The sequence below is a fragment of the Euprymna scolopes genome, chromosome 7, assembly GCF_053919585.1.
Source record: "Euprymna scolopes isolate OS-2025 chromosome 7, ASM5391958v1, whole genome shotgun sequence".
NCBI lineage: Eukaryota > Metazoa > Mollusca > Cephalopoda > Sepiida > Sepiolidae > Euprymna > Euprymna scolopes.
In genome coordinates this window covers 132,971,398-133,115,576 of record NC_136488.1, presented here as the reverse complement: position 1 = coordinate 133,115,576, position 144,179 = coordinate 132,971,398, and the positions used below count along the sequence as shown (strand labels likewise).

At 33.0% G+C, this 144,179-nt stretch overlaps 1 protein-coding gene across 1 annotated transcript; it reads right to left on the bottom strand.

The window, feature by feature from the left end:
* Positions 1–53,222: 53,222 nt before the first annotated feature.
* Positions 53,223–127,746, bottom strand: LOC145279948 (uncharacterized). Its single transcript, XM_080131554.1, has 4 exons — positions 127,264–127,746; positions 72,651–72,942; positions 63,460–63,609; positions 53,223–57,215 (listed from the first exon to the last, which is right to left on the bottom strand). Exons 2-4 carry the CDS (start codon positions 72,835–72,837, stop codon positions 57,004–57,006), a joined length of 549 nt encoding a protein of 182 aa, XP_079987680.1. The 5' UTR covers positions 72,838–72,942; positions 127,264–127,746; the 3' UTR covers positions 53,223–57,003.
* Positions 127,747–144,179: the final 16,433 nt, after the last annotated feature.

Here is a 144,179-nt window from a genome sequence, read left to right as displayed (position 1 = left end):
GAACGCGCACAAATTAACGGTGTGTATCCACCTACGACTAAATACCGCGCAGGATAGCCTCCTTCTATCACATCTGATTTTGATTTTAAGTTGATGTTTAAAATACGAAATCAGATAGTAATGAGAGATTGGATCCCCCCTCGCCCTATCTCTATGCGTGATGTCCACACAACTATAGCTATGCCTAAGATCGCTAGGAACACTATTCGTTCCTCCCTAGGCCACAGCAGATCTACGTTGTAGACTACGGATGCTAAATCCAGGCACATCACCCGGTCGGGAACGATGCGAGCCGTGACCTCGCTGACATACGCCCAGTATTCTCGTAGCTTAGAGCACTTGAAAAAAGTGTGTTTGACAGTTTCCTCGTGCTCCTCCTCGCACCAAGGACAATTTGGGTTAATCTCATCGTTGTAACTGTGACGCCTGCCATTAAGGACAAACGCATTCCTAACCAGTCGCCAGGTCAGGGAAAACTCTGAATTGTTGAGGTAAGCCCGGCCTGGCACCCAATTCCACAGAGAGCGCACCTCCCCATCCGACAGCCGCAGCCGCTCCCCTAGTGAGTCCGACGCGGTCCCCTCCACTAACTCCCTGTAAAATGCCCTTTTAGGCCGGGCGAGGTCACTGGACCCCGGCAACACTCTGAGCGCCTTTCGGCATTCATTGTAGAATCACGAGTGCTTTCTCGGCTTGCATCTACTTTCGACCAAGTGATCGGGGATGAGGTCGGGAAAAGCTCTACCGACAACAGGGCACCACGCAGATTCTTCTACCAGAGTTCTACTCAGGAACGCTAGCCTCTCAGCACGTTTGTTCTTCATCAAATCTGGCATCCCCAAGCCCCCATCAATCGGACGTTGAGTACAGACTTGTCTACCGATCAGCAGCTGCCACCCATTCCACAAAAGGGAAAAGAGCAACCGGGTCAAAGCCACAAGACGATCTGTAGGTAGGGGAAGTACGGCCAGCTTGTAAAGGATGAGCGGAAAGACGTATGTAGCACACGCCTCTGCTCTACCTTTGATGGACAACCTCCTCTGAAGCCACGTCCTCACCGACACTCCAACCTTTGCCTGTACCTCTGACCAGTTTTTGTCGAGCTGGAAGCCTGGTCCGAACCAAACTCCAAGTATGCGCCCGACTGGGCCGAAGCGGGCTGTATTCATTGGTGAGGAGTGATATTAGTGGTGTCGCTCCCAATAAGACAAACAAACGACTCTAATTAATTCCAGGGCGGAATTTATGCAATTAAAAGTAGCTTGGGAGTTTGTTGATTCCATTTAAATTAATTTTGTCTAAAAAGTAAAAAGTCAATTGCCTGAATTATTGGTGTTTTGTTTGATATATTTGAATTCCGATGTGCGTAGTGAAGTCGATAATGAAAAGAAAGAGAAGGTGAATGTATTCACTGAACCCAGATATATTCATACGTTAACCTATCGCATCCTTTGTTTAAGGGAAGGCGAAGAGACAATGGGGGTGGAGAAAGAAGGAAAAATGGAGGCGGTGATTTTGAAACCGCGACACATTCATAAAAGTAAATAAACATATTTAGAAAGAACGGTACTTGTTAAGATAGAGTCGACAGATTGATTTTTGTAAATATGTGGTGTCAAGCAAAAATAACAGTACTTGCTTGATTGTCATGTAGAAAATAGTAATATATCCAAAAATTATGAAAATCCATCAGGTAGTGCTGTTGTGTTTTTAGTACAAAAAAATATATGTCTATCGCTCTACGGTATGAAACACTTCATCGGCCATTGCAGTGGCGAAAAGGGAGATAAGTATGTCCCTTGTATTCGCAATCTTTAAGGTGTTCACATCCAGGGATAAGTAATTTCTACCCAATTTTCTGTAAAAATTACTTTTAACTATAAATAATTTTCTACTCGATGAATTTTCGTAATTTTTTCATATATATCTATTTTCGACACGAAAATTAAGTAAGTACTGAGTGTTGCTTTCGCTTAAAGACATTTTTTTGTAATCAATCTGTCGACTGTATCTGAACAAGCACCTTTTTTAGTTTTTTTTTGTTTGTTTGCTTGTTTGTTTGTTTTAGGGGAGTTGGGGGGGGTCTTTTTCAGTATCCTAAGACTTTGCTTTACAAATTATCTTTGAAATTGTTCCGGGAAACTAATATTTATCTATTGCTTATTGGCACTTATAGCGATAAATGAAGAAAAACTTTCATATTGTACCTACTTGTCACGGAATGAAGATTTTATATTCCAAAAATCACAAAAATTGATCAAGCTACTTTTGTTTGTTTGTTTGTTTGTTTTTGACGAAAAATAAATTTGCCATTTTTTACCAAATAAGTGATAGGCGAGGCCACGTCTAGCAGTATCAGAATTTGGGGGGAATTTTTGACACCCCTAACAGAAAACTGCGAATAAAATATAGAAAACTCGTAATTTCTCTTTCTAAAGTGGGTTATTTATTTTCTTTATAGAATATGCTTCCAAAATAAACTATTTAAGTTGTTTAAAAAATAATAGAAATATTATTTTTCATTGTTTAAAAAACAGTGTTTACAAAGTGCGTGCGTGCGCTCTGGGAGCCATTTTGTTACGTAATGAAATCAATTGATTTTTATGAGATGAATATTTTTCAATTTTTAAACTTTAAAAATCTATCAAAATTTTCCTATTCGTTCAATTGTTACGTTTTTTTTTCAGGGTGAATGTAAAATTTTTTGCTCCTTCCGATAAACTAAATATAATATTTTAGACAAACGTTGTTTTATAAATTCACCCCCCCCATTTTGAAATGTCTATGAGAATTTTAATAATTAATTTTGGTTGGCACGTTTTATATATCACAAATTGAAGATAAAACATGAATAAATAAAATACTCAAATTTAAAACAACAAAAAAATATCACTTATCTGTAAATTTACCGGTAAAGTCCAAAATGTAAATCCTTCTTTTTTTCGATAACCACGTGTTTTTTTGGGGTTTTTTTTTTTTTTTACGTGGAAGCTTAATTTTTGTTTAGAATTTTCCAGTCATTAATGGTCGGTCAGTGTATATTTTTATATTTAATTCCTGGTTTCCTTTTTTTCGATATAAAAAAAAAAAGACGAAACCCGATAATGCAGATTTATAGTATAATAAATAAAAAATTCAGGTATTTCTTAAAAAAAAAAAATAACATTGCATATCTTCGTCATTTCGTAATCCGTGTAAATCCAAAAATGAAAAATCCCAGTTTTCATGTACGATAGCGTAAAGGCGCCAAAATAAAAAAATGGACAAGTTATCTCCCTTTATTCATATAGGGTCAATATGAAGCCACCCTCGAAAATTCCTTTAAAATTACGGCCAAATCTGTTCATTGCAATGTGGCCATAAAGTGGGTGCCCATTTGACGTCACACCATTATAGAAAAGTGACCCCCCACTTTGTGACCATTTGTAAATTTTTTTATCTTGGAAACTACTAGTTTCGTTTGCCATATATATAAATGGTTATTTCCGTTTTCAGCGCCTCCGAAAACCTTTAAAAGTGGAAAATTTGAAGGAATATAATCCAATATCGAGATTATTAAGGTTTCTGAATTAGTGTTTTTTTTACACTTATAGGCTTCCGTACATAAGTAAGTGATAATGTTCACATCCGGTGTCTTTACAACTTTCTTGAAAGACACGCGTTGTCGCGATGTGTGTTGGAAAAATCCTTCCATTTAAAAAATACATGGATTATAATACATAAATATGAATAAATTCTCATACAGGAAAATTAAAAGAAAGCATATCTTACTCATTAACCAGGTAAGTTCTTTATTTTGCCGTTAAAATAATTATCGTAAGATTCAAGTAATATGTTAATCGACAATCCGTGTAATGTTAAGTGAAGAAATCGAAGGAAAAATAAATAAAATTGTTTATTTCTCTATTAAAGCTTTTATGATATTAAAATTTGGTCTTTGCTCGTTTTATTGAAATAAAATTTACGGGTTTAAATTACGTTTTCATATTATTAAAATCTGATAGAAAGATAGGTGTCTATTCAAAATGGCGACTCGGCTGAAAATTCCCCCAAAATTCTGATACTGCTAGGCCACGTCTTACTAGAAAATGTAAGAGGAGGTAATCAGTGATTGTTCTGACAATTGAAGGTTTTCTGACGTATTAGGGTTTTCTGACGTATTAGGGTTGTCTGACGTATTAGGGTTGTCTGACGCTTTCCATTGATTTGTTGGATGTTTTCTTTTTTCTTTTTTTTTTTCACTCCATCAAAACAAAGTAGAATTTTATTTTCTTGAATAGAAATAAGGTACTTCTTTGCAATAGCATATCTCCTCAGGGTTGCCAGACCATAAAAAATATTTGGGCCCAAATCTTTCAGAAAAAAAGGCCAAATTGATAATTGTAGCCAAATTTTCACCAATAAAAAAGCCGATTAGAACATTTGTTCAAAGAAATAACAAAGCGTGTGTACGTAAATATATGAAAAAAAATTTTTTAATGCTACGTTTAAACAATGTGACGGTAAATGTACGGCATAATGTACATTGGCACACCACACCGGTTCCCGTCAGATCACCGAAGTTAAGCAACGTTGAGCCTGGTCATTACTAAAATGGGGACCAATTAGGGAAGTCCAGGTGCTGTATGTAGGAGGACGTCAACAGTCAACACCTCCCTGCAAAAAGTTGCAGAAACCTAACGTCGTTATCTACCCTAACGGGGATATACATGCGACTGGGGACCGCTTGTGAATTTCATACTCCTATGAAACTTCCTCCTTCGGAGGAAGCCGCTTAAAGCCTGACTGCGTGGAATTGTAATATGTACAGGATAGAATTGTCGTCCCTAGAAAAGACGTTTCCATTTCCGTTTGATGAAAACTGGTTTTATTTTTTTGTTGCAGACGATAGTTGGCTAGTTGTGTACAAATTCCAGGAGCGATAGTTGCCTTCTATCATGTCTGAAAGTGATACAATGTTCAATGAGTGAGAATGGAGAGTCGCCACTGTAAAGCTTTTTTTTTTTTTTTTTTTTTTTTCTCATTATGCTTGTGTAGATTGGTGATGTTTTAAACCGACGCATTTAAGGTTGTAGCGATCGCTACATACAACTGGAACAAGTCTTCAGCAGAGACATTTTCATAGCAATCACCGTTTCAACGCCCACGTATATCAGAATGCGCAAGCACACAATGTTGCAGTTTGCGCATTTTCACACATGCAATAAAGGAACTACGTTGCGTGATACACCAAACAGACTGGAATGTTCAAGTAATGTAAGGATTTGCACGTGAAAACCAAATCAGTTTTCTCTTCAGATTTCTCCAGCCTGACATGTGCCGAAGAGACTGTCTTTGTGGGACGTTAAATCGCCCAACATGCACCTTAAATTCTCATCATGGAAAGTTACCATAGCGAACAAGAATTAATTCTTCTTAAATTTTATTTCAAACAACTGTTTTTTTTTTTTATGTAATGAACACACACACACACACACACACACACACACACACACACACACACACACATTCCATGGGTTAATAATATTTCCCTTCTCTGAAAATAACCACATTCAAACCACTTATGTCACTTGGTTCATAAAAATTATTAATTTTAAACTCTGTGCTATTCTCACGAAATTCTCATTTAGTTAGTCCTACATAGTGAACACTCATTACAAGAAAACACTTACGTTAGAACGATTTGAATTAACATTTCCAACGCATAAATAAATGTCATTTCATATTAATACAGTGATTTCGAGTTCTTTCTTAAGTGTCTTTATTTTCCAAAGTTAATTCTATATTTTTATTTTATGTATGTGAGGATGTGATCTGGTGACATCTTTCTATTATTCGGCGATCTTGTTAAATTTACCTTTAACGGTCCTGCAGATACTCTACTACTTTCGACTTCAAGAGATTCCTGCACCTGCAGCCTCCATCCTAAAACTTGATAGATCCTGATTATGAATTAGTGAACGCCGACTCACACCCTTACAAATTAGGGACTCCCAGCCGGAGTTCCTATAAGTGGTAACCCCCCACCCCCACCATGAGTTATTATAAAAAATAATAAATTTATTTAAACATGTTTTCTTTTTTTTTTTTTTTTGTAGAATTAATTTATTAGAATAAATTATAGGATATGAAATCAGTGGGGTAACCAATTTATCATCGGGATTTATCAATTTTTCGGACCATTGTTGCATGTGTCACAATTTTATTTGAGTCGAAAGTAGGAGTGTATCTGAGGGACCATTAAAGGTAAATTTAACGGGATCAGTAATTAATAGATAGGTTTCACCAATCCACATCCTTACATAGAAAAATAAAAATGAAATCCGGAAAAAAACGATACTCAACAAAGAACATAAAATCGCAGTATTAACATGAAAAAAACATTTGTTTACGTGTTAGGAATATTAGTTTATATCGTTCCAACGTAAATGTTTTTTTTGGGGGGGGTGTAGAATGTTCATAATGAAAGATTAATGAAGTGAGGATTTTTGTGAGAATAGCAAGAGGTTTGAAATTACTGATTTTTTTTTTTTATGATCAAAGTGCCACATATAGGCTTAAAGGTTCATGTATCATTTTTTGAGAGGAACAGTCCAAAAATTCATTTAAGTGAATATATGGGTGTATGCGTGTTTGTATCATAAAAACAGTAGTTTGAAATAAAATTGTTTAAAGAATGGTTTAAATTCTCGTTCAATATGGTAACTTTCCATGATGGGAATTAAAGTTCATGCACATTGTGCGTAAAATATCAGGACATGGGTTTTAACGTCCCCCATAGACGGAGTTATCCTGAACATGTGCTGCTCTTGAGAAATTGAAGAGGAAACTGATTTTATTTTTGGCAGAAAAATCTTTATATGCAGGCCATCTCGAACGTTCCAGCCTGTTCACTGTATTTCTACATGAGGGAGCATACAAGGAGCGTGCAATAAGTAATGCCCCTGACCCACTTCCAGTTGTCTGATCAAGCTGAAATTTTGCATGTGGAATGATTTATATCTCTTTGGATTATGTGGCAAATTACAGCTCTGAACTAATTGTGGTTTCTGTTTTACAGGTGTTTGAACTGAGTCAGGTGTGAAATGGAGCCTGTTGAATGTTGAGCAGTGATCCGGTTTTTGTATTTGAAAGGACGCACACCACAGGAGACTTGATGAAATGAAAGAAACTTATGGTAATAATGCCCCATCATATGACCTTGTAAAACGCTGGCATCATGAATTCAAACATGGCCGGAAGTCTGTGGAAACAGCTCCCAGACCTGGTCGCTCCCCTTCTGCCATTGATGAGGCATCTGCCATCAAATTGAGGCTGCCATTTTGGAAGATCGGCGCATTACTATTTGCCAAATAGCCCAAGATGTCAGGATTAGTACAGGGTCTGTGGAAACTATCATTCATGACCATTTGCATATGCATAAGGTGTCTGCCAGATGAATTCCTAGGTTGCTCACACCATTTCAGAAGTGAGAACGCGTCAAGTGCTTGAGGATGAATTTGGAGATGTGCCAAGAAGATGAGTCAAAGTTTTTCAAAACACTGATTACACAGGATGAAACCTGGGTCCATCACTATGATCCAGAGACCAAAGGCCAGTCAATGCAGTGGAAGCACTTGGACTCACCACCTCCAAAGAAGGCAAGGGTGCAGCCCTCCACTGGCAAGGTCATGCTCACAGTCTTCTGGGACCAGAACGGAGTAGTGATGACAGATTTCCTGGCAAAGGGTACCACAATTACAGGAGCCTAGTATGCTTCACTTTTGAGGAAATTAAGGGAAGCTATCAAAATCAAGAGGCGGGGCAAGATCAGCAGAGGTACCCTCCTCCTGCAGGACAACGCTCCGGTCCACAACTCGCATGTCGCCAGATCAGAAGCAAGAGCATGTGGTTATGAAATGCCTCTCATCCTCCCTACTCTCCTGACCTTGCACCCTCTGACTTTCACCTCTTCCCAGCCATGAAGTTGTTTTTGAAAGGAAAGCGTTTCCCAGATGATGCAGCCTTGATTTCTGAAGTCATGTCATAGTTGAAGGACCAACCTAGGGTGTTCTACAAAAACAGTCTCCAGAGCTGCATCAAACGATGGGAGAAATGCATAACTCTGGGTGGTTCCTATGTAGAGAAAGACTAATAACTGTGCCAAGTTTCGTTGCTCTACTGCTGTGGGAAGTGGGTCAGGGGCATTACTTATTGCACGCCCCTAGTAGATCCTTTTGTTTTATGTGTGCAGTGGTTGTTGCATCACAGCGTCATGTACCTACGCATTCTTCATACGCATAAGCATTGAAGTGGTGATCGCTCTGAAATGCTCCTGCCAAAGATTTATTCAGGCCGGGCATTGCGTTGCGGTTGCTACAAATAGAATTTTAATTTATTTCAATAACAGTGATTGTTTGATTTTTTTTTTTTTTTTTTTAACAAAATTAAAAGGAATTTTGATTCTTTTAAAATGAAATTCAAAGAAACAAAACATGTCTTTGATTTTTAGAAAAAGTCTGGGTGCTTCTTTACAATAGAAAAACAATTTTTGTTTATTTACACTACTTTCAACAGGACACGTAAGTACGTAATAATGTTTTCACCTGAAATGCGTCGGTTTAAAACATCAGTGATCTGATCTACTGATCTACACAAGCACAATAAAAAAATATAGAAATGGTTATATATTAACGCATACACGCTTTGCTATTTCATTTAAAAATTTGAATGTTCAATATGAATTGACCTTCAGGTCAAGATCACAGTGTAGTATCTGTCCTGATGCTTGCTACACTCCTTCTTTTCTGTCCTCGGTCAATGAAGGAGAAATCCTTCATGACTGACACAATTTTTATTTTTATTCTATCCAATGTGCCTCTTTTTAGGGAGCTGGATTTTCCCCACATTAAAAACTGACCTTGCGTCTAAATGTGCCCTCGCGGGGAGGCAGGTAAATAGGTACAATTATCAATTCGACCTTTTTTTTTTTTTTTTTTTTTCATAAAAGATTTAGCCTAACATATTTTTTATTGTCTAGCAACCCTGAGGACGACCGGAAGGGTAATTGTGCGTAAAGCAAGAGCTTAACTTTCAAACACACCGGAAGCTGGCACCCGCGTCTCTCAATTGATGTATGGAAGCACAAAATAGATACAATTTCCAAATATTTTTCAGGTTTATCTTTCTTTTTTCACCCCTTATAATAAAAAAATATATAAAAATACGTAAACCTTTTTAAGCCATTCATTTTTTTTTTTTTTTTTTGCGTCTCTCAGTTGGGGTATGGAAGCACAAAATGGATACAATTTTCAAATATATTTTATGTTTATTTTTTCATCCCCTTATATATATAATATAAATATATAAAATACGTAAACTTTTTTTTTATCAATTAATCGCATATCTTTTCAAATAACTACGTTTATTCAAGTTAATGTTATATATTTGGTCAAAGTATTTAAATATTTTTAAAATATATTTATTTACACAACATGAAAAAAAAAAAAAAAAAACTATTGTAATAGACAAGCGAAGCGCCGGTATGGTTGCAAGAAAAATACAGGCAATTGAATAAAATTAAATATTTTATTCTCACCAAATCAAAGATTTTTAGTGGTAGATGTGTAGGTGTATCAGAATTTTGAGGGAATTTTTGATACCCCTCACACAAAATTGCGAATAAAATATTTAAAAAAAAAAAAAAAAAAACCTCGTAATTTCTCTTTTTAAAGTGGGTTGTTTATTTTCTGTCTGAAATATACTTCCAAAATAAACTATTAAAGTTGTTTGAAAAATAATAGAAATATTATTATTTATTTTTTTTAAAAACAGTGTTTACAAAGTGCCGGCGTGTCTTCATGCAGCCATTTTTTTTTTATTTTTTTTTTACGTAATGAAATCAATTGAATTTTACGAGTTAAATATTTTTCAATTTTTAAACTTTAAAAATCTATCAAAAATTTTCCATTGGTTCAATTTTTACGATATTTTCAGGGTCAATGTGAAATTTTATGCGCTTTCCAATAAACCAAATATAATATTTTGGACAAACGTTTTTTTAAATTCATTCCCCCCAATTTTGAAATGTCTATTAAAATTTTAACAATTAATTTATGTACCAAAGTTTTATATATCACAAATTGAAGATAAAAGATTAATATATAATATATTGTAATTTAAAACAAAAAAAAGAATAATTCTTTGGAAATTTACCTGTGAAGTCCAAAGTGTAAAACCATTTTTTGAATTTTTTTTTTAAGTGGAAGCTTATGTTATGCTTAGAATGTCAAGTAAATATGGGATGCTTACAACAATTATTTTCTATTTCATAAAATGTTTTCTTTTTTTTTAGGCATAAAAACAAAAAATCAGTCGATAAAGAAGTATTAAAATATATCAATCAAAACCTCATGTATTTCATTAAGAGAATAAAAAAAAATTTAAATTGGTCAACTGGTTTTTTCTTTAACAATATAAACTTCTAAGCGAATAATTTCCGTTTTTTAAGTACGGAGGATCGAAATACTAAATCTGGTTTACAGTACGCATTAAAAAGACATCTAATTTATGTCCCTTCTATGCGCCGCATTATAAAGGCGAATAAAATCAGACTTGTCTCCCTTCATTTGAACAGTTTTAAAAATTTTAATGTGCAGCAAAATGCGCGCGCAATTGCACTTTTTTTTTTTTAACAGAGTGGATAATAATAATACAGTAATTGAGTGAGATCTGTTACATAACACTATGAATGTGGCACATTTTTTTTTAAATAGTTTCAGCAATTTAAAAAAGGTGAATGTGCAACACAAAATAGTTTAACAGTTTTAAAATGTGAATATTTCATATATGTTAAAAATATTGAATTCAAACAACATCATAAGTACGAATCCAGTAGATGATATTGCCGAAACAGTTATTTTAACTTAAAAATAAACATAAAAAATATTTGAAAATTGTATCCATTTTGGCTTTCATACCTCAATTGAGAGACGGGAGTTCCAACTTCCAGTGTATTTGAAAGTTAGGCTTTCGCTTTATGCACAATGACCTAAAGAAACGCCCCCCCCCCCAAAAAAAATGCTATTTGATCAAATATCACCTAGTTTTTGAAATTTTTCATCTTCGTTTCATAACTGGTACGTACATCAATGACAATGCAGAAATGTCGAATTTAGGAAAACTCGTCCCAGGAAAACTCGTCTCCGGAAAACTTGTACCCGGAAAACTCGACCCCGGAAAACTCGTCCCCTTTCGCTAGGTAGGAAAACTGGTCCCTTATTGAATAAATATCGATTGAAAACACATTTTATGATCGTTCTTGAAGGAGATATTGTTTTTTTTTTTTTAAATAGACTATAGCCCCCCTCCCATAATATTTAAAAAAAAATATTTTTACTTGTTTAATGTTTTTGTTTTTTTTTTTTAATAAAATCTATTTTCTAAATGTCCGTTTTCTACCTAACTGGCTAAGTTCTTAGTAGTTTCACTTATTTTAAAGCGTTTATTATGTTCATAAACGAGACCGCATATTTTTTTTATATTAATATAAAAAGAATTTACTTATTTACTGTTGTTTATAAAAGGGTAAAATCGATTTTTCTACTTCGCCGACTATGTTGTTTGTTGTTTAATTTATTTGGAATCGTTTATTCGGCAAAGAAAAAAAAACCGAGAAAAAAAAAACATGTCGAGTGTTACGTGAGAACGAGAAATAATGTCCGACATGAGGGTATATCACATCTTAGGGGCCTTGATAATTGCTAAAAAAAAATAGAACATTAAAGAAATTACTGAGGGAGATTTGGTTTTAAAAAGAAAATAATAAATTTTAATATTATTTAGAGAGAGAGGGGGAGGGGTAAAAACTATATCTCCCTCCGAAAAACAACCAACAAAAAATGAAATTAAAAAGATTCTTGATAAACGATAGCGGAGTTTTCAATAAAATTGATTAATAAATTTATTTAGTGATTACTTTTTCTCTTAATGATTGATTTTAGAATTTTGAACTAAAAATTCAAAAAATTAAAAATGAGTTAATGACATCTCTCGCGCCCAAAAAAAATCCACTTTTAATTCATTAGTTAATTACAAATTTTTTTTTTTTGTTCTTATTTTAACGATGTTTTTTGGAGTAATAAACCAATAATAAAAAACAAAACAAAAAAAATTAAAAAAACAAGGAGTGATTCGATTCTTCGTTACTTTTTTGATTTGGTTTTTTAATTCTGATAGTTTTTGTTTTGTTTTTTGTTATGTTTTTGTTTTCTCCCATACCAAATGCACTCATGCGTTATTTAAAATTATAATTTTATCAATTATCAACATTTATTGTCGACCTGTCAAAATTTGACAGGACGACAATAAATGTTGATAATTGATAAAATTATAACTCCGCTATCGTTTATCAAGAATCTTTTTAATTTCATTTTTTGTTGGTTGTTTTTCGGGGGGGGGGGAGCTTGCCTTTGATAACATTTATTTGTTATATATTTGTTTTTTGACAACTTTTTCGAATCTATGTGTACAGTAATACAAACCCACCAAAAATCTCCCTCATTAATTTCTTTAATTTTGCAAATTTTTTTGTTTTCTGTGTTTTTTTTTCTTTACCGAATAAACGATTCCAAACAACAAACATAGTCGGCGAGGTAGAAAAATCGATTTTACCTTTTTATAAACAACAGTAAATAAGTAAATTCTTTTTATCTTAATATATAAAAAAAATTTAACCTTTAAAATAAGTGAAACCACTAAGAACTTAGCCAGTTAGGTAGAAAACGGACACTTAGAAAATCGGGTTATGGTTAACTTTCGCCACCCGTTGTTTACAAAGCCATTTGCCGGAAGTGACGTTTTATCTACGGATGATCAAAACCGTATAGAATGAACCTTTTTTTTTTATATATAAGTTTTATTCAAACAGGCTTTATGGACTTTTTTTTGTATTTATTAACTGTTTTATTCTTTTTATCAAAAAAAAAAATAGAATTTTTATATTGACATATTATGGACTGTTTTTCAAACATCGAAATTTTAAAATTAGTTTTATTTAAAAAAAAAAAAGACGGTGTTTTTTTTTTAATTAAATTCTAAACTTTATTTGAATTTTTCAACAAATTTTTACAGACATAAAAAATAGACTTTATAGATATTTTATAATTTATTTTAAATATATTTAATGAAAAGTCTTTGTTTATTTTAACTCTTTAACAAATTTTTTCATTCATATAAAAAAATAGACTTTATAGATTCGATAACTCTAGAAGGGTCATAAAACTTTAATTTTAAAATTTCGATGTTTGAAAAACAGTCCATTATGTCTGTAAAAGTTTGTTTAAAAATTCAAATAAAGTTTAGAATTCAATTAAAAAAAAAAACACCGTCTTTCTTTCTTTTTTTTTTTAAATAAAACTAATTTTAAAATTTCGATGTTTGAAAAACAGTCCATAATATGTCAATATAAAAATTCTATTTTTGTTTGATAAAAAGAATAAAACAGTTAATAAATACAAAAAAAAGTCCATTAAGTTCAAATAAAGCCTGTTTGAATAAAACTTATATAAAAAAAAAAGGTTCATTCTATACGGTTTTGATCATCCGTAGATAAAACGTCACTTCCGGCAAATGGCTTTGTAAACAACGGGTGGCGAAAGTTAACCATAACCGAAAATCGATTTTATTTAAAAAAAAAAAAAAAAATTAAACAAGTAAAAATATTTTTAAAAAATATTATGGGGGGGCTATAGTCTATTTTAAAAACAATATCTCCTTCAAGAACGATCATAAAATGTGTTTTTAATCGATATTTATTCAATAAGGAACCAGTTTTCCTACCTAGCGAAAGGGGACGAGTTTTCCGGGGTCGAGTTTTCCGGGGTCGAGTTTTCCGGGGTCGAGTTTTCCGGGTACGAGTTTTCCGGAGACGAGTTTTCCTGGGACGAGTTTTCCGGGCACTGAAATGTCTGTATGATGTATTTCTGTATTGTCTTTAATTTCAAATGCCGCCATAAGTGCCACGCCACGCCACTCTGAATAAGCACTATTATCCTTCAAGAGATGTTTATAATATTTTTTTTTTTAATTTTCAAATTTAGCTGAATGTTTGATTTTTCGAAGCCGCCGTGAAACTATTTATTATAACTGTTTTTATTTTCGTGTAAAAATACATTTTTTTTTCCTTTTAGAGATTAACTTTAATCTTTCAAACAAATAATCGGAAACTTGTAAATTTTTGCTTACTTTCTACCTTAACAATCACCTTAAAAATGACGACTTGAATAAGTTTTCAGGTATGCTGAAAACGAATATCACATTTAAATTTGCCGCAGCAAGTAGTTTTCTGGATATTAAGCAATTTAATTCCATATGCTATAAGTAGTGGCCATTGTTGTACGCACATATTTTTGGCGCGTGCGGACAAAAATGGCCACCACTTATAACATAAGGAATTACATTGCTTAATACCCGGAAAACTACTTATTTGTGGACAAATTTAAATGTGATATTCGTTTCAACATAACCGAAGAAGACCTATAAAAATCGTCATTTTAAAGATGATAGTTGTAAATCGTGTTAGCAGGTGAAAAATTACGGCCATCTTGTTTAAATCGAAACGGAAAATTACCTCTTTTTTTAAACTCTCCTGTGTCTTACGGTCGTTTTCATCAAATTCTACTTTTTATTTCGTTTAATAAATAATTTTCTACCTTATTGATTTTCGTAATTTTGATTCTATAATCATCTTTAAAATGCGAGGAATACGTAGATAACATTTTTTCTTCATGTGAAATTCAGTTTTACGATTTCCGAAATTTCGTCCTAATAGTGTAGAAGCGCCCGTTTGTGTGCTTACGATTATCTATTCTGATATTGAAACTGAATAAATATCAGTAGTCTCTTAATTGTTTGCATATGTCCTTAATAAGGAACTTTGTCACCGTTTGCACCGGTTAGTTCCGATAATCAAACCTGAAATCCAACGTCTGTAAGTAGTTCAATTGGTTATCGAAGGCCTGTTAAGAGCACTTGACTCGTGACAGGCGACATTTCGACCCCCATAATTTGGTGAGTAAGTAAATATTCTCAATTATAAGTCTTTAAACTGCCGAACGTCATCTCTGGCTTTAAAATTCTTAACAAATCATCATGTACTAAAATTATTACATGTTTTTAGAAATTATTTACATTCAATCCTAGAGTTTTAACATTAGGCACATTTTTATAAAAATTATTTACATTCAATCCTAGAGTTTTATTTTTATAACAATTTGATTCAATTTATAATTTTATGACAAAAATATGCTTGTTAAGACAGAGTCGACAAATTGATATTTAAATATGTGGTTTTAATCAAAAGCAATATTATGTACTTAATTGTCACGTCGAAAATTGTAATATATCCAAAAATTATGACAATTCGGGGTTGTATTAGTGTACACATAGATTCGAAAAAGTTGTTAAAAAACAAATATATAACAAATAAATGTTATTAAAGGCAAGATAAGTTACTTTTCTGCCAAACTGGATATATTTTTTGTGTTTTTATTCAATGTAACATATTTATTCAGCTCGAAAAACATACAGTGTTTACCGATGTATTCGAAAATTCAAGATGGCGTCTCACACCCTCTTTAACACCGTAAGTATGGAAAAAGGTGTTATAAATAAAAAACTATACAAAATACTATTAAAAACCCGCCAAATATATGTCAACCTATGTCACGGTAACATATATTGAGCGAGTTTTTAACAGTATTTTATCCGGTTTTTTATTTATAACATCTTTTCCCACACTCACCGTGTTAAAGAGAGAATAAGACGCCATCTTAAATGTTCCAATACATACTGTGTGGTTTTCGAGCTGAATAAACAGGTTACATTGTAATAAAAACACGAAAAATATATCCAGTTTGGTAGAAAAGTAACTTATCTTGCCTTTGATAACATTTATTTGTTATATATTTGTTTTTTGACAACTTTTTTCGAATCTATGTGTACAGTAATACAAACCCGACAATTCATTCAGAAGAACAACAACTGCTGTTGTGTTTTTAATTAAAAAAAAAAAAAAAGTTTATTGCTATCGTCTAAAACAAAGCGTCAGCCATTAAAGTAGCGAAAATGGAGACAAGGGTAATGTCGCTACATAGGGTTTGCGGATGATATACGAAAAATAAGGCATTAAAACGTTTATCTTAAATTACATGAAAAGTCATTTCATGTAAAAAAAACATTTGTTTTACCCATGGAAACTCGAGAAATGCATAATCAAAGTGTGTAAACATTTAATGAATAAGAAATCATTATGGCTGTCACTTGCAATTTTGTTGACTAAAAAGCAACCTCGACCTTGCGATCAAAAACTAAGGTTAGGTCAAACGGAACGAATGGATTGAACTTTGGTGAATCTGTTCGTATCTTTATGAATTTATGTGGAGAGAGCGAGTGTCACAAATAAATTGGCGAAATTCTTTGCTGCATTGCTAATTTGGGGGAGAATTTTTGGCACCCCTAACAGAAAACTGCAAAAAAAAAAAAAAAAAAAAACTCGTAATTTCTCTTTTTAAAGTGGGTTGTTTATTTTCTGTATGGAATATACTTCCAAAATAAACTATTAAAATTGTTCAAAAAATAATAGAAATATTATTTTTTATTTAAAAAAAAAAAAAACAGTGTTTAAAAGTGCCGGTGCGCGTTCAACCAGCCAATTTTTTTTTTTTTTTTTTTTTTACGTATTAAATCAATTGAATTTTACGAGTGAAATTTTTTTCAATTTTTAAACTTTAAAAATCTATCGAAATTTTTTTTATTGGTTCAATTTTTACGATATTTTCAGGGTTAATGTGAAATTTTATGCTCTTTCCAATAAACTGAATATAATATTTTAGATGAACGTTTTTTTTTAATTCACCCCCCCTTTTGAAATGTCTATTAAAAATTAAATAATTAATTTATGTACCACAGTTTTACATATCACAAATTGAAGATAAAAGATCAATAAATAAAACAAAAAAATAAGTGTTTTTTTGGAAATTTACCAAAGTGTAAAACCTTTTTTTTTAACCACATTGTTTTTTTTTTTGTTGTTTTTTTTTTTGTTGTTTTTTTTATTAATGAAAGCTCATGTTATGCTTATATCGTCAAGTAAATACCGGACACTGACGGCAATTTTTTCTGTTTCATTCAATGTTTTCTCTTTTTAGATATTTAAAAAAAAATCCAGTTGATAAAGTAGAAATAAGATATAATAATCAAAAACTCATGTATTTTATTCAGAGAATTTAAACAAAAAAAAATCAGTCGACTGGATTGTTTTGTTTAACGGGAAAAACTTATAAGTGAATGTGTGCTTTTTTTACCTACAGAGAACCAAAAAATACTAATTTTGGTTAACAGCACGCAATAAAAAAGAAATATTAATTATGTTCCTTCGATGAATCCGTATTTGATAAATTGCAATTTAGCAGCAGCTACGCTTTAAGCTTATGGTGCAAAACACGTTACAAAAATGAGATTTTCTACGACCGCTGCTTTAAAAAATCCTTTTATTTAAAAAATACATAGAATTTAAAATATAAATATGGACAATTCTTATAACTGAAGAATTGAACCAGTCATTGCTTAGATTTTTTTTTACAGGTAAGTGATTTTTTGGCATTTATATATACTTAATAGATTTTGGTACCATTTAAAATTTGTTGAATTTTGTGAAATCTTTTTTAAAGAAAACCGATGAAAAAAAAATATTGTATTGTTTCGATTGAACCTTTCATTATTTTAAAATTTGAATTTTCCTCATTTTATTGAAAAAAAAAAAATTATGGTTTGAAATTACATTTTTCATACTGATTATAAGCTTCGAAACAGAGACAGTCTATATAATCAGATGTTTATTCAAGTTTTCTATGGCGCCTTCTGATACACCTAGTGTGTCTGTGTGTGTGTTTTAAATACAAAATTCATAACACGCTGCCTAATGAACACTCATGTACACAAGCCGAAATGAACATGCCTACTCAATTCCTTTTTAATGTACACAATGTTAACAAAGACAAAAACATGTACTCGATTTCGCCTCACACGGAAAACAAATCTCTTTCACCTAAAAACGTCCAAGGATTCTATGAATATCCGTATTCTACAAAGTATTTCCTTGGCTTTTTCCTCATTTTATTGAAAAAAAATACGGTTTGAAATGACATTTTCATACTGATTATAAGCTTCGAAACAGAGACAGTCTATATAATCAGATGTTTATTCAAGTTTTCAATGGCGGCTTCTGATACTCCTACTAATGCATTGCGTGCATTTCATGGCAATTAAAACAACTTTTGGCACTTCTGCATGTCCGAGACATATTAGCAACAGAGACGAGTTATCGACCTCTGTTCTTTGAAAAGAGAACTAGCGTCTAGCAGCCATTTAGGTGTGTCAGAATTTTGGGATAATTTTTGACACCCTTAACACAAAACTGTAAATAAAATATACAAAACTCGTAATTTCTTTTTGTAAAGTGGGTTGTTTAATTTCTTTATGGAATATACTTCCAAAATAAACTATTAAAGTTTTTAAAAAAATAATAAAAATATTATTTTTTTAAAAAGTGTTTACAAAGTGTATGTGTGCGCTCATGCAGCCATTTTTTTCTATGTAATGAAATCAATTGAAGTTTATGAGTTAAATTTAAAAATAATTTTTCAATTTAAAAATCTATCAAAATTTTTCTATTGGTTCAATTTTGGCTCTTTCCAATAAACCGAATATAATATTCTAGACAAACGATTTTTTTTTTTAAATTCACCCTCCCTTCATTTTGAAATGTTTATTAAAATAAATAATTAATTTTCTCACCTAAGGTTTATATATCACAAATTGAAGATAAAATAATCTAATTTAAAACAAAATCAGAAGAATAATTATGTGCAAATATATCTGTAAAGTCAAAAGTTTAAAACATTTTTTCAAAAAATACACGTTGATTTTTTTTTTTTTTTTTAAGTTAAACCTCACATTTTGAAAATATTGTCCTGTAAAAGTTGGACACCTACATTAATTTTTTCTATTTCATTCAATGTTTTTTGTTTTGTTTTTTTAGATTTTTGAAAAAAAAATTCATTGCACAAAGAAGAAATAAAATATTTTAAATCAAAAACTCATGTAATTCTTTAAGAGAATGAAAAAAAAATGGAAAATGTTTTTTTTTTTTTTTTAAAGTAAACTGATGAGTGAAATGTGATCATTTTTCAGTACGGTGACCCATACTTGACTAATTTGATTGTTGACAGCAAACATATGTCAGAAATTCAAAGGGGAGATAAGACACATATCAGCACTTCAAATGTTTGTTTCTTTATATAGTTACTACCGGGAAATATATTTGCTCTGTGTTGTTTTTACGTTTTTGAAATAATTAATTATGGTGCTTTTTGGACCCCGTATTTGTCAACTGGAAGAAAGGGAGGCAATTCCGCTCTGTGACCACCTGTTATTAGATTTTAAAATTGCGGTCTTTTCGGATGCTTGCTTAAAAAATTCTTTTATTTAAAAAGTACATGGTATATAAAATATAAATATGGACAAATTCTTATAACTGAAGAATGGAAGCACCCCTTGATTAGTATCTTTTATAGGTAAGTGATTTTTTGGAATTTATATATATTGAAGTAAGTATATTTGGAGTAAGTTAAAATTCGTTGAATTTCTTGAAATCTTTTTTAAAGAAAACCAAATTCAAAAGAATATTACATATTTTTCTATAAAACCTTTTATTTTAAAATTTGGCCTTTGCTCCTTTTATTGAAAAAAAGTTAGGGTTTAAATTACATTTTTCAAGTAGTTATAAGCTTCAAAAGATAGTGAGTATGATTATTCAAATTTTTATCACTCATTTTTAATAGCGACATCTGACACAGCTAGCGGCCATTATATGAACCTCAAATATAAACAAGTGTTTACGATAAGGCAAAAATATATAATAACAAAATAAATAACACAAAAATATGAAAATCAAAACGTTTATTGTATAAAAAATGTATCAAAATATAATTTTAATGTATTAATATAATTTTTTTTGCAATGAGTGATTCATAACTGAAAATAAAATAATAATTATGATAAAAATACGAAACATTTATAGACTGTTTTTAGAATTATTTGGAGTTTTTTATGGTAAAGTTATATAAAAGTGTAGCAAAATATAATTTAAAAAAATGAAACATTTATAGAGGTTTAAGAATATTTTTTTTTTGTACAGAAAGATTGTATAAAAATGTAATTTTAGTTTGCACTAACTTTTAGAAAGGGAAGAGTTATCGACCTCTGTTATTCAGCTGACAAGTGACGTCTGTCAGCAGTTCTTGAAATTAAAATACACGTATTTGCCTCATGTCACTGACATGCAGAAATGCCAGACTTTTTTTTTACTTATGTAGAATAAACCATACAAAAAAAACATGAAAGATAACGTTAAGCAACTCTTAAACAACTTTTATTTTTAAGTAAAATTTAGTTTTAATTTAAAATGAAAAATAATTTATGTAGAATAAATGCACGTGATACAGCAAAGGATTTCAACATTAAAATTATATTTTGATACATTTTTTTTACAATAAATGTTTCGATTTTCATATTTTTGTGTTATTTATTTTTATTATGTTTTTTGCGTTATCGTAAACACTTGTTTATATTTGAGGTTCATAAAATGCCCGCTGGATGTCAGTTCTCTTTTCAAAGAACAGAGGTCGATAACTCATCTCTGTTGTTAATATGTCTCTGACATGCAGAAGTGCCAAAAGTTGTTTTAATTGTCATGAAATGCACGCAATGCAGCAAAGGATTTCGCTAAATTTGTTTGTGACACTCGCTCTCTCCATATAAATTCATAAAGATATGAACAGATTCACTGAAGTTCCGTCGATTCGTTCCGTTTGACTCAATCTTGGTTTTTGATCGCAAGGTCAAGGCTGCTTTTTAGTCAACAAAATTGCAAGTGACAGCCAGATTTCTTATCCATTGAATGTTTACACACTTTAATCGTTCATTTGAAATGATTGGTTGGTTGTTTTTGTTTTATGGCATATCAACCCTTTTCAGGTTATTTAATGCCGAATGCAAAGATTTTGAAGAAAAAATTTTTAATAGAATATATGTGTTGTTTACAAGTCGGTTTCTATTTAACCCATAGTTGGGATCCTAACAAGTACTATCACTCCAGGTCAGAGTGGACCTGGGAGCAATGGCAATTAAAGGGTGACTCCACACTCCCCAAAGCCTGCAAGCTGGGGCCTCACCACTGGATATAGTTTATGGTCATATCCAGGACCCAACATGAAATGACTTCTCATATAATAATGTTTAAGATAAGAAATGCCTTATTTTTCTTATATCATCCACAAACTCTATCTAGCGACATTATCGAGATAAGTATGTCCCCTATATTCGCAATCTTAAAGGTGGTTACATCTAAAGAAATGCAATCCCTCCATTTTCCGTAAAAATTACTTTTAACTATAAATTTTCCACTCAATGAATTTTCGTAATTTTTGGTTATATTACTATTTTCGACATGACAGTTAAGTAAGCACTGTTGTTTTTTGCTTAAAACCACGTGTGGACCCAACAAGTACCAAATAGAACAACTGCTGTTGTGTTTTTAGTAAAAAAAAAAAAAAAAAAAAAAATGTCTATTGCTATAGACAACAAATATTGCACGTCATGAACAAGTAATCTAAAATATTCTTTTCAGGTTATGTCCCCTGTGTGTGAGCTCTTCATCATCTACTTTATAATATAAAGAAAAATGCAATTTTACCCAATTTTCCATAAGAATTACTTTTAGTTATAAATAACTTTCTCCTCTGTGAATTGTTGCAAAACATATAACACTACAAAAACATTAATCACAAAAAGTGAAACTGATATTTAGGCTTTACAATGAAAAAGATAAAAGTGCTCTAGCGGACCAACTAAAGACTTGGCTTTTAAAGGTTGATTTTTAGAGGTATTCCACTTAATATTATAAACTTTGCTACATTAAAAAGAAAAGTCGTTGGACTTGTTTAATAAATGTTTTTTGTAATTTTAAGTGTTTTGTGTTGGGTTTAGCATCTAAAATTCTTGCATGAAAAAATTAAAAAGTTTTAAACTAAAATATGCACCTGCAGAAGCTAAAATTAAAATATTTTATAATAAAGTAAAAATAAAAACATATAAATTAAAATGTTTGCATGGAAAAACGTTCTAAATACAACTAAATGAAAAGGTTTAAACTGTTAAAAAAAATGAAAATGAATGAAAGCTAAATAATTAAATTGAAAAAGATAAGTAAATTTTTTTCATTGAATTAAAGAATCGTATTAAACAAACTTTTGATAAATTTATTTAATAAATATTATATTACACTCTGCAATTTGTATCGGATACTTTTCCAGCGAATTCATTGTCAAGCCCAAATATCACCTTTTTTTTGTTTGTTTTATTTTTTTTAAATAAAAATTTAATTTTATTTCCATATGAACTAATAAGAAAAAACAAACATACTAAATAGAGAGCTAAAAAGTGAATGCTCACTATACCCTAATGTCTAAGTAAAAAAAAATAGAGTTATCTCCCTCAGATCAGTGACGACATATTCAACAGCGCCAGCAAAAGTTATAGTCGTTGAATTGTGATAAGTGCTTTCATTAAGAGTCGCACTTCTTTGTTTACAAGGCTATTCAGTGGAAGTGACGTCAGACAAATTTTAAGGTTCAGATGACCAACATTATATAATGTAGCTTTTTTTAAGCAAATATAAAGATAGAACTTTTTATAAATTTATACTTGGTTTCCACCTTAACACTTTTCTTTAAAATGATGATTTTTCTAAGTTTTCGGATGTGCTGAAAACGAATATCTCATTTAAATTTTCTGCAAATAATAGTTTTCCATATATTAAGCAATTTAATTCCTTATGTTAAAAGTGGTGGCCATTGTTGTACATGTAAGCGAGCATATTTTTACCATAATTAATATACTCTCTATTCCATAGCTAGCCATGAGCCAACGGGTCACAAGTAGTCTAATTATATTATAAAACTCAAATCATCTTGCTTGAATGTTGAAACCATGTTTCCAGTTCCACTTTATGATGCGCATGCAGAAAGAAATAAAAACAAAGCCATGAAAGCTTTTTTTTTTAATCAACAATTTTTTTTTTCACATTTAAGATATGGAAAAAAAAAAAAGTCTAAATCCCTTGTGCTTTTTTACATCGGCATTTTACGAATTTTATTTGTATTTTTCATTGCAAGCTGGAATCATTTTCAAACAAAACATGTTTACGATTTAATGTCTTTTATATATTCTGTAATTGACAGTTTAAAGACGACAAAATTACCCAAATCAGCTTGCCCAGTTGTTGAAACCATGTTAATAAAAAGAAAATACTTTACAGGCAATACATGATAACATCTAACATTTTTATAAATATTTTTTTAATTGGTTTGCATCACAAATAAAAAGAATCAGGCAAGATTGGAAATTGAGTGGACAAATACTCTCGTCCTTATATCACATAAAAACCAACCAAATTCCCTTAATCAAGATATGTAAACAGTACTATCGATTTTCAGAAGTTAACAGTTTTAAATAAGCAGAAATTATTTTTTCAAAATAAAAAATATAAACAAAACTCGTTTTAATAAACACTTTTTATTTATTTTAAATGATATATACAGAACTTTAAAAAGAAATTAAACTATGAATAAAACTTTTTATAACTTTAAACAATACAAATCTTTTTTAAACAATATAAGTAGAAGTTTGTATAATTTTATACAATATAAACGTTTTTATTTTTAAGTTTAAACAATATAAACAGAATTTTTTAACAAATATCTTTCACGAATGCTATCTTGTACGGTTTTAGCATCACAAATCTTTAAAAGAATTTTTTCGATTGTATTTTCATTGCAAGTTGGAATTGTTTTCAAACGAAAAAGAATCAAAACAAATGTTTTTCTAATGCAAAAACAAAGCAAAAAATTACTTTATCAATTTACATATATTTTAAAATATGTGGTATTGTTTTACATTACCCAGCATAGTTTACCACCACGTTTCAATAGCCTTTAATGATGATATAAAAGAAGGAATTTTTAATAAAATAATTAAAAAAAATTAACATTTTAGGGTAGGGTATCACTTTCCTATATATATTTAACATATAATGAGCACCCACTTCTGTGTCATATAGTAGACATGTAATTGTAAGCAATTTTTTCAAGTTTGGTGGCAGAGGAGACAAAAAAAGGAAACGGAGTGGGGATAGGTATAAGTTCCAAACATTTATGTTCCTGCTGTAAAGCAGTTGGTTAATTTGGATGGACTACCATTTTCTTTATGATTTATTATGCAAATTCTTATTTGAACTACAAAAGCGAAATCTGTTCTAAGGAATATCCAATCATATACATATAAAATATGTATGTTAAATAAATCCATGAAAGCTAAGCTGTTATAAAGATTTAAACATGTATACTTGAAATAAATATTCTTAAGAGAAATGTGATTTGTCATTGTCAGTAAAACTTTGGAAATATAGAAAACAGCATAAAAATAATTGCAGAGTTAACTTTGGAAAGATAGAAAACAACATAAAAATAATTGCACAGTTAACTTTGGAAATATAGAAAACAACATAAAAATAATTGCACAGTTGACTTTCATAAATTAAATTTTATAAATATTAAAATTAAACAATGTTTTTCAATTAAAACAAAATATTTTTTTAATCAAAATGAACAATAAATATTTTTTAAATCAAAGCAAACAACAGTTTTTAAAATCAAAGCGAACAATATTTTTTTAAATCAAAGCGAGCAACAATATTTTTAAAACTCATCACAAGAATCCAGATGAAATGTATGACTTTTTTAAAGAAAACTACATAAACAATTTTTTAAAGTTTAACCTATTTCATGCACATAAAGTCTTGCACAGTAAAAAATCATTCAACTAAAAGAAAATTATTTTTCTTATTTAGAATTATTTAATCAAGAAATTCAAGTTTTACGATATCACTTTTATTAAATTGTTAGGTGAAAGTACAGAATATTTACAACACACTCCCCTCCCCATGTTAAATACTAAGTTTCTAAATAATAATTTCAGCACTTAACATGAATAACATGTAAGATCATTTTCTATATTCGTAGATTCATTTTTTTTAATAAGAAGGAGATAAACATTTGTAATGCGTACACAATTTTTTCTTTTTATTGCATTCATCCACAATGTAATTTAATTCCTTATCTTTCGGAAATGAAAAAACAGTAACTTTCGGTCCCTTGTATTAGTTCCCTTTGCAATTTGGAACGATGCATCGTGCAGGCATGTTCACAGCATGTTGCAAACTTAACTAAAAAAACTATATACATAATCCTACTCCTGGTTAAGCTGTGAAATACGTGACCAGATTTCACAGAACTAAGGTTCATGACGTCAGCAGACTAAATTACGTTAGTTAATAGGCAATCTATTACGATAGTCATGCTTCACACAACAACAACCGAAAACATAAAATTTTGCAGTTGTTAAATTACTAATAGAAAGCATAATCTGAAGTAATATACAAAAAAATAATTTTGAAATTTAGAAAACATATAAAAATAATTGCACAATTAACAACCATCATCAACAAATTAAAAGTAATATAAAAGCAACATCTTCAGTGTAAAATAATTCCATATCGGTTTATTTGCTATAAAATCTTACTTTTTTTAAATCTTAATCGTTAATAAACAAAGATAAAAATATTTGATCATATTCAAAATGGTGACTGCAATAGTTAATAAACATAAAACTATTTGATCATATTCAAAATGGTGACTGCAATAGTTAATAAACATAAAACTATTTGATCATATTTATATAAAAAATAAGACAAATACATTTATATTATTATATATTATAAGCTTAAACATTCTGACAAATGTAATTTATGTTTCCATTTCAAAAAGTGATCAGAAAATAGTGTAAAGAAAAAAGCCATATTCTTGTTAAAAAGATTGACTTCTTTTCTTGTAAATCAACAGAACACATGGAAAAATATGCCACATAAAATTCACACAAATATGAAATATGTTGTTCTAGCAGCTCACAAAGATCCAGACTTACACTGGAGAACACATAAAACCATATCCTCAATAGTTACACACACTGGAGAAAAACCATATCCTCAATACACACTGAGAACACATACTGAAGAAAAATCATATCCTCAATAGTTAATAAACAAAAAATATTTCATCATATTTAAAGTGGTTATTGCAATAGTTAATAAATATAAAAAGCATTTGAATACAAATTTTATTAAAATTTAGCAAAATGGTGACCTCAGTAGTTAATACACAAACATTACCAATAAAAGAGTATAAAAGATACAAATTTGACAGAAATCCTACTTTATTATTTTAAATCTTAAAATTTTAAACTGAGGCAGACTGTTCCTTTTAATGTTCTATGAATTATAAATAACTCGCATCAGTTAATTTTTATTCTTTCTTCACCAAGTATTGAACTTATCATTCCTAGGTAGAATTCACTCTAGAATAATTCTTAACAAATGCTTTTATCCATAAGGATATGAGTCATGTAGAAAGACTTTTTGTTAATTTTCTGAGGATGCATTTTACCGAGATGCTTTTTTTTTAGCTCAATGCAATAATGAAATATAAATAATATTCTTAAAATTTTATTTATTTTATTTATTCATTATTTCTTTATGATTTATTATCTATATTTATTTGGAATACAAATTATTATAGAGTTCGTTTTCTATCGATTATTACTTATTATATTGTACCCAATATATAGTAATTTCAAAAGTTTTAAAATATAAAGTTTAAAAATGTTATAATAAAATTGTGGGGTCTGCATTCGCGCCTGGCCTTTTAATAAAGACTTTTCATATCTATCTGCGTAAGTATACTTTGATAATTATGTTTCAGTTTGAAGAAATATGGTATAATAAAATTATGGGGTGTTCGTTCGCACCTGACCTCCATAGAATGGAAATATGTCACAAAGTTTAACAAGGTTTTTTAATATAGATCCACAGAATATTGTGATAAGTGTTTCAGTGTGAACAGGTATGGTATAATAAATTATAGGGTTTATCTATTTAATTTTTACTTTAATCACATTTTGCTTTGGTTTTGATACCCCCAAATTCGAAGCTATCTCTTTACAACCCTTCCTTCTCATAACCTATCATACTTTCATAAATCAGAGTCCATTTTCTGTAGGCTGTTTTTGAGCCCAGTCAACGACGGGTACTTTTGCTAGTATATATATATATATATATATATATACAATGTTAGTCATTCAATGAATTTAAAAATTTATGACGTGAAATGTGAAATTAGGTGGGATAGTATTTATAGAATATTACTACCAGTAATATCTTGTAAGACTTATAATCATAGGTTTCCATACTAGTTGCTTGTTAGATAATTTTATCCTTAAGATATATATATATATATATATATATATATAGTGAATAAATGACAAAAAACTATATTCCAAAATTCATGATGTCGATCATATTATTTATCCCTAGTATGACATTCGAGGGTGAATTCTGCTGAGAGGTGAGTTCAACGCAATAATAAGAATAGACAAATGGGATTTATTTAAAAGTAAATAATTGATATATTCCTATGGGAATCTTTTGGATGTTATTGGTTACCTAGAACGATATATTTGTTGACTAAATATTTATATATTCCTGGGGGAATATAATCAGATGAAATGAGACTCAACACACAGGGTAAATCATAACAAGTCTATTGTACAACGGTACAATGTAATAAATAAGAGATTGACACTTGCATGTATCTTGAATGTGAGAGTATCAAGATTAGCTTACTCTCTTCCATTTGTTACTGCTTTCTAGTGTCTTTTATAGATAGAGCAATCAATTCTCAAGGGGTGTCAGGATCTTCCACTATATCAAATATTTACGCAGAAATAATAATTACTCAAGCAAGTATCTAACTCCTGGTGCAGTCCTCTACCTGCATAAGAGTCTGGTTCAACTCAAGATCGGTTACTACTGCCACATCTGAGGAAGTGCAGGTTAGAACACTCTTTCTTGCTTTGGTAAAGTACAAAATTGACTTCGCAATCTAATGAGAGATGATATTTCATCTTCCCCTGTAGTCCCTTTCTCATTTTCTCTATTCTATTAGTATTTGTATAGTAAGTACTTTTATAGACTGAGTAATCCATTCCCATGTGTGTGTTAGAATCTTCCACTATATCAATAATATTTGAAATTTTTTTTTTTTTTTTTTTACAGATGTTCCTGCTTTAAAGTGTTGGGTGAATTTGGATAGATCATTATTTTCTTTGCGATTTACTGTATATTTTCTTATGTTGAATACAAAAGTGAAATCTGTTTTAAGGAATATCTAATCATAAACATATAAAACGAAGAAGTCTATTATAGAAAACAATCTCCTCTGGATTATGTTATTTATGAGAGGTTTCTAAAATATTGAGAATATACCATACACATTGAATGCAAGGATCTTTTAAGCAAAAGTTTGACTGGCACTTATTTTCAGAAATGCTTATTTTCCAGAATAAAAAAAAAACATTATTAATCTATGTTTCTATTGAATAATAATCGCTGAATGTGAAATATCATTCTTATACAAAACAAAAAAGTTTAACCGATGAATTCTTAGTAGTTATGATAAAGGTTTAACTATTTACAGTGGAAATAAATTTTATGTAACAAATTTGATTCATCATTTGCAAAATAAAAACTCCAAATGGCAAAACACACTGAAGACAAGTCATACTATTGTGAAGTGTGTGGCTCTTCTATTGCTGACGAATCAACTTTGACAAAACACATGAAAAAACACACTAAAGAAAATCGTTTTAAATGTGAAATATGTGACTATTCTTGTTCATATAAATCAATTCTTGCGATACATTCTCAAACACACACTGGAGAAAAGCCATTTTCTTGTCAAATATGTGGCCTTTCTTTTTCGTGGCAATCACACTTAGTCATACATATAAGAACGCATACAGGAGAAAAGCCATATTCTTGCAATGTATGTGAATACACATGTTCTCAGAAATCAACTTTAGTCAAACATATACGAACACATACAGGAGAAAAGCCATATTCTTGTAAAGTTTGTGGATATTCTTGTTCTCAAAAGTCAAGATTGGTTATACATATGCAAATGCATATGGGTAAAAAACCATATTCTTGCAAACTATGTGATTATTGTTGTTCTTGTAAAGCAAGTTTAGTGCAACATATGCGAACACATACAGGAGAAAAACCATATTCTTGTACAATATGCGAATATGTTTGTTCGTTTAAATCAAGTCTAGCCAAACATATGAGAATGCATACGGGTGAAAAGCCATATTCTTGTAAAGTATGTGAATATTCTAGTTCTTGTAGATCAAGTTTAGTAAAACATATTCGAAAGCATACAGGAGAAAAACCATATTCTTGTAAAGTATGTGGATATTCTTGTTCTTGGAAAGCAAGTTTAGTCAATCATATGCGAACACATACGGGGGAAAGGCCATATTCTTGTCAAATATGTGGATTTTCTTGTTCATCAAACTCAAGTTTAGTTCAACATTTGCGAACACATACAGGAGAAAAGCCATATTCTTGTGAAGTATGTGGATATTCTTGTTCTGTTAAAACCAGTTTAGTCAAACATATGCACAAGCATACAAAAGAAAAAACATATTCTTGCGAAATATGTGACTCTTCTTTTTATTGGCAGTCAAGTTTAGTCAATCACATGCAAATACATACAGATAAGCAATAACAATATAAGCAGGTTCTGCAACACAGGTTGAGGGTGTGGGCCACCTGATCTCTAGTTGTAAAGTCCTACTTGGAGATGGCTATTATACAGATCGCCATAATGGAGTTTGCAAATACCTTCATTGGAAGATATGTAAGAAACTAAACGTTCAGTGTAGTAAAAAATCCTGGGAACATATACCCAAGTGAACAGTTGGGAATGACACCTACACCATTCACTATGACTACATAAATCCTACATATCTAGAAAATGCAGCAGTTGAACCAGATATGGTGATTTCAGACAGTGAATAAAAAAGCGATCATAATGATACAGGGCTTAACAGAGCTGAGAGGGAAAATATAACAAAGTATCAAGCAATTATTAAGATTTGAAACGAAATTGGAAACTAACAGAGGTTTCAATTATACCAATCATCATAGGAGCAACTGGTCTTATGAAAAAGAACTTTAAAAAGTACTTAACAAGTACACCCAGTGAACCAAGTGCAAGTGAGATACAAATGATTGCACTGAAAGTGACGGCTAGAATCCTGAAAATATCTCTTGGTTGGACTCCCTAAAGTAGGGTTAAATATCAGACATCTGGTTGGAGGATGTCCCACCCTCTAGAAGAAAAAGATGAAGAAAAATGAAAAAAAAAAAAAGACGATCTAGCGAAAACTTGAATACTTACTAGACACCATGTTCAGGTATTTTTGATCTCTCTGTTTTGAGGTTTGTCAAAGGCCCTAACATAAAGTTATTTTTCATTTTTTCATTAGCAGTAACTCCTGATCAAATGATGTGCTGTCTCATGAAGCCATCCAGCACGTCCCCCAGTACGCAGATGGGGCACCGCTTTTATTGATAGAGGGCAAGTTTTAATAAAATTCCATTGACCATTTGGAATCATATATAAAAATATAAAGAAAAATAAATACTGGCAGACCGGCACTCGGGATAAAAAGGTCCTCTCAGCCCATTTATACACAAAGAGAGATTAATAAGTTTTCTTTTTATCAGCAAATTTTGTTGTCATATGATTAATTATTGTAGATAAAGGCAAGTTACCTCGTTTCGATTGCCGGTGAAAATTTATCAAAGACACATGCATCATCTATACCATATTATCAAATAACAAGCATGATGCGCTGTTAATATGTAGACTTTTACAACTGAACTGAATTCGAGGCAAACAGACGTAAACATATGGAAAATTCCCCTCCTTTCTTTTCATATCAAATTAACATTATGAAAATTTAAATCATTTGTCAAAGAAAAATTATTGCTTCATCTTTCAGTTTTCATGTTAGGAATTGTACAGTAAATTGCAATGATGTGCAAACCGAAAATAAAGTATTCTTCATCAGTCATACTCTTGTTCCTCATTTTTGGACTCTCGCTACCATTACATATACATTTTTTTTCTGGTTTAGATAATGTATATTTTATTGAAATAAATTACTAATCAGATATCAGACATAAGTAATTTAAATACGTAAAAAATTAACTAAATACTGACAACAACCTTCAACTATTATGACAACCAGTTTCTGCTGGAAATATTTTGATGTCAATCCCAAAAATACGAATACAGCTGCTTGCAAGTTATGTCAAACCATCGCATCAAGGAGCGTCAAATCAGCAAAAACTTTTACAATGACTAATATGCTATGTTAAACCATCTTAGAAAGGTTCGTTCAAAAGAAGCAAAAGTTGTAGATAAGAAAAGAAAACAATGAATGTTCAGGTACAGACATTCTAAGAACAAGTAGAAACAACTATGAGCCTCCAGCAAAACACCAAACTACTATAGAATCAATATTGGCCAAAAAGAAAGTTTGGGATATTAATGACATAGGTCAGAAGAGATCCATTATCTGATAAGAGAAATGGTGTTGATATTCAACCATATTCTGTGACATCTGAAATTAGATTTAATAGGCTTACTGCAAAACTTTGTTCAAATTACAGCATTCCATCAAAAAAGTACTCCACTGCAAAATAATTTTCGATATATTTACAAAAGTAAAACAAAAATTCAACTGTCTCTTACTGAAATTAGCAGCATTTCGTGAACAACAGACATTTGGACAGCTACAATAGATAATGCTCCAGTTCTGAGTTTGACAGGTCATTCGCTTTCAAATGACTTTGAACAGTGCAGACCTATGCTTAGAGTTGTTCTATTCCTTATTGCACAGACAGGTGCAAGAAGAACAAGTGTAGAATTGCACAATGTTCTTGATGAGTATAAAATCTTCAATACAGTTTACATAGTCTTGCGGGATTCAGGAACAAATATGGTTGCTGGTGTCAGGGAATATGATTTAAAATAACTATCATACATTGTGACTCAGTTTTTGAAGATTACCATTCCATCTAAGAGAAATGCAGTCTTTCACTTGAATCGCTTTCTATTAGCAATTAGCAAATTAAGTGAAATACAGGATCAGCTTAATTTTGTAAAAAACGAACTCTTTCAAGATGTGACCACATGATGGAATTCAACATATTATTTGCTGAAAATAAATTAAGAATAATGAAAAGCTCTTGTAATGTGTGCTGTTGATAAGATTTCTACCTTAAAAACTTACCAATGGGGGCTTGTTCGAAAAAAAAACCTCAGTTCCTGAGTCCATTTGAAGAAATCATCAAACAAGTCACAGAACACCAACCATATCAATGATATCTACAAATTTAGCTCTTGTAGTCTCAAGAAAATGTAATCATTTTACGTGGTGTTTTTCTTTTTTTTTTTAGTATGGCAATATAATTAAGTAAACATTCATGTTCAACATCAATTTAACTTTAATAAAAGAAAGAGCTGGATTTTATCAATGATAGAGTTCTTTATACAATTGGTATTTCTCTGTGATTCTGTTGCATTTTTTGCTTGGCACTGATTACATTCGTCTGTTTGAGGTGGTTCCCTCACCTCTTTTCCGAGTAAAACACACAGAGAAAAAAGTTCAGTTGTCCTTCTTCAATGCTTGTTGCATAAATCACTTGTTTTGTATTGTTTATTAAGTTGTTAGATGAAAGTACAAACTAGTTAGAAAAATACTCTCTCCTTCATATGTTAAGAAATGCTTTTTATTGTTTTATCATCTTTATTTTGTTTTTGTATTGGCTTTGTTTAAGTAAATGCTGTGATTTTTTACAAATGATTTATTTCTGGTTTGTATGGACCATTCTGCTTTACGTTGAATGCCCAGAAAAAGTCCCTTCTGATTAATGTTTACCAATTTAAAAATAAGCAAACGAACTTGGCTGTTTTTCATTGATTCGCACAAACCGGAATTTTTTAATAAGAGATTTGTTCATTTTTTTTTATATATACAAGAATTTGCTATAAAACTTACCATTGGGGACTTGTTCAAGAAATTGTTCAGTTACTGAATCCATTTGGAAAAATTCACCAAAGAAGCAAGTCATTCAACTTCGACTATATCAATAATGATGCCTGCAATTTTAGCTTTCAGGTTATTTCTTTCAATATATATATATATATGTATATATATATATATATATATTTGTGAATGACGTTTACGCTTTATATGAATGTTAAATTCAACTATATTTCTCATGGTTAACGTTGGCCGAGCGGTTTATTCCTTGCTATTTGAGTCAGAGATGTCTTTGTTGCCGGATTCTAATCTCCAGACTGTAATCGTGACACCCTACACTGGTGATTTCTAAAAGGATGAAACACTAGTGTCTGTGGATATTATAAGTAATTATTAGAGTTTATATATATATATATATATATATATATATATATATATATATATATACATATATATATATATAGAGAGAGAGAGAGAGAATAAATGACAAAAACCTATATTCCAAAATTCATGATATTGACCATCTTATAATTTATTCCTTTAATTCAGTTGACTTTTACAATTCTTGACAGTATCTGTTTCATAGCGCAAAATCAATCACTTAATTATTTTATCAATCAGGGAATCTATTATGTCCTTAACTCATCAGAAGAAAAAGGAATAAATTATAGGATGGTCAACATCATAGACTTTGGAATAAATTTTTTGTCATTTATTCTTTATATAAGGATTGGTATATATTATAAGAAAATATATTTCTACAGAAATATATATATATATATATTATAGTAAACAGAATTAGAGCAACCTACCTCGATGAATTAGATAAAAACTTTGGTTCGAAATTTTTGGCAGATTCCCAAGTTCAACAAAAAAGATTCTCTGGATCGACAAGATACATCTGAAGAAGGTGAGGATATACATCAGCCGAAACGTTGTAAGAATAACAACCAAGAGTAGAATAGTAGTGCAAATAATTTGCTTTTTTATTTTGTTATCCATGCACCAAGACAACGCCGGGTGCCCCTGCTAGTTACATATAAAACAACAAATAATTTTTCAGTCGTAAACGAATAACTAACAATTAATATATACCTCATCAAATTTCCACCATTAATGATAATCGCGCTGTTGACTTCAGTGGACATCTGACACTTTTTAACCCTCATCCACGAGTTCCAGGGAGCAGAAACAAGGACAGAGATTGGAATTTTTTTCTAGTGATAAATACGTAACGATGGTGCATCACCTGCACGTGGCCATAGAGACCACAACTAAGTATCATGATAGTTTGTTACGATTACCTCCCCTTACATAACTCTCGAAATAAAGGGGATTCTTAAAAGAACATCTTGTCTTCGAAACTATAGTCAAATAATAGAGGTAGCCGTCATGGCCCCTTATACTGTACCATGCGTTCTGTGTTCTTCTTACTTCTTTCCTCATGGACACAATTTTCACAAAGATGAAAATGGCTACAAAACTTTCCACTCATGCAGTCCATATGTATTTGTTTAATAAGATGAATTCTTCTGACTACAATTGCTCACCATTACGATTGTGGTTACATAGCAGACAAGTTTCTGATCCCAACAATCAGTCCAAAGCGAACTGGGCCATTTGAGTGGACTTTTATCGGTTGGGCTGGGTATTCATCCTGAGTAGTCATAGGAGATCATCCCTCCCAGGATTTACTTTCTCTGAGGTGGAATTAGTTTACAACAAATAATATTTCTGGTATCTGAGTAAAATACTTCATCTAAAGGTAAATTTAGTGTTGATGACATTGTTTGTCAGAAATAGATCAAGTGGAGGCAGATTTAATCTTTGAAGTCATTTTTCACTCTAAGCATTCAAAAAGAATACCCTTAACATACTGATTACCAACTATTGAACATGCACCAAGAGATGGAATTTATTGCTTGGATGGCATGCTCAAGAATGGGCCATAAGAGGGTTATGTATAGGGAATGAGAACGTTAGCTATAAAGCATAGAAAGTATCTCTGGCTCAGGTAGAAAACCCGCCTCGCTTTTCTCACCATCTTGATGCAGTAATGTGCTGGTTAGTGATTTTATATAACATAAAATAATAACCTAGTTTGTAACCACAAAGTGTATGACAGAAATGGTAACCAGTTTCGTTACATCAGCAGCAGCATTATCAAATTATGCTGACGTCACAGATCTTTTTGAGTCTCTTATGTCATCTCACTGTATCCTCCATCACACTAGATAGGTCATAATAGGTACCTTGTGTGTCCTCTGCTAGTTGCTTCATATTTGTGACGTCTCCCCATTGAATTACATCCTTGCTTCGTATAAGTCTCCCCATTGAACTACATCCCTGTTTTGGCATCTAAAAAAAACATTCGTAATGGTTTTATTCTTAGCGCTCTAACAATAACCAGCAAATCTGTTTCTTTTCTGACTGGTCAAGGCTGAGATCTGAGCACAGTGTCTAAAGAGTTGCTCTTTTGTGGGCTGTGATGCCTCCATGAGATGTAGAGAGTAGTTCTTAGCATTCTGGTGTACATTTCGTCAAGTTTCCAGAAAACTATTACTTGGAACTTTATCAGTTGTATCACAGGTTCAATCTTCAGTAAGGCAACAGTACAAATATAATTAAGAAGTGATTACGACTAGTTAGAATCCTTAAACAATTCTTATATATATATATATATATATATATATATATATATATATATATATATATTTGATGCTTAGGTTCAGTCTTAAGAGACAATGGACACCCCTGTAAGGGTAGCTGCACATGTAATTGGGAGGCACTATGCATGTAATTGTGAGGCAAGGGTTGTACAATCCTCAGCCACCACACCCCTACCTGAATCGGCACTGCTTGGGTCCAATGGCAAGGAGAGATCCAAGACTGACTGGAAACAATGCTGAGATAAGCGGAGAGCACTTACAGCACCTGGAATTCCCAAATGGTCTCCCATTTTAGTACTGACCAGGCTCAACGTTGCTTAACTTTGGTGATCTGACAAGAACCTGTGTGTCGACGTGATTATTCCGTGATCTCTCTCTCATATATATATGATTTTTCAGAAAGTGAGAGATTGTATATAATAAATTCCACAGCCAAACAACGTCGCAGCACACAAGAGCCATGACAGTCAAAGAACCGGAAGTCCAAGATTCGAGTTTCGCCCTCATTTGGGCTCATCAATTAGACACATCCGAACTCAGGATTCGAAACCCGAGCCTCTTGCATGCAAGACAAGCACTCTACCAACTGAGCAAACGTCCTGCACACAAGAATTTCTATTAACCAACACATGTAGTGAATGATAGTATATAAATATATATACATATAGTGAATGATATTATATATATATAGCGAATGATATATATATATAGTGAATGATATTATATATATACATATATATAGTGAATGATATATATATATAGTGAATAATATATATATATTTATATATATAGTGAATGATATATAGAGAGAGTGAATGATATATATAGAGAGTGAATGATATTATATATATGTATAGTGACTATATATATATATATAATGAATGATAATATATATACATATATACATATATATTTAATGATATTATACATATATATATAGTGAATGATATATATATATATAGTGAATGATATATATATATATATATATATATATATATATATATATATATATATATAGTGAATGATATTATACATATATAGGGAATGATATATATAGTGAAGTATATTATATATATAGGGAATTATATATATATATATATATATATATATATATATATATAGTGAATGATGCTATATATATATAGTGAATGATATATATATAGTGAATGATATTATGTATATATAGTGAATGATGCTATATATATATATATATAGTGAATGATATATATATAGTGAATGATATTATGTATATATAGTGAATGATATTATATATATAGGGAATGATATTATATATATAGTGAATGATATTATATATATAGTAAATGATATTGCATATATATAGTGAATGATATTATATATATATAGGGAATTATATTGTATATATATACAGTGAATGATAATATATATATATATATATATAGTGAATGATATAATATATATAGTGAATGATATTATATAAATAGTGCATTATATTATATATATAGTGAATGATATATATATATATATTTATATATATTGAATGATATATATAGTGAATGATATTATATATATAGTTAATGATATTATATATATAGTGAATGATATATATATATAGTTAATGATATTATATATATAGTGAATAATATTATATATAAATATATATTGAATGATATTATATATATAGTGAATAATATTATGTATATATATATAGTGAATGATAATTTGTATATACATATATAGTGAATTATATTATAGATATATATATATATATGTATGTAGTGAATGATATTGTATATATAGTGAATGATATTATATATATAGTGAATGATATTATATATATAGTGAATGATAATATATATATATGTATATAGTGAATGATACTATATATATAGTGAATGATATATATATATATAGTGAATGATATTATATATAAATATAGTGAATGATATTATATATACATATTTAGATATATATAGTAAATGATATATATAGTAAATGATATAGAGAGGGTGAATGATATATATATATAGTGAATGATATTATATATAGTGAATGATATCATATATATATATAGTGAGTGATAATATATATATACATATATAGTGAATGATATTATATATATATATAGTGAATGATAACATGTATATACATATATAGTGAATGATATTATATATATATATATATATATATATATATATAGTGAATGATATTATATATATGTAGAGTGAATGATATATATATATAGTGAATGATATATATATACATAAATATAGTGAATGATACTATATATATAGGGAATGATATATATATGTATATATATATGGTGAATGATATATATATATATATATATAGTGAATGACACTATATATATAGGGAATGATATATATATGTATATATATATGGTGAATGATAGTATATATATATATATATATATATATATAGGGAATGATATATATATATAAAGTGAATGATAGTATATATATAGTAAGTGATATTATATATATATATAGTGAATGATATTACATATAAATATAGTGAATGACATTATATATATATATACATATAGTGAATCATATTATACATATATATATAGTGAATGATATTATATATGTATATATATATAGTGAATGATAATGTATATATGTATATATATAGGGAATTATATTATATATATAGTGAATGATATATATAGTGAATTATATTATATATATATAGTGAATGATATATCTATAGTGAATGAAATTATGTATATATATAGTGAATGATATTATATATATAGTGAATGATATATATAGTGAATGATATTATATATATATATATATATATATAGTGAATGATATTATATATATATCGTGAAAGATATATATATATATATAGTGAATGATATTATATATATAGTGAATGATATTATGTATATATATATAGTTAATGATATTATATATATATATATATATATATATAGTGAATGATATTGTATATATATATATATATACAGTGAATGATATTATATATAGTGAATAATATATATATATACATAGTGAATGTTATATATAGGGAATGATATATATATATTTATATATATATGTATAGTGAATGATATATATATAGTGAATGATATTATATATATATATATATATATATATATATAGTAAATGATATTATATATATAGTGAATGATATTATATATAAATATATATATATAGGGAATGATATTATATATATATAGTGAATGATATTATATATAAATATATATATAGGGAATGATATTATATATATAGTGAATAATATTATTTATATATATAGTGAATGATAATATATATATAGTGAATGATGTTATATATATAGTGTATGATATTATATATATATAGTGTATGATATTATATATATATAGTGTATGCTATTATTTATATAGTGTATTATATTATATATATAGTGTGTGATATTATATATATAGTGTATGATATTATATATATAGTTTATGATATGATATATATATAATGAATGATATTATATATATACATATAGTGAATTATATAGTACATATATTTATATAGTGAATGATATTCTATATGTATATATATAGTGAATGATATTATATATATATATATAGTGAATTATATTATATATATGTATATATAGTGAATTATATTTTATATATATAGTGAATGATATTATATTATATATATAGTGAATGATATTATATACATAGTGAATGAAAGTATGTATATATATATAGTGAATGATATTATATATATAGTGAATGATATTATATATATATCGTGAATTATATTATATGTATATATATACATATAGTGAATGATATTGTATATATATATATATATACAGTGAATGATATATATACATATAGTGAATGATATATATATAGTGAATGATATTATATATATAGTGAATGGTATATATATAAATATATAGTGAATTATATATATAAAGAATGATATTATATATATGTATATACAGTGAATGATATTATATATATATATAGTTAATGATATTATATATATGTATATACAGTGAATGATATCATATATATATAGTGAATGATATTATATATAAATATATATATAGTGAATGATATTATATATATAGTGAATAATATTTATATATATATAGTGATTATTATATATATATGTATGTGTGTGTGTATAGTGAATGATATATATATATATATATATATATATACTGTGAATGATATTGTATATATATAGTGAACGATATTATATATATATATCCATATATATATTGAATGATATTATATATATAATGAATTATATTATATATATAGTGAATGATATTATATATATATATAGTGAATGATATTATATATATATAGTGAATGATATTATATATATAGTGAATGATATATATATATATATATAGTGAATGATATTATATATACATATATAGTGAATGATATTATATATATAGTGAGTGATATTATATTCATATATAGTGAATGATATTATTTATATAGTGAATGTTATTATATATATATATAGTGAATGTTATTATATATACATAGTGAATGTTATTATATATATATATATATATATATATATAGTGAATGATATATATATATATAATGAATGATATATATATATATATATATATAGTGAATGATATATATATATATAGTGAATGATATATATATATAGTGAATGATATATATATATAATGAATGATATATATATATAGTGAATGATATATATATATATATATGAAGTAAATGATATATATATATATAGTGAATGATATATATATATATAAAGTGAATGATATATATATATAGTGAATGATATATATATATATATAGTGAATGATATATATATATATATAAAGTGAATGATATATATATATATATGTAGTGAATGATATATATATATATATATATATATATAGTGAATGATATATATATATACAGTGAATGATATATATATATATATACAGTGAATGATATATATATACAGTGAATGATATATATATATATATATATACAGTGAATGATATATATATATATATATACAGTGAATGATATATATATATATATATATATATATATATATATATATATATATAGTGAATGATATTATTTATATATATATAAATATATATATAAATTGTTCTGTAATGTGAGGTGTGCGGAAGAATATTTCTTAGCTAAGCTGGGCTGATGAGTCACCAATCTACTAATCGGCGCAGCGGGCCACAAAGCAGTCTTGAGTTGCCAGAGTTAACCTGTGTCAACTGCCGTCAGATGTACAAAACGACACGCGGCTTGAAACGGCATTTCATACTGCATAGAAAAGAACAGCAAGAATGCGCTGCTAGTTGTGCACATGTCTGTACAACGTGTGCTAAGGAATGCCAGAGTTTAGCAGGGCCTAAAAGCCACATTCGTGCAGCCCATCACTGAATATTTTCGTGTTTCTACATACATTTTTTCCTGTCTTTTTTTTTGTGCTATATCGAGTGATGGCAATGTTCGAAAGCGAATTTGCTGCCATCATATATATATATATATATATATATATATATATATATATATATATATAGTGAATGATATATATATATATATATAGTGAATGATATATATATATATAGTGAATGATATATATATATATATATATATATAGTGAATGATATATATATATATATATAGTGAATGATATATATATATATATATAGTGAATGATATATATATATATATATAGTGAATGATATATATATATATATAGTGAATGATATATATATATATATAGTGAATGATATATATATATATATATAGTGAATGATATATATATATATATATATATATATATAGTGAATGATATATATATATATATATATATATATATAGTGAATGATATATATATATATATATATAGTGAATGATATATATATATATAGTGAATGATATATATATATATATATATAGTGAATGATATATATATATATATAGTGAATGATATATATATATATATATAGTGAATGATATATATATATAGTGAATGATATATATATATATATATATATATATATATATATATATATAGTGAATGATATATATATATATATATATAGTGAATGATATATATATATTTATATATAGTGAATGATATTATGTATATATATATATATATATATATATATATATATATAGGTATATGTATAGTGAATGGTATATGTATAGTGAATGGTATATATATATATATATATAGTGAATGGTATATGTATAGTGAATGGTATATATATATATATATATATATATATATATATATATATATATATATATATATATAGTGAATGGTATATATATATAGTGAATGGTATATATATAGTGAATGATATATATATAGTGAATGATATATATATAGTGATTGATATATATATATATCTATATATATATACAGTGAATGATATATATATATAGTGAATGATTTATATATATATATATATATATAGTGAATGATATATATATATATATAAATATATATAGTAAATGATATATAAATATAGTGAATGATTTATATATATATATATATAGTGAATGATATATATAGTGAATGATATATATATAATGAATGATATATATATATATAGTGAATGATATATATAGTGAATGATATATGTATATATAATGAATGATATATATATATAGTGAATGATATATATATATATAGTGAATGATATATACATATAGTGAATGATATATATATATATATATATAGTGAATTATATATATATATATAGTGAATGATATATATATATAGTGAATGATATATATATATAGTGAATTATATACATATATATATATAGTGAATGATATATATATATAGTGAATGATATATATATATATATATATTGAATGATATATATATAGTGAATGATATATATATAGTGAATGATATATATATATAGTGAATTATATATATATATATATATATATATTGAATGATATATATATATATATTGAATGATATATATATATATATATTGAATGATATATATATATATATTGAATGATATATATATATATATTGAATGATATATATATATATATATTGAATGATATATATATATATATATTGAATGATATATATATATATATTGAATGATATATATATATATATTGAATGATATATATATATATATATATTGAATGATATATATATATATATATTGAATGATATATATATATATATATATTGAATGATATATATATATATATATATTTAATGATATATATATAGATATATATTGAATGATATATATATATATATATATATTGAATGATATATATATATATAGTGAATGATATATATATATATATTTATATATATATATATATAGTGAATGATATATATATATATATATATATATTTATATATATATATATATAGTGAATGATATATATATATATATATATATATATATATATATATATATATTTATATAGTGAATGATATTATATATATACACAATATATAGTAATATATAGTGAATGATATATATATACACAATATATAGTAATATATAGTGAATGATATTATATATATACACAATATATAGTAATATATAGTGAATGATATATATATATATACACACACACACAATATATAGTAATATATATATATATATTGTGAATGATATTATATATATACATATACACAATATATAGTAATATATATATACATATATATATATATTGTGAATGATATATATATACATATACACAATATATAGTAATATATATATATATATATATTGTGAATGATATTATATATATACATATACACAATATCTAGTAATATATATATATATATTGTGAATGATATTATATATATATACACAATATATAGTAATATATATATATATATATATATATATTGTGAATGATATTATTTATATATATACACAATATATAGTAATATATATATATATATTGTGAATGATATTATATATATATACACAATATATAGTAATATATATATATATATATATTGTGAATGATATTAATGATATATATATATACACAATATATAGTAATATATATATATATATATATATATATATATATATATATATATATATATATATCACTAGCAGTTCATCCCTGGCCCTACGTGTGAATACACTTTATATAAGATTTCAAATATTTAGACAAAAAATTATCCGAGTAATTTGGTTAAGACCGCAGGGGTCAATTGTTAAACTTTGACCCCAATTTTGACCTCTTAACATTTATTATTTTGGTTCCAAATCAAAATAAAAAGTTTAACCCATGTCCAATTTACCTACATTTAAATTTAAAGTCTTTAGAACCAAAATTGGAGGAGGAATTGTGTAGAATCTGCAAAGATCAACTCTTTCAACTTTTACCTTTTGGCAGCCAAATTTTCACCCCAAAACTGATTAAAATACTTGCTGCATGTCTGAATACCTGTTATATATTAATTTCAAATGTTTGGACCCAGAATTGGGCGAGTAGTTTGCTAAACACCGCAAAAGTCAAATCTTTTGAACTTTGACGCCTTGGCAGGTCAAATTTTCGACTCAAACCGATTTAAAAGCTTGCTCTATGTCTGAATACCCTTTATGTAAAATTTCAAATGTTTAAACCAGAAATTGGCTGAGTAATTTGGTAGAGACCGCAGAGGTCAATATTTACCCCTTTACATTTATTTTTTGGGACTCAAATCAAATAAAAAAAGTTTGATCCATGCCAAAGTAACCTACATTTAAAATTTCAAGCGTTTAGAGCCAAAATTGTTGGAGGAGTTCAGTAGAGTTTTCAAAGGTCAAATCGTTGTACTTTGATCCCTTGACAGACAAGTTTTTGGCCGAAAACCGATTAAAAAGATTTTTCCAAAATCTCAATATGTGAAATCTCAAGTCTCTATACCGAAAATTGACAGTTATTTGGTAGGGAAATGTACACACACACACACACACACACACATTTTCATTTTTATATATATACTAGCATTTCAGCCCGGCGTTGCCTAGGTGTTTGGATGTGTATGTTGAGCAAAAAAAAAAAGAAGTGGTAGTAGGAAGGCAGGCTTGAACCCGTACCGCGAAGGAGGAAAAGAACGGGAAAAAAACTGACGTCTTTGCTGTTACGACCACCGCCTAACCGGAAGTGACGTAGGTTTAAATTAAGGCTAGACAATCGAAAGAAGAGGATGACTTTTAAAAATATTGGCGGAAAAAGCGATTCTCCCTGTAGAAAAGTTCCCAGTTGAAGGTGAAGATATTAATATTTTTAGCCAATTTTTCGATACTTGTCGTCGGAAAGGTCGAACTTCAAAACGATACTGATCTTGTGAAAATCCGTCGTCTCTGTCGAAAGTTTTAGGCAGACATGCAAACATACATACATTTATATATTGGTTACTCAAATTTTCGATCCAAACCAATTAAAAAGCTTGCCCTATCTCTGAATACCCTTTATGTAAAATTTCAAATGTTTAGATCAGAAATTGTCTGAGTAATTTGGTAGAGACCGCAGAGGTCAAATTTTTTATTTTTATAACTTTGACCCCTATTATGACCCCTTAAAATTTATTGTTTTAGGCTCAAATCAAGTTAAGTTAAATCCATGTCCAAGGAACCTATATCTAAAATTTCAAGTGTTTAGACCCAAAATTGTCAGAGGAGTTTGGTAGAGTTCTCAAAGGTCAAATCGTTGATCTTTGACCCCTTAACAGCCAAATTTCTTGCTGAAAACCGACCACAAAGATTTTCCCAAATCTCAGTACTTTGTATATCAAATTTCGGATCTTTAGACTTAAAATTGACAAAGTTATTGCATAGGGAAATGTACACACATATACAGACACGTTCACTTTTAGAGATATACAGATATATATATTGTGAATGACGTTCACGCTTTATATAAATGTTAAATTCAACTTTATTTCTCATGGTTAATGTTGGCCGGGCAGTTTGTTCCCTGCTAATGGAGTCAGAGATGACTTTGTGGCCGGTTTCGAAATTTTGTGCAGATTCCAGAGTTCACCAAAAAAGATTCTCTGGTTCGACAAGATACATCTGAAGAAGGAGGGGGATATACATCGGCCGCAACCTTGTAAGAATAAAACCCATGAGTAGAATAGTAGTGCAAATAATTTGCTTTTTTATTTTGTTATCCATGCATCAAGACAACGCCGGGTGCCCCTGCTAGTTACATATAAAACAACAAATAATTTTTCAGTCGTGAACGAATAATTAACAATTAATATGTAAATTAAAAGTAAACATAAAAATGGTAGATAAAAAAAAAAAAAATCTTAGTGTTCACCTTTTCTGTCCTCGGTTAATGGAGGAGAAATCCTTCATTACTGAAACAATTTTTAATTTTGATCCTATCCAGAATGCCCCCCCCCCTTTTTTTTTTTTAGAGAGCTGGATTTTCCACACATTAAAAACCGACTTTGTGTCCAACTCTGCCCTCGTGGGGAGGCAGGTAAATAATAATAATAATAATAAAATCAGGTGTGCAGGTGAATAAGGCAGCTGACTCAACATGCACAGGTTGAATGACACATCAAAAAAGAAAAAAAAAGAAGAGCTTAGTTAGTACTCAGATGGATGAAAATTTGGGCATATCTGGAAGTAGAATGGGATTATAACTGGAGGCAGACTAGCATTCTTTCATATTCTCATTAATGCTGGAATATATGAAGATACACTGAAGATATTAGAATAAGGAGAAAAAATTTGATGATGGTCGAAAGAAGGATAAGTAGATTACCTTATCATCTGGTCCCCCCTCGCCAATCTTTCATGAAAAACACCCGTCTAGCTGAATCCACTGTCAAAGATTTTCCCCACTCTTTATCTGTGCCTAAATCAAAACATAGATTCCATGAACAAGGCTTCTTTCTTAGAACTGCACGCCTGTGGAACTGTTCCGTCTTCCTGCTTCCCACCTGACTACAACCTGGATGTCTTCAAGTCCAACGTAAACAAATTCCTAATAAACCGCCACCTCAAGTAAACACTTCAATAAATCTCCACACTAACGTACTGTATTTGCAATAATCCTTATCCCTGAGTGGCTTCCGGGCCTTGATAAGTGGTGACCACCGTGTAAAAAAAAAAAAAAAAAAATCTCATATGGTTACCAATATTACACACATTATTCAACGACTCATAGGACTAATAAAATAACTGTTAGGCAAAATTTGACTGAGATTACAACGTGTTGGTTCCCGGCCAATGTTACACGCTTAAATAATTGTAATTTGTAAATTAATAATCCAATTTAGCCCACATTTCGACATATGCCATTTAAAGGTTAGTACTTTACAAAAATCGCGTAGTTTTTGTTATTAGTGAGATCTGTGACTTATCGAGTGGTGTGTTAAAACCACTGATCAATACATAATATTTTAATATATTTTTAAATTATTTTATTAAGTGTTAATCACTTTTTTTTTCTTTTTTGCACAGGCATCAAAACTTATCAAGGCCCGGAAGCCACTCGAGGATAAGGCTTAATGAGTCTGTAAATGGGACAACATCGTAGTAATCATTAGTTGTAGAAATTTAGCACATTTGATTACTTAAAGGGACAGATCATCAAGAACTTGTTTACGTTGGACTTGAAGACAACCATATTGTAGTGAGCTGGAAAGCAGGCAAATCGAAAACAGTTCCACAGGCGTGCAGTTCTAAGAAAGAAGCCTTGTTCATGGAATCTACGTTTAGGTTTAGGCCCAGATAAAGAGTGGGGAAAATTATTGATAATGTTTTCAGCTAGACGAGTGTTTCTTGTGAAAGTTTGGTGAGGGGGACCATAGATTGGAGCTCAGACGAGCACTTGCCATGAAAATATCAATAAAGCAGAGACAGGCTCGCAACATCTCTTCTATGAGAAAGCAGTTGCAGGGAAGAGAAAAGGGCATCTCCTACTAGGCTACAAAGTCTATTTTGAACTCTATCAAGGCAGAATAAGTCCTTTCTAGCAGGTCCTGCCAAGATGTGGCAACAGTACTTTATCCTTGGACGTATCTGGCTCTTATATAGGTAGAGAATTGCATCAGCAGTGAGATATCTACTGGATCGATAGAAGGATCCCACTATTTTTCCAATGACCTTGGCAACGGATTTGATGTATGTGCTCCATTTCAGATCAGGAGTAAAGGTCAAGCCCAGAAGCTTGTTAAAACATGAAGCCTCCCCAAGACAAGAGCCATTCATTTCAATTAATGCCAGATGGGGATCAGAGCGTTGATTATATAAAAAATAGAAGCATGGTTTTAGATCCATTATCACTACTAAAAGGGAGATAAGTGATTGTCTAAGAACTACTTTTATGCTAAAAGGGTTGGTATGCCATAAAACAAACATTTAAAATACAAAAAATAATTAAACAAATATGACAAAAAAAACAACAACTTTCTTTACAGTAAGTAAATTTTATTCATTTCATATTTATAATGTCAACATATCAATATACAATGTGTTTAAATAGTTTGTCAACGATTTTTTTTTTGGTTGGGCATATAAATGAATGAATATTGCAAATAGTTTCAAGAAAACTTGATATTGTGGAAAAGAGTAACTTCAATAGTTGTTTCATTGAAACGTTTCATATAACAGTGTCAATGTTGGTATGTTTGAGGTGTTGAATTTTATTTATTTCATATGTATATATATATATATATATATATATATATATATATGTTTTATTTTTTATTACCGTATCTTTCTGTTAAGTTACATTATTGTTTCAGCTACCCGGCCGTTTTTTTGGCCGTCTGTAGCTTCCTCAGACTTAAAAGTCTGAGGAAGCTACAGACGGCCAAAAAAAACGGCTTAAAAGTCTGTAGCTTCCTCAGACTTAAAAGTCTGAGGAAGCTACAGACGGCCAAAAAAAAAAACGGCCGGGTAGCTGAAACAATAATGTAACTGAACAGAAAGATACAGTAATAAAAAATAAAACGCATATTCGCTCTACAACAGTATTGAGCACTTTCTTCAGTTTTTATTAATTACCATTTCTACTATATATATATATATATATATATATATATATAAGCTAAATTTTTCTGATTCCAATACCAATTCTGATACCTCCAAAAAGTTCTGATTTTTTCCAATTCCTGATGCCGCTAAATCGTCCCAACACTAATATTAACATATAATTTGTTTAAATGGGTTATCAAGAACTATATAATCTTCGTCGAGTGCATGCATGAATGAATATTGCAAACAGTTCCAAGAAAATTTGATATTGTGCGAAAGAGCGACTTCAATAGTTGTTGTATTTGAACGTTTCGTATAACAGTGTTAATGTTGGTATGTTAAACTTTATTCATTTTATACGTACACACACACCTATGTATATATATATACCTATGTAAATTTACCTAAAATATTTAATAAACAAAAAAATATTCAATTACTACCAAATGAGTTCCAGAAAAAAGATCAAAAACCAATAGTTACATATAAACTAGGGCCAACAATACGCAATAAGATTTTTAATTATAAGAAAACGGTAGAACATACATTTATTTGGATACTTTTCTGGTATTAAAGGTACTAAAGTTTTTTTTTTTTCTGATGAAATACAAAAATAATTATCAAATAACTTTTTAAATATGGTCACTAAAACTAGATTGCAAGCTAGGTCTGGGCAGTCCTCAGAACTAGTGAGTTCCCCTAGGGCTTACCACCCAAGGAGGTCGGAGATGTCTCGACAGGGTCAAGCCGTTGTCATTAGTAATATAGAAGTAGGAACTCCTTCTTTCGAAGTGGCAAATGGGACTTGTTCGGCCGAAAATAATTTTAAGGTTGCTCCTTGTGGAGCACCCTTATGTAAAACTTGTAATATTCTCATAACATCTAAAGAATATAAGTCAAATGTGACTAATAAAATTTACTATGTTGTAAATCATTCTAAAGAAGATTTGTCATGTAGGTCCCAAAATTTGGTCTACCTGTTGTCCTGTAAAAACTGTAATTTACAATACGTAGGAGAAACTGTAATGCCTCTAAATAAACGCATGAATTTGCATAGGACTAGCACTAAGGGATGTATTCATGTTGTTAAACATTTTAAAGAAACCTGTAGTCAGTCGTCTTTTTCCGTGCAAATAATTGAAAAATTTAAATGTAATGGATATAATAGTCTAGGTAATGTAGATAACGATATCCTAAGGATGCGTCAGGATAAGGAAGACGATATAATTAAAAAAATGCGAGTAATTTACCCATATGGGTTGAATAGTAAAGTTTAAAAAAATAACCTACAAGATTCTGAAATTATAGGTAGATTATATCCAGCTTTGCCTCGCTACGGTATTAGAGATAGAACTCATGTTAATAGAAATAATAGAAAATCAGTTATTTCATGTGAGGATTTTTTTAGTAAAATTAAAGATATAATTATTAATAAAATTTATGAGTCGTTCAATTATATAAGAAAATTGCTTAATCAAACAAAAAAGAAAGTTTTGAAGGAAATAGCATCTAAAATATTATTACAACCGGATATGATATATAAGAAGGACTATTTCATTCAATGGTATGAATATATTCTAGATATAATTGACACTAAATTATATAAGCCACCAGGGAACGATATAAAAAAGAAACCTAAAAATGTTTGTGTAGTTTTGTATGAAAATAAAGGTTTTGATGATGTAAATTTACCTAAAATATTTAATAAACAAAAAAATATTCAATTACTACCAAATGAGTTCCAGAAAAAAGATCAAAAACCAATAGTTACATATAAACTAGGACCAACAATACGCAATAAGATTTTTAATTATAAGAAAACGGTAGAACATATAAATATAAAAGATAATAATATAAATATTCCAGAATGTGAATGTAATTCCTCTCCGTTCTGTAATAATGAGATAAAACATGTAATTACAGGAGATTTAAATATAGTAAATAATTCGAAATTAAGAAAACTACTTAGTAAGGGTCCACATTATAGAGAACCTAAATGCCTAAATTACACTAAATGCGTTAAAGAAGTTACTAAAGCACTAGAAGGTTTTATTATGTCTATGGTAAAGAAATATAAATTAGCACAGTCTACGTTTGATGCATGGAAAAATAGTATAATTGAATGCGTAAATAAAAAGGTTAAACATATAAAACAATTTAAACGCCCTAGAAAAACCAATCCTCTTTTAAAAAATTCAGAAATACGGGAGGAACTTAAAATACTTCAAGAAAAGTTCGTAATAGTTCCGATTGATAAAGCGGCAAACAATATAGCCTTTATATGTAAAAAATATTATATACAACGGTTATTGATAGAAGTAGGGCTTATAGGAAACGATTCGGATACTTATAAAGTAAGTAATAGTAATTTAGATAGTATTATTTTGAATAATAGTATTATTAATGAAAAAGTAGGATTAAAGTTAGAAGATAAACACAAAAATCTTCCATGTATGTATTGGATACCTAAAATGCATAAAAATCCAGTTGGGGCTAGATTTATTGTAGGTTCAAAGACGTGCATCTGCATCACTAAACCTCTAAGTAAAGCTATATCTAAAATATTTAAATTAATTATAAATCAAATAAATAATTTTCACCTGAAAAGTAAATTCTATAGTAATATAAATCTATTTTGGGTAGTAAATAATTCCAAACCAGTGAAAGAAAAATTAGATAAAATAAATTCCAGAATAAAAGCAAAATCTATAGCTACTTATGATTTTAGTACGCTATATACTAAAATTCCGCACGAAAAACTTATAAAAGAATTAAATGATACTGTAGATTTGGCTTTTCAAGGTGGAAAAGGTAAATATATAGACTTTTCAAACTCTAATGCTTTCTGGTGTAAAAATAAAAATAGCAAAACTAGTATTTCTAAAGGTATTTTAAAAATGCTTGTAAGTCATCTTATTAAAGAATGCTATTTTCAAATAGGAAATAAAATATTACTCCAAACGATAGGTATCCCAATGGGATTGGATCCGGCACCATTTTGGGCAAATTTGTATTTACATAGACTCGAGTATATATATATGTCATCATTATTAAAAACAGATATATCTAAAACATATAACTTTCATGGGTGTAGGAGATTTATAGATGACCTTATATGCATAAACGATAATGATGAATTCGAAAAAAATAAACATCTTATATATCCAAACGAACTAAAATTAAATTGTGAACATAGAGGACAACAGGCTACATTTCTGGATTTAGATATAAAAATTGAGGATGGAATTTTTCTTTATAAAATATTTGATAAAAGAAACGCTTTCCCCTTTAAAATAGTACGTATGCCCCATAAGGATAGCACCTGCCCCGTTTTTGTGTTTTATGGAACCATTATGTCAGAGTTTTTGAGAATAGCTCGCGTTACTCTAAAATTAACAGATTTTATACCACCAGTTTCTAGCTTAGTAATAAGGATGATAAAACAAGGTGGAGATAAAAATAAAATATTTAAACAGTTAAATAAAGCATTTGTTCGTTATCCTGATGCTTTTGAATCGTTTAAGATAAACCAGATTATATTGATAAAGGAAATCCAAAACTATATTAGCAATGTATAAATGTATTTATAATTACATATAATAAATTTATATAGTTATAAAAAAAAAAAATAAATAAATAAATAAAAATAAATAAATAAAAAAAAAAATGTATATATGTAAAAATAAAATATTTTTAACCTTTATATATCTAATTTTAAATAAATAAGAATGTAAATATACAAACTACTAACTATAGTGGGGGTGATAAGTAGTTAAATGGATTAATCCAAATCTTATAAATACAAGAATGATAAATTAAAAAATTAAAAAATGTATCCATTTTAAATGTGGAAATTGATGAATCGCACAGGTAAGAAATTCATTTTTATACTATGAAAAGGTTAGTAATTACAATTAAGAATAGGAAATTGGGGAAAAAATTTTTGTAACTTGTCTTCTTCCTAAGATTAAGGGTGGTGGTGTTTGATCAACACTGCTGGGGAGCCATGATGTAATACACTGTTTTGTTTTTAAATCCCCGAAACAGTGTTTCATGGTAAACAACTGATGATCCCTTAAAAAATATAAAAATTGGTATTATAGTAAATTTGAGAGTTGATGCAGTGATTGCAGGTGATTAAATGACTTACTGACTAGATGTTTTTTTTTTTAATGAATGATAAAAAATAATTTTTTGTGTGGTTTCAAATGTTAAAAACTTCAAAGACTATATATATATATATATATATATATATATATGTATATACACACATACACCTATGTATATATATATATACACACATACACCTATGTATATATATATACACACACATACACCTATGTATATATATATACACACACACATACATATATATATATACACACACACATACATATATATATATATACACACACATACATATATATATATACACACACACACATACATATATACACACACATATATATCAACTAGTGATGAGACGATTCCATTACTTTTTCTGATTCCGATACAATTACTGATTCCAATTCTTTTTAGATCTCTCTCTATATATATATATATATATATAGATATATATATAGAGAGAGAGATAGATAGATAGATAGATAGATAGAGAGTTGTTGTTTGTTTTGTTTTGTTTTTTTTAATTATCAGATTACCATAAAAATTCATGCAATATGTGCATATATTTTAGCAAATGTAAGAATATCATTCAGAGAGAGAGGGGGGGTAATGTATTGATTTTAGTTTTACTGGTAGCTTAAAATCGATAAATATCTATCACTGTATTGTTAGTACTTACAACGGAAAATGATGCTTTAAACATAAATGAAGCAAGACAAAAATAATCAAAAGAATCGTTTCCGCCATCGGATATAAGGCACACATTTTTCTGATTCGAATACCAATTCCGATACCTCCAATAAAGTTCTGATTTTTCTGATTCCTGATGCTGATTAATCGTCCCAACACTAATATTAACATAGAATTTGTTTAAATAGGTTATCAACAACTAAAAATTTTTTTTTTCAAGCGTATGCATAAATGAATATTGAAAATAATTCCAAATTTGATATTCTGCAACAATGATACATCTAATATGTTGCCATCATTCGCAGTGGGCCAACCTTATCGATTATGATTTGGTTTGATTTGTATGTTGACCTCTCAAACTTTTTTTTCATATGATTTGATGCCAAAACACAATATCTACTGGCAACGCTTTATTGAACACAAGTTGATGCTTTACCCATCGATTTTGATACACTAGGTTTCAGTCTGTCAAGCCCGGGCAGCTAGTTTTGTCTGTTCAGACCAGTTGACAAATTTGAAATATCTACTTAAGACTGCCTTTTAGTTTCAAGAGACAATGAATGTCCCATATGAAGGTACCTGCACAAATACTCTACAGTGAAGCAAGGGTTGAACAATCTCTAACTACACATCGTATTGCTGGAATTCAGTTGTAAGGAAAAGTTCAAGACAACTAGAAACAATGATGAAATAAGCAGAGATGTACTGCTGCTATTTCGCAGTTTTCTTTCACCTAGACTAGTTGTACTACCAAGACTTGCGAGTACAGTCTACCCTACTATTTAATTGATAGCTGGAGGGAGGATATATTATTGAAAGTGATACAGTAGTCTCCACAGAACTTGAACCCTTTTAAGTATGACAGAGCGAATCGTAGTGCAATTATCAGAAAAAGCAACAAACAATAACCCTTATCCCTGAGTGGCTTCCGGGCCTTGATAAGTGGTGATCACTGTGTAAAAAAAAAAATTAAAAAAAAGCAGGTGTCTGTTTGTTGCTACATTTTCTCACTCACTATTCGCCTTTGATTAATTTATATTTTAAAAGGAATACATCGTTTTTATTCTTCCTTTTACCATTAGTTATGGGTATGAAAATCCAAAGCCATAAACAGGAAACCGACAGAAGACCCCCCCTCCCATTTGGCTATGGACAATCAAGAGGCAAACCGAAATCAAGAAGCAGTTGTATGACCAAAGAAAGCTTTGATTATATGCAGTTACAGAGCTACCGCATTGACAGATAGAATGGATGGAATGACTTCTTGACTGAAGCTATCTAAAAAGCCAGAGAACATGCCCCAAAGAAGGACGAAGTGCCCCTTAACCCGATAACATTGAAGGTTGGAAGGACAGCTAGAAATCTCCATAGGTGCGGAACAGCAACAACAAACAACTGCTTTTGTGGAAATCTTACAGACAATGGAACCAATCCTCAATGACTGCAGTTGTAATGATGAACCAACTTGGACTGACTAAGAATTGATGGACTTTAATCTTAATGTCCAGCGATGGATAATTTGCATGATAACATATAGTGATGAATAGCGCTAGGACAACAGCATATTCTTTTCATTGTGTTGACTCGAGAGCGTATCCGATAATATCTTATATGCTTTTATATAGAATGATGTGGTTCTCGGTTGATTAACTGTGTCTAACTGTGTTGGATTGAAACTCTGCAGAATAAGGAATTTATTAAATTGTGTGTTATGTGTCCCATGTCAAATAAATTTTTTTTATAAATTCTTAATTTACAGTATAATTCATATATATATATATATATATATATATATATATATATATATATATATATATATATATATATATAATTATTTCCACAGCCAAACAACATTGTAGCTCACAAGAGCCATGACAGCCAACAAACCGGAAGTCCAAGACTCGAGTTTCGCCCTCATTTGGGCTCATCAGTTAGACACATCCTAACTCGGGATTCGAAACCCAAGCCTCTTGCATGCGAGGTGAGCACTCTACTAACTGAGCAAACACAAGAAAGTCTATTAACTAACACAGATCAAGCAAATCGCTGTGAAAATCACGCAGTGCAATGAACCTACTTCGTCTCGAACAAGGGATGTGATTATCGCGACCAGCTATAATCCAATCCGATGTCTCCCAAGTAGGAATTTTATACTCGCTAAGGATGTCATATATGTAGGGACACAATGTATAATTTAGAAAATTCCTTATTCCACTGAGTTTTAAAGAATGCCTTCTTTTCTTATATGTGTGTGTATTTAATTTCATCTGTTACTTAACAGTCCCTTGAAAAAATGTTAAAATACATTAAAGCTATTTAAAGTAATCTATATAATTTAATGATTCACCTTATTTACAATCATATTAACAGGTCAAGTTTTTTTTTCTACAATATTTTTTCATTGGTCAAATATTTTTCCATACGTTGGTAATAACTAGTAATGTACTATTTTTAGTTTAAATACATTGATATATTACAAGATGTAATAGTTTGAACGTAATATCTTTGTCCAGAATGTAATATCTTTAGTTTTAAGGAACTGATATATGAAAACATTAAAATAATATTTTATTTTTATTAAAATATCATGAAATATAACAATTTAATGGTTTTAATGCACTATTTTTTTTTTTTTGTTAAAATTTAATATTTTTAGTTTTAATGGATGGATATATTACAAGATTTAAATGATTTAATGCAATATTTTGAGTTAAAATATAATATGTTTTAGTTTGCATGTAGAAATAATAGCATCTATTCCTTTTGAAGATGTAAAAATTTCTCACTAAATTCACATTTTTTAATTTATGAATATTTCTCAAAATTTAAACATTTTTTTTTTTCAATTAAATTTAGTGCTTCTGCAGTATAACCCGATTTAAAGCAATGCAGTTTAGGTAAAAATACTAATATATACTTGCGTGTCATGTCGAAATACGTAAAAATTACAAAAACTACAAAAAATTGATAGACTGTAAGATCTAAAATCATTTTTTTTTACAAAAAATAAAATGTACAATGATATTAAGGATTTTGTATTTTGAAATGACGATTTTAATGTTTCAAAATCATAGACTGCAGTTACCTCCCCTTGATTTTAAGAACTCTTCAACATTAACAAATACAATAAAACTGTATAATTAGCTGAATTTTATTTTTATTTGCAATTATTTTTCGACTCAATAATTTTTTGTAATATTTTGGAATTTTTACTTATTTCGACATGACACCTAAATACATAAGTGTTTTTACCTATAATGCATTTATTTGAAATCGAATTAAACTGGACAAATATTTTAAATTTTGATATAAACAATAAATTTTGAAAACGATTTTTTGGGGTAAATATTATTAATGTTTATGATGCCATTTGAACGTTTCATTCTAAGTCAACAATGGAAATATTTCTCATTTCGATGGACATGCAGATTCCGGAAATGGTTGCAAGAATAGTTGAGACTATGGCTGCCGTAAAAGACCAGGAAACTCTCAGTGGGGCTGGAGAATCACTGAAATGTGCTTCACTGACTTCCTCAAATTGCTGAGTCACTTTCACTCCAAAAACAACCATCGTCATTATTTGAAGAGTAACTGGAAAAGAAAATGAAATCATTAATGAAGGAATATGTTATGCAACGTTTACGACTTCTGTCGTTCGAACACTCTGGATTGTCTAATGTCTGCACCTAAATTGAGCGTTTATTAGTTATTAATTCCCTAACATTCTCATGGCAATTGTTTGGTGGCCCGGAGGTAGAGGCTTAGCAAATAGAATCAAAAGATGGCTTCATGGCTAGGTTTGAATCTCCCAACTGGCAGGAATTGCCATCCTACACTAATGATTGCGTAAGCATAAAACACTAGTGTCTGTAGGTATAAAAGAATAATTATTATTTGATTATAATTATCAAGCCCTTTTTTTAAGAATAGTTAAGGATGGGCACTGTCTGGGAAGTATAAACTAACAGGCAGCCAACTAGCATTCATGCAATGTTCACGACTTCCGTCGTTTGAACACTCTGAATTGTCTAACGTCTGCACCTGAATTCAATGTTTATTAGTTCATAGTTCCCTCCATTCTCGTGGCAATTATTTGGTGGCCCAGAAGTAGAGGCTTAGCCAATGGAGTCAAAGTTGGCTCCGTGGCTGGGTTCAAATCTTCCAACTGGTAGAAATTGTCATCCTACACTGATGATTGCATAAGTATGAAAGACTAGTGCCTGTAGGTTATATATATATATATATATATATATATATATATATATATATATATATATATATATATATATATAGTCTTGGAAGTTTTTAACCTTTAAAACTATACAAAAAAAAAAAAAAAATTTTTATCATTCGTTAGAAAACTATTTAGTTAGTAAGTCATTCAATCACCTGCAATCACTGCATCAACTTGCTCTCTCGAATTCACATAGTACTAGTAATAATTTATTTTTTAAGCGATCATCAGTTGTTTACCATGAAACACTGTTTCGGGGATTTAAAAACAATATATATATATATATATATATATATATATATATATATATAGTAAGAAGTATATGTAGTAAAAATCAAGGATAAAGAGTGCGCAATACGTTAGTAGAGTCAAATATGTTTTTATCATTAAAACCTCAAGTGTATTAACTAATAATTTGTAATGAATTAAGTTACACACACACACACACACACACACACACATATATATGTAAAAAAAAAATGGTTGTATAGTTTGGTTTACTAGATGCAGATCCACTGAAACCCGTGTGTTTATTAAAAGAGTTCAATGGAGGACAGAGCAAGTATATAGTATGTTTATTATGCAAACATCATTGGTTACATATGTGCATACATGTTTCAGTTGAAGCTCAATTTAGAGAGACCCATCTCATTAGACTGAAAAGGATCGCCTCTTTTTTCAGTCTAATGAGGTGGGTCTCTCTAAATTGAGATTCCACTAAAACATGTATGCACATATGTAACCAATAATGTTTGTATCATAAGCATACTATATATATACTAGCTGGTTTTATCAGCAGACTGTTGTGTTACATAATTCACTACTTGTAACCAAAATTTTAAATAACAGACATTTCATTCATAAGTTTCTTGTAAACACGGGACAACAAATTTCACATTTATTGAAATAAATAGATAAATATTAATAGTAATTCCTATAAGTAATTATTGATATTTTGGTCGCTATGAACCAACTTCCATCATCTGAAATGAATTCAGAAAGAAATGCTCCTCTCTAAAAAAAAAAGTCAACAGTATGTGTGTGTGCGTGTGTTTTTTTTCTTTAGGTCATCAGAAATGATGCTAATAATTTTTACATAAGAAAATTCTATGCTTTTGTATGAATACTAATAGAAACAAGTGACATTGCTCAAGATTGAATGAGGAACAATGTCCTTTTTTATGATGTTCATAACACCATACTAGCGGGAGAAGGGGGGGGCTACTTTGCCGGGTGTAAAATACGCTTAAATATGATATTTTAATTTGTCCAGATTTCGTATATATTATTATAGAGTCATGAATTCAAATGTAAAAAAAAAAAAAAAATATTTGGGCCCCATCAGCTAGAATCGAAACCGAAACCAAAACTGTAGCATTCAAAGCTGGTGACGTTACCACTCTACCAACGTGACATGCATATGAACTGATTAAAAATTAAATATTAAAAATAAACTAAGATGAATGTACAAAATGTGTAAACAAAATTTTTTCAATTTGGATCCATTTTTGACGCCTTTAAAACTATTTTAACCACTAAAAACGCATAAAAGAACGGCCTGTAAAAAAATCCAATCATTTGCAACTTTTTTTAGTTTCAGAGAAGATAGAGTTTGAAAATATGGAGATAGACAGATGGAGAGGCATATAGCCTTTTATATATTAGATTAGCCTGGGTGCCCGGTGTTGACCGGGTGATTAGAAGTGTGTGTTGAGCAAAAAAAAAAAAAGTGGTAGTAGATAGGCAGACTCTTAGCTCTTGCGTCCATCGTCAAACCGGAAGTGACGTAGGTTTAAATTAAGTCTAAGCAATTGAACAGAGGAGATGGCTTTCAGAAATATCAGCGAAAAAAGCGATCCTCCCTGTAGAAAAGTGCCCAATTAAGGGTGAAGGAATTAATGCTTTTGGCCAATTTTTCGATATTTGTCATCTGAAGGGTTGAGCTTCAAAATGATACCGATCTCATGTAAATCCGTCGCCTCAGTCGAAAGTTTTTGTGAGACATACATACATACATTTAAACAGACAGGTGAGATTTATATTATAGACTAGCAGGAGTGCCCAGCGTTGCCCGGGTGTTTGTAAAAAAAAGTGTTAGTAGGCAGGCTCGAACCTATGACACGAAGGCGGAAAAGAAAGCGAAAGAAAAGCTGAGATCTTACCGCTACGCTACGAGAGGAAGTGAAAAGCGTTCAAATTTATCAATGTCAATCAAAAAGTTGATTTGAAGTGAATGAGTTAAGAATCATGCAGGCGCAGAAACGAAGGTTGGCTGCAGGCCAGTTTCTGCTTCCCCACAATGTTGGGGAAAACCAGCTCCCCTAAGAAGTAGGAGCTCTACAAATGAATAGCAATTGTCTGATATGAAGGGTTTTCCCAACATTGATCAAAGCTAATTGCGTTTCTGGAGGTCCTGGTCAGAAAGCCTGCAAGCTGATTCGATTCGATTAGTTTTGCTTTTTTTATAAGAAAAAGATGAAAAAACATGCAAAAGGATGGAATACTGTGAATTTTATAAAAAATAAATAAACAAAATAAATGTAGAGACGACGTCTGTTCACAAATCGTAGATATTATAATCTAGGGAGTATATAAAAAGTTCTCCAAAATAGTAAACCTCTTGAGACCCCCCCCCCGCCAAAAAAAAACTTTTTTGGACATACAAAAATGCGTGCAGCCGTTTTGCCTTTTTTATATATATATATATATATATATATATAAATATATATATATATATATATATATATTACTTTCTTTTTTGTGTGTGCGATCCCCCCCACTCCCATTTCGCCTCTTAATATACTTAGAAGAAACTGAAATTTTGGAAAACTCTCTGAATTAGTCTATGTATCTATAAAAGTGAGAATGTATGTGTGTGTAAGGACAACTATCAACCTATATACTCAACGAATTTTTGTTCTACAGTCTTGAAATTTGGTATACAGGGTATTCAGACATGTGGAAAGCTTTTTAATTGGTTTCATCCAGAAAAAAGGGTTGCTAAAGGGTCAAAATTGAAAAATTAGTACTTGGGATGTCATCGGATTTTTATCTGTTTGTCAACTGTTTCATGACTGCGCATGCGCGAGTATATATGTATTTTTTTACTTGCATCAGTGAACTGTTTAGAAAAAACATAATACTCACATGCACATATCTGGATTTCTTTCCATTATTTTTTACTTCATTTTTTTAAAGGAATTTAACATTACATTTAATACCAGACAATGCCGGGTACATCTGCTAGTATTCTATGAATATGGTCTAAATTTCATTAAAAATTGAAGTTTTAAAAGTGGTCGTTGTTATACAGTTCGATTAGGGCACATAAATATTTGAAACCACTTCCATTGTTTTCCTTCCTGGGACAATTTTATACATGCGATTTAAATTTCATCAAATGGGATACATTCGAAGTTTTAAGGGAGGTTCTGCCATCATAGGTCCTTTAGCGGAACAATTAGAGATTCGAAATCACTGATTGTTTCCTTAGGAAATATTACATATGAATATACTTTTAGTTTTTATGTAGATTTTCTAACTATATTAGGGACAGATTCACAAATACATTGGCATTTATATATGACTAGCCTGGATGCCCGACATTGCCCAGGTGTTTGGAGGTGTGTTGAGCAAAAAAAAAAAAAAAAAAAAAAAAAAAATGGTAGTAGGCAGGCAGGCTCGAACCCATATCACGAAGGAGGAAAAAAAACGTATAAAAAAACATGACGTCTTTGCCGTTGCATCCATCGCCAAACAGAAAGTGATAAATATTTCAATTAAATCAATCAAAAAGAGGGGATCACTTGCATAAATATCAGGAAAAAAAAAAGCGACCACTCCCCGCAAAAATGCCTAGTTGAGGGTGAAGGAATTAATGTTTTTTGCCAATTTTTCGATATTTGGCGTCCAAATGATCGAGTTTCAAAATGATACTGATCTTGTGAACATCTGTCACCTCTGTCAAAAGTTTTCGGCATACATACATATATACATGCACACATTTAAACAGACAGGTGAGATTTATATTATAGAAGATTGGAGTAAACTCTGGTGAAGCATAATATTTTTGTTTTTTTTGTAATTTTTAATGAAGCGTATTCACTAGTATTTAATAGATTTTTTTTTAATGAAAATCGCTCCAGACAAGGCATGAAACCACTTGATGTAGGGAGCTAACATGAATGGAAGATGATTATTGCAAATTTGGCAACCAGTCAGCAGGAAAGAGTTCCATAAGCCTGTAGTTCTTGGAAAGAAACAACTGGAATAGGAAGCTGTATTACAATGAGGTATCAAAGCAGCAAATTGATGGAGACCACCAATCAGTAGTGGAATGGGGACAAAAATGGATGGTCACATTCAATGCTGCTAAGACTAAGCTTGTTTCCTTCAATAACTACAAGAAACCTTCTCTACCACCAATAGCAATGGCCAAGAACACATTGCCTGAAAGTACTTCTTTTAAACTCCTCGGCCTAACATTTACAGGGAATATGAACTGGAATAGATACATTGAGAGCATTGCCAGGGCTGCTGCAAGGAAGGTTGGCTCCCTCTACCGTGCTAGAAAACTACTTACGCCTGACAGTATCCTATACCTCTATAAGGCAACCATTCGCCCATGTATGGAGTACTGTTGTCACATCTGGGCTGGTGCATCTGCTGCTTGTCTCTCACTCCTGGACAGGGTTCAAAAGAGGGTCGCCAACCTGATAGGTCTTGAACTGTCATCTAGGCTTCAGCCTCTGTCCCATCGACGAGATGTTGCATCCCTCTGCCTGTTCTACAAATACTTTAATGGTGAATGCTCTGACGAACTGCAAACACTTGTACCTCCCCGACGTAACTACCCCCGACAAACCCGACAAGCTTCTAAGTCTCATCCCTTTACAGTAGAGATCCCTAGGTGCAAGAAAGCCTTTTACTCCAATAGTTTCTTCCCCAGAACTGCGGGTCTTTGGAACTCCCTTCCGGGATTCTGCTTTCCCAACTGCAATGATATGCAGAAGTTCAAGTGTAATGTTAACAAACATCTTTCTACTCATCTCCCTTCATAATGACCCCGCTAATTAAGTCCCTAATAGTAGCCCCCTGCTTCAAAGTGGCACTGTGCCTTGTTTGGGGTGAAAATTGAATAAAAAAAAAAGAAAAAAAGAAAAAGACCACTAGGTCAAAGAGTCAAAGGAGCCGGAACAAAGGAAGTTAGGAATAGATCCAATAGTCCTGAAGTACACATGTCAATAGTATATGTATATAGAAAAAAAAAAAAAAAAACGAGACTAGTAACATCACATCTGTGAGTGAGAGAGAGGTTGCATAGTAAGAGAAAGAGTGTGGATGATCAACTTACAAATACGTTTCTATATCTTATCAAGGAAGTTAGGAATAGATCCAATAGTCCTGAAGTACACATGTCAATAGTATATGTATATAGAAAAAAAAAAAAAAAAACGAGACTAGTAACATCACATCTGTGAGTGAGAGAGAGGTTGCATAGTAAGAGAAAGAGTGTGGATGATCAACTTACAAATACGTTTCTATATCTTATCAAGAACGCTCGGTCAAAATTTGAACTGCAAACAAATGAGAAGTTCTTACCTACTGAAAAGCTGAGGAGGCATAAACCCATTGTGATTGGTCGAGATTTATGCAACGACTGGCAGCTAAGGTACACGATGTAAAGAAACAATCCACAGATATAACACATTATCGCCAGGATCGAAAAGGTCTGGGCAGCCATATTGAAATCTGAAGTGAGAAAAGAAAGTTTAAAAAAATCAATTTCCATATCTTTTATACAGGGTGTTTAGAAAATCTAATATGTAAATGGCTATATATCTGTCTGTCTGTCTGTCTTTCCGTCTGTCTGTGTCCATGTTTTCAAACTATCTTCTCCGAAACTAAAAGTCGCATAGCGGCGCTAGGGGCCTCAAATAAACTGGATCTTTAGCCAGTTAAAATTGTTTTTAAGGGGTCAAAAATGGGTCAAAATTGAAAAAAAAAAATCGTTAAACATTGTGTACATTTATCTTAGTTTATTTTTTTAATTTTTAATCGGTTTATATGCTTGTCACGTTGGTACAGTGGTAACGTCGCCAGCTTTGTATGTTTCGGTTTCGATTCTAGCTGAGCGCACCTACTTTTTTTTTACTTTTGAAATAACGACTACAAAAATATATATGAAATCTAGACAAATTGAAATATCATATTTAAGCGTATTTTATGCCCGGGCAAAGCCGGACGCCCCCCCCCCCCGTCAAATAATATAACTTCAACATTTTGTTCAAGATATATAAATAGGTCAACAACCTTTTTGTATATTAGGAAAAGGAGAATTTGCTTTTGTGATGACACGCCATTAGAAGTCAAATTTCTTTTGTGGTTCATTTTTTTTTTTTTTTTTGTCTACATGGTTTTTGTTTTGTGCTAATAATATTTATTGACCTATATTTGGTTTGCTGTATTCTGTTACCTGAAATAAGAAAGGCAAACATTCGCAGGATGCTGATTAGGTCTCCATGTTGGCTATGAAAGAAGCCCCAGATGATCATGATACCCAGATCTTTCTTCTGAGCCCCACAGCTGTTATGTTATTTATTCTTGTTGTTTTATTTTTGTTTTTATTTTTGTTAGTGTATGCAGTAACACTAAACCCATACTTAATTTGCCTGTAAACCAGTTATAGATATAGATGTTTATCTATACCATCTCCTCACAAGTGAACGTTTACATGGTCTTTGTAATTAACACTCTTCTATGTGGTAGCAAAGCATGAACAACCTACACAAAAAACGAACGCATTTCACATATGTAGTCTACAAATAATTTTGGAATTTCTTGAAAAGCCAAAGTTACACTGTTGTGCTCGCAAAAGGCTGGTATCCCCTCCATGTTCACCCTCTTTTGCCTAAGACGCCTACACTGGTACGGCCATGTGCACCACATGATCAAGGGCAAATCCCAAAACACATTTTCTCTGGTGAACTTACTACTGACAAAAGGAAAATTGGTCATCCTTACATTCGCTATGTCGACGTGTGCAAACGTGACATGACAGCATGTGATATTAACGCTATCAGCTGGGAGCCCAAAACTAAAGTCCGCAACATCTGGAGACAATCGGTAACCAAAGGCCTGAGAATTGAGGAAAGGTTCATCATGGAACAGGCAGAGACCAAAAGACTGTTCAGGAAAGCCATCAAACAAAATCTAACAGACTACCAACACGATGCACTGACCTCCACCTGCGGCGTCTGCAACCAACAATGTAGATCAAAAGTAGGCTTATTCACTCATAGAGGATGGTGTTCAACCACAACCTCTATAAGCGCAACCCCATAGTCTTCTAGACGGATGGATGCCAACAACATCCTTATACCATATGTAGAAACACACAATAAAGAACGTTGATCAGTATTTGTTTCAATGGCTTATAACTTAGAAAGAGCAAACCTTTTTCTGCGTTCGCTGTTTGAAATATAAAACAACTGTTATATTTCCAAACAATGTTTTCAAATATTACAATTCCGATCGGGTGATGCACAACAACAACAAAGGTTGAGACGAGAAAAACGAATGTATAAAAAATTGACTCAGTTTATTTTGATTATTTAAATTCGTGTTTCTTTTGTGTGCATTGATATTCATATTAAAAACCCTCTTTTCTATTTATTTAAAAAGAAAATACAATTTTCTTATATATGGGTTGTGGAATTGCATTCACTAGCAAAAGATCTAGCTACTTTGCATATTCTTTTAAACATTTATTTTAATTAATTCCCTCTTAGTTTTTTCGGTTTTCTTATGGGATAATCATCTTTAGTTAACTATTACGTGTAATTATATTCATGCAGATATTCTACATGATTTATACTTGCGTAATATTTGCGTAAAAAGGTTACAGCAAACACAAAATTGTTTCCATATATATTTATGTATACGTATATATTTTTGTTGCATCTATAAAAGTGAAAGTGTCTGTCTGTCTGTGTACATTTCCCTACGCAATAACTCTGTCAATTTTTAGTCTACAGACTCGAAATCTGATATACAGGGTACTGAGATTTGGGAAAATCAATGTGATCGGTTTTCAGCCAGAAATTTGGCTGTTAAGGGGTCAAAGTTCAACGATTTGACCTTTGAGAACTCTAACAAACTCTTCCGACAATTTTGGGTCCAAACACTTAAAATTTTAGATATGGGTTCCTTGGACATGGATCTAACTCAATAACTTGATTTGAGCCCGAAACAATAAATGTTAAGGGGCCATAATAGGGGTCAAAGGTAAAAAAATTGACCGTTTTTTTTTTTGTTTTGTTCTTTTTTTTTTTTTTTGCTCTGCATACACCTCCAAACACCCGGGCAACGCCGGGCACCCATGACAGTGTATTTATAAATCAATTTCAAAATTTCCTATTTCTAATGACGCGAAAAGAAACTGTAATCTTAGGAAGATCTCCATTCCAGTAGTTATAGGAACAACGTGACTCATGAAAAAGAATTACAAAAACTACCTAGCAAATATACTCAGTGAACCAAGTGCAAGAGAGATTCAAACAATTGCAATTAAAAGGAACGGCCAGAATCTTAAAAAGGCCTCTCGGTTGGAAAATTTGAGTTAGCAGGTGAATGTTTGACATTTGGTAGGATGCCCCATCCCCATCTAGAACAAATGGATAAGAAATGTTTTAAAAAATAAATAAATAAAAGAGAGCATAAATTTATTTAAAAATGTATTCATAAATCAATTTTAAAATTTTCTAGCAATAACCATATATCATAATAGAATTCTTAAATTTTATATAAGACTAGCGAGGGTACCCGGCGTTGATGTAGTAAGGAACCTCCCCCCCAGGGAGGGGGGGCTAAAAAGTGGTAGTAGCAGGGGGGATCAAAATAACAGTAAGCAGCCCGGGTGGTAAGTGTAGGTAATAGGCAGGCTCGAACCCGTAATGTGAAGGAGAAAAAAAGGTTAAAAAAAATGTGACATCTTAGCCAATGTTTCCATGAAGCAACCGGAAGTCCTTAGCGTTGAAATTAAGTGTAGCCAATCCAACCGAGACAATGACTTTACGAAAATGTGGACACAAAAACCGACCCCTCCTTGTACAAAACTGCCCAGTTGAGGGTGAAGGAATTAAAGTTTTTGGCCAATTTTTCGTTATTTGTCGTTCAAAAGATCGAGCTTGAAAACGATACCAATTTGGTCAGGATCTGTCGTGCGTGTCGAAAGTTTTTGGCAAACATACATTCACACAAACCGACGATTTATATTATAGAAAAAATTTAAGTTTATAGAAGGCAGAACAATGCAAAGGTGTCACGGACAGATTCAAACTGACGCAACTTAAGATATAATGATGGAACCCGCTATGTAGTTTCACTTTCATTGATCTAATTCATGTGTATATATGTATAACCATTATATATATATATATATATATATATATATATATATATATATATATATACATACAGTGATGATCATATTTATTGGCACGGTAAAATAGAAGTTAAATTTTTTCTAATAAATTCTAAAAAAGGGATTAAATTAAAGAAAATAACAAAGTATATTATGTATTTTTAACTGGCCTTTCCGATGCAGCAATCGGATTTTAGAAAAAATAAATAACAAAGGAACAACAAACATAATTGCAAAAAACCCTTGTTCAAAATTATTGGCACGATTTATTTAATAATCAATTGTATAGCCTTTGGCCTTGATTACCTTCCTCAGTCGCTTTTCATAGTTTACAACCAAGTTGTTGCACTCTTCAGTAGTAATTTTAGCCCACTCTTCCTGACAATAATCCTCCAATTGAATAAGATTCTTAGGCTTCCTTTGCATTACCCTCAATTTTAATGTTCTCCATAAATTTTCAATTGGATTAAGGTCTGGGCTTTGTGATGGCCACTCCAAAACATTAATATGATTGTCCTCAAGCCATTTCTTAGTCAGTTTAGCCGAATGCTTTGGGTCATTATCTTGCATGAACCACCAACGACGACCAAGTGAGAGCTCTTTAGCAGAGTCTTTCAGGTTTTCATCCAATATTTTAACATAATCTTCCTTTTTTATGCTACCTGTGACCTTAACAAGTCGCCCTGGTCCAGAGGCAGCAAAGGATCCCCAAAACATCAAACTTCCTCCACCGTGCTTCACTGTGGGTATGGTGTTCTTAGGCAGGAAAGCTTCGCCAGATTTTCTGTAAATATAAGACACTTTATTATGGCCAAATAACTCTATTTTCGTTTCGTCAGTCCATAGAACACGTTTCCAGAATGCAACATCTTTATCAATATGACGTTTTGCAAAGGCTAGCCTTGCTTTCAGATGCATAGGCTTCAATAAGGGAGTCTTTCTCGGACGACATGCTTTTAAACCAGCTCTCTTCAAAACTCTACCAACTGTATGTCGAGATACATTCACTCCAGAGGTGCTCTGTTCATCAACAATCTCCCCAACAGAGATCCTTGGGTTTTGTTTTACTTGTCGAACAATTTTCCGTTCATCTCTTGGGGAAAGAATCCTTTTTCTCCCTCTACCCTCTAAACTCATAACGTGGCCTTGCGATTTGAACTTGTTTATTATGGCTCTAACAGTGGATTTGGGAAGGTTTAGGTTCTTTGAAATCTTATCATAGCCCTCCCCATTGGTATGGCATGCTACAACAAGCTTCCTGACGTCTTTGCTGTGTTCCTTAGTTTTAACCATGGCGATTGAAAATTATAATTTAGTCACTTATAATAGTTTAAATAAATCGCTATCTAAAAATTATCTGAAAAAAATTATTCACTGAATTAGCGTTAAACAAGCATAATATGGCTATAAAAAAGTTCAGAAAGCACGTAAACCGGAAATTGATTGATATTATACTGATACTAAAAGAAAAACAAAGCCGTGCCAATAATTTTGAACAAGGGTTTTTTGCAATTATGTTTGTTGTTCCTTTGTTATTTATTTTTTCTAAAATCCGATTGCTGCATCGGAAAGGCCAGTTAAAAATACATAATATACTTTGTTATTTTCTTTAATTTAATCCATTTTTTAGAATTTATTAGACAAAATTTAACTTTTATTTTACCGTGCCAATAAATATGATCATCACTGTATATATATATATATATATATATATATATATATATATATATACACACACACACACACACACACACACACACACACACACACAAAGGGGGTTTTTCTTCGATTTTTATATATATATATATACAATATTTCACATGTAGGATGTTCTTGCTTCAGATAGTCAGACGGGGTATCTGTGATGTCTTCCCTTCATCTGGCAAAATTTATCTTAGATGGAGAAGGTTCACAGAAGTTAGAAAATTAATTTATCTCTTTCAAATGTATAATTTATTAATATCAGACGTATGTTGTTACTCGATAATATTTGCAGCTTTTTTATATATTAATATTTAGCGGTAATTACTTATAAAATAAAAATATATATATATATACTAGCAAGGGTGCCTGGAGTTGCCCGGGTGTTTGGAGGTGTATGCTGAGCCAAAAAAAAAACAAAAAAAAAACGGTCTATTTTTTTTAACTTTGACCTCTATTATGACCCCCTAAAATTGATTGTTTTGAATTCAAATAAAGTTATTAAGTTAGATCCATGTCCAAGGAATATATATCTAAAATTTCAAGTGTTTAGACCCAAAATTGTAGGAGGAGTTTGGTAGAGTTCTCAAAAGTCAAATCGTTGAACTTTGACCCCTTAATCGCAAAATTTCTGCTCGAAAACCAATCATATCGATTTTCCCAAATCTCAGTACCTTGTATATAAAATTTTAAGTCTTTAGGCTAAAAGTTGACAGAGTTATTGCGTAGGGAAATGTACACAGACACACACACAGACACTTTCACTTTTATAGATGTATAGAAGATATATATATATATATATATATATATATATATATATATATATATATATATGAGTGAAAGTGTGTGTACATTTCTCTACATAATAACTGTCAATTTTCAGTCTACAGACTCGAAATTTGATATACAGAGTAGTGAGACTTGGGAAAATCTTTGTGATCGGTTTTCAGCCAGAAATTTGGCTGTTAAGGGGTCAAAATTCAATGATTTGAACTTTGAGAACTCTACCAAACTCCTCGGACAATTTTGGGTCTAAACACTTGAAATTTTAGATATAGGTTCCTTGGTCATGGATCTAACATAATAACTTGATTTGAGCCCAAAACAATAAATGTTAATGGGTCATAATAGGGGTCAAATTTAAAAAAATTTGACCTCTGCTGCCTTTACCAAATTACTCAGACAATTTCTGGTCTAAACATTTGAAATTTTTCATAAAGGGTATTCAGAGATAGGGAAAGCTTTTTAATCGGTTTGGGTCGAAAATTTGAGCTACAAATATATAAATCTATGTATGTTTGCATGTCTGCCTAAAATTTTCGACCGAGGCGACAAATTTTCACAAGATCAGTATCGTTTTGAAGCTCGACCCTTCAGACGACAAATACCGAAAAATTGGCTAAAAGCATTAATTTCTTCACCCTTAATCGGGCACTTTTCTACAGGGATGGGTCACTTTTTTTGCCGATATTTTCCAAAGTCACCCCCTCTTTTCGATTGTCTAACCTTAATTTAAACCTACGTCACTTCCGGTTAGGCGGTGGTCGTAACAGCAAAGACGTCACGTTCCCCCCCCCCCTGCGTTCTTTTCCTCTTTTGCGCTACAGGTTTGAGCCTGCCTTCCTACTATCACTTTTTTTTTTTTTTGCTTAACACACACCTCCAAACACCCGGACAACGCCGGGCACCCAGACTAGTCATATATAAATGGGAATGTATGTGTGAATCTGTTCCCTATAGGAAATATAGTTAGAAAATCTACATAAAAACTAAAAGTATATTCATATGTAATATTTTCTACCCATGCTAGTATATATATATATATATATATATATATATATATATATATATATAATATTCTAAGTATCAGAATATTGAGATGTAATGGATCATATTATTAATCTTGTGGTATCTAGGAGGTAATATTTTTATATAAGACGATCCCAGCCAAATAAGAATTGTTCAATATACAAGATAGAGCAAAATAAGGAATTTATTTAATTTTTTTTTAAATCGAAATGTGTGAAAATAGTGAGATGGTTTTTCTTTTGTTTCAGAAGATGATCCAAAGAATAAGGGCGCTCATGAGCAGTCAGTTTTTATGTCCCTGGATTAACAGCTGATAAATCTTAAGTGGTCTCGTTTTATCCAATTGATCTCTATATATATTTCAACAAAATGGTTGGGTCTCTCTTAGTCTAAGAGAGAGAGAGAAAGAGAGAGAGAGAGTTGAAGGGAAGTTTCTGGGATCGCAGGTGGAGGGACAGTTTGTGTTTCATTGAAGAGATGTTTGTCTTGACTTCAAAGTCATTTGCTAGAGAAACCAAGTACGATTCTCACCTCTCAAAATAATACATTTTTATTTGGTTTAAAACTCAGACTTTTAATCTTATTTGGAAGAAGAGAAAACCTTTTTTTTTTATTACAAAATTGATTGACATTAACGCTGATGTTGAAATTAAGCACCGGATTTTGGATGAAGACAACTAGCAGACGATCATGACCTGTGCAGCGAACGAACAAAACAGCGAGTTAAGACCCTCCCTACACTTATCATTGGCTAGTTTTTGACCTTGTAGTAGTATTTATTTATCTCCTTACATCAAGTGGCTTTATGCCTTGCCTAAAGCAATTTCTATAAATAAAAAAAACAAATGAAATAATCTGTTTAAAATAAAAATTATGACTTGAAAAATGTGATGCTTTACCTACAAATTTTGTTTATGCTGTTGTCATGGTAATAGAAAACCCTCATTTTGGGATATCACATCTAAAACATGTACGCAATCAGCCATAATAAATGCTGTGTGTTTCACAGAATGATGACGTCAGAGAAAAATCAAATCTGGACAGTATTGGGACATAATTGTATAGGATAGGAGCCTTTGTTGTTTCAATGACATTGAAAGAATGGATGAGCCTTGGTTAATAGATATAGATGCATTACAGTTGGTTGGTTTGTAGAGGATGGCCAAGAAAAACATGGGAGGAAGTGATAGGGATGAATTTGAACAGATACAAATCCGACCAGAGATGGGTCAGCTTGGGTTTCAATTTGTAAAAGCTGTGCAATCCATGCTAGTATGTAAAACGAGGGAGGAGGAGGATGACGAGGATGCTGCTGCTGATGAGGAGGACAACAACGACGACGATTCTACTGCTGCTGCTGATGAGGGAGGAGGAGGAGGAGGAGGACGACGACGACGATTCTACTGCTGCTGCTGATGATGATGATGAGGAGGAGGAGGAGCCAACTTTGAGTGAATTTTGAGACTAACTAGTGAAGGAAATTTGAGATAAAAAAAAGACAAATGATCAAATAGATGTGACGGGCTTAGATGTGATGACTGCAGAAGATTAAATTTGTACTCTTACAGTGTAGGGAAATATGTGCAGAACACGAGATTTTGTTGGTTTGATCACATTGAAAAAAAATGGATGAAAATGCTTGGGTTTGTAAATGGATAACACTCGCGTTAACAGAGTCAGTTTGCAAAGGTGGACCAAGGAAAACATGGGAGGAAGTATGGCAGCTGTATGCAAATGACCGAGCTGTGTGCAACGCGACATCACAACAAGGTAAGGACAAAACTATAAAAACGAGAATCATGTCCAACACATGGCAACATGTAAAACGAACATCCATTAGTATTTTTCTTCATCTTACCTGATAGGTTCACTTTACATTTCCAGGTTGATTGCTTCAAATAATCTTTGACGCAATGTTTCCAGATGCCAAAGGTCATCATTCCGCCACTTTCGACCCACACACCAATCACCAGACTTGTGATATAACATGCTGCGGCCAGGGTCAATACAAAAAACGAAACTCCCACATGAACAGAGACGGCCATGACTTCAAATGAGGGCAGCAAGGAGAAAGAAGATGGAGACTCTTTTTATTGCTTTGCGTATTTTTAGCAAATGTTACTCTCGTTGCTTAGAGCCAATCTGGTATACTGGAGAGAAAAGAAAAGAAAAAGTTGAATTGTAAACAAAAACAGATAATAAAAGAACAAAGTTTATATTTATAAATTTGAGCAATTTGTTGCACTGACAGTGAGAGTAAAAGATCTATTTCCTATTCACCGTAGAAGAAAAACAGCTTTCTATGAAATCATTTTAAACAATTTGAAGGTATTTTAAGTTATTTAGTCCATACAGTAAACGTGGTATTTTGGTGATTGGAACTACTTTAGAGAACATATTTAAGTAGACGGCTCCCCAACCCTCCTTCCTACCCACATACTTTTTGGCCTTGTGTCACATCTAAGAAATTTTATTGTTTGTAACAATTGTGGTTAAATAAAATACTCAGTCTGTTAGATATTGAACATATAAACCCACTAGTATATAAAGTAGTTGGTTTAGAATACCAGGAAATAAAAGGTCAATCAGTATCATCTTGAATAACCCGAAATAAGGATTGCTAGACTGACTATAATAGAAACGTACATGATGTCACATGGTGTAAAGAGAGAGTGTGAGAGAAAATAAGCATGCAACACATGGACGTGTAAAATGATAGAGACGGATAAAATTAAAATTAATTATTGATTTCAATATCCCACCTCTCTCTCTCTCTCTCTCTCTCTCTCTCTCTCTCTCTCAATAAAAAGATACAAAATACAAAATTCAAATCAAATAAATGTCCACTGTTTTCCATCAAGCCTTGTCTCGAGCTAGTTCTTTTTGATGTATGAACGAATATACTTGCAGGCGGCGTTCCTTTGTTTGGAAAGGAAAACGTGCAACGATCACTGTAGGAATACAATTTGTGAACTCAAGAGGCTAATGTTTTTGTAATAATTACAGCAACTTGATCCATGAATACCTGACATGATGTTGAAACTTAATGTGTAGTGACATCCGATGAATATGATGATGGTGGTGGTAGTGGTGGTGGTCCACAAAAAATATAACGGTTTTACTGGGATGCTGGTAGTTAGCTCGGATTATATCTGTTATAGATATTAGAGCATTGCTCGTCCAATCAATGGTCAAGCTGAAGCTGTGGTGGATGTAGATGACACATTATTTGATATCGAGCCCTAACCTTCTGTTATGTGGGTGACTTGCTTACACTAGAAGGTTAACCACCCGTACCTTGCTAACTCCTAGTCTTATTTATGTTTAAGGTCTCCAGAAGAAAAAGAAGCACATAATTTTCAGTCGTTTAATGCCATACTTTAGTAATCAGAGCAAAACACTTCAAGTTCTTATATATCTTCAAAATGATTAGCATTGGAGGCAGTTTAATATTATCATTCAGAAACAGTTTTGTGTTGTTGTCTTAAAACGACACAAATAAATAAGACAACATGGAGGTAGTTAACATTTCTCAGGAATGCTAGTAGTGATGTTTCTGACAAAGAGGGAAAAAATTAGTTTACTGAGTCAGAATCTATTCATCTAACACGTATCATTAGTTTTTTAACTTGAAGTAATATTTTTTTAGGTCCTTACATCAAGTGGCTTCATGCTTTGTCTGGAGCGATTTTCATAAAAAGGCAAAAGAAAGATTAAATCGAGATGAATTGCTCAACCCAGAGGACTATGCGTGCATATGCTAGGTGGGTTTGTATTACTATACATATAGATTAAAAAAAGTTGTAAAAAAAAAATAAAAATAAAAAAATATGACAAATAAATGTTATCAAAGGCAAGATAAGTTACTTTTCTACTTAACTAGATAAGTTTTTAGTGCTTTTATTTAATGTAACGTGTTTATTCAGCTCGAAAAACATACAGTGTTTACCGATGTATTTGAAAAATGCAAATGGCGGCGGACTCTGTGTTGAATACGTAAGTTTGGGAAAATGAGTTAAAACATAAAAAAACCCATACAAAATACTGTTACAGACCAACCGAATATATATCAGCCTATGTTACGGTACTATATATTGAGTGAATTTCTAACAGTATTTTGTATAGTTTTTAGTTTGGGCTCATTTTCCCAAACTTATGTATTCAACACCGAGTCTGCTGCCATTTGCATTTTTCAAATGCATCTGTAAACACTATGTTTTTCGAGCCAAATAAACACGTTACATTAAATATAAATACTGAAAAATTAGCCAGTTATGTAGAAAAGTAACTTATCTTGACTTTGATAACATTTATTTGTTATATATTTGTTTTTTGACAACTTTTTCGAATCTATGTGTATAGTAATACAAACCCGGGTAGGTTACTTCCTAAAGAAATTTTTGGTTGACTGAAAGACAACTGCCGACGGCAAAAGGGGATATCCTGAGGATATCCCCTTTTGCCGTCTTAATTTCATACACCCTACGACGAATCATGTGGAGAGGATATGATATCTTCTCCACATGATTCGTCGTAGGGTGTATGAAATTAAGACTTTGGTTCACCGTTAGATGTTGGAACCCTTCTAATCCTAATTAGCTGTCGGCTTTCCAACAGGCAGAAATGACCGTTGTCCCCGGCAAAATGTACTTCTTTATTATGAAAAGGTTTAGGGTTTCGGCACTGTCACTAGAAAAACCCTTAGTGATGTCATATCTTCCAAACATCAAGAGCGGTTCAATGATCTGCCCAACGTTGAGTTTTTTTCTTTTGAATAGGAATTCAACTGTTAAATATTTTTCCAAGCTCGCTAGATTCATTTTGACGTCTACAAATTTTTTTTCCGTGATTTAAATTTTTTACGTGAATAAAACTAATATTCCCATTTATTAATTGTCGTCTGCTGAGATTTTCATTGGCTGAGTGTTTTTGCCATATTCCTGCGGTTTAATTAAGCTGCCGAGATGTGCTGAGACAACATCACGGAAAAACGGATGTGGAGAAAATTCATTCTCCCAAAATGGAGAATTATGGATTGGCACAAAATAATGCCTCAGTCTAGAAGTATTTCTTCTTCATTGGCCAAGGATAGAACAGACGAAGTGTAATATCAAAACAGATACTATGCTTTGATCTAAACCAAAAGATTACATCAAGAGTCTACTACTTTCTAGAGCAGTCACTTAAAAAAAAAAAAATGTTGTAAAATCATGATTTTAATAAACTTTTACAAAGGCTGATGGAAAGAGGGGTTCATGTTTTCCTCAGTTTATTTTTATTTTTTTACTGTTACTCCCCTCCCCCAAACAAAGCACATTGCCATTTGGACGTAAATGGCTTCTATTTGGGACCATATCTACAGGGGCATTATGTAGGGAGTTGAGCAGCGAGATGTCTGCTCACATCACATTTAAACTTCTGCATGTCAGTACAGTCAGAGAAGCAGGAGATCAGAAGGAAATTCAAAAGTCTAGCAGTTTGAGGGAAGAAACTATTAGAGTAGAAAACTTTCTGGTATCTAGTAATCTCTACAGTGAAGGGATGGAGTTTTGCTACTTGTTGGGCGAGTCAGCAAGTATTTACATTGACATGAAGTGCTACAGGTTCGTGAGAGCACATTCCATTAAAATGCTTATAAACCAGACATAGAGATGCAACACTGCAGTGATGGGACAGAGGCTGGAGCTTGGTTGATAATGCGGGACCTGTTAGGCTGGAGACTTTTTTTTGGACCCTAAGAACGAGAGACTAGTAATAAATGCACCAGCCCAGATTGTAGCAACAGTACTCCATGCATGTGCGAATAGTGGCTTAGTAGAGATACTGGATACTGTCAGGTGTGAGCGATTTTCTAGCACAATAGAGGGAGCCCACCTTCTTTACAGCAGCCTTGCCAATGTATTCAATGTATTTGTTCCAGTTCATGTTGCTTGTGAATGTTAAGCCAAAGAATTTGAAGGGTAGCATATAATTAGTCATGACAATTGGTGATTGAGAAAGTTTTTGTAATTGTTAAAGGAAAGAAGCTTAGTCTTAGTAGCATTAATTGTTATTATCCATTTTATATCTCCATTCCACTACTGACTGGATGTCATTCCAATTAAAAATCTACATGGAAGGTCATCTAATAATTTCAAACCCGACCACTTCAATGATGGCTGAATATAATCAAAAATTAAACAAAATATTAGTAGAGTCCACCACCCCCCGCACTGCATGGTTAGTCTTTGATCTTGAAATAGTATTTCTTTAACTCCTTACATTGGTGGCTTCAGGTCATGTATGGAGCAATTTCCATAAAAATGAAAATAACATGTCTTTCTGTTTATCTTTTCATCCAGGAGAAATGCAGTTAGAAATTGTGTAACCTTTGAACGTGATTGACTTTTGCATTTTAAACTTTAATTCAAGCCATTATAAAAATAATTTTATAAAACAGTAGGTTCTCTACAGTGCAATGTAGACTACAATGTATTATTGACTAAGTCACTAAATGTAAATGTAAATGGGTCCTCAACTAGAGCAGGCAATAAATCGATTTGATTAAAAAAAAAAAAAAAAAGGACGACTTCACCGATTTTGATGACAATAAATATATGGGAGTGTGAAAGTTTTATTGATCATCATTCAACCCCGGGCAATGTCGGGTCTTCCTGCTAGTATTTATATATTTGCATATACAGTATTAACTCCTAAACTAATAAACTGATCATTATGAATTTTGGAACATAGCTGCTAGATGTAAGGGTGGGTAATGTAAGCTATATTTAGTTTAATTGAAAGGGGGGACAAAATGGGACGGAAGTTATTTGTAAAAAATCAGATACTTCCGCTTTTTAAAAGAAAAAAAATTAACGATAGATATTAGACATAAATCAATAAATCTTCCTCAAATTTCAGTTTCTTTTGAGCATTAACAGGTTTTTAGGAGGCATTATATGGACACAACCTCTCGTTTCCAAATTCAAATCTTTCAGATTTGAATTAAATCTGATCCATAGTCATTAGAAACCAATTAAACAAGAGTTCCTGAATTTCAATTTTCTTTAAAGACCTCTTAAGCTTAAGTCTTTAATTTGAGCCATTTTATAGAATCAAAGTCATGTAATAGATTTTGATCAAATTAGAATAAGGATTCTAGACATAAGGTATAAACCTTATTATCACGATATATTGATTAAGCAGACAAAAGTTTACCTGTTCTTGGACAGGTGTTCTTCTAGCTATAATATAAATTATAAAAACAATTTTGAATTAACTCTTTCGTCTGGGTACACGCCAAAATATAATTGTTGATGGTTTCTACAGAATTTGAACCATATTAAAACCGACTAAAACAAAATCTAAAAAAAAAATTTGAATCAACTCCTTTGTCTTAGTATACACCAAAATATAATTGTTGATAGTTCTACAGAATTTGAATCATTAAAACCGACTTAGGTCAAACTAAATCTAAAAATTTTTTGAATCAACTCCTTTGTCTGGGTATACACCAAAATATAATTGTTGATGGTTTCTACAGAATTTGAACCATACGAAAACCTACTTAGACCAAACTAAATCTAAAACTTGCATTAGGGTTAGTTTAGGGTTAGGTTAGTGTTATTTTAGGGTAAATTTAGGATTATGGTAAAAATAAAAAAAAAGTTTGGTTCAAACTCTGTAAAAGTGCCTTATTGTTGCTTATGTGGGCTTATGGGTCTTCATTTCCACTAAATTCTTTGATAAAAAAAAAAAAAAGGAAACAGTGCCATAGTTTTGGTAATCTTATTAAGTAGCAAATAAACACGAGAGATCTCGTTCGCCAACGAGATCTCTAATTACCCAGAATAAAACCCTTTCACTCCACGCTGTTGCATTTAACATGGCCAAAGCAAAACAACTTAAGGAAATGGAGAAAAAAGCTCCCACCCACACCAACCCCTAATCATTCCCGACAGCTGTTTTTATCGTTATCTTTATCGCTACACAAAATCCACTTCCATTTCTACCGCAGTTGTCATATATATTTGTATAAAAAAGAAAAAACTAAGATAAGCACACTTTTTTCTCTATCTTCATATCACATCAGTAACCATTCCTTGAATGCCTAGTAGGCACTATCTGCGAGTGTCTAAGGTCTCTCTGTACAGGGGTTTGTCAGGACAACCTAGTATGAAGATACTTTTCAAAGAAGTAAACACTGACTAAATATTCAAAACCACATCGTATTCGCAGCCCAAATAAGATCTCCTCAGCATGACTTAGCCCACACTGACTTTTACCAGGAATGGTGCACCTTCTCCAAGTGATATTACCTCAAGTAACAGCACAAAGCGGGATGCTCCACCAGACTAGATAAATTCTTGTCCTTGAATCCAGTAAGACCAAGAGACCAAAAAGAAAGATCTACTATAACATATTAAAATGGTTAATTGTGGAGAGGAAAATTATGTTCACAACTTTTTTTACTAACTCAGTGTTTTAGAGATAAAAAAAAAAACGTTAAGGGAACATTCGAATATCTAAGTATCTCATATAGAGTTCAAGTGTCAAACTCAGGTAGGAGGCGCCTGGTTTTTGAGAACTTTTACTGATTGAAAATAAAACACAGAAATCATTCAGGTTTTTTTTTTTTTAATTTTTTTTTTTTTTTAAATCTAAGTAAACAAAAATCAGATGGAACAGCCAAAATAATGTATGATCAAATTTTGGGGAGGAAAAAAAAAGGGAGGAAGAAATATTTCAGTTATGAAGCAGCCTGTCATTTGCACGGGAAGGAATTTGCGACATGTGTCTTAGACAGGCTTAGATCTGATGACCTTAGAGGAAGATTAAATCTGGGCAATATGGGAAGATGTGTGCATGATAGGAGACTTCGACGATATTGTTATGCTTAGAGAGTTTTTGGTTTTGTAGACGTAGATCCATTAGGCTAGCAGGGTCAGTTTAGAGGGGAAGGCTAAGGAAAACATGGTAGGAAATGATAAGAATGGACTTGAGAGAAAGATGGATAAATAAAGACCTGGCCAGAGCTAGATTAGTTTGGAAGGCAAATTCTAAAAAGCCGTCCAACACATGCCAGCATGTAAAACAGACATTAAACCAACAATAATAATGACTACAACTACTACTTTTACTAGCATCACCTCTAACCATTCCTCTTTTCCAGTACTGATACAGCTACCATTTTGTTCGCATGTGGTATTAATTCACATTAATTACAAGTTATCTAACCCAACGTAGGGGTTGGATTATAAAAAGAACAATGTTTTTGCATCCACCCTAAGTAGGTGTTTTTTGCTCTATATCAAACCCTGTGGCATGCAGAGGTCTGATTATTCCAGCTTTTTTGATTGTACGCCTCAAAGATTTAAGTATAAATCCAAGTACTGAGAAATATAATGAAAAAGAGTTTGCATATGATTTGTGACCCTCATCCCTCCAATTTGGATGCCCGGGACCACCGCCACATCCTCCATATAATAATGCTCAGCTAACTGTCAACAATTTCCCTTATTCTCTGTGTCTAAAACTAAACAAAAATTCCATGAACAAAGTTTCTTCCCTAGAACTACTTGTTTGTGGAACACAATACTGCTGATTATAACATGGTCGTTTTTCAAGTCTAATGCAAACAAGTTCTTTTTTAGCTTTTCTCTTAAATAATCAATCTCTGCCCAAGTTCCACCATTAATGATCATCACGGTGTTCTCTCACCAGTCACCTAACACTTATTAACTCTTATACCCATAAGCCCACATAAGCAACAGTGGCCTTTAAACCGCGATAAGCGGTGATCTCACTAGTAAAAAAAAAAAAAAAAAAAAAAATCAGTTCTTGATATGCTTTGCTCACTTTTTATGATCTTGACCCCTAGTTTAACGTCAGAAGAAAAATTCACAATAATTGTAGAAAAAAAAAAGTGTTTGTTGTTTACTTTTTCTTTTTTATTTTTTTTCTTTACACTTATTCAGGATTTTGGTGTTGTTCCTTGGTTGCAGATCGACGTGGCAGATATCCTGAACCAGCTGCCCAAACAAATCTCCATCTTAGAAACGAAAATACAGCAAGATTAAAGCTGTCAAAAGGAAGCAATGTTATCATTCATATATTCTCTGTATTTTGTAAGTAAATACAGTCATATATTACCAAAATTGAAATCTGCATTAGTAAGTTGGAAAATTTTTTCCTCTTTTGTCGGTGAAAGAGGGAAATCAAATTGGATTGGCTGGTGAATGAATTAGTGATCATTACCACCGACCTAACTCAATTCAACTCTGCGCTATTTTTAATCAAGACTTAATATCAACACTTCATATTTTTAATCAATAATATTTTATCGATACAAGTCTTTACTTGTGGCAACTTCCCTTCTGATGTTTTCTTAGCTTCTCATCTAGCAATAGCCTGTACCTATTTACTTATATCCCCACGAGGGCAGGGTTAGATACAAGGTCAGTTTTTTTTTACGTGAGGGGAAAAGAATCTAGTCCCTAAAAGAAAGAAACACACTGGATTGGGACAAAAAAAAGTCTGAAACTAGATAGATTCAGTAATCAAAGTCAGAAAAGAAATGCAGTATCAATACAGATACTACATTTTGATATCAGTCGAAAGAGAATAGGAACTTTTTCTTTGCAATAAACCCTCAGCAAGTGCAGACAATGGCGTCCAAATACAGTGGTTTGGAAATGACCAATAATCACATGCTTTTTTTTTTTTTGTAGTTCTTTTCTTGCTTCAAGAACTGTAAATGCAGGCATGGTTAATGATACAGAAAGGCTGAACTTTCTGAAGCGTTTATTATCTAAGAGGCTATTGACCAAGATCAAAATGTAGTATCTGTTCTTATACTACACTTCATTTTTTCTATTGAAAGAATGGATAATAGCTTTTAGGTTAGTATATGCAGAACAATTGAGTTAGCAGGTTCAGTCCATAGAGAAAAGCCAAGGAAAACATGAGCAAAAGTTATAAAAATAGACTTAAGAGAAAGAGGGATGAATAAAGGCCTGGCCAGAGATAGTTTAGCTCGGAAGTCTTATGAGTTGCAAAGTTATTATTTGAAATTTTGGTTAGCATAACAATCATCGTAATTGGAAATTTTTTTAAAAACAAACTGGAATCAAAGACATTGTATTCTAAAAAACGTGTTGGAATGAAAAAAAAAAAAAAAGAAAATGGCTAGGCAGAATAAAATATCAATGTTTCAGATTATTTGGATTTAAATTGTGACAAGAGAATATTATGCAAAGGGTGTTCCAAAAGTAATGCCTTCAACTTTTTTATTCTGCCCGAAGGGTTTAGAGGGGATTGCAAATTGCAGTTATGATGACTCAACTTATGCATTCATGATCTGAAAGTCTCATCTCTCTGTTGCAGATATTGACGGTGTCAGATTCTAAGAAAGCAATCCCTGACATGGACCTACATCAAAAGTAGAGATGTGTTGTTGAATCCCTGGCAGAAGTGCATTGAGAACGGTGGTGACTATGTAGAAAAATAAATTCTGGAGCACAAAAGTCGCTCATTTTAATGGTTCTACTCCAGTCTTTGTAACTCTTCAACTTTTTGAGTTAAAAAATAGGAGGCTTTACTTTTAAAACGACCTTCATAAATGAGAATATAAGATTATATTCGAAAGAGTAACAAAAAAGTGTTGCCTATTTGACTGTTAGCTCGGTGTTTCTTTCATTTTGCAAGTTTGCTCATAAATTAAAGAGAGGGAAGGCGAGAGAGAAAGAGAAAAAGAGAGAGATTGAGAGAAAGAAACAGAGAGAGAGAGAGAGAAAGAGATTTTAAAAGAAAAAAATTGTTCAAGTCTGGAGACATGCTTGGCCAGTCCATTGTTACATGATAAGGGCTGTCCCCTTTTCATGTAAGTATAAAAATGGAGAATTTAGTTTAAAATGAAAATGAAATAGCATAGGCGAAATTCGAACCTCGTAATCTGGGTTTAGAAATAGATTACGTGTGAGAATTTAAAAATGTAAAACAAACATTTGTTTAGAATATAGATAAATATTTCAAGGAAAGAATGTGAACTCTCAAGTTTGTTAAGAAATTTTAAATTGAAAGAATGCAGCTTATAAGATAATGTTTTTAACATATTGGAAAAATAGGTTACTGAGAAATAGGAAAAGTTTTGGACATGTATGTCCAGGACACGTGAAAGAAGGCACATGTTTTAACATGTGTATGACGTCACGGAAAAATAAAAAGTTCTAGGAATAGAGAAAAACTTTAGTTAGAGTTAGTCAGTCAGTGAAGAAACTCGGAGAGAGACAGTCAGTCGTCTAGGAGCGAGACGTCACTTCAAGAAAAAAATGTGAAACTTTGAATTCTTGATGATGGAATCACGGCCGTGTGATGAAATAAACCATCAAGTGTTTTTTGTAAAGCTCGTCTTGTGTCTTATGATTCTTACAGAAAGGTAAAGTGGAATTGTATTATATATTTGTGTTATATGTCTTTACATACACGTCTCAACATCATCATGTCCGAACTGTCTGAACACTATGTCCTCACTCAAAGAGCTTTCTTCTTCTTCCATTCAACACAATTAAGGAATGAACATTTTTAATATAAGAATCTCTCCTAACATGAACAATATCTCTATAAGTCTCTTATACAACAAACATCTCTCTCTCTGAGTGTTTCAACATTCCTATCTAATAAGACTCCTTCTAAGCATCTATCTCTAACACTCATCTTTTAATAAAACTCTCTCAATGAAACCCCTATATAACACCATCACCTTTACTCTCAGCCTCTTCAGTAAAGCAGTGGTTGTTTGGATGTGTGTTTTGGGTCATTGTCATGCTGGAACCCTGCTCTGCGACCCAGTTTCTGGAAGGAGGGGATCATGCTCTGCTGCAGTATTTGACAGTACATGCTGGAGTTCATGTTTCCCTCAATGAAATGTAACTCTCCAATACCTGCAGCACTCATGCAGCCCCAGACCATGACATTCTCACCACCATGCTTGACCGTAGGCATGACACACTTATCTTTGTACTCCTCATCTGGTCGCCGCCACAGATGCTTAAGGCCATCAGAATCAAACAAATTAAATTCTGTCTCATCAGACCATAGGACATGGTTCCAGTAATCTATGGGCTTTGTTGACATGTCTTCAGCAAACTGTTTGCAGGCTTTCTTGTTTATTGCCTTCAGAAGAGGCTTCCTCTTGAGGTGACAGCCATGCACACCAATTTGAGGAGTACAAAGAAATGTTCATGTATGTTTCAATTATTATTATTTGGAATTATCTGTTTAGATCGATGTAACCTTCGACCTTCTTCAGATGTATCTTATTAGAAATCGGGAATCTATCATTCTGTTGAACTCAGAAATTTTCACGGAATTTCGAATGGAACTTTTTATTTAATCCATGCGTGTAGCATGTGCTCGTTCTGTCAGCTATAACTGAGTAGAAGTCTTAAGTAATTCGCACTTGTACAGGGTGACCCAAAAAACGGGCCCCAACTCTAATTAGGCCCCGTTTCTTAGTATTTTGTCCGAATGAAATGAAACTTTGGTCATAACTAGTTTATTATATTCAAAACACTAGTGTCTTTGGCCTTTTTTCTCCGTTCTGCAGCATATGTTCTAGATGGCCTCCATTTAGCTCCATGCATTTCTTGAGGCGCAGCACGAAATTGTCCATGACATTCTTCCAGAGCGAATTGGTAATGGCTCTCATCTCCTCCCTGATAGCTTCCTTGAGTTCTGTGATGGTTCTGGGTTTCCCTGCGTAGACTCTGTCTTTAAGATAGCCCCAAAGAAAAAAAAATCTGGGGGGCTTAGGTCCGGGCTATGGGGTGCCCACTCAAAATCAGTCTTGAGACTGATCACTCGGCCTCCGAAGTTCTCTTTCAGTCAATCTCAGGACAGGTTTGAGGTGTGAGAACTTGCTCTGTCCTGCTGGAACCAGAACTTGCTTGTGAGTGACAGGTAAATGGTCTGGAGCTCACTCTTGAAGGTTTTGAGGACCTCCACATACCGCTCCTTGGTGACTGTCACTGCTGCACCAGATTCTTCGATGAAGATTGGTCTGATGATGCCTCTGGCCAAGATTGCAGCTCACACCATGCACTTAAGAGAGTGCAGGGGCTACTTCATTGCGCCTGGAGGACCCCCAGAAGACATTTGTCTTGGAGTTCGCCTTTCCATTAAGATGGAAGTGGGCTTCATCTGAGGTCCAAAGTAGGTTAACGAAACTTTGTGTCTCCTCGATTTTCTCGAGCATCTTGACTGCCATAGCCTTCCTCTGCTTCTTGTCTGAGGCTGTAAGGGTCTGCAGTGTCTGTATTCTGTATGGGTAATCCCTGATATCATTCACCAGCACTCTCCTGCAAGTCTCACGGGACATACCAAGGGACTGACTTCGCTTATGCACAGAGCGTTTCAGACTCTGCTGGAGAGACTCTCTCACTCTTTCGACCAGCTTGGCTGTTCGCTTCTTGGGACATCCCAAATGGCTTGAACGGTTCTCTCTGGCAGCGTTGAGGTTCTCCATGGTCCCATACTTCTCGAAGTGGTCCACCAAGTTCTGAATTCTGCTTTTGGATAGAGCCTTTTCACATTCGAACAGGTTTTTCTTAAATGAGCCTTATAATAAAATTTAACACAGTGTATTCTTTGTCCCAGCTCTCACTGGAGTCTTGGTGTACTCACGGTCGTTGATTCTGCCATGTCCTGTAAAATAAGGGCAATCGGTGAATAAATAATGGAGATATTACATAAAGTGTACACGGGGCCCTTTTTGGGGGGGGGGTCACCCTGTATTTTTAGTATCGCCCGCATTGAGAATTGAACCTTCAACCTCCGGATGAGTGTCACTTAGACGTGAAATTTATGTAGTTGTCTATCCGTTACACCAGGGTCCTTGCAGGTTATTTATCTCTCTCTCTCTCTCTCTCTCTCTCTCTCTCTCTCTCTCTCTCTCTCTCTGTATATATACACTTCTCAACCTTGGAGGAAGCAGGTTTAACCCCTCTATGTTAATCAAAATTAAAATAATATTACCTATGTTCTATATTTCCAAAAACAGATCGATTAAAGCAGGATTCACCAAACTACAGCCCATGATGTCAGTTCACGACATTACTTGAATTTGCTTGATAAAACTTATGGAATACAAAACTTTGCTAAAATTTCAATTTGAATATCATGTTTAGAACACTAGGAAATTTTTATGCTTGCGGAGATCTCCTGATCAATTTGTTCTTTAAATTAGGCATTTCATTTCTCCCAGCTCTCCCCTACTTTTGGTGAGCCATAGCTTCACCAATGACCCTTAAATCCTCTGCTTTTCTTGTTTGTCAACAGGATTTTGATTACGTTTCTAATTCAGTGTCTTTTTCATTTTCAAATTCCGTTTTCTTCACACTTCATTATGGCTACTAAAAAAAGATTCACAAATTTCACCTTTTTTGCTGCTTAGTTTGTAAGATTCGGATATGTGCACATCATGTCTGATGTACCTTTTTGCTGTTGTTGCTTTCTTTGATAACTTTTTAGTAAATAAACATGTTGGTTGCTTTTGTTCATTACACGTGCACCACACACGATTAACATGGAATGATAAACTTAGTTTTTCATCCCCCCCCCAGAGCTCCCGTTCTGGCTTGCAAGTATTGAATTGAACGATTTATGCGGCCTGCGTTCGTCATTCTTTCAGTTATCCAGCCCGCAATAAAAACAAGGCCGATAGCCATTAGTCGCGTGGTCTCGTGTAATGAATGAATGCATGAATGTAGGATTGACATGAAATTCTTAAAGATAAACTAAAATGACCAAAAAAAAATGGGCTGAAATGACTTAAATAAAAAGTAAATGCCTTAGAATGACTTTAATGAACTTAAGGATGAATTGAATGCTTAAAAAAATGACTGGAATCCTTGAAAAACAACTTGAATGATCTGGAGAATGACTTGAATGGCTTTGAGACTGACTGGTTGTAAAGTGGGTGATCATTTTACATTAAAAAATACAGAAAAGTGATCCCCCACTTTATATCACAATAAGTATAGCATGTAGTAAGAACAGATACTACACTTTGATCTTGGCCAAGAAAAGAGTATTTATTTGCTCCCCCACCGAGCAAATTAGGCACAAGGCCGATTTTTAATGTGAGGAGTGAAGGGGAAATGGGGACCAACTCCCCTGGGAGTAGGGGAGCTGGATAGTGACAATTGGTATGAGGGGTTGCCCCTACATTGACCAAGGTCTTATATGTGGGGCTGCCCCCACATATGGTCTTTGCATGCAGTATCTGCCGGGACAGATACTACAATTTGATCTTGGCCAAAAGGCCAAGAAAAGCTTAAAAAGCTAAGAACAGCATCTATTAATGAAAGACCTTTTATCTTAACCAAAAAGGCCAAGCACAAAAATGTTACGGACCGACGGAGTGACTTATAGAGTCGCTTGCACGCGACTAAAAAGTTTGGTGAGTGCTGGATTAAAGGAACGCATCGCTTTTTGGATTTTTTTTTTTGTTGTTTGTTTTTTGTTTGCAGTTAAAAAAAATCAGGAAAGGGTGAAAAATTATTAAGATGTAACGGAAAAGAATGGAGAAAATATGATCAAACATTTATTCCTTGTTCAAATCTGAAGGGTTTTTTACTAACTTGACCCCTTGTCATAATTTAAGGAGAGAAGAAAGTGGACATTGGGTTACTTTTTTACGTAACACTCGCTTACCTTATTTTGTCCTTTACTCACATTCCAAGAGCGATGTTTCTGACAAAGGGGGGAAAATTGCTGTTTTCTAGGTTAGAATCTATCTAACACTTATTAAGATTTAAGCGACCTTGAAGTAGTATTTTTGTAGTACCTCACATCAAGTGGCTTCATGTCTATTTTTTTACAAGCAAGTAACCACTTATGAAGGCCTGGAAGCCACTCGAGGAAAAGGGTTAATGTTTGTGAGGTGGTTGGCGATACACTAGTGTAATTATCAATAATGGTAGAAATTTGGTAGAATATGATTTTAGGTGACGGCTCAACAAGAACTTGTTTAATTTAAACTTGAAAATGAACATGTAGTCGGTTAGAAACAGTTTCCACAAGTGGGCAATTCTAGGGAAAGAAACATTGTTCATGGAATTTGTGTTTAGATTTAGACATAGAAAGTGGATGAAATTATTGACAATGGTTGTAGCTAGATGAGTGTTTACTGTGAATGTTTTGCAGGGGAAGACCATTGATTGAAAGTCTAACGTAAATAAGTTCTTGATGAGCCGTTCCATATAAGTTATCAAATTTACCAAATTTTCATTACTAATGATTACTATATTGTCCAATTTCTACTGTACACTCTTTAACCCTTATCCTTGAGTGGCCTCTTGGCCTTGATAATGTGGTGATGCCTATGTAAAAAAAAATTTAAAAAAAAACAAAAAAACTGCACGCCTGTGGAACTCTGTTCCGTCTGCCTGCTTCCCACCGGACTACAACTTGGATGTCTTCAAGTCCAACGTTAACAAATTCCTAATGAACCGCCCCCTTAAGTAAACACTTCATCAAATCTCCACACTAACGTAATGTACTTGCAATAACCCTTATCCCTGAGTGGCTTCCGGGCCGTGATAAGTGGTGATCACTGTGTAAAAAAAAAAAAAAAAAAAAAAAAATTCAGTTGAGCACTTGCCATGAAGATAGAGCAGAAATACTCACAATGTCTCTTCTGTGAGAACGAGGTTTCAAGGAGGAGAAAATGGTGTGATCCACTAGATTTCGAAGTCAGTTTTGAACCCTGTTAAGGCAGGAAAGTGTGCTCAGAACTGCTCCTCCTCAGATGTAGCAACATTCTTCCATTTTAGGACATATTTGGCTCATGTTCTGTATGTCTAAATCTAGGACGATTTCCACGGAAAAAAAAAAGCTAAAAGATGAAAAAAAAAATTTGTACCCGTATGTATGAAAGAAAGTAGGTATTTATTCGCTTCCCCCGGGGAGCCGTTTTTTTAATGTGAAGAGAAGGGAGAAAAGGGGACTAGCTCCCCCGAGGGGGAACTGATAGTGACAATTGGTATGAAGGGTTTCCTCTACATTGACTAAAACTGATTGCTACAAGAGCAATGGTCTGATATATGGAGTTGCCCCCACATAATACTTTGATTGCAGTATCTGCTGGAACAGATATTATATCTTGCTCCTGGTCCGAAGGCCAATACCCAGAGCCAGGTAAGTATGTATGTATGTATGTATGTATGAAAGAAAGTATTTTTTTTTTCACCAAGTGAATATAACAAAACTCTGACTCTGTATTTGTGTGTATTTGTATGTCTCCCAAAAACTTTTGACGGACACAACAAACACTAACAAAATTGGTATCGTTAGAAAGAGCGATCTCTCGGACAACAAATGGCCAAAAACTGGCCAATTGGGTTGTTTTTTGCATCATCATTTTTGCAAGTCATTCACGACTAGCAATCTCAACATACGTTTCAAACACCTTATTTCAAAGGCCCGTGACATTACAAGTGCGCCCTAGGCGAGACAGCTAATGTGTTAGCTTTTTTTTCACCTCCTTTTCCTCTTTCGCATTACAGGTTCGAGCCTGGCTACTGCGGCTAATTTTTTTCTTTTTTTTAGGGGGTTGGTTGCTCCCTAGCCTTACTATACCACCTCGACACCCGGGCAACGCCGGGTACCCCTGCTAGTATGATATAAAATTTCATCAAAATAGAGTACTTGAAGGTTTAAAAGAGTCAGCTCCCTTAGGTTAGGCAAGCACTTAGAGATTTGGGACTACGGCTATCTTAAAGCTACGCCCCCCCCCCCGATGCTCATAAAAGTTTTGCTCGAAGCTGTCATCTACAAAATGGAGCAAGCTTTTCTTCAAATATTTTTTTTCAATTGTATTTTCTAATATAAGTAAACGGACAAAAAAAAAATTGGGTTATCGATTTTTTTTTTTGTTGCCCCCCCCCCTCCACACATCCCAGTAAATTTTACAGTAGAGAACACGCACAAACATTTATATAAGAAAGATTTGGAAGAAGACACTTCTGTAGTTTTGTTTTTCTAAAGCTGACTATATGAGTGGATGCCCCCTCCCCTCCCGCGGGAATGTGTATGGGTGGTTAGGGGTATTTACTCTTCTTCTCACAAAGAAGTCCGGGTATGACCCTATTTGATTGCTTCCTATTGCAGCAAAATACGGCACAAGCTACCCCCAGAGGTTACTCTGGTCAGATACAAGAATTACCAGAACATACGATAATACCCCCACACTTAAAAAAGAAAAGAAGGTAATGCTGAGGATGTATTTTGCCAATGCAATCTCTCCATTGCTGGAATGATGCCAAAGTGAACCTTGGCTGGTATGAAACATTAAGCGACTGGATGTGATACGAGGCCAGTTTATTAAATTAAGTAATTTGAACACATCCGTATTCCTTGATAGGCGATCAGCAATATCCGTCACCCCCTCCCTGTTTCCATTCTTGAAGAAGGAGATAATTCCTTGGAGGATGGGGTTAGTCTTCTAAAACTGAATAAGACAATTCTAATTTTTAGCTGAGAGGCTAGGAATCAGAAATATTTCTTTGGAACCGAAGTTCGTGTGTGAGATAAGACTGAGACAGAGAGAGAGAGAGAGAGAGATGAAGAGAGACAGAGAAATGGAGAGAGAGAGAGAGAGAGAGAGAGAGAGAGAGAGAGATGTTAAGGAAAATATTTCTCTTAGAAGTAGAAATCCCGTCTTTCCCTTCTAGCTTGTTCAAAAGTACAAAATGTTAAAATATTATCAGAATCTTTGAGTCGTGCGCGTGCGTGTGCCGTTGCATAAGAAGAGATAAGCAAAGAATTTAAAATAGCAGAAAGATTTTAACCCCGATTGAATTATCTGTATGCCAGCAAGACTACTTGGCGTCACCTGGAATCCCGGAAAAGAAAGAATTAAAAAAGAATTTTTTAATTAAAAAAGAAAACATTCTTTTAACCTCTTTCTTTCTCTCAATTATTTTACTTCGTAAACACACCTCCATTCAACCATTTAACTCTTTCATCGATGCACAAACTTTTGCAACTGCTTAAATATTTAAAAACTAAAAACCAAAAGTGATCAGCAGTCGATTGTTTGGCCTATTTTCTTGTGACGTATTCAAACATTTACATGAGCTTGTATACAGCCTAATCACGTTGATACACTGGTTCCAATTAGATCACCAAAGTTAAGCAACGTTGAACCTGGTTAGTGCTAGATGGGTGACTATTTGAGAATATCAGTCGTTGTACGTTGGAGGACCTGAACACCTCCTTGCAAGAATTTAAAAAAACAAAAAAAAAAAACTAACAACATCATCTCCCCTGACAAGGATATGCAAGCGACTGGGAACATGTTTCTTTTTATGGAAATTGTTTCAGACAAGGCATGAAGCCATGTGATGGAAGGAGCTAAAAATAAAAATCTTCAAGATAAAAAAAACAAAAAAACTAACCAACGAATAAGTGTTCTGAAACAAAAACAGCAATTTTTTCCCCTTTTTCAGAAACATCGCTCATATAATGTGAGGATTAAAGGACAAAATAAGGTAAACGAGAATTACATGGCTGCTGAAAGTAAACCCAACGTCCATATATGTATACGTTTAATTTTTTTTTTCAATGTGTATCTCTATGCAGCAATTTTTGACGACTAAGAAACAAATTCAATTTGTTCCCCGTTCAAATTCCCTATATATCAAGTTTCAAGCTTGTAGACCAGAAATTGCCAAAGTAGTTTGTTGGAGACTGCTTACACAGCCAGAGAGACAGGCATACAAGGTCACTTATAGAAGTGATAGTAGGCAGGCAGGCTCGAAACCGTACTGTGAAGGAGGAAAAGAATGCGAAAAAAAAAAAAAAAACCCTTATATCTTTGCCATTGTGTCCATCACTAAACCGGAAGTGGCGAAAGTTTAAATTAAGGCTAGTCAATCGAAAATATCGGCGAAAAAAGCGACCCCTCCTTGTAGAAAAGTGTCCAGTGGAGGGTGAAGGAATTAATGTTCTTAGCCAATTTTTCAATATTTGTCATCCAAAGGATCGAGCTTCAAAACGATACAGATCTCCTGAAAATCTGTCGCCTCTGTTGAAAGTTTTGGGCAGGCAGACATACATACATAAATACATACATTTAAACAAACAGGTGAGATTTATATGATACCTAACTATATATACATATGCTAATGAAGCCAGACATGACTTCTGTTGCCGGGGTTCGAATCTCTCAACTAGCGTTAATCGTGACACCCTGCACTGATGATTCCCGAAAGGATGAAACACTAGTGTTTGTAGGTTTTAATTATTATAGTAAAATTATATATATATATATATATATATATATATATATATATATAATATATATATATATATAACTCTTTGGTAGCGCTTAGAGCGGCTGCTCCATCAACAGTTGAATAATATCGGGTTGTTTGTAGTGCCATGACGCGCATGGAAAGGGACCCTGCACTCATCCCCGGTGGGCTTTCCTGAGGCCACAATCCTAACTGGAGAAAGGTCAGCTGATGGTCTACTTGTGATACATGTCTGATGCTCTGCATAACCTCTTGTTTAGCTCCCCCTTACCTAAACCGAAACTCTTTAAAAATATGACGACAGTACAATCTAAAAATAAGCTTAAACCAGGCTTAGGGACAAACAAATTCAACTTGCCTCCTCCCTTGAGGCTTGCATTCACAAATATCCGTGGGCTTAGAACTAATTTAGCTGATGTTGAAGCATTTCTCTTAACAAATACCCCGGATATCTTAGCACTAAGTAAGACTAACCTACACTCCTCCATCCCCTCTAACCACTTTAACATGCCTGGATATCTCCCACTCTGCCGTAAGGATTCTGACAGACACATGCACGGACTTGGAGTTTACATTCGTAATACCCTCCCCCTGACTAGAGAAACAACCCTAGAATCGGATGATCAAGACTTTATGTGCTTTAGATTAAACATGCAACACAACATTAGCTACTTTTATTTTCTCTACCGCTCTCCCTCGACTCAGGACTGCACCATAATAAACAAAGTCTCTGACAGCATAGACACGGCACTGTCCCTCGACACTAACACACAAATACATGTATTTGGTGACTTTAATGTCCACCACAAAAACTGGCTTGGATTCTCTACTTACACAGATGCAGCGGGCAGCACAACTCATAGCTTCACTATATCTAACTCCCTATCACAAATTGTTACGTTTCCAACCCGTTTCCCTGACCAGGAAGAACAACACGCATCACTTCTAGATCAGTTTTTGACCACAGTTCCCGATGACTGCATAACAAACGCCCACAGCCCACTCGGGACGCTGATCATGCAGTGATAATGGTTGAAATCGCCCTAAACTCTAGAACCAAAACTGAAGAGCCAGTACTCAAAACAACGAGATATTATAAAAAGGCTGACTGGGAAGCCATCAGGGAACTAATCAGAGATGCCCCATGGAGAAATATTTTTCTCTCCCTGCTGAACAGTGTGCAAACGAGACCACTGACTGGTTAAAAACTGCAATCGAAGCGCATGTTCCCATGCGGAAATTTTATAGTAAGCCCCACTCTCCCAATGGTTTACATCGACTTGCGTAACTGCCATTGCTCAAAAGCAGCATGCATACTGCAGATTTAACCGACATAAGTCCAGTTCAAACAGACTGAAGTATATAGAAGCTAGAAATAATGTTAAGAAAGAAATAGCGATAGCTAAGAGAGAATTTACGGAAACCACTAAAAAACGCATCGAAGCACAAAAACTAGGAACTCCAGACTTCTGGAAAATCTACAACAGTGTAGTAAATAATGGGCAATCAACAATTCCCCCATTAACCAACAATCACAAGGTTGTCTCCTCAGCAACCGACAAGGCTAACATGCTTGCCAGTTGGTTTGCCTCAAACTCCACACTGGACCCTTCCAACCACCCCCTACCTGACTTTCCTATGCGGACAGACGCCACGCTAGACGATCTGAAAATCACCCCTGCTCAGGCGCATGCCATCATAAAAAACCTTGACACTTCAAAAGCATGTGGACCTGATCTCATCCCAAATGTGCTATTAAACAAGTGCTCAGCCGAAGTAGCTCCAGTTCTCTCCAAACTCTACAACAAATGCCTTAATGAAGCTTGCTTTCCGGGCTGTTGGAAAACTGCTTCTGTTGTACCAGTATTCAAGAATTCTGGCGAAAGGACTGATCCATCAAATTATCACCATTAGCCTCCTCCCACTTTTTGTCAAAATATTTGAGACCTTAATTAACCATGCTCTAGTCCATCACCTTACAGATGCTAAACTTCTGACTGACCAACAATATGGATTTAGACAAGCCCATTCCACAGCAGACATCCTAACTGTAATCTCTGAACGTATATACCATTCACTGGACAAAGCGGGGGAGGGCAGAGCGGTAGCTCTAGATATATCTAAGGCTTTTGACAGGGTATGGCATGAGGGTCTCCTCAGGAAAATTAGATCATATGGTATCACTGGTAGAATACTTAACATAATTAAATCCTTCTTAGATAAGAGAAAAATCCAGGTTGTCCTCGACGGTCGTACATCTAAACAATATGATATAAATGCGGGAGTGCCCCAGAGTTCTATCCTTGGACCTCTATTGTTCCTGATATTCATAAATGACCTCCCCGACAAAATTACCCCTGAGATGGGTATATATGCTGATGACACTACACTCTATGGCAGGCACGACAGGAAGACGAATGAACACATTTCTAAAGAAATGCCAGAAACACTAGAGAAAGACCTCCAATCTGTAGTGGAATGGGGACAAAAATTGTTGGTCACGTTTAATGCCGCCAAGACTAAACCAGTTTCATTCAATAATTACAAGAAACCCTCTCTACCACCTATAGCAATGGCCAACGACTCTTTATCTGAGAATACATCTTTCAAACTCCTTGGCCTAACGTTCACAGGAAACATGAGTTGGAACAATTACATTGAAGGCATTGCCAGGGCCGCTCCAAGAAAGGTGGGCTCTCTACCGTGCTAGACAACTGCTAACACCCGAAAGTATCATGTACCTCTATAAGGCCATCATTCGCCCATGTATGGAGTATTGCTGTCACATCTGGGCTGGTGCATCTGCTACTAGTCTCTCGCTCCTTGACAAGGTTCAAAAGAGAGTCGCAAATCTGATAGGCCCTGAACTGGCATCTAAGTTTCAGCCTCTGTTCCATCAACGAAATGTTGCATCCCTCTGCCTGTTCTACAAGTATTTTAATGGTGAATGCTCTGACGAACTGCAATCACTTGTGCCCCCGCGACATGAGCACCCTCAACAAACCCGACAGGCTGCTAAATCCCATTCCCACACTGTAGAGATCCCTAGATGTAAAAGATCTTTCTACTCCAATAGTTTCTTCCCCAGAACCGCTAGACTTTGGAATTCCATTCCAGGTCCCTGCTTCCCCAACAGTACTGACGTGCAGAAGTTCAAGTGTAATGTGAACCGACATCTTGCTGCCCAACTCCCTACATAGTACCCCAGTAGTTGTTGCCCCTGATAGTAGCCCCCTACACCAAAGTGGCAATTTGCCTTGTTTGGGGTGAAAATGTAATAAAAAAAAAAAATATATATATATATATATATATATATATATATATATATATATATATATATAGAGAGAGAGAGAGAGATAGAGATAGATAGAGATAGAGAGTAAAAAATCTTGATATTGAAAATATTATAAATTTTAAAAACCTGTATAAACCTGTAAGGAAGGTATACAAAAATGTTAATATTTGACAAGGAGTACAAATAAAACAAGAAAACCCTTATTCCATGTAGTTTCGAAGGGAGTAATATTTTCAATATCAAGATTTTTATTGTATATATATATATATATATGTTTTTCATTTTCGTTCAGATAGTTCTCAGAGATCAAGAGGTCCCTTCTTTGATTTCTTTATGCATTCCATTAATATTTTGAGCGTAGTTAGTTATGATAGTCCATCCATATGGATGACGACGTCTTCATTTATTTTTATTTTTTTTTTTTTTAATTAACTCTGACTGTTGATGACTGAAGCCCAATGGTGTGATCTTCACTGCTTTGCACAGACAGAGCACAGGAAGACATGATTTGAGTTTCGATGGTGAGTGGTTGCCGCTCGTCACAGTGTGCGACGCTCAGTAGCTGCTCGCTCATGCTCGTTGTTAAAGGCCATCCTGCTATCACATGTGGAGTGCCAAGTGTCTGTCCTCTGCCAAAGTCTTCAAAAGACTGAAGGGGATATTGCAACACTTGACGTTGTGCTTGATGAGTTTCATTATTTCTCAAACTTTGAATTAGTAAAATGGTGAAGAATAATTTTCTTCTCCGCATTGGACTACATAACTTGCTGGAGTTTCAGGATCATAATTATGTTGGGCTTATCTGGTCTGGTCTAATGATGGAACGATTCTAATCCCCCCCCAAAAAAAAAATTTTGATACAATTTCGGATTCTGTTTTAAATTCATGATTTCAACACAAATACTGATTTTGATTCTTTTAAAATCTCTAAACATTTAACTATAAGGGTTGGGTTTTTTTTTGGGGGGGGTCTATTTTCGAATGGCCATAAAATTACACTTATGGACAAGGAACTTTTAGTGGCGCATCTACATTATTAGGACGAAATTTCGCAAATCGTAATACTGAATTTCACATGAACACAATGGTATCTACGTATTCCTCGTATTTTTAAGATGATTATATCCAAAAATTACGACAATCGATAAGGTAGAAAATTATTTTTTAAAGAAAATAATAGAATGTCATGAAAACGATCGTAAAACACAAGAGAGTTCAAAAGGGAGGTAATTTTCCGTTTTGATTGAAACAAGATGGCCGAAAATTTTCACCTGCTAACATGATTAAAGTTGGGTTTTTTTGTTTTGTTTTTTAACAATTCAATAATATTCAGGTAATTTCGACTGCATTATTTGGAAGCTACCATCGTAATTTATTAGAATTGACAAAAAAAAATTTAGTTGAAACCATTGTTTTTTTATGTGAAAACTTCATTTATCGACTACAAAATATAGTCCATAGTGTAGTAGCGCCAATTTAGTTGCACTAGTAATTTAAAATCAATAAATATTTATCATTCATCATTAGTATCAACAATGGAAAATTAAGTTTTAAACAATAATAAACAATTAAAAGAATCGTTTTTGGCATCAGAAAAAAAAGCAAAGTTTTTTCTTATATCGGTACTGATTACAATACCTCAAAAGTATTGATTTGTCCAATTCCTAATTCCAGTTTCGGTTAATCATCATAACACTAGTCTGGTCTTATAGAGTATCCTGCTTCGTGTTGTTACTTTTGACAGTATCACTAAGAGGTGTGCCATTAATTTCCTTATATGAGCCAGTGTATAGTTTCCCAACTTTATTTTGCTTGTGGACTCCCTATTTTATCATTTGTGGACCCCATGTATGCACATAATATATTTTTAATTAAAAAACAAATCTTATTAACACATGCACAATGTGTTCATGAACCTAAAAATACATTAAAATCCTATTAATGGCATACAAAGCATGAAACCTGATACGTAATATGTGCTGACAAGAGCTCAGAAATAGCAAAGACTGAGCGCCACATTAGCAGCAATGATACATCTGGTTAACTGGTTCTACAACATATGCTAACCAAAAAAAGCAACCTTTACCTATATTACATAGCCTGTGTATACTATTATTATATTTCTACTATTATATAATAGGAAGTTTGTGTGTGTGTGTGTGTGTGTGTGTGTGTGTGTGTGTGTGTGTGTGTGTGTGTGTGTGTGTGTGTGTGTGTGTGTGTGTGCGCGCGTGCGCATTCGCGTTCTCTATGGACTCAAAAAACGTCTGGGCCGATTTTTATGAAAAAAAAAAAATCACAGGAAGGTACTTTATGTGCCCGGCAGTGTTCTTAGAATGTCTTCAATAAGTATCGAGTTATATATATATATTTTATTTAGTCTGAAAGGTTGCAAACAAAACAGTAATAAACAAAAAAATTAGGCACAAGCTCACTCAAAAATTGGGGAGGGGGTTGTCTATGGTCATCCTCATTACTGTACCTTTGCTACTCTATGCCGATCCTAGCTAAAGATCTCATTCACCACAATACTTCAAGCACTTGGGGTGGGGGGTCGTCCTACCTAAGATTCCCAAATCATATCGTGTGTGTATGTGTGTGTTTTGACGCAGCAGCAACAACAATCTCAGATACTACATTTTGATCTTTCATGGGGTTAAGAGTTTAAAAAAATAAAAATAAAAAAATAACAGAACCCACATTTTTTAAATCATATAACATTAAACAATGTGCACAACATATCGAGGAAAAAAAATATATTTGCTAATACCTCATCGGTCGTCCTACTTAAGATTCCCAAATCAAATTGGTTTTACACATACAATTAAAAAACAAAAACAAAAAAACAAACAATAAAATAAGTATCGATAACCGATAATCAAAAACATCCAATGAAAGAAGGAACAGACGATTTTGACCAAAGTTAAAACCTTATACAGCCTAACATTGCAAGTGTATTTGAGAAGTTTTATTACCGCACAAGCAGAAAGGCTAAGCATATCAAATCAACAGTAGGTTCTTAGATATGACAGGGGTGCGTTCGAAATGAATGTTTCTGTTTAAAGCACAATTGCACCATGATACTTGCTTTTTCATCATAAATTTAAATTCAAGCTATTATCACTGCACAAGCAGTAAAGCCAGGCACATAAAATCAGCAGTAGGTTCTTTGATCTGACAGAGGCACGTTCAAAATAAATGTTTCTGTTTAGAGAACAACTGAAACATGATATTTGACTTGAAGCCATTACATATAAAAAATAATTTTATAAAATCAACAGTAGGTGGTTCAGTGGGGGAAGATGTGGCTGGTTACCTTTAATGCATCCAAAACCAAACTCTTATCCTTACATCATCAACGCTCTGATCCCCAGCTGGCATCAATTGTGATGGATGGCTCTCGTCTGGGTGAGGCCCCGTGTTTTGACAAGCTTCTGGGTTTGACCTTTACTCCTGATCTGAAATGGAACACGTACATCAAGTCTGTTGCCAAGGTCGCTGGAAAGATGGTGGGATCCTTCTACCGCTCCAGAAGATATCTCACTACTGATGAAATTCTCTATCTATATAAAAGCCAAGTACGTCCAAGGATGGAATACTGTTGCCATATCTGGGCAGGAGCTGCTAAAAACAGCCTATCCTGCCTTGACAGAGTACAAAATAGACTTTGTGGCTTAATGGGGGATGCCCTTTTCTCTACCCTGCAACCTCTCTCCCACAGAAGAGACGTTGCGAGCCTATCCTTGTTTTATCGTTATTTCCATGGCAGGTGCTCGTCTGAACTCCAATCTCTGGTCCCCCCTCGCCAATCTTTCACGAAAAACACCCGTCTAGCTGAATCCACTGTCAAAAGTTTCCCCCACTCTTTATCTGTGCCTAAATCAAAACGCGGATTCCATGAACAAAGCTTCTTTCTTAGAATTGCACGCCTGTGGAACTCTGTTCCGTCTGCCTGCTTCCCACCGGACTACAACTTGGATGTCTTCAAGTCCAACGTTAACAAATTCCTAATGAACCACCCCCTTAAGTAAGCACTTCATCAAATCTCCACACTAACGTAATGTACTTGCAATAACCCTTATCCCTGAGTGGCTTCCGGGCCTTGATAAGTGGTGATCACTGTGTAAAAAAAAAAAAAAAAAAGGTTCTATACAGTGCAATATACGCTACAATGTATTGTGGACTACGTCATATCGGGAAGGCATGTGAAATTTACTCCCAGTGTAACGCGATGGGTCTCCAACTAGAGCATGTAATTAATCGATTTGATTGAAAAATTTGCGATTTCACAGAATTCAATGACAATAAAAAATATGTGAAGCATTCGTTGATCATCATTCAATCCCGGACAATATCGGGCCTAAGTGTTAGTACCTATATATTTCTTTGTCTGCTTGTCTGTCCGTTACACTTTTTCTTAGAAACTACTGGGGGATCTGGCTAAAATTTTGTATGTACTATTGCTATGATAATGTACAATGAACTAAGTTTTTTATGGCATGTGATGCAGAGTTAAGGATTGATAGGAATTAATTGGGATTAATTGGGATTCATAGGGAATAGAATTTAATGCAAAAATGAGTACAAATTTAACCATTTAAAAAAAAAAATCTAATCACACATCCCATTATATATATATATATATATATATATATATATATATATATATATAGTAATTTATAAAATATATATGGCGATTAAGCTACACTGAATATTCTGCGTTTCATCCAACTATAGGATTCGTCAGGCTTATGCGCGAATTCTGTCGTTGCTTCTTGTTTTTATACATGTTGATGATTACTAGTTGGCCAATCAGCTTTCTAGTATCCACCGCGCCCCTTCCTACCAGCCAATGGGCATGCATTTTATCAAACAAAGGATCTGTTTTAGAGCTAGGTTAGTGGTTTTAGGTTGCCGTTCTACTTTTCTTTTTTTTTTTTTATATACATATAAATATACCTATGTGTACACAATAATGCACATATATATATACATATATATATATATATATAGTATAGTAAATTTATGTGAATAAATGAAATAGTTATATATATATATATATATATATATATATATATATATATATATATATATTTCTTAGTTTGTCTGTCTGTCCTTTCCACTTTATCATGGAAATTACTAAGCCGATCTGGTTGAAATTTTTGCATGCACATTTGTTATGATAAGGTATAGAGTACTAAGTACTATGGTATCTGTTGATCCGCAGTCATCAATAGGGATTAACATTAAAGTTCCACTTTTTCTTGGAAACTACTGGGCTGATCTGGCTGATCTGAACCTTTGTTATGAGAAGGTGCATCAAACGAAGTGTTATGATATCCTTTTGATGCATAGTTAAGGATTACTAACGAGTAGTATTTAATGCAAAAATTAGCACATATTTAACCATCAATTTGGTATAAAGCACACATTCTGATCAACAGGTCATAACTTTTTCCCCGTTTTTAATGGAGTAAAATGTTTAGTCTATAATTTAAATTCAGAACATTATTTATATTTAATGGACCATTTATTATTTGCCATGGACTACCAAAGTACAATTTCTTTTTTCATAGGTATCCTTTACAGCTTCCTTGAACCACAGTTGGGAATCCTTGCTCAGACCTATTGCGTGCTGGCAGATTAATTTGAAGAAATATTTGTTACTAGTTTATACATATATATATATATATATATATATATATATATGTGTATGTATGTATATATATATATATATATATATATATATATATATATATATATATCAAAATAGACTTTGTAGCCTCGTAGGAGATGTCCTTTTCTCTTCCTTGCAACCTCTATCTCACAGAAGAGATGTTGCGAGTTTGTCTCTGATGTATCGTTATTTTCATGGAAAGTGTTCGACTGAGCTTCAATCTATGGTCCCCCCTCGCCAAACTTTCACAAGAAACACTCGTCTAGCTGTAAACACTATCAATAATTCCCCCCACTCTTTATCTGTGCCTAAACCTAAACGTAGATTTCATGAACAAAGCTTCTTTCTTAGAACTGCACGCCTGTGGAATTGTCTTCCGTTTTGCTGCTTTACTGCTGACTACAATATGGTTGTCTTCAAGTCTAACGTCAATAAGTTCTTGATGAGCCGTTCCATATAAGTTATCAAATTTACCAATTTTTCATTACTAATGATTACTATATTGTCCAATTTCTACTGTACACTCTTTAACCCTTATCCTTGAGTGGCCTCTTGGCCTTGATAATGTGGTGATGCCTATGTAAAAAAAAAATAAAATATATATATATATATATATATATATATATATATATATATGTATAAGGAATGTAAAAATACCAGCGGTGGTTGACGTTATGTTTTGAGAAAAATAGAAAAACCGAATGAAATTATTAAAATAATCAACGTTTCGTCCTTATTTCAGAGGACATCTTCAGGATAATTGAAGTAAAAATGTAAGAAAAGAAAAAGTCATAGATCGTACGAAAAGGAGGACAGTTTTTGAATCCTACCCATGTCGGGAAGGACAAACATATGTGCGCGACTTTTTCTTTTACATTTTTACTTCAATTATCCTGAAGATGTCCTCTGAAATAAGGACGAAACGTTGATTATTTTAATAATTTCATTCGGTTTTTCTATTTTTCTCAATATATATATATATATATATACACACACACACACTGCTGATCAGAAATTTAAGACCATTTAAAAATCTTGTAAAAAAAACTTTTTTTTAATGATAGATTTTAAACTCTTCCGACTTAAGGTTACCAATACTACAATCTAAAATGTTATGGAACCAAAAGGTACATTCGAAAGATTTATTTTTTTAAATTTACATTTTTATCAAATTAGGCTTTTAACATATGATCAGAATTATAAGACCAGAGACAAAAAATTCTATTAAATTGTACAAAAAGTGTATGAAAAGTGTATGAAAACATTCAACAATCAAACTTAATAATGAGTTCTACCTACACTGCTTTTGATGACTTCAAAAATTCTTTGGGGCATGCTAGAAATAAGTGTTTCCATTAAGGTGTGGGTGATCCTGCTCCAGTTTCTGAAGATGGCTTCACGAAGTTCATTTTTTGTTGAATATTGTTTGCCATTTCGCTAAACCTCTCTTGTCATCCATCCCCAAACATTTTCAATTGGGTTCAAGTCCAGTGAGCATGCAGGACGTCCCACGAGATGGACTCCATTTTCTTGTAGAAAGCTCAAGGTCCGTCTTACAGTGTGGATTGCACCATTATCCTGTTGGAATAACCATCCATCCCCCCACAAATGATGACCCTCCATCATCAAAAATGCTTTTTGTAGCATGCTAACATACCCAGCTGCTGCCTGACGACCCTGCACCATCTGGAGTTCCATCGTCCCTCTGTAAGAAAAGGCACCCCATACCATTATGGACCCTCCACCACTATGACGTTGAAAAAAGTTTCAAGGGGCATGTTTTTGTCATGCCAAGATCGGTGGAAGCCATCAAGATCATCTAAATTGAATTTTTTCTCATCAGAAAACAGGACTTTCTTCCACTTCTCAACGTCCCAGGTTTGGTATTCATGACCAAATCTTAAGCAGTCCACTTTGTGACGTGGAAGTAATCGAGGAATTTGTTTACGTTTTTTATTTCCCATGCCTTTTTGTTGTAAGTGTCGTCTGATGGTTATTGGACTGCAATCAGCCTTTATAACCGCCTTTAATTTGATTAGAAGAAAGTCCTGTCATTCATAACAACCCGTCTACTCAATGCAGGAGAAATTTTGGGGGGGGTCTACCAAAGGATTTTGCTTTTCCATATTTCTCAGTGTTCTTTAGAAAGTTGCAAATAACAGTTTTACTGCGATTTACCTTAGCTGCTATCATTCGCTGCGACAAACCTTCCTTATGAAATCCTAGAATTCAAGAGCGTTCAACTTCAGTTAGTTTTCTAGCTTTAGGCATGGTAACACCTTTACAAAGAGATTGCTAATCTCTAACTAAACTAAAAACATTAGAATTACCATAAATCTCACAATTTATACCCTTGGTCTTATAATTTGGATCATGTGTAAAAAGCCTAATTTAATAAAAATGCTAATTTTTAAATAAAATTTTTGGAATGTAGCGTTTTGTTAATATGACTAGATTTTTAAAAAATGAAATCAGTTAAACATGGCAAAAGTTATAGACCATTGAGTTAGAATGAATGCTTAGATTGTAGTATTGGTAACCTTAAGTGGGAAGAGTTTAAAATCTATCCTAAAAAAAAGGATTCTTTTTAAAGATTTTTAAGTGGTCTTAAATTTTGGATCAGCAGTATATATATATATATATATATATATATATATATATATATATATATATATATACAAAGGGGTCACCTTTTATCAAGGTCAGAAGGCCACTTGAGGATAAGGGTTAATGAGTGTACAGAAGCCAATGGGGAAATATTATAGTAATCGTTAGTAGTGGAAATTTGGTAAATTGGATTACTTAAGGGGAACGGCTCATCAAGAACTTGTTTATGTTGAACTTGAAGACAACCATATTGTAGACAGTTGGAAAGTAGGAAAATGGAAAAGAGTTCCACAGGCGTGCAGTACTAAGAAAGAAGCTTTGTCCATGGAATCTATGTTTAGGTTTTGGCACAGATAAAGTGTGGGGGATATTATTGATAGTGTTTACAGCTAGACGAGTGTTTTTCGTGAAAGTCAGGGCAGGGGAGGGGCATAGACTAGAGCTCAGACGAGCACTTGCTATGAAAATAACAATTAAGCAGAGACAACGTCTCTTCTGTTTGAAAGAGGTTGCAGGGAAGAGAAAAGAGTATCCTCCACTAGGCTACGAAGTCTATTTTGAACTTTGTCAAGGCAGGATAATAAGCTGTTAAATTCAGTAAAATAAATATTAAAATACTAACTGGTTTTGCCCGCTTGCTAATACTTTACAAAGTTCACTACTTGAAATCCTTAAAACCAAAAATTTAAATAATAAACATTTCATTCATTTACTTTGCTTTTGTGGTTAATATGAAACGAAATCTTTCTCATTTATTTAAACAGAAAACTAAACAAATATGAAGGAGCATAAGAAGGCTATAGCAATGCGGGGAACCAGCTGTTGTGTTGGTGTGACGTTGTGACGTATGAACAAAAATGGACACGCAAAATATTAAGACCTCCACCATCCCGGTTATATCAAACAATAAGTTCATATTTATTCACAATTTACTTACAATCAGATTTTTATTGTGATTATCTTGAAAAATAAATGGATATATGAAGTTAAAAGAAATAAAACCTTCTTTCGTTTGACCATATGTCACACCAACACAACAGCCGGTTCCCTGCATTGCTATAGCCTTTTTAAACTACTCCATATCTATTCCCCTGCAATGCTTCAAGCAAACTACCTTTCTCTCTCTCTCTCTCTCTCTATATATATATATATATATATATATATATATATATATATATACCTAACTTAAAAATTGTAATATGAACACCCACATAGAGATGTTACTTTGAAATATTAAAATCTCCACCATCCTGGTTACATCAAACAGTAAATTCATATTTACTGATTTATATTGTGATTATCCTGAAAAATAAATGGATATACAAAGTTAAATAAGATAAAACAAATAAGACCTTTTGTTTGTCCATTTTTCTTTTTCATACGTCACACCAATAAAACAGCCAGTTCCCTGCATTATAAATAGTCTTCTTATACTACTCTATATTTATTTATCAGCAATGGTTCAAGCAAACTACCTTTCTCCATTATATATCATACTAGCAAGGAGACCTGGCGTTGCCCGGGATTTAATAAGTATCAACGAATGTTTCACCCTTCCGTATTTTATTGTCCTTGAAATCAATGAAATCGCCTAATTTTTCAATCAAATTGATTGCTATCACTATTTGTGACCCATTGTGATGCACCGGGAGGAAGCTTTACATTCCTCGCTGCACTGACTTAGTTCATAATACATTGCACTGTAGAGAACATACTGTTGGTTTTACAAAATTATTTTTTTCATATATAATGTCTAGAATGAAAATTTTAAATGCAAAAGTCAAATATCATGTTTCAATTTTTCTCTAAACTCAAACATTCATTTCAAACGTGCCCCTGTCATATAAAAGAATTTGAAATGTCCTTATTTCAATGTTTTTCTTTTTTTAAGAACATTCTTTGGTCCTTTATCTTTTGAAAAAGAAATAATATTCTCGAAATATTAAAGCCTCCATCATCCCGATTACATCCAACAGTAAGTTCATATTTACTGATTTGTATTGTGATTATCTTGAAAAATAAATGGATATACGAAGTTAAAAACAAAATAACAAAAACCAATAACTTTCTTTCATTTGTCCATTTTTGTCCATACGTCACACCAACACAACAGCCAGTTCTTGCATTGCTATAGCCTTCTTATACTCGTCCATATCTATTTACCAACAATGCTTCAAGAAAACTACCTTTCTCTATTATTACAAAAAAAAAAAAAAAGCATTTCAGATTTTGATAATTTTTATATAAATTCATTCATCTTTTAAAAGGAAAAGAAAATAAATTTTCCTTTTAATTTGAAATTTAGAAATAGATTGGAACTTATTGAGAATGAAGTTAGTCCCTAAAATAAACAATAATAATAAAAAAAGAATATTTGAACACAAATGCTAAATGTTTGTCCAGGAAATAAAACAATATTGTAAAATAGAAATCTTTGTTATATTAAAATCGAAATAATCATAAAAATCAGTAACAGGTAATTGTTAATTAATAAAAGGTGCTTTTTTTCTAAACTAATATGCAAATTAGTTAACTTCGTGACTGATATCACATATGCAAATTTAGATTAAAAAAAGGCACAAATAAAAAATGGGACTAGTAAAAATGGCGCAAGAGGATAAATAGGAAAAGTTAGCACGATTGAAAAACATAGATGAAATTGTCAAAATTTGTATATTATGCTGATACAGGTGTATGTCGTTGCAAAATAAAATTAGTAACGCATTAGTGACAACATTAAGAGAACAGATAACGTAGATTTTAACGAAACAATAATTTTATTAACACTGAAAAAGAGAGTAGTTTTTGCTATTAAAAGATACCACGTGACTGGTGGGAGGTCGCAGGCAATGGTGATAGTGGGAGTAATCACAATCAAGGGGAAGTAACTCGTATTTATTTGGCGTATACAACAATAATGAGTTTATCAAAATCTTGAATACATTACATTAAAAGAAATGAAGTTTTCCAAATTAAAAAGAAAATTATATTTACACATAAAAATAGACAAGGAGAACCCTCCGCTAAATCCACTAATGAAATTTAAAAAAAAAAAAATTTTAGATTCAGAATCAGTAATTGTATCAGAATCGGGAAAAATATTGTAATCGTCCCATCACTATTTTGAATGTATATTTACTGTCAATACAAACAACGTTCCCAAAAGTAATATCTCATTTTTTTTTTTTATTCCATCCGAATGGAGCAGAAGGGACTGCAAATTGCATTGTTATGATGACTGAACTTATGCATTCATGGCCTAGTTTCATCCCTCTGTTGAAAATATTGACAGTGCGAGACCCTAAGAAAGCAGCCCCTGTCATGGGCATGCATCAGAAGCAGAGATACGTCATTGGATTCCTAGCAAAAAAGTGCAATGAAAATGGTGGTGACACTGTAGAAAAATAAATTCTGGAGCACAAAAGGCTGCTCGTTCTAATTGTACCACTCGTCTTCGTAGCTCTTCAACTTTTTGAGTAAAAAATAGGAGCCTTTACTTTTGGAATAACCCTCGTAGATATAAAAATGACAAGCGAGGAATATAGATGAAAATCTCACAATGAATTTATCAAAATGTTAGTGAAAATGCATGAATGGAAAAACAAAAAAAGTTTGCCACATTAAAACTGGTGGTGCCAGATAAGGCTGTCTGAAGATATTGGCTACCCGAGACGAAATGCATCTAACATTGATGCTTTTTGTTTTTCTACTTCTTTTTGCAAAACTTTATGCTCTGCAAAACCAAAAAGCAACAACCCACTTTTTCCTTCTTCCCATTTCCCCTTTCTCTTTCTATCTTCCCCCCCCCACACTTTCTGACTGGTTTCCTAACTTAAAATATACCAAACATTAATACTGTAACCTATTTCCCTCTTCCATTGCAAAACTCATTCATGTTCTGCAGGGCAGAGAACAAAAACGATAAAATCCACTATAAAACAACCAAACCAAATACTACAAACTAGCGATTGAAGATACAAAGAGCTTGAAGAATAAAAACCTTCTACAAACCTGAATGCAACATGAATACTACAGCGTAACCCGGATATAAGAGATCCTAATATAAGAAAAACCGAGATAAGAGAGATTTTTATCTGGTTCCAAATTAGAGCCTGTGTTAATGTACAGTGTAACCCGGATATAAGAAACCTGGAGATAAGAGAATAAAAGCGTCCGGATAAAAAAGTCTCTTATATCCGGGTTCCACTATATTTCCAAAATAATTAGATTCGGTATTAAATAACCCGAAAAGGGTTGATATGCCATAAAACAACCAAACCAAACCCTACAAAACAAGCGATTGAAGATACAAAAAGCTTGAAGAATAAAAACCTTCTACAAAATAACTGGATGCAACATGAATACTATTTCCAAAATAACTGGATTTGGCATTAAATAACCCAAAAACGATTGATATGCCGTAAAACAAAACATTCAAACCAAATTAAAAAGAAGTTTATATTTACTCTTAAAAATAGATGAGGTTTTTCAGCTCTCCCGCCACTAAAATAAGAAAAAAATGAGATTCTATTTTTTAGACGATTACGTGTGAACATGCTAAAACATTTTAGCATTTGGGGTGGGGGATGTTGAGACACTTGTAGTCTGTCTAAACTGTACGAACGAACTGACTAAATCAAGATGGCCGACTCCTATTTATATCACCACAAGCAAGGGAGGTAACCATGTAACTGAAGCAAGGGAGGTAACCAATGTCTACATTAACATTGCTGCTGTCCTCAAGTGAATAATTTATTTCTGATTTAACAAGTCCCTTAGAAGCTCAGACGAAGCTCCTGCCTTGGTCAAACAATCAGACACCTGATCACAACCCCTGATCCATTCTATCTGTATCTCTCCTCTACTCTTCATTTCCTTCAGCCTTGCTACATCTATTCTCAATCGTCGATCGCTTACCAGATTGTTGGAATTCAATGTCTCCACAAGTGATGCATTATCTGTCTTGCAGAGAACGTCTGGCAATTTAGATAACTGAAATACCTCTTGTATCATAACCGCAGTCAAAACACCAGCATCAGCTCCCTCATTCAGAGCAAGAGTCTCTGAGGCCAATGGGCTTTTTGTCACTCTGTCCAATTTCTTTGACGCCCAACACATGGGGGCCATTTTGTCAGTACTTCCTCCAATAAAGACAACAAAACCACCCTGTGAAGATCCATCTTCCAGACTGGCATAAGAGGCATCAGTATAACACAAAATGTGTAAATCTGAGGGCTTTCCCAATTTTGGAAATGTTATAGAACCCTTCTTGGATTTCAATTTTGATAAGGCTTTATTCGCCTCAAATAAGGCTTTTACTTTGGGATGCTTTCCAGTGTTGCTCATTTTACACACATCAAAAGCTATATCAGGGCGTGTTTGAGTTGAAACCCACATCATCTGACCTGCAAGTCTCTTCAACTCATGCTTTTCTTCTTCATTCAGTTCATCATTTTTCCTCAGTATCCTCCCTTTGCTTATTTCTATTGGAGATATGGAAGATACATATAGATCTTGTTCTACAGTGATCCCATTTTCCTGTTGATTAACATTCAGTCCAACATATTTGAATGTTCCACTTTCATGAGATCCCACCTTAAATTTTTCTTTCAATGTTGCAATCACATCCCTTTCAAACTCTGTGTTTCCACAGAAAACAAAATCATCCACGTGCATAGCAAGAATTCCAGTCAAATTTCCTTTAATATCATGCCACAAAAACAATGCATTATCATAAGCACTTGCTACTCCTTTTAATTCAATCAAAGCCTGAGTAACTCTCTTGTACCATGCCCGTGGAGCATCATTCAATCCATAGATGCATCTTTTTAATTTCCACACTTGAGATTTAGGACAAACATCAGATGGTGGCCTCAGGTACACATCTCTCTCTAAAATACCACCTTGCAAAAAGGCTGAGGTAAAATCTATGGTCTGCAGCATCCAATTCTTTATTGATGCGGTTAGCATGACCATTCGCATAGCTTCACGGCTACATGTTGGGGAGTCCGTTTTCAGATTACTATTTTCTTCATAGCCTCGTGCTACAAGGCGAGCTTTCATTGTTTTCTGATTATCCTTGAATTTTTCAGTAATCACCCATCTTGTGGATATTGTTTTTTGACCTGTGTATGGCACACATTCAAATACTTCATAGGTGTTCATGTTTTTTATTTCTTTATGCTTGGCATCCATTACAGCTTTCGACTGCTCTTGTTCAGCGGTGAGCAGGACTACATTTTCCTGTTCAGTATATTGGGGCACTTCTCTCCAATGATCAATATGATTCCAGTTGATACAAACTTGATCCTCGTTTTCATCCTCAGGTTCTATATTGATCCAATGACTATATTTGCCAGTTGATTTAGGCTGTACTGACATAACCTTTCCTTTCTTCCACTCCCCACTTCCATTTATTTTATAAGTTATGGTCTTATTTCGGCCAGGTTTTTCAGTCTTATCTCTTAAACTGGTAGAACTATCAACAACTTCTTCTCTGTCTATATCTTCACTTTCTACCACTTGATTCTGCAACTCCTCCTCCTCAACTGAAAGGTATTTATTCTTCCCTTCTGTAGTGTTTCCCAGCATTTCAGCTTTTTTTGTTCTTTTTTCGTTGTTTTTATTCACTTTCATCAATTGGCACGGATGCATCCTATAAAATGCTCCGCCATGTCTGATTAAGACAAACTGGCCTTCTCTGCCTAACACTTTTGCTGGACCACGCCATCCTTTAAAACCCTGCCTCCGATAATAGATTTGGTCTCCGGTAGCATAATCTTCATCAGCATAAGTTCTGACATTAGACCTGAGAGCTCTCCTAATTCTCTCACTGGACTCAGCTTCCAAAAAGTTTCTCCTTGCACTATGGAGAGCATTTAAATTTTTTCTCACCATGTCACTTGTAGTAGAGGACTCCATAGCAGGTAACTGGTCTGTCAGAATTGAGGGTGTATTTACATTGAAACCGAATACAAGTTCATTTGGACTGTGTCCAGAGTAATTGAGGAGGGCATTTTTTGCACAAATAGCCCATGCCAAGGCAATTTCAGGTTCACACTTCTCATCGTCAATTGTTTTTTTCATTGCCTCAGCAACTATCAAATTATGACGTTCTACAGTACCGTTGCTGAATGGACTTTCTGCGGCAGTAGTACAGGTCTCTATGTTGAGTTTTTCATTCATCTGTCTATAGTGTTCGTTGTTGAATTCACCCCCATTATCACTCAGAAAACGAACAGGAGATCCGAAATAGGTAATCCACATCATAAAGATGTTTTTGATGATCTCCTCCTTCTTCTTTGTTTTGATCAATGTTGCCGCTGAATACCTGGTAGCGGCATCAATGAGATGTAGTATCCACACCTCATTGTGGATGAACTCTTTCAAATCCATGCAAACTGTGTGATTAAATCTATTGCCAAGAGGCAATCCCACAACCGGTCGCAGTGGAGTTTTTTTAAATCTAAGGCAAATTTGACAGTTTTCACAAACCTCCTCAATCGCCTTTATAAATTCCTTGTCATTGAATTTGCCACTTTTTTAAACCAAGGAAACAAGTTTTTCCTTCGAGGCATGAGCAAACTGTCGATGAAGTTTTTCTGCTTTTTTTTTTTTTCTGTGAAAGAACACTGACCAAAATTCTGAACATGTAATACAATGTTCTTAGTACCACTATGATCCAACAACTTATTTGTTAAGGGGAGACAATAGTGCCCTGAAGTTGTGGTCTTTAGTTCAATACATTTATCAAAAATCCAGCACATATCTTTCCGGAAATCTAGCACTATTCCTGCTGTCTTCATTGATTTGTGACTTAATAGAAGAGGCAAGTCGTTTTTCACAATATCTGCTTCGATATAAACTCTTATACCTCCGAGTGTAACCGGAAATTTAGCAACTTTAATTGCTGTGACAGCCACTCCATCACCAAAACAAAAACTCCGGTCTGAGTTCGTATACTTCACTAGTTGCAGGTCACTTTCATTTAAAGTATCTAAATAAACATCAAGCCACACTTCGCCAGCCAGTGTGCGAGTACAAGCAGAATCCAAGACTGCCATTCCAAATGTTTCCTTTACAAGATTTGAGATTTTTTCATTTGTACTGTTCAAATAAATATTTTCTTGAATGAACAACGTAATGTGTATTTGTTCTGTCGCTTCCGTAAACCTGGGCGTATTTCTAGGACACTCTCTAATTAGATGGTTCGGAGACTGACATTTGTAACACAACAACACGTTTCCACTTCGGTCACATGGATTAGATTGCCCTCGACGAAAACGCCTTTTGTTGTTACCCGGTTTAGAATAATTATAGTTGACGATTTCGGGCTCTGATTTCACTGCCGGTACATTTTCATCACGATAAATGTCACCAAATACTTTCTTTATCGATTCCTTCATGTTTTGATACGTCAAAACAGAACACGTTGTCCGCGCTAATTTTTCGTTCTCTTCCGATATGTTAACCGCGTTCAAAACAAGAAAAGCTTGCACTCCTTCCGGTAGAATAATGTAGAATTTTTTTAATCTTTGGTACAAAAACTCATAACGAACAAGAAAGTCATTTATACTGGTACCTGACGATCTTTTATAAGTGTAAAATTCCTTAAAAGTCATGTAAGCGCGCGTGTGTTCATCCTTTAAATATATGTCATCCAGTTTCTTTATTAAGATCTTCAAGCCATCTCGTCCGCCGATGTCACTTGTTGGCAATTCACGGACACATTCCCTAATATTCGGTGGTAGCGTCAAAAACACTGCTGGCCCTTTTTTTTCCTCAGAAAGATCCGTGAACAACGACCACATTTCAACGTCTTGTTTCCAGTTCTCGTAAACATCCTCCCCCTCCAACAATGGAGGTTGTTTGTTCGAAGTTGCCATATCCGATATCCGATCTGTCTAGTGCTACACTGCTACAGACAAGCTGTACAAAAAAAAAAAATTTTTTTTTTTTTTTTTTTTTTTCGTTTTGTCGCACACAGAGGGATATCTCTGCTACCATTTGTTGAGACACTTGTAGTCTGTCTAAACTGTACGAACGAACTGACTAAATCAAGATGGCCGACTCCTATTTATATCACCACAAGCAAGGGAGGTAACCATGTAACTGAAGCAAGGGAGGTAACCAATGTCTACATTAACAGGGGATTAGTGTTACATACAAATTTAACATAAAATGATTCCCTATTCTCAAACCATTCTCACTTTTTAGGGCAGTTAACTAATTGTTTTACCACTAATGCTAAGTCAGATTGACAAAGTCGTAAAACCACATGCAATCCCCAAATAAAGTAAAATGCATAGAATTTATCTCCCATAGCAAAACGAAAATGGTTAGAATTGCATGGAAATGAGAGATTAATTTGCGTTAAATTTATATGGATAACTGATCTCCAAGCTACATTTGATCAGCGTCCTTTGAAATCGAACTTTATTTTCTCACACATACACACACACAAAAAAAAAAAAAAAAAAAAAATGCACACACAACATACAGAAATGAATATACAAATTGTACATAGTTAAATTTTACATTGAACGCTGGGGTTATTAGTTAGATTAGGATCCACAGAGTGATTGAGGTATTTTGGTAAATGTTGACAGTCAAGAGTAAGACTTCAAAATCTCATCTGTTACATAGTCAAAAAGACCCTGTACCCTCCCCCTCCCAATTTCTTGTAGGGCCTTGTGCCTAATTTTGTTGAATTGAATTTTTTGTACGTTTTTTATGTTCAATTTTTTCTTTCTCAATAAAATATATAAACAAGATCAAAGTGTAGTATCTGTTCTTCAGATGCTGCGCTTCCATTTCTTGTTCTCTTTCGGTGGAGGAGCAGTTCTTCACGACTGAGACAATTTTTTTTATTTTTGTACCTTTTCTCCACATTAAAAAACGACCCTGGTGTCTAACTATGTCCCGTGGGGAGGCATAGTAAATAGGTACATTATAAAATAATCACTTTTTTCTTTGTTTTTGAGATTTGTTGTTTTTGTTTGTTTGTTTTTTTTGTTTGTTTTTTTTGTCTTTGTCTTTTTTTTTATTTTTTCAGTTTTTCAAAGCATTCACACGTAATTTCTGAAAAAAGTAGAACCTCTTCTTTTAGTGGAAGGGAGAGGATTTAGCTGAAGCTATTAATCTAAACATGGTAAATGTGCAGAATAGTTAACAGTTAAGAAATCGTAAAAAAAAAACTATCTACTAACCTGTATTCTTTTAATATGCCGAAACTGTTTTTAAGTTTTTTTTATTTCAATTTTTAAGTTGTCTGTTACGACACGCAGGAAACAAACTTAACTGCTGCCGGACTTCATTCTTGAAAAGTTGTAAAAAAAATTACGACTCACCCTACCACTAACCCTAAATCTGGGAGGCTTGCCACTTGGACTTAATGGCAGGATAAGTTATTTTTTTATTTTTCAACTTTTGAAGAATTAAGGCCGCTTTTTTATTTTCTTTTAACAAAATAACTTTGTGGAATAAAATTGGCACACATGAATAAATATGGCATAAAATTACGATCATTCTGAAAAGACAGGGCTAAACATCCTCTCCCCTAGTTTTAAATAAGAACTATCCACCTCCCACCACTAATATTTTAAAATCAATATTTTTAAATAGGTTTTTAAAGTTTTGGAGGCAGATCCTCTCACTTCTAGTTTTGAATAGAAGATAAACTTGCTCCCACTGAAGTCACCTTTTTTTTTTAATCGTTTCTTTATTGATTCTGTTGCTTTCAACTAAATAAAATAGGGTAATCCCTGAAAAGTTGTTAAAAAAAAAAAAAGAAAGAAAAGACTTGCCTATCACTAACCCTAAGTCCGTGAAGCCTGTCACTCGGATTTAGAGGTAGTGGTCGGGTAAGTTTTTTTTTTTTTTTGGTGTTTTGTTTTTGTTTTGTTTTGTTTTGTTACAACATTTCAGGAATTGAATTCCAAAGAATTAAGCGGCCATTTTTCTTGTATGTCATAACATGAGCAATTGAAATGTAAAAATTTAAAAGCAGTTTCAGCGCCTTAAAAATATACAGGTCGGTAGATAATTAAATTATATTGCATTTGGTACAAGTCGTTTGGCATTTTATTTTGTTGTTTTTTTTTTGTTTTTTTTTAATCATTTCTTGACTGTTAACTATTCTACATTTGCCAAGTGTGTAAATGCTTATTTGAAAATATGGGGGTAGGGGCTTAACCACTTTTAAAAACTAGACAACCCCCCACCCCACAAAAAAAAAAATATTTGGAAATTTGAGTTTAGTTGAAAATAGAATAAATTTCTTTTTAATTTATTTTAAAATATCCGAGTAAGTGGGTCTTAGCCTCTACTAAAACAGAGATGATGGAACCTAGTCCCAAACCCGCAAAGAAAAAAGAAAAAAACTTAGAAAAGTCGATTGTGAAACAACAGAGCAAATACTTATTTTAAAATACTGATTTTAAAAATAAGAGATGGGGTGGTATTAGCTTTTATTTAAAACCAGAGGAAAGGTAGCCTACTCCAGCCCATCATAAATGACTGACTATTGATTAATCATAATTTTCCGTTCGTTACTGAATTGTTTTGCTTTGAGATTTTTTCCTATTTATCCACTAGTGCCATTTTTACCGGTGCCATTTTTACCTTGTACTCGCATGTACATAAGCAGTATAGAAAAAAAAAAAGAAAAGAAGATGGCCGACTTAAAATAGACAGTTTTCACTCACAGCATTAGCATTACGTGTAAGAAATTAGCCTAACTTTCGTATTCCTTCATTTTAGATAGAATAAATAAAGCCAATTACCAGAGAAACAAATGAAGCAATATGCATGGTACCCTGTGAGTGCACAGTGAATGAGGCACAAAAAAATGACTAAGTTCAGCATTTTCCCCCTCCCCCATTTAGCCCCAAAAGTCCCCAAGGGCGTCAAATCCTGGTGAAAATGAACAAACGGTGCAGTTTTAGGCCTTAACATACATAAATTTGAGTTCTGCCCCATGCAAAAAAAAAAAGAAATGACTAAGTCCATCATTTGCCCCCCCCCCTACCATTTAGCCCCAAAAGTCTCCAAGGCCTTAACATATTTAAATTTGAGTTCAGCACCATGCAAAACTGCTAAATATTATTTAGAACATACACAGAACATTTTGGACAAATATGGTAAAATAGTCCCAAAAATGGAGTGTTTTTATTAACCCTAAAAGAGCCCCTGAGGCACACCCAAGAGTTATCGTGACGTATAGACAAACAAAATTATATAGAAATCAGTTGGTTACAACTTTTCAGAAAGTTTTATAAAAAAATCCAAGGCATCAATTTTTTTTTTTTTTAATAAGCACAAGTGTCAATTTTAGCCATTTTAACCTGAAAGGCACCCCCGAGGCTGGGGGTCCGGAAAATCTGTTCTGTTACTTTTATTACTCGACGGACGTTGTCGAGAGTGCCCCCCCTCTAAAATTCAACAATTTTCATTTTTTTTTTTTTACTTTTTCCTATTAATATCAATAGACTTAAGTTTGAGATTATTATAAAAAAAAAAAATGTTTTTTTTTAATTTCATGACCTTTCACGTGGGGGTTCAGTTTTCAATTATAACGTTGTACTAAATTGACCACTAACTTTGTGACCACGAAGAAAAAAAATGGCAACTCTCTGTGATGTGACCGGAAGGTAGGGGTTAGAACGGAGGGGGTTTAAAAAAAAAAAAAAATTTCTTTACCCCCCCTCTTCCCTCCTCCCACTCATCTATGTATCTACCCCCTCTCTCCCTCTCATCTATCTATGTATCTATCTATTCATCGTCGTCACAAAGTTCGTATTCAATTTAGAAAACGTTATAATTGAAAACTGAACTCCCCATGTGAAAATATTTTTTTTATAATCTGAAACTTAAGTCTGTAATCGATGATTATTAACAGGAAAAAAGTTTTTAAAAAAGTGAAAATTGTGGAATTTAGAGGGGGGGTAACTCTCGACAACGTCCGCCTTTTACTCATATCATGTTTAATGTTTGTGCAAAATTAACAAAAAAAAAATTCAACGCGTAGTTATTGAGAAAAGTGCAGACAGGCGACCAGACGAACGGACAAGGGTGAATATACAGGTCCACTGGTCCACCCTCCTTTTGTCGGGGTACCAAAAATAGTCTGGGGGAGTATATCAGTTTGTTCTTATTCACGATAGGATCTAATGCCTTAATCAATAAACCAATAAATGAATAATATTGTAAATGAATAAACGCTCTTCTTGTCTGGTAAAAACTGAAATTTGATATTTGAAGTCATGTACCTTTTTTTGGAGCCATTCCTAACCTAGTTCTTTCTTTTTTCTTTTTTTTTATGAAACGGCTGACCTACTTTTTTTATCACCGAGTAGTCTTATTTATTTTTACATTTCTTTATTTTTATTTAAAAGGCAAATCTCCGTTGATGCTAATAATTAACTTGGTTAAATCCTATTTTAGTCACCCAAATTATTTATAGTCATTTGCGTTTTTAGCAATATTTTCAATTTTTTCTTCTTCTTTGCTGCTTCTTTGTCTTTTATTCCTTCTTAATTCTTTTCTTTTCTTTTTATACTTGCTCGGAATTCTCCCACATGTAATCATGAGAGATTACTCACTGATAACTAGACCTGTGACAACAGAATATTCTTTTCATTCTTTTGACTCAAGTATATATCCGGCACAGTAAGACACACGCAATCCAGTCTATATAAAACATATAAGATATTAACGGATATATACTCAAGAGTCAAAACAATGAAAAGAATATGCTGTTTCACAGCCCTACGGATAACAAACAGTGGTGTTCCCTGAAGCCTGGGTGACAATAAGTCTCCCCAGATTTCTAGTACTCTCCACCTCTTTCAATAACCTACAAATGAATTTGCGTTACTTATCACTAGCAACAACCATTGGTCTTCACTGGAATTTGGATGGCAACAAGCTTCTCCAAGTCCCAGTCCTCTTTGCACTCATCCAGTGGAAGTCTGATTAGTGATTTACTTCTTAGGGTTTTTCCATCTTCATTGACCTTCTCGATTATTTGGTTCGGCGCCAGTCGAAGCTCACATTACCAATGTTTGTTTTTTTTTTGTTTGTTTTTTTTTAGGGCGGGGAGGACGTAATTTTGTGGTTTCAGTTCTCTTGTTCCATGTGGTGGTGGTATTCTTCTTCTTCTTCTTCTTCTTCTTCTTCTTCACTAGGAGTTCTCACACAGGTCATCAGAGATTGCTCACTGACAACAACCGGTGGTGTTCCCTGGTGTCTGGGTGACAACAAATCTCCCCCAGATTTCCAGTACGTAATCCCTCGCTCGATAACGTTTCGTGGTGGTGGTGGTATTATTATTATTATTATTATTATTATTATTATAATAATAATAATAATAATAATAATAATAATAATAATAATAGTTGTTGTTGTTGTTGTTGTTCCCGCTTATCATTGACTTCTCGCTGGCAACGACCATTGGTTATCATTGAAATTTGGATGGCACAAACCTTCAAGGCCCTAATCCTCATCGCACTCATTTGGTGAAAGTCTTGTTAGTGCTTTCTCTCCCCGGTCTTTCTCCTCGAATCTTGGTGTCAGTTGATGCTGACACAATTTTTTTGAGAAGGGGGGGGAGAGTTCACTTACAATTATACGGTTTCATTTTCTTTGTTCCATGTAGTATTACTCTATTTTTTATGTTTTACTTCTGTTGCAATTTGTCCGATTAACGGTTGTAACTGATGATCATCAATAATCTCCCAAATCACATGTCAAGTTATTGATGAGTCATCCGCTTAAGTAATCCAATTCACCAAATTTCCACAACTATCGATTACTATTTACCTTATTGACCACTACACATTCATATTAACCCTTATCTTCGAGTGGCCTCCGGGCCTTGATAAGTGGTGACTCTTTTGTAAAAAATGTGTATTATTCTCTGCATTTAATGGTTTTCTTTAATATTTCAGCCGTTTTTATTACTGTTAACCGTTGTATCTTCTTACTTAGACATCCCCCTGATTCCAATTTCTCTCATTCTTTTTCTGGAGTTTTTCTGGAATATTCCTAGTGCTCCTACTGTTATTGGTGTTACCTTGACTTTCTTCGTGTTCCATATCCCTTTCAGCTTTCTGGCCAATTCCTGTATTTCCTCTGCTTCTGTCGCCTTGATATTCACCCTGTGGTTTGTTGGCACGGAAAAATCTAAGATCTGGCAGGACTTTGCCTTCTTTTTAACTATTATAATATCCAATCTTCTTGCTTGGAGAGATTTAGGTTTGTACACCCATGTCCCACAGGATTTTGTGATTTCCGTATTCAAGTATTGCTGCCGGTTTGTGCTTATACCATTTGTCTGGATGTTCAAGTTGTAGTTGTTTGCAGAATTCCGAGTATACTGCTTTTCTTACTTGATTATATCTATTCTTATATTCTTTTGGGGCTAGTTTGCTGCATTCATGTGGTTTATCGTTTCGTCTATTTGTCCACAGAATCTGCATTTGCTGTGTTCTTGTCTTGTTAATCCTTGCTTGGATATAGTTGGTTCTAATCTCGTTATCTTGTGCAGCTGTTATTGGGGATTTGGTTTCTCTGTTTAAGTCTTGTTTTCGTAACCATGTCCAAATTTTTTCATAAATGTTTCTGTTTTTTTATTTAAGAAAATCAAATTTTGTGACTAGCTGGATCGAATAAACGGTAGGTGTCATATCTTTTCGGTTGTATTAAAATTCAAGGGCAGACAACTCCATTCAACTAACGAGATTTATCTTTTTTCTCTATAAGAGAGAGAGATCGTCAATGGCTGCCAAAAATACTTAATTGCTAAAAATCGTAAAATTTGATTTTCTTTAATAAAAAAAAAAAAAATATGTGATCAATTTATGTGATTTTTGGAAAATAACATTTTTGTTCCGGGTCAAGTATATACACCATAAAGATTTGTCTGTATTTCGTCAATTTTTTAATAAGTATGATTTTAAATATGCACCACGAAACAAAGTAAAGCCCTTTTTTTTAGTGAGAATTATAAAATTATTTAAAATATTGGGTTTGTATTACTGTACACATAGATTCGAAAAAGTTGTCAAAAAACAAATATATAACAAATAAATGTTATCAAAGGCAAGATAAGTTACTTTTCTACCAAATTGGATATATTTTTTATGTTTTTATTCAATGTAACATGTTTATTCGGCTCGAAAAACATATCGTGTTTACCGATGTATTGGACAATTCAAAATGGCGGCCGACTCTCTCTTTAACACGGTAAGTTTGAGGAAAGGTGTTATAAATAATAAACTAGACAAAATACTATTAAAAAAACACCGGATATATGTCAACTTATGTCACGGTAACATATATTGAGCGAATTTCTAACAGTATTTTGTCTAGTTTATTATTTATAACACCTTTTCCCGAACTTACCGTGTTAAAGAGAGAGTTGGGCGCCATTTTGAATTTTCCAATACATCGGTAAACACTTTAAAAAAACTTTAAAATGTTTTTTTTTGTTTTTATTTTTTTAACAAGAATTGTGTTTTGAAACATACTTTTTTATGAATAGTTGGTGCTTTTCGTCGGAATAAGAACAAAAATCGAAAACCGTAAAATCGAATTTCCATCAATGGTATCGACTTTATTTTTATGTCAGTTTCAACTAAAGGAAATGATATCTACTTAATTTTCAATTTTCGTTCCAATTCCAAAGAAGCGCCAAATATTTTAATTGTTTTAAATAAATTAAAGACATCACTTTCTTTTTTTCATTTGTATATAGCTCGGATTTCCGTTTTTTGTTTTTTATTTAATTTTTATTATTATTTTTTTTTTTTGTTTGTTTTTGCAATTAACGTTTATCGAATGAAATCCAATGAAGCATGTTGCCGTTTTGGAAATAAGCCGATAACACTAGCATATTTACTCAATTAAAAAAGTGTGTTACTTTCTTTCATACTTAATGGTAAATTGATTTTAACTCCAATGCATTCAGCATGCCATAATCTTAATATATAGGTGCTTATGTAGTTCGAGACGATTATTTAAGGGGGGTAACTAGCATCGACTAAGTAAAAATAAGCATATTTTGCAAGAGATAATTTGGCATGCTGAAATAATCAATCGAATAATGAAACAATTTTAAGTAAAAAAAAAAAATTAAAAAAATAAAAAAAACTTCATCTCCCTACATGATGGTCCCAGAAATTGCTGAGGTAGTTTAAAAAAAAAAAATATTTTTAAAAGTTCAAAAATATACTAAATAAAAAACCGTATCCTTTCGAAACTGAAAAATAAATTAGCGATCATAAATATGAATATCATTATTAATAACAAAGATGAATACACGAATAGTTTACCTGAACCATAATCTCCACAAAGAATCGTTAGTCCCGGAAATTGCCGAACGAAACAGTTTACGAAAATTAAACAAATTACTTAAACTAAAAATTTTAAAATAAAAATTTAAATAACAAAAAATGACTTTATTTTTGCTATTTAAATTATTCTTTTGGACATTTTGTAGTATAGACAAAAAAAGAAAAAGTTGTTAAAAAAATAACAAATAGATAATAAATGTTACCAAAGGCAAGATACGTTACTCTTCTGTGACTGGATAAGTCATTGGTGCTTTTACTTATTTTATAGCGTTTATGCCAAGCATTGTTGTTTTGTTCTAACAAATTTCTAAGACTCGGCACGACTTGTTTTTCAAAGTAAATAAACGCTTTAAAATAAGTTAAAATAAAAAAAACTTATCCAGGTAGGTAGAAGAGTAACTTATCTTGCCTTTGATAACATTTATTTCTTATATATATATATATATATATATATATATATATATATATATATATATATATATATATAGGTTTGTATTACTGTACACAAAGATTCGAAAAAGTTGTCAAAAAACAAATATATAACAAATAAATGTTATCAAAGGCAAGATAAGTTACTTTTCTACCAAACTGGATATAATTTTCGTGTTTTTATTCAATGTAACATGTTTATTCAGCTCGAAAAACATGCAGTGTTTACCGATGTATTGGAAAATTCAAAATGGCGGCCGACTCTCTCTTAAACACGGTAAGTTCAGAAAAGGTGTTATAAATAATAAACTAGACAAAATACTGTTAGAAATTCGCTCAATATATATTACCGTAACATAGGTTGACATATATTCGGTGTTTTTTTAATAGTATTTTGTCTAGTTTATTATTTATAACACCTTTTCTCGAACTTACCGTGTTTAAGAGAGAGTCGGGCGCCATTTTGAATTGTCCAATACATCGGTAAACACTGTATGTTTTTCGAGCTGAATAAATATATTACATTGAATAAAAACACAAAAAATATATCCAGTTTGGTAGAAAAGTAACTTATCTTGCCTTTGATAATATATATTTGTTATATATTTGTTTTTTGACAACTTTTTCGAATCTATGTGTACAGTAATACAAACCCATATATATATATATATATATATATATATATATGTATATCACTTTTTCGTTTTCTCGTCTATACTTCAAAATGCCCCCAAAATGTTTACAATTAATCCTAAATCTGACTGGCAATGTTGTAAAACTATATGTAATCGCTTAAAAAAAGTAGACACCCGAAACAAAAAGAGACTCACAATATTTGTGTCTTATAAGAAAAATTAAAATTTAGTTAACTGCCAAAAAACGCTACAATGGATTGGCTGGAAATTTGGACATTTGGACCATAAATTGGTAATGGCCCATTTTACTTTAAGCACTAAGTCTAACTTAGCTGGAAACTGAAAGTTAAGTACCTCCTTACTAGAGTGACAAAACTTCCAGGTGAATGTTACAAGGATTATTCAGCAGGCTCAACACCTCGCTCGAAATAAGGTTATGGTGGAAACACGCTTAGAAGATAAGCAGTGATGGGGTTGAGGCGGGGGGGGCATTCCCTAGAAGTAGTTCTAATTAAGGAGTACATTGAAGTCCAAGGCCGATCATCGCTTCATCGGATGTGCTTTAATCCAGACTTCTGCAAGTGGGTCCCCATTCTGTATCATCTGCCAACAGTAGTGGTGCAGGTAAATGGTAGACTTTCAGAGTCATTTGTTGTTTCTAGGTCGATACGTCATTGTCACCCCTGCTTTATGTACGGACGTTGGAGCCCTTCCTTTGCAAAATAAGGGGCAGGATGAAAACAGTCCTGCGCAGAATCATTCTTTCTGGCAGAGCGTGTGCCAGAGTTTCCATGGTCACCAATGACATCATTGTTGAACTACACTGTCATTGTGACAGTCGATATGAAGAAGTCACAGGGACTGTTTTCAACCGTAGAAAGTCCATTGATCTGTGGTTGGGAGCCTGGAATGAAGAGTCCGCACTTTAGGCACTTTCAGTTGAACCAATTGCCCAGTTCAGATCCTTAGCATTTGGTTCTGCCCAGGTCTACGACTGGATAAGAACTGATCAGAAGTACAGTAAAAGGTTAAGTCATTTCTAAGGACTTAGATCTGAAGGAAACTTTTCTTAAAGAATAAATCCGAGGCGTGCACCACTTCTGCCTTTTCTCTCATCCTTTACTGACTGGCTGTATTGTCCATGCCTGCGAACTACCTAATGGTTTCACATTCACATGCTCATCTTGCTTCTTTGGGAAAGTGTAAAGCCTTATGTTAACTGGGAGGTATGTACTCAACATCCAAACGAGGGGTGTTTGGAAATGCCTAATTTGGCAAGTCATAGACATGCTGAAAGACTGGCTTTCCCGGGTTGCACTCTGTTAGATGATCTATGGATCCCTGTGGTTGAGATCACCTTCTCAACCTCATACCTGACATTTCAGTAGAAGGCCGTTGCAGGCTGAGGAGAGAATCACAGTTCTTCACCGAATGCCAAGCCACACTTTGAGCTTTGTCAGGAACCAGGGGCATTGCATAACCTAGAAAGAAACTATATCGGAAATTAGTAGTGGTACCCACTACTACAGTTCTGCTGTGGAAGCAACTAAAATAGGAGGAGGAGGAGATCTGGTCTCAGTGGAGTTGGGCGTCAAGCCAGGGTTATCTCAACAATTCTGAATATTCTGACCTGACAACTTGTCCAAAATGCACTGCTTCTCTTTGTCAAATTATGCAGAGAAATTATGGCAGGCACGACAGGAAGACGAATGAACACATTTCTAAAGAAATGGCAGAAACACTAGAGGAAGACGTCCAATCTGTGGTGGAATGGGGACAAAAGTGGTTGGTCGCGTTTAATGCTGCCAAGACTAAACTAGTTTCATTCAATAATTACAAGAAACCCTCTCTACCACCTATAGCAGTGGCCAACGACTCTTTATCTGAGAGTACATCTTTCAAACTCCTTGGCCTAACGTTTACAGGAAACATGAGTTGGAACAATTACATTGAAAGCATTGCCAGGGCTGCTGCAAGAAAGGTGGGCTCTCTCTACCGTGCTAGAAAACTACTAACACTCGAAAGTATCCTGTACCTCTATAAGGCCACCATTCGCCCATGTATGGAGTATTGCTGTCACATCTGGGCTGGTGCATCTGCTACTAGTCTCTCGCTCCTTGACAAGGTTCAAAAGAGAGTCGCAAACCTGATAGGCCCTGAACTGACATCTAAGCTTCAGCCTCTGTCCCATCGACGAAATGTTGCATCCCTCTGCCTTTTCTACAAGTATTTTAGTGGTGAATGCTCTGACGAACTACAATCACTTGTGCTCCCACGACGTGAGCACCCTCGACAAACCCGACAGGCTGCTAAATCCCATTCCCACACTGTAGAGATCCCTAGATGTAAAAGATCTTTCTACTCCAATAGTTTCTTCCCCAGAACTGCTAGACTTTGGAATTCCATTCCAGGTCCCTGCTTCCCCAACAGTACTGACGTGCAGAAGTTCAAGTGTAACGTGAACCGACATCTTGTTGCCCAAATCCCTACATAGTACCCCAGTAGTTGTTGCCCCTGATAGTAGCCCCCTACATGAAAGTGGCAATTTGCCTAGTTTGAGGTGAAAATGTAATAAAAAAATTTAAAAAAAAAGATGGCTCAAGAGCTGATCCTTTTTGACCATGTTGTGAGAATCAAGAGGAAGAAACAACTAAGCATGCCTTTTTTCACCTTGGCAACTCTGGGAATATGCCAAAGAGGTAACAGCTCACATCGATGCTGAGCAGTGCCCCTTCATGTAGCATACATTATCAACAACAGACCCACTATGAGAACAGAATTGTTTTTCTAGCTATCCTAGCGGTAACAAAGACTAGTTACGTGGGTTACATGTCTTAACGAGGTTTATGAGGATGGATCTATTACTTTAAAGATCAGCTTAAAGTGAAGATCAGATGTGATTGGAGATTATCTAGCACAGAGTTCAATAGGAGGTGGGTGCATAACACTGGCTTATGCATCCGTCAAAGAGCCAAGTGCAAGTGCGTGTTCCTTTCTGAAATATGGCACATGCAGTCCTGGGTTCTAGGGAACCTATCCTTTAGAAGTTAATTAAACAGACTCTTCGTTAGAGGAATAAAGGAGTTCCTAGTCCTGTTTTGTTTTTTGGTGCTACCGAGCCTTCAAAGATGCCTACTCCCCATATTTATTTTACCCTCGGCGACCCACCACCCCCAATGTCATTTCTATATTCCATCCAGATCTGTTTATTTTTCAGGTCCTCACTTAACTCCCACTCCCATTTAGAGGCCACCTGCTTGTTTTCGGCTGACCTGGAAAACAGTGGGCAGCCTGACACTTAGCAAAAGATTGGGGGGGGGGCTCACTTACTTACCCCAATAGCATTTTTTGGGGGTTCATTATTTTTCATTTTTTTTTTTTTTTTGTTTTATAGATTTTCCCATTCTCCATCATTCATCACTTTTGTACATATTTTCATCAGTAAATAAAATCACATCAAAACGATTGCTGATACGTTTAAATAGGTTTAAGTACAAGGTGTGGATGCGGTATTTGTTTAAAAAAAAAATACACTCGTCCCCCCCCCCATCCTTCAAAATCAATGCCTAAATTAAATGAAGGTTTTTTGGGTTTTTTTAATTTTATTTCATTAAATAGATTGTCCGAAAATTAGGGATCATTTTACGTTACATTTATATGCAAAAATTAATCCCCTCTCAATCCAAATTCTAAAACAATTGTTGCTTTCTCTTCCGCAAAGTTTTCCTGAATGGTCACACATGATCACCTAAAAAAAAGTAGAATCTTATTTTTAGGGGGATATCTGAGAGTGTTACTCTCCAATAATACCATTTTATATTCCATTTCATATAAAACTCTTTAAAAAATTGTGCGGTTTACGGACCGTGATGAAATAATTTGGATACTTTTTTTCGTTTTGTTGTCTATACTAATAAATGCCCAATAATATTATTTGGAAAGCGATTCTTAACATGAAGGGGTGTTAACTATTCTGTACTTTCACCTAACAATTTAATAAACAAAAGATGTAAAAATTGAGTTTAACATGAAACCCCTATCTAAAGTTCAAAAAGAAAAAAAAAAAGTGCTTCTACACTATTGGGACAAAATTTCGGAAATCGTAAAATTGAATTTCTCATGAAAACAATGGTAACTGCATATTCTTCGTATTTTTTAAGACGATTATATCAAAAAATGACGAAAATCGATAAGATGGAAAATTATTTATTGAAGAAAATAAATAGAATTTGAAGAAAACGATCGTAAAACACAGGAAAGTTCAAAAGGGAGATAATTTTCCGTTTCGATTTAAACAAGATGGCGGTAATTTTTCACCTGCTAACACGATTAAAGTTTTTTTTTTTTTAATTATTTTTAATAATTCAGTAACATTCAGGTAATTCCGACTGCATAATTTGGAAGTTACTATTGTAACTTATTAGAATTGACAAAAAAAAAAAAAATCAGATGAGACCATTGTCTGAGAACTCCAATGGAGTTCTCAGATAATGGTCTCATCTGATTTCAACTCCATTTATCGACTACAAAATCCCGTCCCAATAGCGTAGAAGCACACAAAAAAAAAAAAAAAAAATAGCATGGCCGTAAAATGCACGTGCCAAAATAAATTGGCTAAAATAGGCATTAAAAAGAAACGGTTAATTGCGGAAAAAAAATATAAAAAATCAACCTTTGTTAAGTTTTCTGGGTGGTGTTCAGGAGTTGCTCTTCCCCACGAGGGCAAAGTTAGAAACAACGTCATTTTTTTTTTTTAATCTGGAGTAACCCACCCCACCACTAAAACGAGCACTGTTGATTACGAATAATAAATAAATAAATAAATAAATAAATAAAAGCGGGTCACTCAGTTGGGTTCAATCGATATCTTTATATATTTAGTCCAGTCTTGCGAAGGGGGGGGGGATGATTAACTTTACTAGTCTTTAAATTGTTTTTTCTCCCTTTCAAGTCGTGGCTATGACTTGATTGAAAGGTTGATTAAGACGAAACTGAAATATATACGGACTTTGTCAAACTCGAAACGCATCATTTCGTTTTAGAGAAACAAATCAAACTTATTTCAGCTGAAACCCTCTTCTCCTCAAAAGAAGGCTCTTAGGACTGAAAAAAAATTACAACCAAATATTAATTTACAAAAAAAAAAAGGGTAAATTAATTAATAGTCTTTTTACTTACCATTTCGCAATGAATTCGAAATAGAATTATTCGGGGCAAGAAAAGGGTACAGAAAGAGAACGATAGGTTTGGAGATGGGGAAGAGAGGAAGAGGGTGGAAAATAGGAGTGGGAGGAACTATTCCCCTTCTATAAAACAGGGATTGGAAATAGAGAGGGGGTAAAGGGGATGTAGAGAGAAAGAGAGGGGTGATTATACGTAAGAGAGATAAAGAGGTTGAGAGAGAAAAGGGTGTCAGAAGTGTAAAAAGAAGATAGAGGGGGTTGGTAGAGTGAGTGGGGGGGGGTTGTCCCTCTTCCTTTTCTTTTTTTAACATGGCGGTGTGTGTACGTCTGTTATCATAAAGTTTCTAGTAATGAAACTCCTGTCAGCCCAACAGCCGGGGCACCACGCAACATCCTAATCTTTCTCCGGTTCTCCACTCCACTCCACTCTCTCCCCGTCGTTTACTTGAGGGACTAAAATCCTAAATGTATCACTGCTCTGCCCCACCCCACCCCACCCGCGGCGCCTTACGACGTAATCTCTATGAAGCTGTCTTCGAGAAAAGCGGGAACGGTGAGGAAGGGCTACGAAAGACGAAAATAAATTGTCAGGATCTTCCAAAATTGAAACAAATACCCTCTCCCCCACTCCTACCGCAAAAAAGATCTCTCTCTCTCTCTCTCTCTCTCTCTCTCTCTCTCTCTCTCTCTCTCTCTCTCTCTCTCTCTCTCTCTCTCTCAAAACGTTTAATGTTGGGAAGAATCAATCCAGTTCTCCCAAAAGTTGCACTCTGGATCCGGGCAAAAGTAAAATAAGAAAGGTCTCAGGCTAGAAGAAGTTTTTCTCTGACTTAGAACTAAACAGTTAATACAGTTTGATCCCTAGTTTAAAGGTTGACTCAAGTCTGTCTCTCAATATCTTTTTTTTTTTTCGTTTTTCTTTTTCTCCTTGCAGTTTCTTTCTTTTTCTCTAGTTATCTCTTATTCGTTCTTTGTCTCAATTTCGTTCCTTTTTTTTTTCTTTCGGTTTTCTGTATCTTTCTTTTCCCTTTGCCCCCCCCTCTCTCTCTCTCTCTCTCTCTCTCTCTCTCTCTCTCTCTCTCTCTCTCTCTCTCTCTCTGAATAGACATTAATTCCTTGCAAAACCTATACTGTTCACTTATGAAGATAAGATGAAAACATGCAACAACAAAATTTTTAAACGAGTGAAGCATGAGTTATCTGCCCCTGCTATCATATCTCCTTAAATAATGTAGAAAATAATAATTTTATTAGATTTAAAAAAAAAAAAAAAAAGCACATGATTGAAGAGAATCACATATTTTGAAAATGTGTATTTTTTGACAATTGAATTTTAAACACTTTGTTAGACTACGAGGTGCCTTCAATAAGTTTCCAGACATTTTTGTACAGGCATTTAAAATTGTCATAGACTCTTGAAAATTCAGTATGTTATTGCTGTACATCTTATGAGATGACAAATTTTTATGATTTCAGGTTCAAATGAACAGCTACAGAAGCAATTGGAATCCATCCCACTAAAGCCTGATTGTCACAGTTGCTGAATTTCAAAAATGCAATCTAGACGCGAGGACACTTTAGAAGAATGATATGCAATAAAATTCTGTTTTAAACTTTTGAAAAATGTCACAGAAATGTATGGAAATCTTTAAAAGCAGTTTGAAAAGGGATTATAATATCTGTTCTGTCGTAATGAAACCATCCTCCCAGGCATTACTACATCCTTTAGGCAGACAGTGTAGCATATGTTAATTTGTTATGATACCACCTTTCACAGTATTACCTTCTCCTTTGTGGATGGGGTGACAATATATGTTCATTCTTTATGATTCCATCCATGCAATAAATATGCTACCGGAGCGAGTATATATTTATTAATATTAGCTTTTTAATGAATAGGTCTCGGACCATTACTAAATACAGATCTGTGGTATAAATAACCATTTTTCACAAAATCGCATAAAAATTCAGCGAATTTATAAAAAAAATATTAATGAAAGGAATTTTAGATACTTTTTTTTAATTGCCATTTTGGGACATTTAGCCTTGCTGCCAGTTTTCTGGGATGAGAGTAATGTATATCCAAGCATAATAAGATATGTTTTTACTGTTCACCCCAAACAAGGCACAGTGTCACTTGGATGTGGCTACTATTTCGGACCAAATCTATAGGAATACTATGTAGGGAGTTGAGCAACGAGGTGTTTCTTCACACTATACTTGAACTTTTGCATGTTAGTACAGTTTCTTCCATTCTCAAATGTCATAACTATCTGGGAGTAAGAATAGCTACCAATCTCAGGTTTCATCACGACTTGTCTTATCTATCCAGCAAGATTAATAAGGAGCTTTACATGCTGCATATCCTGAGCTACCAAATTTCTCAGAATGGCAATTGCTGACTAGGCTTTACAAGGCAATGATTCGTCCACACTTGGAATATGGATCCCTAGTGTTTGCTAGGGTTGGCCAGGATGTTCTCTGATTATCTTGAGCATCTACAGCATCCCGTCATTAGATATATATTACATATTCCCTGCCGTGACCCTGTTCCCTCCGTTTGGATTAGATCTGCTGTCTACCCGCCAGAATATGACAGTTGCATCTGCTGCTTACAGATTATTATTCTTACCTCACCATGATGCTTAAATATTATCCTGCGTTGTGGCTGAACGGACCAAACCTGTAGCGATATACATTCCCATTAGACCCACTGTATAATCACACCAATGTTTGCTCAAAGATGTACCGGCAATCTCCTTTTGGATTCTATTCTGCAGTCCTGAGCGTGCTACCTCAGAACTGTGTGAAGGAACATGTATAATTGTCATATTTTTGGAATGCTTATTGTCTAACTATCGTGATGTTCCGAAATTTTATGAATTCCTAATTAGTTAGATAGCCTCTGTCTAATGTTAACGGTTTTTATGACTATGGCTTAATATTTGATTTCACAAAAAATAAATAAATAAAAAAAATAAGGGAAGCAGGGACCCGGGAGGGAATTCCAAAGTCTAGCAGTTCTGGGGAAGAAACTATTAGAGTAGAAGGCTTTCTTACATCTAGGGATCTCTACTATGTAGGGGTGGGATTTTGCTGCTTGTCGGGTTTGTCGGCAATATTTATGTCAAAGAGGTACAAAAGTTTGTAGTTCATCAGAGCATCCATCATTAAAATACTTGTAAAACGGGCAGAGGGATGCAACATTTTGTTTGTTAATCAGTCATTCTTATTCTACCCTTAATTTTTTTTTCTTGGAAATCCAGACAAGGCATGAAGCCACTTGATGTAAGGTGCTAATAAAAAAATATATATAAAACTAATTTTATAAAATTAACAGTAGGTTCTCTACAGTGCAATGTAGACTACAATGTATTGTGCATTAAGTCACTGCAGGAAGATATGTGAAGCTCACTCCGAATACACTGATGGGTCCCCAACTACAGCAGGCAATCAATCAATCAATCAATCAATCAATTTGATTAAAAAATCAGTGATTTCACCAATTTTGATGACAATAAAAATATGAGTGTGAAACATTCATGGATCATTATTCAATCCTGGGCAACGTCCAGTCTCCCTGCTAGTATATATATAATACATATACGTATTTTCGAAATACTTTGTATTCCTACACGTCACTGCATAGTAAATAAATACAGAAAAGATATAAACATTCATTTTTCGTATTGATTTTTTATCAATATATATATATATATATATATATATATATATATATATATATTGATAAAATACGAAAAATCAATGTTTATATCTTTCCTGTATTTATATATATATATTTATATATATATATATATATATATATATATATATATATATATATATATATATAAATAAATTCAGGTTTGAGATGTTCGAAAATAGGGACTAATGAATACAACGAGGTTATTAGATAGTGCTCGATAACAAAAGCAAAATATTTTTTGCTATTTATTAAAGGGTAAACAATTACATAGTTACATTTGGTCGCTACAAACAGCCATCTGTTTCAGTCAATGAGACTATCAGGCGACTGAACTATTCGACACATAGAAAAAAAAAAAAAAAGACTGAATTTTTCGAATGGTTCAACCAGCCGGTATGATATTAAATCTATCTTCACACAAGACACTTCAACCTACTAACCTGTTTCTCTCTTGCGTATGCATGTACTCTTCTACTAAACGCCACTAACGAAAATGACAAATAAAGTTTGTTTATTAATAGAGAATGAAACTCCATTTCATTATCCCTTATTCTATAATTCACCATTGTTAAGCTTGGTCATTAACAGATGGCCGACGTTTTGGTGCTGCAAGGGAGGACGTAGACTCAAGTTTGCAAAATCTAACATTGTCAGAATTGGATGATAAATACAAAATAGATTACTTATCAGTTTGTCTGTTTGTCTGTCCGTTCCACTTGTTGTTAGAAACTATTTCACTGATCAAGCCGAAATTTTGTATGGGCATTTATTGTGATATGATGCAACGAACTAAGTATTCTGGTATCCGTTCAATGCACAGTTAGGGATAATAGGATTATGCAGATTAGTATTTAATGCAAAAAATGAGAGCAAATTCAACCATATTTAACTATCAATTTGGCATAAAGCAACCATTCTACGTCAACAGGTTATAACTTTTGCCCGTTTTTAACGGACTTAAAAAGTTTAGTTCTTTATATTTCTCAGTTCAGTTCTGTTTACACGTGTTTTGTAGTTAGTAGTAGCCAGGTCGAAGAGTGCAAGTTGTATGTTCTTTAGCATGACAAAGAATGTTTGTTTGGGTAGTCCTGTAGAATTGTAAAGTTCATGTGGGTACAGCACGTGGAATTAAATGGTAATTAGAAGAGAGCCGTTGTTAGCCGAAGGCCCCCCCCCCACCCGGCGATGTGTGGTTCTGGGCAAAGCGGCAAGAAAGAGGATTAATAATTTCAGATTTCGTCTTTTATATACTCTGTCACGTGATAGAGAGCTGGCTTGTGATTGGACAAGCCAGGGAGAAAATGGATTTCAAATCTCGAGTTGAGAGAATTAGCTTCTGCCTATGATGTAGCAGGAGTCAGCTGCTACAGATTTAATGAAACTGGTGTGCCAATGTGTCGGTGGTTTTGTTCAAAACGTCATCGTTCAAAGGGATATAACTGTTTAACTAAGAGATTCATAATTTAATAATAGATTAAAAAAATTTTTTTTTTTTTTAAGTTCTTTAACATTAAAAAAAATAATTAAAAATTAAAATGCGACGATAGTTTCAGAGGAACTGGAATTTGTTCAGACAGAGGTGACAGATCGATTTTTTAAAAAGTCATTAAAACAAAAACAATATTACTTAATTGTTATGTCGAAAGTAGTAATATATCCAAAAATTAAGAAAATTCATCAAGTAGAATGTTGTTTGTAGTTAAAAATAATTGTTACAGAAAATTGGGGAAAATTGCATTTTCCCTAGATGTTTGAGAGAAGACAGTGAAGATTTCACGCAAAGGAAGCATAACATAGCATATTTTACATTATATCGTAATAGCGTCCAACTTGTGTAGCCTATAGCGATAAACCTTTTTTTAAAACTAAAAACACGATAGCAGTTGTCCAATGGATGAATTTTCGTAATTTTTAGATATATTACTATTGTCGACATGATAATTAAGTAAGTAATATTGTTTTACTTAAAATGACACACACTATATATATATATATATATATATATATATATATATATATATATATATATATATATATATATATATATATATATATATAAAATAAAAATTACAATTAAATTTACCAAAATGATCCAAGATGGTAAAATTAAAGTATATTATAAGTATTAAAGAATTAATATTTCTAAAGTTATCTCAGCCAGATGTAAAAGCTCGATAAAACCAAATAGGATATACAGCTTATAATACGAGCAAACAGTTAATAAAACATGTTATCTAGTGTTTCCTTTTCAGATTAAATGTTTTTAACTCATTTCAAAGTGTTTTTTAACATGTTTTATTAACTGTTTGCTCGTGTATATATATATATATATATATATATATATATATATATATATATATATATATATATACACGAGCAAACATATATATATATATATATATATATATATATATATATATATATACACGAGCAAACACATATATATATATACACGAGCAAACATATATATATATATATATATATATATATATACACGAGCAAACATATATATATATATATATATATATATATATATATATATATATATATATATACGAGCAAACATATATATATATATACGAGCAAACACACACATATATATATATATATATATATATAAGCTTGATCTGTCGCCTTTCTTTCAAGAAACACCAGAAATATGTTAAGAAAACAATTACTTTTTTAAACAATGTTTATGACATTAATTTAAAGAAAAATAACGGAGGTATTTAACATTTAAAAAAAAAGCAAACAAAACAGCGATGACTGTTTGTTTGTTTGTTTTTTCTTCTTTTTTTAAGTAATCCTCTGCAATTATCGTCGCGTATTTATTCTTTTTTTATACTTATAATATTAAAAACTTGTCCTTTATTTTAATTTTATTCCTTTATTTTTCTCAAAGGACAATTCCTCTAAGTTGCGCTGAATGTTAGGGGGGGGGATGATGAATCTTTTAATCATAGTTATTTCCCTTGCATCAGTGATTTTTTTTTTTTTTTTTTCTCAAGATCTGTTCTGATGCTACTTCATCTTCTCTGACCTCGATCAATGGAGGAGGAATCCTTCATGACAGGCAATTTTCATTTTTGTTCCTATCCAGAGTGCCTCTTTTGGGGGAGTTGGATTTCTCCCACATTTCAAAACGACCTTGTGGGGAGGCAAGTAAATAGGTACAGTATATATATATATATTTTTTATTTGAAAGCTAAAATGTATTAAAGGGAGATAATTCATTTTTTAAACGTTATTATCTCCCTTCTAATCAATGATTCAAGGGACATAACTTTTAACAATCTTATTTTTAAATTTTTTTTTTTTTTTTTTTCTTTAGCATTTAAATTGTCGATTATGATAAAAAAAAATTTATATTTTTTTTTCCAAGGAAAAAAAATGTAATATATATATATATATATATATATATATATATATATATATATATATATATATATATATACACACACACACAGAGGAGATAGGTGTTCAATAATTCGTCAGAAATAAATTAGCAGTTTCATTATTTATTTTCAGTTTCGCTGCTCAAAATTTACGCAGTCAAAGTTTGGCACACATGGTCCAGCCCCCTAAAAAGTAACACGTTCGATGGAAACAAAAACTACCTGTTGTAATTCTCACCTTAGGCAAAACGGCTGGAATTGGGTTTTAATGGTTCTGAACAAAGCAAAGTTCTTGATTAGACTAAAATAAAAAAAAATTGCAGTTATAAACATTTTTTTTCACGATAACCAATCAGATTCTCATCATCATCAGCAGCAACCTTTAACAGCGTTGGCGATCATGGCTCTCCAAGTTGTAGAGTCACGGTAATCTCAGGAAGACAAATGAAGACGGTAGTTTCCTGTTGCTTTCCATCTGGATTCGGGGGTGCATGCATCTCCTCCAGTGAGTTAAGCATACCCCCAGATACCAACACCGTACATACCACATCCAGCCTTCCCAAATGGTCACCTATCTGGTACTGGCCAGACTCATTGTTGCTTAACTTTGGTGATCTGGCAAGAACTGGTGTGTCAACGTAATTGTGCCGAATCAGATTCTAGAGAGTGTTTAAAAAGCCATAATTCGCTTTGATTATTATTACTACATCTCGTCTGGAGCATCTGACACTAGTCTTGCACTCTTAGAAAAGGTTAAAAAAGTCTTGTAGAATTAGAAAGATACTGTCCATTCTAACATTTAATAACAAGTCTTGATTTCGCTTGTAGAAAATGGTTAGTAATGGAAACGTGGAAGGAGTGCAAGTGTATGGACATAGATAAACGATTAGAGATAGTCCTGCAGGAAGAGAAAATGGTTCATGTATGTACCATATTAAAGTAAGTAGAAACGTGCGTCCATATGTATGGATGGGCACAAAGATCAGAGACAATCCTGTAGAACAAGAAAAGAGTTCATCTGTGTACCATATCCGGGTCCAGCAGTAGCCATGTTAGATTCATTGTCTCCCCATCTTAGTCGACCCCTGGGCCAAAAGGTCCTGATAGGTTCTGTTATATCCCAAGAGAGTACTGTGGAGATGTTCTCAGTCCAAAAGCCAAGAAATTGCCAATGGTTTAACTTTGGGGCCAAAATCAAAGTGTAGTATCTGTTCTTCAGATGCTGCACTTCAATTTCTTGTTCTCTATTTAGTGGAGGAGCAATCCTTCACGACTGAGACAATTTTTTTTTATTTCTGTTCCTTTTCTCCACGTTAAAAAAAGCGACTCTGGTGTCTATCTGTCCCGTGGGGAGGCATTGTAAATAGGAACTCTTTATAAACTCAGTTATTGGTCAGCTAGCCTGAGAGCTGGCCTCTGATTGGACAAGCCAGAAAGGAAGTTGACCGATACAACCAATCAGCAATAATGTTATAAACCGAACATTTTTAAAATCTCAAACCACTAAATATCACTGACACAGCTGCTACAGGCTCAAATCTAATAGGTCTCTCACTATCGACCAAACTTCAGCCCCTGTCTCATCACAGCAATATCCCTCCCTGTGCCTGTTTTACAAGTACTTTAATGGAATGTGCTCCGATGAACTTACAGCACTCATGCCCCTTTGATGTACATATTCTCGACTAGCAGCAAAGTCTCATCCTTATATTGTTGAGGTCCCTAGATGCCAGAAAGCCTTCTACTCAGTTTCTTCCCTCGTACTGCTGAACTTCGGAATTCCCTCTGTTTCCTGCTTTCCTGAATGTATTAAAAAGCAGAAATTTAAACATAATGTGAATGGGCATTTCACTGCTACAAATTACCTGCTAGACATGATCCAAAATGGTAACACCGTTCATATAAGCCTTGTTTAGGGTGAAAATAAGTATGAAAAAAAAAGGAAAAAAAAAAAGAAAAAGGGGAAAAAAGGAAGAAAAAAAGGGAAAAAAGAAAAAAAAGGGAAAAAAAGGAAAAAACAGGAGAAAAAAAGGAAAAAGAAAAAAAAACAGAATTTTGAAGGCGTACATTCAGATACTTTGGAATTTGCAGGTTAGGCAAAAAGTTTCCAATCACCAATGAAAGAAGACGTCTCTCTCACCCACGCCAACTTGATGCCGAGTTTCTACTTATAGACACTAGCGATAGGAACTGACCAACCAAATGGGGCCACACTCTGCTAGCAACCAATTAGAAACCGGAATTGTTTCATAAAAATATTGGATCTTTTAGAATTCCTGCACATAATTTGTTTGTGTACACACAAGAAAGATCTTTGCTCTTGTCTTGCAAAAGTTTAAAGTCCACAACTACCCACCGAAAACTCTTTTTCATCTCCAGGACTTATACAGATAAGCTATCCATCAGAAACGCTTCTGAAATCAAACATGGCTTTTAATTCAAAATCCTCCACTAGAAAACATACAACTCAGGTTTTTGATGACCGATCTTTCTTCATTATGACACTGTTTAACCCTGTTGGCAACCTACACCCAGCGGTTTAGGTCACTGAAATAAATATATTATTTGTTATTTATAGAAGACCTTTGTTTTCCCTTTTTCATTTACCAACCTGGTTTTTATGAAATACTTGACTAGGAGGTGTGTGTTGAGAAAGAAAAAAAAAGTAGTAGCAGGCAGGCAGGCAGGCAGGCTCGAACCCGTACTGCAAAGGAGGAAAAGAACGTGAAAAAGAAAAAAACAAACGGGACGTCTTTGCCATTGCATCCATCACCAAACCAAAAGTGGTGACGGTTTAAATTAAGGCTAGTTAATCGAAAAGAGGGGATGACTTGTGAAAATATCAGCGAACAATGCGACCCCTCCTTGTAGAAAAGTGCCCAGTTAAGGGTGAAAGAATAAATGTTTTTAGCCAATTTTTCGATATTTGTCGCCTGAAGGGTCGAGCTTCAAAATGATATCAATGTCATGAAAATCCGTCGCTTCAATCGAAAGTTTTATGCAGACATACAAACATACATACATTTAAACAGACAGGTGAGATTTATAAAATAGATTATAGGAGTTTGTTTTTTTAGGCATCACCACTTATCAAGGCCAGAGACCACGCGAGGATAAGGGTTAAGAGTGTACAGTAGTCAATTGGACAATATAGTAATCGTTAGTAATGGAAATTCGGTAAATTTGTTAACTTAAGTGGAACGGCTCATCAAGAACTTGTTTACGTTGGACTTGAAGAAAATCAGATTGTAGTCAGCTGGAAAGCAGGAAAACGGAAAACAGTTCCACAGGTGTGCAGTTCTAAGAAAGAAGCTTTGTTCGTGCAATCTACGTTTAAGTTTAGGCACAGATAAAGAGTTGGGGGAATTATTGATAGTGTTTTCAGCTAGATGAGTGTTTCTTGTAAAAGTCTGGCGAAACTTCAACTTTAAATATCGATTACTTATAAAGAAAGCAAGTGTCTTACCATTATTTTGTAGAACTAATTTGTTCTGTAATAAAAGAAAAAGCGATAAAACATAGAAAAGAGAGAAACCATATAATTTAGAGTGTGTAAATTTGTTTTTTAGAATTATTATATCTATTCCCTGCTTCTTTTGTTCCAGCTCGTTTGACTCGGTGGTTTAGTGGTCTTCATCAAGTCGCTGTTTTTATATTTCATTGTAATACAGCTTTGTTTTCCAGTAGCTTCCTTCCAAGAACCGCATTCTTCTGGAACAGATAATGAGTGGGGGAGGGGAGAATTATTGATAGTGTTTTCAGCTAGACGAGTGTTTCTTGTGAAAGTTTGGGTTACAGTCGATGCAAAGATTAACTCTTATAGCATAATGCATCCTCTGAGTCTGTTTGCTTTTCGATAGGAATAACCAAATTCCCTCCAGGTAGCTTGATAACAAGGAATTTGTTTCATCATCATTATATCCTAATGCCATGCGGAACTTATTTTATTCTATTGCCAACTGTACTTAGGGTTAGTGGTGGGGTTAAAGAATGGCTTTTGTCTTTATTATTATAATTGCCTTTTAACATTGATAATGTTTATATATAAGGTTTGATCGGCAACATTTATAGGCGTGAATCTTCATTGGAATTACAAGAGTCTATCAATTGTTTATATAATTTGTAAGAGAACTATTGTTAAAGAAGAAATAAAACATTGTTTCCCTATAAACAAGTAATCTATATTATAATAATACAAGGGGGTGTTCCAAAAGTAATGTCTCCTATTTTTTATTCCGCCTGAATCAATTCAAAAGGGATTGCAAATTGCATTGTTATGATGACTGAATTTATAATTACTTATATATAAATCTTTCTGATTTTTCTGTGATTGATTCTCTCTTTTTTATTAAAATTTATAATTTAGAAAATTAACATCGGCGTCCGAGTAGTCTTGTTAGCAGATGATCCAGAACCTGGGTTCCCCGACGGATTTATAATGGTGCGCTTTTGTAGAACGTCTCTGGTGTAAGGGAGATAACTATTTGACTAAGATATTCACCATTTTCGTTTTTTTTTTTTTTTTAAGAAGAAAATTTGGAACACTAAGAGGAATTGTACTTTTTTATTGAAAATAACGTTTACAATATGACGATAGTTGCAGAGGAATTTTAAATTTTAATAAAGAAAAATGTGCCAACTGTTTTTTGTCTGCAACTACACTATATTAGCAAAATTCGAAATTTTTAATATTGAATTTCAAAGCTAACTAGTAATGCTGACTTAATTGTCATGTTACAGTAATAAATATATCCAAAAATAGTCAAAAACGATAAGGTAGAAAAAGATTAAAGAAAAAATTTTTTTTTTTTTTTTTGACGAAAATTAAAAATAAAATGTTTTTGTCCCCTGCTGAGAAGGTACAATCTATCATTGATTACCCTGTTTCCCCTTCTCTTCGTAAAGTATGGGAATCTTTTGGTTTAATTAACTTTTACAGACAATCCTTACCTTACTGCGCCAAATTAGCACAGCCCTTAATTGATCTTCTTCGGAATAGAAAAAAAAAAAAAAGAATTAAGTATTACATTAAGGAAACATGAATTGCACTCTTTCTCAGTTTTAAAAAACGATCTTAGCAGATGCTACATTGCTGATTTTTCCCCAAGAACAACGCACCACTTACGTTATTCATAGATGCTTCCGACGTAGACATCAGAGGAGTCTTACAACAATTCGTTGATGGTTAATAGCAACCGTTATCCTTCTTTTCTAGAAGACTTCAAGATGCTGAAAGAAAATACAGTACTTTCGGTAGGGAATTGCTCGCTGCTTATTCCGCCGTAAAACATTTCCTATTTATGTTGGAAGGCTCAACTTTCAGCATTTTTACCGATAACAAACCCCCGTCACATGCCTTATTTGCTAAGCCTGGCAAACATTCCCCCAGAGAAGTTCGTCACTTGGATTACACCTTACAATTTACTTTGGACATTAAATACATCAAAGGCACCAAAAGTATGGCTGCTGACACAATCGCATATGCACGTTGCACGAGCCTTTTCAAGTCTCACACAAAAACACGCATTCACATTTCAAGCTATATTACTTGTCGCATACATACGCGCACACAAACATATGCGCCCACGTCCACTCACGTACATATATTCACGTTCGCATACATACACTCACATTCACGTGTATATACACACACGCTAACGTACACACATGTACTCACACATGCGCACACGCTAACGTACACACATGTACTCACACATGCGCACACAAGGACGACGTCACTTCCGCTTTCTAAGGAAATACACACATGCGCAAAAGACCACCGGAAACGAGTATAAAAGAGAGAGCAACAAGCGGCTCCTCCTTTTTAGGCCCAGCTTTCGAGCTGGTCGGTCTTCTGATTGACCGCGTGCATCACGCCCACTTACTACTATATATGGGGCACGAGCTAACAGACCGTATGTACAGATTCTCACTCTTTCTCTCTCTATCTACTACTGTTCCATGAGAACAACTTCGCGTAGCTGACTGCTAACTGACGTCAACTCTCCATTCTTTGTCTTTGTCTACACGCTGGACTATCATTCCAATTTCCACTACAACACTCATTTCTCTTCCCACGCGCGAACAAACGATAGTGACCCGAATTTGAGATGAACACACATTTCCTTTTCTTTCTACAACACCAGTCCCGCAATGAACATTGTTACACATGTGCGGACATGAACACATGTTATTTCTAAAACACTGTCAACAGTAAATAAACAACGTTTTTCTTATCCATTAATTGAGTCTTTGTTTCCTTCAATTCCATTCGTTTCATTATACTTTTGTAACGGGATTAGGATTTGTATATCCTGGTCCCCTACAACTTCAATAGCATACAACCTGTTCATGATATGGATCTTCATCAGATCGCTAAGGATTAGGAGAACACTGCAGAATTAAACAATTTCTGACGATCTCTTAGTTTCAACTTTCAACAAGGTCCCTTGCCTTTCTCAAACGATTTTATTTGGTGCAACATTTCGACTGGACGGGAACGTCCATACGTACCTCTCCAACACAGATGAGCAGTTTTTTCGAAATTACACAATTTATTACACCCAGATGTCCAAGCAACATAGAAATTGGTGATGTCACGTTTCATATGGACCGTTATTAACAAGGACATACGGGACTGGTCGAGTTGTACCCTTTGCCAGAAATCCAAAGTCACTCAACATATTAAGAGCCTCCTAGCGAAGTTCCCTATTCCCGAGGCTCGTTTTAAACATGTGAACATCCATTACCACCTACAAAGAACTTTACATATCTACTCACTTACGTCAACAGATTCTCCAGATGGCCCGAAGTCTTACTCATCACTGGAATCTCTGCCAAAACTGTCGCAAAACACTCATTTCACAGTGGATATCAAGGTTTAGTGTACTAGATATTATAACCACCGACAGGGGTAAATAGTTTGATTCTTATCTTTTTGCTGAATTTTCACGTCTACTTGGATGCAAGCATACATGGACCACGCCTTATCACTAGTCCTCGAACGGACTGGTCGAATGTTTTCATCGCCAACTGAAAGCTTCTTTAAAGGCAGATTCCGATCCTAATAATTGGATGGAATTCCTTCCTCTCGTACTCCTTATCAGATCTACCATTAAAATGGACATTCGACTTACAGCTGCCGAGATCGTCTATGGAACACCACTGACCTTCCCAAGACAAATAATTGCACTGGCTCCTATTAGAAGTATGCTAGACCCAACTAGCTATACATCTTGCTTGAAGAAGTACATGTCGAGACCCTTGCATGTTGAACCAAGGCACCAAAAACTATGATTCACCTTCATGATATACAAACATGAACACATTTTAGTAAGAAATGATGGAGTACTCACGCGCCTGCAGCTTCCCTAGTTAGAAGGTTCTTAAAAGAAATCAGAAACATTTTGTGATCTGTAAGAATGGCAGACATGACTTGATCAGCGTCGACCAACTGAAGAAAGTATTTTTCGGCATTACAGACCGTAGTACCACAGTGGTACAGACGCAAATCTCAGGAGATTCATTAACTACTGCCATGCCTAACGATACAGTGCTACCTAGTGCTGCAACTTCCACCAAATCCGGCAGACACATAAAGAGTCCACTCCATTTTGCTACCTCCACCCAGTGAAATACTTGCAGTATTTTTATTCTTTCTTCTTAGATCGACTTCTCGTCTAGGAGGGGAGTCTTGTAGCAATCGCAATGCCTGGCTGGAACAAATTCCTGGCAGAAACATTTCATAGCGTCGTTTTCAATGCACACACGTATGAAGAACATGTAAGAACATGACGTCGTGATGCAACCACATGCACACATAAAATAAAAGGAACTGTTACGTTTCCTCGTGTAGAAATACAGTAAACAGGCTGTAACATTCGAGAACATCTGTATATAAAGATTTGCCCGTTAAAAATCAAATCAGTTTTTTTTCTTGATTTCTCAAGAACAGCACGTGTTCAGAATAACTGTCACTGATAGATGTTAAAATCCCCTGTCTTGAATTTACACGCAATGCAGGTGAATGCATATTCTCATCATAGAAAGTTACCACATCAAACGAGAATTTAAATCTTCCTTTAAACAATTTTTTTTTAACTACTATTCCTGCAATATGAACACACATGCATCTGCTTACATGATTTATGGATTGTTTTTTCTCAGAAAATAACTACATTAATCACATCATAATCAAAAAAAAAAAAAAAAAATCGGTAATTTCAAACTTCGTACTATTCTCACAAAAATCCTCACTTTATTAATCCTTCATTATGAACATTCAACACAAGAAAACACTTATGTTTGAACAATTTAAACTAATATTCATAACACTTAAATAAATGTTTATTTCATATTAATACAGTAATTTCATGTTTTTTGTCAATAGTCATTATTTTCCGAATTTCATTTTTATTTTTTGGTAAAACTTGCAGAGTATGCGCTGTTTTACGGTTGTTGCAAAAACGGAACGAAAGTTTAAATTTCGTTCCGTTTTAATTTTTTTTTTTTTTCAGCTCGAAAAACAGTTTTTACCGATGTATTTAAAAATTTTAAATAGTGTCGAACTCTCTGCTGAACATATCATAGCCCCGCCGTCGACTCGACAAACGACGGCGAGATCTATTCAAACAGAATAATGGCGCACCGCACAGCGCATCATGTGTGCTCTCCAACTGTAAAACCCAGTTGGGCAGCTGTGTAGAAATCGTTTCAGCTACGCGCACATTTCCTTTCTACATCCATGCAAATTCTGTGGGTATAAAAACTAAAACTGTCTTTTCACGTGGATGTGTTCCAAAGCACCTTACGTCACAAAGATGGTTTTTTTTTTCATCCATCGACAGTTTTTGTGGAGCCGGTTTAAAATCTATAAAAAGGGCACTTTGCGCTAAAACAGTCGACCCCAGCCAGCATGCTGTAAGCATCAACATTGATTCCGTCCACCGGGCGTTAAACGCGTGCGCACCTGATAATTAATTTTCTATGTGGAAATGGACTTTTTACCCTTTTCTTGCTCCTTGCTAAAGTAAGCAAGACTTATGTTGTTTAAGTATTTCTGAAAAGGACTGGTTATTTCTAACTTTTACTTTTTCTACTTCATTTCATTTTATTACCTCAGTCGCAGGAAGAGATTTCAATTAAAAAGAAACTTTATGGTCTTCTCTTTTCACTTATTTATGATTTTGAAAAAATAAATTTCGTATTAAATTTATTCTCTGCCTCGGTTATCTTTGCTTGATTGTTCAACTCGATTTTACATTTTTTCAGTTTTATTATTATTATTATTATTATTATTATTATTATTATTATTATTATTATTATTATTATTTTAGTTTGCGGGACTAACATCGACACCCGTAGTTCAGATGGTTGACCCAACGGGAGTTGTACAATCATACAAGATGGCTAGTGACAACACCAATTACAATCCCTCCATCAGCATCGCTGTCTGTACCCCTGATGCAGTGCACTTACCAAATTTCAGTGAACGTGGACCAGGCATTACCTCCCGCTGTGGTCCACAAAGTGTCCGACACATTCAAACACGTTCCTGAACATAAACCGATACCAAGCTTTTAACTTCATGCGAGACGTAAAAAGTCAAGCTCAGCAAACAACACTTTTCAAGCTTTCTCCAACGACTTATTCAATAAACCCGAACCCTCACGGATTTTCGTCAAACGCATAAAATTCACGGGCATCAATAACAACCACCATAGAACTCATTAGTTTAAAACGAATTAGCTGCAACATGCACATTGAAAAACTCACTGACTGAACATCATAGAAGTCACAGCAGTTTAAAAC

Coding starts and splice junctions, on each gene's coding strand:
- LOC145279948 (XM_080131554.1), bottom strand. CDS start 72,837: ATGGCCGTCTCTGTTCATGTGGGAGTTTCGTTTTTTGTATTGACCCTG. Junction 63,610..72,650: donor ATGTAAAGTGAACCTATCAG/GTAAGATGAAGA, acceptor TTCTCACTTCAG/ATTTCAATATGGCTGCCCAG. Junction 57,216..63,459: donor CCTCCTCAGCTTTTCAGTAG/GTAAGAACTTCT, acceptor TTTCTTTTCCAG/TTACTCTTCAAATAATGACG.